We start from the raw sequence: 144179 nt of genomic DNA on the forward strand, positions 1-144179 counted from the left end.
AAATCGGTATTCTAGAAGGGAGAATGTGAGAATATTTGGTCTCACAATTCATCAGGGCAAGTCGCTTACAGATACAGTTATTGATAAGTTAAACCACGTTGCAAGACTTGATGCCAAATGTAAGGAAATGTGAGGAGGCATAGCAAGCAATGATGAAAATGCAGGTATATTTGAATCTTTCCATCTACAGGATGATGAATCAGAAGAATATTTGAATGTATCTAACAAATTGGAAGGGGGGGGGGGGGGTTGATGAGTCTTATGTCCATTATTCTGCTGCAGGTATTAGTATTTGTCATTTTATTAAAGGGGAAAACCGAACCATATCGTTAGATTCGTGTCACGTAGCATGTTGATGGTATTATATTCCATAAAGAAGCGATTATCGATCAGCAAAACCTACAAAGGAGTGATCATTTCTGAAGATCTAACACCTTTGAGACTACGTTTTAAGGATTACGTTTAACGTTTAAAGGTATAAAACATCAGGGAAGGTTTCCAACTTTACACTCTTGATAGTAACATTAATTGTGTATACATAAATAAAGGTGACGTAATTATTTTACCTGATAATCTATTTAAGATTGAGCTACCAATTGAATTAAAAAAACTTGGTCTTGCATTTACAGGTTAATCATAATAAGACTATTTTGTTTGTAAAAGTAAAAGAGGTTTATGCAATACACCAACCTTTTGAAGGTAATTTGTAAGAACTTCTTCGCAGGAAGTCTTTACATCTTTAAACCATTTATGATTTCCGCTGAAATAAATAGTTTCATCATCATGTATATGCAAAGCTACATTCTCGATGATGTACCCTGTAAAGAAATGAATTAGACCTTCTCTTTTTTCCAATTGAAATAAATGCCTTTGTCACACGAAGCTGCCCATGAATATGAAGAGTGGATGACGACAAAACATCATCTCTTTGCTATTTTTTTGTGACTTCAAACTTTCGGGGTTAAACCTGTCAAATATTAGATGTAAAGAATTTACACCTTCAATACTATGTGCTTTCATAAAAACAAATTTCAGGTAGTTATTAGCTACTTCTTAAAATGTAAGATTTTCAGAAGGATGAGTCATTGCTTGTACAGAAGCCATTGCACCCAGCAATAACTTGTCTACATTTCTAATACCAGTTGTCTGTCTGGTCTTGTGTAGGTTTTCAAGTATCTTCATAAAAATTCACGTTTTTTACATTTGAGCATTCACCATTCTTCAGAAAACATACTTATTTGAACCGTTGTGCTTTCAAATATCCGTTCTTTTGATACTTTTTATAGGCGTTGACAGCTAGTAGTCGCTGAAACATAACATCACTGGATATTGTTTTTAATTGCTGTTAAGTTTGAATTATTTTGTTATTTCCTTTTGCTCTGCCATTGTGATAGTTTATTGGACTATGGAAACGTTTTAAAAGTTGGTCAGTCTCATCGGGCTTTACAATTAATTTTTCCGAAAGAAACTTGTGCATGAGTTCTTCGCCTTTATCAAAGTAATTTTATATGCTCTTCCCGCTTCTTCTGTGGCTTTGGATGCCGGTTGGAAAAAAATACTGTTTTTGGTTTTGTTTATCTTGTATTAAAAGGGTCAATAAAATTAGCATCGAATGACAAAACAATTTTTGCTAAGCCTTTGTTGTATTGCTCACGTTTAACTGCATGACGCTTGTACTGCTGGTCATTCTCTGAACACAGACTCTGTGAAAATCTGCAGAGTACCGAGGGGAAATTTGCCGTGATAAAAAATATCTTGTGAAGTGTTAATCCAATTATTCCACCTGCCTCCTACAAAGCTTTAGTTTCAGTTATTTTTAGAGTATAATCTAGCCATAAACTGTTAATTTTGCCCGAATACAAATTTAGCAGAAAACATACTTCATCAACATCTTAAGGCAATCATTTCATTTGTAGGATTTGGACAATTATATACTTTGCTCTTCCTTGCGCCCTGTCCTGTTTTTGTTTAGGATTCTCATTTAACGCCGCCTTTCCGTGTTGATCTTGTTTATCATATTTTTGCAGTTGTAGTCCTGTTAGATGCAAATGAAAATAGAAGAAGGCAAAGTTTGACATACTTATGAATGTTCCAGTTTGGACTTCTTGTTGATGAGACGAACAGCTTCAGGTACTAATATGCTTCTTAGATAATCATTCCATAATCTAAAAGTAGGAGAAATTTCCTAGACTCTTCTCTGAACTCCTCAAGAAATGAGAACATGTTATTACTTGCAGCCTTACACCATGTCTCAATTTCTGCATCTGTCTCCTCAGCTTTATATTTTAATTGACAAAGACTGGTCATTACTTTCTCATCAAAGGCTCTCATTATCAATACACCAACTCGCAAAGTTTATAACAAGTCGGGTACGCAGCACCTCGTCGATTAGTTTAAATGCTGTGAGTCAACGGTCAGTCTTTTTCAGCTAGAATAAAGAACGCAGTTACAGTGAGTTAACACCATACTCGGATAGAAGTTGACAAAGACCAGCATCTCCATAGATGTACAAATGCCTGCAAAGACAGACATAAGTGTATGCATACCTCCCTCACATGGAATAATACCCTGCAATTTTTCTTTTTGACACCAGTTGATTCATGCATTCCTTATTCCTTAAAGAAAAGTGTAAAACGGTACTGTAATCAGTTGGTGTTAACATAATAATTAGATTGTAGGCAACATTAGAAATACTTGCAAGACACTGGGATCACTTTGTTTCCAAATTTTTATGCCCCCGCCATATAATGGCAGGGGCAAATAATGTTACCCTGTTCCGTCATTCCTTCCTTCTGTCGTTCCGTCATCATCAGTTTCCGTTCATTATCTTAGTAACGGTTGCACACATTCAACTCAAATTTGGCATATGGATATATCATGAGAAAATACAGGTCAAGTTCGAATTTTGTCATGGTTCGATGATTTTAGGCAGAGTTATGCCCTTTTTACTTTGAAAATAATATGAAATTTTCAGTTTCCGTTCATTATCTACCCAACGGTATAACACATTCAACTCAAACTTGACATATGGATATGTCATGTGAAAATACAGGTCAAGTTTGAATTTGGTCATGGTTTGATGGTTTTTTTTTTGCAGAGTTTTGCCCCTTTTCCTTTGAAAATTATATGAAATTTTCAGTTTCCGTTCATTATCTCCCCAACGGTATTACACATTCAACTCAATTTGGATACGTCAAAGGAATGCACAGGTCAAGTTCGAATTTGTTCATGGTTCGATGATTTTTGGCAGTTATGTTCCTTTAAAGGGAGACACAGGCAAAATTTTCATTTCTTAGTTTTGAATTTTTCATTCCTAATTCTGTAAATGCCCTCAAAATGAATATATTAGACAGTCAGAGGAACAAAACTTTTCTCCATATAAAGAATAAAATGGTGGTTTCCTAACCTGACCCGCGTGGGTCAGGTTAGAGCGCTAGGATTTCACAATAGTTGTCACAGTGAACTCTGGAATCGTTAAAGAACATGTCAAATGAATGATTTTGACTTGTTTCAATCATACAATATCCACAGTATCTGTTAATGTAACTTCAAGGATTTGTTCACGTCACCTGACTTGTTTTAAAACTATTCGGTGATTCTATCGGCGTCTAAATTTTGCTCAACATATATAGATATATTTATGCTTCAATAGCAAAATATATAGAATCTAAACAGAAATTCATGCTGAAACTATTAGAAATGTCATTTTAGTGCGAGTTGAGTACATAAGATCATTTTAATATTTTTGTCAATATTTCGCCTGAATATCCCTTTAACTTTAAAAAAAGAGGAAATGTTCAGTTCCCATTCATTATCTTCCCAACAGTTGTACATATTCAACTCAAATTAAAGATATTGATATGTCATAAAATGCATTGGTCAATTTCGAATTTGGTCATAGTTTGATGATAGCTGACAGAGTTATCCCTCTTGAATTTTGAAATTCCCCGAAAATAAATATTAACCTTTCAAATATAAAAAATCATCAAATTCACCTGAACATTTCAAAGAGAAGTTTCTAGCAATTAAGGAAGAACCTGAAGATTTTATACATATTTATACGGACGGTTCAAAAGCTGGTTGCAAAGTAGGTGCGACTGTGTTTGAAAATAATTTTACATCTAGTATGACGTTACCAGATCATGCATCAATATTTACTGTTGAAGCAAAAGCTATAGATTTAGCATTGTCATACATAGTACAGCATACCCATTATAAATTTGTGATATTTTCTGACTCGCTTTCTGTTTTAATATCCATTATCATGATAAGAAAACTTCTTTTACGATTTCATGATATATACTTAAAACAAAATATGTTAAATTATATTGGATTCCAAGTCATTAAGCCGGTGCTAGGGGGCGTGGACGGTAACTTGCACTTTCCAGTACCGTCCATGAACAGGCTCAATCGAACCGAGCCTGCAACATTTTCAATTTTGTCGTATTGGGCTTTCATTATGGATTCTGTATTTATCTATATTATGTACATGTAGGTATACGAGGAAATGAAAAAGTAGATGCTTTGGCTAAACAATCATTAAATTAAAAAAAACTGACTTATTGTTACCTGCTCTTGATTTTCGACCGGCTATAAATAAACTCGTATTATCTGAATGGAAAGCAAATTGGGACAATGCCGTTTTTAATAAACTTCACGATATAAACTCATCTCTTGATGTGTCACCATCTCTATCTCTGTCAAACCGCCATGATCAAACAGTTTATCTTCGATGCCGAATTGGACACACTAAAATTATCCACTCTTATCTCCTCACGAATGACAATGCTCCTTTCTGTGTAGCTTGTAATGAAAATTTTACTGTCAAGCATTGTCTTCTTGAATGTCATGATTTTTCACAGGCCCGTAATAGATTTTATTGTGTAAATTCACTTAAAGAATTCTTTAATACAATTCCATCAAAAAACATCATTGATTATTTGAAAGAGATAAATTTATGATCTAATTGGCTCATTTTCATTGTCATTTACAAAGTTTAACATAACATTTTAAGCCTATTATAGCATTCGGCACGATATGGCCAGATATGTGTTGACGTGTCGTAAAAATCCAAACAAACAAACAATTGAACAATTTTAAGTTTCCGTTCATTATCTCACATTGAACTCAAATTTGACATATAGATACATCTTAGGAATAAGCAGTTCAAGTTTGAATTTGGTCGTGGTTCAATGATATTGGACAAATTTATCTTTCATGAATGTTAGAAAAAATTTAAGTTTCAGCACTCATACTTTTGTGGAAATGTATGAAATAGATAAATACAGAATCCCTAAAGAAAGCCCAACACGGCAAACTTGAAAATGTTGCAGGCTCGGTTTGATTGAGCCTGTTCAAAAGCCATTATTTTGGCTACAAATATGCAATATGCATTTTACAAAAGGTTAACACAGAATAGTTTCAGTGCCTTGAACTTTGTTTGAAACCATTAAATAGTTGTAAAGGCTTTGAACTTAAAATGAAAACAATAAGTTGTGCAAACAAATGTGGAACTAAATATTATAACATCTGAAATTTTGGCTGCATGCGGGGCATCCGTGGCGTGACGATACATTTCTTGTTTTGAAATATTGGAATATCCCATTGTTGGAATATTCCTAAACTGTTTTCTGCTTGACTCTCAAAAAATACTGAACATCGACCAAAATAAAGAGTAATTCCTTCAATTTTGCAGCTGTAATAAACATACTTTCAATAGGATTTTTCATCATTCTTGGTCACTGGTGGATCAAGTGTCGACATGGGCGAGAAGTAGGTTTCTTGTATGCAGTGATGTGGTACAAACTGCCTCCTAAAAAGTTTTCACTTCATTTCACTTCAGTGTTGTTCTATTTCTAATTTTTTTTCTTTCGGGATAAATTGACCAGCACTATTAATGTTGAGAATTATACGCTAAAGTCGTGCTAGGGGGGAAAGGAAATTGCACTATCCTTAATTTCATCTCAACTAAATTTAAATGGGGTCTGAAATTCTCTTTATTAAGTTGGAATAATGTTTTCAGAGGGATCATTTTTTTCCAATTTTCATCGTTAACATTTTTTACAAAATATAAACATTTTTTACATAATTGTTTTTGCTTGAAAAGCCAAAAAACAATTCTGTCAGTAATGAATCAAAAAATTCTTTATATTAAAAAGTTTAATTTTTCTTTTTAATAATTTTCCTGCCCTTTTTTTTAAAAATTTTTCTATTTTTATTGCCAATTTTACAATCTCTAATCTGAATCACCCCTTTTATTTTTTCTGACAGTTCATATGAAATTTTGCTCAATTCATCTTATCTTCATACGGCTGTATACTAGAGCAAACTACATCAGATTTACCATCTGATGAAGAGAGATCAATTCTGGCCATGCCTCTTGAGCAGTCTTTTGATTTTTTTAGTTTTTGTATGCACTTACGTTTTCTCTTTATATTCTTCTTTGGCAATTGTATTAAATCGATTCCTAAATGAGCCTTCATTTGTGTCATTTAAAGAGTATTCAAATATTCCTCGTTCAATTTTAATGCTGCTGTCATATATTTAAATATATCAGACGTGTCCTCATTAACGGCCTTGTTTGTCTTTTTTCCATAAAATGATTTTAGACATCCTTTTTCTGAGATAGAGAGCTCCTAGAGCAACAAGGTCTCCGTTTGGTACACTCGTCAGTTTGGTGTTAAGACAAATCTCCAATTACTTCAGTTTCTTTCAGAACCTCAGTGTAAATACTGTTGTCATTAGTGCCTATAATTGATTTCAACATGGACCAGATCCTATATTGCCTTTGACTGTTCAAATCACGGATATATGAACATTTCTGTACACAAATAGAACAATGCGACAACTAATCAAACTCAATTGAACTATATCTAATGCTAAATATAGCTGACCTTTCAGTTTTGTGTCTATTTTAGAGTCTGCATTGCTTTTGGACAGGAACCTTTGGTGGCATGAACTTTGGTACGATACTCTGTGCAATTTCTGTGGTACCGTAATGACAATGAGCCTTTTCTGATTTCCTTTCATTATGTAGTATTTGATTTCCTACGTAATCATTTCTTCTTATACATGATTGAAAAAAGTATGTCTTGTCTGTTTAGGTTTGTATTAAGAACACATGGTGAAGATGTAGTGTAGGAAGCTGAACAGAAATTGCATTTCTAATCTCTTAAAGTTAGTTCATCTTTATCCTCTCTGTCCATTGTACACTGTTGCATGCAGTCAACAAACCATTCACACCTGAAACATAATGCAAAGAGTTATATCCTTATTTATTAGTATATAACTAATAATAATGGAATAATATAATAGCTTTTTTTTTAAAATTCAACACATTTTCTAAATTGAATAACATATAAGTCATTCTAGTGGTTAATAATAGTGATATAGATCTACATGTGACAGTGTTTCTTTTTTATTTTGATCAAAACACATATTTAATCTTATAAAAGACTCAAAAGCAACTATTTATAATTTGATAACAACATGAAACAGTGAATACCTTACATTAAAGCCTGTTTCTACTTGTTGTTGTTACAAGTAGGATTAAAGGTTAAATTTTTGTTTAATGACCTCTGCTAAATAGATGAATTATAAATGGCGCAACATTAACAAGGGGACGTCACTCTTGCAATTTATAAAATGGAAAAAGCCCATCCATTTATTAGTAAAATGATTTATTTAAACAGGAATACACGATATTCAAGCAAATATTATATTTTCTATTGATTTGTACAATTTTTGGTTGTAATTGTCAAATATTTGTGTGGAAATGCATTTTTATATAACAAGATATACATAATACAAAACCGTTGAAACAAATTACAACTTTAAAATTGTATATTTTCAACTCAAACATTTTATTTTGTCTTCTTAATATTTTAAGTATGGTATTAAATGTTTCCTTGGTAAATCAAATAACTTAAATCAGTGAACATGAGATGAAAAATAAATATGCTCAAAATATGCGGCCATCTTGAACGCCCATCTTGGATAAAAACGTTGTGACACCGGTAAGGACAGTGCAATTTGCAGTTTCATAAACTACATATCTAAATCAAACGTTTCCAAAGAACCTTACACTTTATGCTTATTCTTCTTAATGTTTCTGTTCGACACCTTATATAATTAAACGTGTGTATGTGTAACAAAAACAGTTTTTTGCTGCTCAAGGGAGGAAGACAATTATATGATGACATTCATTGAAGTTCACCTTTTACAATGATGCACGTAAACCTCAGGTGAACTAGCATATGTTTGAACTTAACCAATTTCTTGGTAAACAAATACTTTGATTGTGGAAATGTCTGCGTCACGGGGTCAGTACAGCTGACTTTAAATTGCCTTCTTCAATTAAAGTTTTCCTTCCCTTGCATTTGACATTCATCATTTTAAATAATTAACAACAGAAAATACGTGGATTAAACTAAATCGCACGTTGCCAAATAATGCGCTATTAAACATATAATTAGCTGAAAGGGTCTACGAGCTCATTTTTTGCGGCTTTGAAAAAGATATGCAGATAATTTGGCTAATTGGGGTCTCAATGATTATTAAATTGTTGGTTTATAATGGAAAGGTTTAATTTTACCATTATGGGCAATTAAAAATTGTAGCAATATTGGCAGAGTTAGTAGTATTCTTAACTATAATTAAATATTATCAGGAACATTGTGTACCTCCGAGACCAATAAATAAATTGAAAAATCACATCTGTTAATTGACTAATATTTATAAGAACGAATTATCTCTAGACATCCTTGTTCTGGTCTTTTCCCTTTAACATCAAAATATTGAATCAATGCTCATGTATGTCAAGAAAATATAAGGAACACTGTATTGAAGTACGGTGGTAACTTTTGAAACAGTCTGCTAAAAAACATAAAATATATGCTGCCCTAGCTATAAGTATACACATTCTAGAAAAGGGACAGTAATGCAGCAATAATCTGTTGAAAATCGCGGACTCGATGATTAGATAAAAAGAGGTGTAATGCGACATGCGTATTTTTACTGCAATAAGTATGTGCTGTTTATCGAGTATACCTTCTGTGTCGATTTAATAACTAATTCATAACCATGAAATCCATTTATTAATTTTTGGATAAGATAATACACTTTATAGTAAAGACAAATTGTCTACAGGAAAATGAACTGAATAATAAAAAGTCAAGCTTTTCAATATTTAAACAATCGGTAACTTTATTTTTTACAGACTCGAAACATTGAAGTTCTAAAATGAATTAATTGGCATACGTCGTTTTATTAAAGAATAAATATTGACATTTTATTGCACTCCTATCTCAGACATGACATCCATTTTGATATAGCAGAAATAATATGGTTCATAATTTTCAAATATTTTAAACATTAATATAACTTCACAACACGAAGTCATTTGTGTTTTAAGTTTATGGGGTTTTTAAAATAAAATTGCCTAAGAACCACGAATTTCTGTCAATTTCAATTATCCAACCTTTGCAAAAACATGTTACCTTAATAAAGAAGGAGACTAATAATACCCTTTTCATATTATCCATGGGCTTGGTATCCCACGTCATGCTGATAATTCCTCATGTATATTGCCATGCATGTACAATATAAAAAAATTAATTCTTAAAAATTTTATCTAAACAATAGCAGCAGCAGCAACAAAAAAATCCCGACTCATATGGCCATATCCTTTTTTTTATAATAAATTTTCAAATGTACAAGTTAATTGTTTGCTTATTGGGGGTAATAAAAAAATAAAAGCATTGCCATTAAAAAATTAAAGAAACATGTGGTGCTTGTGTAGGAAGTTTTGCCTTTGTATTCATAGTTGTCTAACAATGGCATTTATTTAATTTTACCAAAATATATTTTAATCATCATTCATATTTGGGAAGTAAATAAAAAAAAAACGTGTTATTAGATAAAATATTAATTTTGATATGTAATCAATTTATCATCTCCACTTTTCAGAGCTGCTAGTATTACATTTTTTATCTAATAGTTCATTTATATCTCATACAATAAACATATAAAAATGGGCATTTAATCGATCGAATCCAACAATATTTTTTTACTTTTTTATATGAACGAAATTATTTAAAAAAATAACAACGATATAATATATTATAATCGTATTCCTCATCGGACATTTGTTTATTGTGCTTACTTTATAGAAAGAAAAGATAAACCGCGCTATGCGCTCACGTCAAGTGGGGTAAACAACGAGATTTTGAGTCTTTATAAAAAAGAAAATTACGAAATGTCTAGAACACCAAAACGGCTTAATTGAAAATTCTGCAAAGAAAATGATATTATGGGAGAAAGATAATTTAAAAAATTTTTTGTTCTACTACAAGAAGATTTTTTATAAGAATACTAATACATTTGCGATTGACGTCAAAGAATCAACAGCAAACACACACAGTTACACAAACTCATATAACTGGCCAATATAAATGATGGTTTTTTTTACGAAATTTAAAAGGAAATTTGTACTTGGGATGACTGAAATAAACCCCCAAAAGACATGGGCTTAAAAAATAACCACAAAATAATTGTGGTGGACGAGTCTTAAAATTCGTTTCAGTTTTTCCAACTCTGTAAAATACGGAAAAAACGTCAAGTGTCAAATCTGAATTGAGTAATTATAGAAGAAAATTGATTTTTATTATGTATACTCAACATTACTTATACGATGTCATCACTTATTTCACGGTTAATGGCATATTTTCATGTGACCAGTGTTAAAATTGGTCAGAATTGAGCATATTTTATACATACACCTAAACAATAAAGATTTTGTGCAAAATATTTTAAATCTCTAGATTTTACGTAAAACAGAACCACATTTTTCAAATATTCTGCAAAAAGCACCAATAGCCATTAAATTTGTGCTGGTACGTCTGAAACAATCATCATTTTCTAAATGTTTCTTGTTTGTTGAAAAAAAAAATGAGAAACAAAAGTAAAATTTTCAATATTTAAAATTAAAGCAAAATAACATGAAGAAATGTTAACTAAAACAATACAAAAAACTGAAATGTACACCAATTACGCGATTTAAATAAGGACATATTATTTTCAAAAATGGCCGACATATGGTCCTACGTATGGTTCATTAAAACTGACTTGACTGAATATATTTTTTTTTTCTTTGTGTCATACAGCAGAAAATACCTATATGTTATAGCTTATGACAATTTTTGTACCATAAGTTCATTTGTTGGTTTCTTTCTTTTTCAAAGCGTTAAGTACCGTGAACTAAAGAGGAGCACAGTAATATTGTCAATTGTCTCGTTCACATTAGCAGAATAGAAGAGTGCAGAATCTCAGAGAGTTTTTAAAGAGTATAACCCATAGAAATATTTGCATTCATTCAGAATGATGTCCCCTGTTGTACAACTGCTCCTTGTGATATTTTATAAGTATTCCCTGTTTTGATTTCTTTTCAAAAAAATGGTACTAAATAAGCAATTTTAAAAAGGAAAAGTATAAAAGAGAACTTAATAATTAAACATAAAGCTTTTTGAATAATGCACACTGTCCTACAACTGTACCTGATCACGATAAAGTAAAATTTTTAAAGTGTATAACTCATGTTATATGTACACCGGTCTATTGTATATTTTTAAAGATGTTGGTAGCTAGGGACGTAGAACCGTAATAATATTTAAAACCGCTGCCATCTATTAACAGGCTCAATTTTAAAACAGGGTGTGCAACTTTTTTTTTTGTTGCAATTTATAATCGTTTTCGGCATTGGACATTCTTTAGTGATTCTGATTTTTTTATTTTATAAATGCCATCTCATTGTAACAGTGAGTGAGGGTCTACATTTCATCATTTCAATGTTTTGACAGTATTTTGACCTTAATAATGAATTATTATTAAAATCTTACCAATCAGTATACTTAGTTTAATTTCGAGGATAAGCATATAAAAAACCATGATTTGCAATAACGAGAAAATCAAGTACTGATACCAACTGAAGAAAGAATACCTGATATTTCAATAAAACAACGCCTTTGCACTAAAAGATACGTAAATACATAATTATGATTATCTTAGATAAATTTAAGGAGAAGCGTTCAAAAAGAGAATAGAGTAAACAGGTAATTGGTAAAAATTAAAATTCTAAAAATAAATTTTAGATTAGCAAGTGCTGCAATAAAAACATTTGTTATAAGATCGTATCCAAGAGATGCATTGAACTGAAATAATGATAGTGTTGCTTAAAATTGTTGTTGTTTTTTGTTTTTTATTTGCGAGCAATGTGAGGCTACAGTGTCAAGATTATATAAAACCAATATACACGTTTACCGTAGTTGAATTTTACGTTGCTAAAAGGTTTTTTTGCCGTCTAATAAAGCGATTTAAAAAAAGGCATTTTCGTGTCACCACTTTTTCTTGTTATTTCGCATAGTATTTTAAAACGATTCGTTGATCTGTAGAGTTAATGAAAGATGCTTAATATTTATCACGACAATATTTTGATTTCTATGTTTGTGGGAAATGACGAGCATCTGTCCGTCATCTGGAACAAATGGACGGCGGCCATTCCGAGTTATCAATAACAATTTATGATAAAACATATTTTGAAATAGGTTATTAAAATAGACGAACGGAAAACTGCTTTGATTTTATGAAGTGCAAATAAAGAAAATAAAGAAAAGCAAAAACACACTGTAATATATTTAAAAGCATACCACCTGAAACTAAAAAAAATACTGTAACATTCTCAGTGACAGATAAAATAACGTTTCTCTCTTCACATAGAATAAATACAGAAGACAAAACCTCTTTATTGTTATTCCTTGAATTTTTGTTTTACGTCATTGCCGTCTTATAGGCTTTGTGAATTAACGAGATTTTTCATGACCTTTCAAATTTCTTTACTTAAGTTTGATGACTTGCAGGCTCTAAGGATGAAGAAATTGCTTTTATTAACTTAAGTAATATAATTCAAAAGTAAGTTTACTTCAAATGATTCTGTGTATTGTGTTTCAAGGAGGACTGCACAATAGAAATAACAATTAAATAAGTGGACGTTTAAGCATCGTAAAATTGAAGTAAATAGTAATTTGTTTATAATTGTTTGAAAAGTCAGTTTAAGGATAATCATTTACGTTCACTCCTTAAACAAGATCAACAAGGAAAGGCGGAGTTCAATGAACGTAACCCCCACACGACCAGCAACAAGGGCCCAGAGCCCGGGTGACCCCAAACTTTAAGCATATTCATTTTGAGTTTTTGAAATTGTTTTCTTGTGGAAAAATTGGTAACCAGGAAAACCTGTTAGGGGGAACAATCTCTGAGATATGATCATGTGTTGCATTGGTTCAAATACCAGGATTTTGTTAATTTATCTTTAGATTGCATCGTTTACATAGAAATGTTTCTGAACCCGCCAAAATTCCAAAAAGTTTTGACTTAATCAGTTAATGTAACTTTATTAAATGACATGAGTATCTTTGGTACGAGTTACATTGTGGTCACGGTCACATCCATTTTTCCTAATGTGACACCAGTGTAATCAAATTAACTATTAGGTTTTTGCGAGTTATAAACTTTATAACTATGAGAAAGGACCAGTAAGAGCAGAAATTAAAAATAAACCGAGGTTGAATAAATTGCATACGTCGAGACATTCAAAACAATATGGCACTTTTATGCCACTACATTGTATAATCTTATCACTGTAAAAATAATGCAAAATTGTTTGTATTAGCTTGACATATGATATTGAACAACACGCAAACATTTCAAAAGAGATTTAAAAAAAAAAAAAGTTATTTAAAACATAAAAAATAAGATGTTTCCTGAATTTTGATTATGCTTGCTAAAACTACAAAAGTGTGGGGCAGGGGGATCGTGATACAAAACAAGAAGATACCATTCATGTAGTTATTTCCAAGGAAATTACTTAACGGATTGAGAACTAAAATTTAGAGCTATTGAAGAAATATTTACATGTATATCTGAGTAAATCATCTTGCCATGAAATTAAAAGAAATTGATAAAAACATACTTTGACAGAATGTATATTTATTCACAGGCACGAAGTATCGGACTTGGGAAGAAAAAATATGACCAGATTGATAAAAAAACCTGTGTTCATCTTAAAAGTGTCAAATAACCAAAAAAAATGTAAATAATGACCCCTTTAAAAATATACTATAAGTTAAGAGAAGGCCGGGAAACTCCAGATTCGAGCCTACGAGCAAGGGATTCATTTCCCGGCAGTTGTGAAAACAATTGGCCAGACAATTAAAAAAACTGTTATCACTATTTCACGTTTATATTAAGCTTCAAAAATGAGACAAACCCCAAGTCTCTAGCCCTTCCCGTTCATGAAATATCTATCAGGAAACGAGCGAATTCGTGCTAAAAATCCTTGGTAGACAGAATTGCGGCACAACAATTCGGTACGTAAACATAGACTAATACATGTATGTCAGCTGACTACGGGTCAAAATTACTTGAATTTACTAAATACTCACAACCGTCAGTAGCATCTGATACACGCAAAATTCGAATTTCAAACCTTTCCACGGTCTTTAGATTACTTTCTACGCCATTGTCAATCAGCTGTTCGATATTTTGTAACGAGTCCTCTGATTGGCCAACGCAACGTTTCACACAAGGATGCCTAATCGCGTAGAAAGCGATTGAAAGACCGTGTAAATGTTTGAAACTCGAATCTCGTGTGTATCAGATGCTACTGACGGTTGTGAATGGTCCAACTTAATGTATTTAGTAATATTATTTAGTAAATTCAAGTAATTTTGACCCGTAGTCAGCTGACATACATGTATTAGTCTATGTTTACGTACCGAATTGTTGTGCCGCAATTCTGTCTACCAAGGATTTTTAGCACGAATTCGCTCGTTTCCTGATAGATATTTCATGAACGGGAAGGGCTAGAGACTTGGAGTTTGTCTCATTTTGAAGCATAATATAAACGTGAAATAGTAATAACAGTTTTTTTTAATTGTCTGGCCAATTGTTTTCACAACGGCCCGGGAAATGAATCCCTTGCTCGTAGGCTCGAATCTGGAGTTTCCGGCCTTCTCTTAACTTAAAGTATATTTTTAAAGGGGGTCATTATTTACATTTTTTTGGTTTTTTGACACTTTTAAGATGAACACAGGTTTTTTTATCAATCTGGTCATATTTTTTCTTCCCAAGTCGGATACTCGTGGCTGTGTATTTATTGTGAGGAGAGAAATATCAAAGATACTGATGCTCAAAAGTTTTAGATTGTATGTGATATAATGAAAGTTTATTGACATGTAAATCTGTTTTAGTTTAATCGTTAATACCATATGTAATAAAGTTCAACTATTTAGTCTCATATGAGATACAGCATTTCTTGCTGGTATATCAAGTGATATTTAACATTAAGAAAATACATAGGAAATTTTAGTCATTAGAGCAAAATATTTGAAATAGCAATTGAAAAAAAAACAACAAAATAAAACAAAAACAACAGATAGTTGAAAAATAGCAGTCAAGATTTTATTATATTGAGTCTATTCATATTTTGATATTTATGCAACATCTCATGTTGTCCAATGCACAGGGTAACGTGGTACTCGAACCCCAACACCTCAAGTATTGTATATAGTTTACTATTACTTTTACATATATTTAGACATGTATGATATCACCATGACTGAGACAAAATTGATTAAATAAAATCAATCATGAAAAGATATAAGTGTTTTACTTATTTTTCACTTTTTTTTTTAAAGATATGTGGATATCATAGATTTTTCAAGACGCATGTATACTAATTTATAGTTGCATGGAAGTCTAGTCAGAATACTTGTTTGTTTTATATCATATAAGTACGGAATTCCATAAACGACAGCCTACTGCTCACTAACTACTGCTAACTGGACAGCCTGCTGCTCACTGCCTACTGCTAACTGCTTATTGACAGTCTAAGTCTATGTATGGATCAAATAGAAGTATTCCGAATGTACACACATGTGCACCCGCCATTTTGTTGAAAAAAATCTGCTGGGAAAACAATGGTAAGTAAATTAAAAAGGATTATTTTATAATTAAGCCTAATAATTTGTAATTTCGAATTCATTGCAATGACTTGTGTATGTCCCACCATTACATACTGCATTGACTATGTTATGAAATGGTTCCACGTGCCTCTTGCACAGGTGATTGATAAATTGTCAAATATATAGGACTCATTTTAGGGTTAATCAACTTAATAATAACTTATTACACAAGAATCTGTGTTCAACAATCAACATGGATTGGCTTGAGCCCACCACTATTCCTCCGTTGAGAGGCGGAGATCTGGACCATTATGTCAACACTCCCTTATTTTATTTAGAATTTCATAGTTAAGACAATGTTATACATTTCTAGAAGAATATCTGTAATATACTGGTGAAATCACTGGTGAAATTTAGCTAAACATTCTCTCATAATCAAAAATGTATGAGTTCATTTACGAGATCATTTAGGTTCAGTTTTTCATGGCTGTTAGTTATAGCTTATAAATGTGTAATTCCTTATTAGATGTTATGTAATGCATTTTGTTAAATTGATTGCACTCTTGATAGTTTATGTTGCAAAGATATGTGCTTTGAAGGTTAATAATACAATTGTAGAATCAATTTTATTCTAGTACAGAGGATGATAAATCTGACAGAAACATTTCAATGGTGGAACAGCCTATACTTTCATTGACTTCACAGACAAGTAACAGAACCAATACACCTGCAATTACAATGGAAGAGGAAAAAGACTACATAAATGTATTGGATCTTAAAGGCGAGTTTTAACTCGGCTTCCTTCTGAAAGCATAAACAAAGACAAACTTGGCTGTATTCAAATTGTTTCAAAAACGTTCAATATTTCAATGACATAAAGAGTGCAAACATTGAAGTGATAAATTACAGTTTGGACCAGCTTTATTTTACTTTATGAAAAGCCATCGTTATTCTCTTGATTAAATTCAATTGTGCTATTGAAAAACTATGAGAAATAATAGATTCTTAAGTATTTTAAATTTACTTAAAATTTTCTGATAGACAAAATGATCATGTTAATGTTTACAATATATTTTTTTGACGTGTTTGTTTAAAATCCATCTTTTATATAATTTTTATAATTATCTTGTTAACAAAACAACTTGAAAGTGAACTTTTAGGTTTGTTATTTTTTCTATTTCTTTTTGCAATTACCGCAAAAAATAAAACCAATGAGCATTGCCCAGAGTATATTTACATTAATATAATTTCATAACAATTACATGTATATAATTCATAACAGAACTTTTAATTATAATTCTGCTTTTATATTAATTGCTTTCCCCGAAACTGTACAAAATATTTTATAAAGATTTTGATTTTCTACAGGCGTGTCATAATTTTTTTATTTTAAATATCGGTGTATACAAGAAAAATATTAGCTACTGGTCTCATTATTGGGACTAAACATACTTTTTATGTGGTGTTATAATCAGTAAGTGTATTTTGATTTCGTTTTAATTGTAAATAAAAAAAGTTCTTTAAAAATAAAATATTGTAATTTTCTGTTAATTTTGTTCATGTTTAGCTCCCCGGAAAACAAAATTATGACAAAATGAATTGAAATGGTTATATATATGTTAACCATACAGCAAAAGTTTGTTTGTTGAATGTTTTAACATGACCAATTTGAAAAACAATATTCAACATTGTCCACATGCCCAGGCTTAAATTCCTGTTACCATGGCAGCGAGGGGACATCTCAAAAATTGCCAAAAATCACTATTTTGCGTTGAATTTTTCCATTAAAAATTGATTTCAAAATGCTGCAACTTCTAAATGGATTGAGATAGGGTCGAATGCTTTTTCAGCGTTGGTTACACGTTACCTTATGGATCGATCTGGGGTCATTTTTAGCCTCTCAAAAGGTCCAAAGTTTTCTTGTTGCCTCATTCTGGCAACCCCCTGATGTATCTTTTGGATTGGGGTCGCGCGCCGAAAATGTGATCACTTTTTTAAAACAGCATTTCTCAAACAAAAACAAAGTGTTGGGGCCTAAATAAGGCATTTTTTACCATTTGAGACAACAAAAAGGGAGTGAAAAAGGCGTTAAAAGGCGTGTATATCGGTAATAGGTTAAACAGTGTCTTAGTCCATCAATTTTAAATGGATGGGATCGCCGAAAAGTAGGAAGATGATGAGATTACGTGTATATCATTAGCTCCATAAGAAATACATCTGAAGCTCCAATATATGGCAAGTTTAACTGAATATATTTCTTCAAAACAGCTTTACAAGTTAACCTAAACACTCTTTTTTAAGCATTGAAATAAAAAGACGGTCCGTTTACAGCCCAATATATTTGATTAATCTTTTATCTATCATGTGGTTTTAATGCCTTTATCATAATTATAAAAATCAGAATGTAACACAGCAATACTGCAAAAAAACTAAGAAATTACATGCGGAAGGCATTATAGTGACTCAAATTTAGGATACCGCAGTTCATCATATCGATAAACAAATACTTACAACACTTTGTATTAATTATGCCTAAGTAACTCAAAGATCTTTCAATGATTTTATTATGCATCGACTTTCCAATTATAACACAATAATTTACATGTTACTCGTCATGCTAACTAAAGTAAGATTTTATTGAGTCAAAATCTATAAGGCTTTATAGAATTTAAGGTATAAATGTACGGTCTACAATCACCAGAAACAATTTAGTAACTTTTTATAGATAGAACTTGAACGGTCCATGTATGATTTGGAATACTTCTCCCCGCTACGTTTAACGTTTATCAGAATAAACTACTGGTAATCCGAGACGTGACTGGTATACTATATTTTTTTTTCTGAAAATCTATATATCTATGTTTTGAGAATCATTACCTAGATTATTTTAACCAAAACATTATAGCATTATTTCAAAATGCGAACTTAAAACTGACCATTGTGATTTAAATGTTAAAAACAAAGACGTTCAATGACATTTACAAGGCCTCCGTTTTAAAAATACGATTAAGCTCTATTAGTTAAAGGTAGGGTCAATATCATTTAATGAACAAATATTATAATATACATGTTATATGGTAGATGTATCTAAGCTTGAACAGGATATACATTTATAAATAATTAAGCAAGCAGTTATATTTGGTAGCTCAAAATTACCGAACAAGATTTATTGACAGAAAAAAATTGTAATATTTGTTTTTAGGTTTAACATTCTATAAAGTTCACAGGACTATATTGGAAACGTTCCAGATGCCTGCAAAGATATATACTTATTTTCTGCTTAGTAAAACGAGAATTATACATATAACATGTATAAATGTAACAAGTTCCAAGGTTTCAGTCAAAGTCTTCAAAAATGATACTGAGTAATTCCTTGACCAATACTGTTTCAAACGGCCTCATTGTAACATATAAACACATTGGAACAAGGACATAAAAAGTCAGTCAGCATTTACTTTCAGGCAATTAATCGGGTATTAGACAGGTGTAGCAGTATGCATTTATCAATTAACAGTAAACAGTCGCTGTAAGCATTAAGCAGTTTAAAGTAAGCAGTTGACAGTAAGCAGTTGACAGTAAGCAGTTGACAGTAGGCAGTTGACAGTAAACAGTAGGCTGTCGTTTATGGAATTCCGTATATAAGTAATAAACCACATACTTATAAAGAATAACCGTTAGATAAATATATAAATGATTTATAGTAAAATCGAGGCGTTGTCGACTCGATAAGCTTATTACAAAAATTTAATATTTACACTTACGTTTTGATGTGCGTATTGAAAACTAAGAGATTTATATCAAATCTTATTAAATAAAAAGGACGAGATATAATTGTACTGAAGCAATAATATTTTATGTCTGAAAATGATTTGCAGAAACTAGAAAATGTACAGACTCAATCAAACCAAGTCTTCAATTGTCATGTAATTTTGATGGTTTTATTCGTCTCTTAAATTTCCATGTCAATTTCTATTATTTCCTTTTATATATAATTATAGTAAGCACCCCGTCCGTGCTTTGTCTTGTGACCTGTCCTGTTTTTGTTTGGGGTCCTGCTGGGCTCCATGCCGGTGGTCCTGTTTGTTGGGTCGTGTGCGGGTTGCGTTCACTCACGGCTGCCCTTCCTTGTTGATCTTGTTCTTATATTTGATGCTTCTGAGAGATCACTTTGTCGAGATATTTAAACATAACAACAGCAGGTGTCAAGTGGTGTGTGGCAGCCGTGAAAAGTTGCTCCGCACTTTCCTTCGGGATCATTTAGTCCAGCGCTTTTAAGTGTTGAGAATTGACTTTCCGCTCCCGGTGCTAAAGGGCATGAGGAGTGTTGCGCTTTTTCATTGTCCCTCATGATATCATGGGCGATGTCTCTTTTAGTAATAATAATTTTATAAGTGTTCAACATTGTCGATAATTTACAGAAAATACATTGATTATTCATAAAATAAAGCTTTTTTTATGTTTTATATTAACTGTACACTTTCATAAAATTTAAGTTTTTATGTGTAAGGGTACCGCCTCCGTGGTCGAGGGGTTAGAGTCGATGACTTCTAATCCAGTTACCTCTCTGGCGGGGGTTCAATCCCCGCCAGATGCTTTGGTAGTTTAGCACGGAGGAAGGTAGTCTAGTACTGGTGTAACTGTCCAGGAACGATGGTTAGGAAACTACCCGCCTATATGACTGAACTACTGTTGGGGGAAAGGCGTAAATCAAACAAACGTGTAAGGGCACACCTATTCGTTTATAGTAACATATAATATAAAACAGTTGTGAAAAACACTTTATACAAAATAATGAGAAATTACCATCCTTAGATTAAAAAGTTACAAGATTCACTATTTATGAAACAAAATGAGAAAAATGTGCAGCCTGACCGGGACCTTTACCCGGGACTCTTTATCTTAACTGTTTTGGTGTGACGTTAAATCAAATTAATAAAAAAAGATTGTGAATACACAAGTTCTTGAACATGGAGATTCATTCAGTGCAGAAATACTAGTAACTATTTTAAAAGCAATGTAAATGACAACATGATGGCACAATCTGTTACGTAAACCCTTTTTAAGAATATTTTAGTTTTGTTTTAGCTGAGCGATGTAATTTGATGAAAAGTTTATTATTCTGAATTATTTAAATATTCCTTTTTAAATTGTTGATCAAAAGTAGATTTGTGAGCTATATGACATTCTCTGAAATTTCGTTTTTGCCAAATCGTCAAAAAATAAATGTTTCAGGAAATACGTTTTTATGTGAAGGAGATATTTAAACACCTCCCCAGTATGATATTTCTGTACGACTGTTTATTTTGATAGCAGCAACATTATTTTAACATATCCGTTTTTATCTGCAGTCATTAATTGTTTAGCAGCAGAAAATATGTCTTATAGTTCCAAGAAAAATAGTAGTTGATGAAATATTTGCAATTTTTCACCAATACTAAATGACATACACCTCCTATAACAAAATTTAGGATTTATAGCGCTATTTCTTGTGGTTTTTTAAGAGTGTAAAATCATAAAAGTAGGAATAAAATATTAAATTGCAGGAAATGTGCAACACAAACTAAATTTTATAACTAACTTATATACTTTTTATAAAAAATTATTCATATTACATTATGTCTCAATGTGAACAAAATTGTGTGAAAGGAAGTAAACAATTGTTTTGAACTTGATGCCCCTCGGCAAACCAGATAAAAATAAGACTAATTCTTTGCACTTTATAACGTATAATGGTTAAATCAAACGGTGCTTTACGAAGACACCTTACATTTTTGATAAATTAAGATTTATTCTTATGTTAATTGTCCTTTTCTTATTAGTTTTCCTTTCCTTCCCGTGTAGTTGACATTAATCATTTCAAACAATTAACAGAAAGATACGTGATTTAAACCAAATAATGCGCTATCAAACATATACAAGCTGAACGGTCTACGTTCTTGTTTCCGCCTATGAAATAATATTCAAATAATTTGACGAATTGGTCTATAAATTATTAAATCGTGGGTTTAATTACATAAAAAGGTTCAATTAACTATTATGACAATATAAATTCATATCAATTTTAGCAGAGCTAGGTATATAAAATGATAATAATGTTATCAGGAACATTGTGAAACTCCGATAACAATGAACAAAACTGAAAAATCACATCGGTTTATTGACTATTATAATGAGAGATATATTATCTCTAGACCGACCTTCCATCAGTATAAAAACATTGAAATCAATGGTCCTGAAGGTCAAGAAAATATAACAACACTGATTTGAAGTACGTGGTTAATTTGTACAGTTGCTGCAAAACACTGCTAAACATTCTAGAAAAAGAAGAGCAATTCAAATAGTAATATACAGTTGAAAATCGCGAACTCGAATTTATTTTGTCTGTTCATGGGAAATGATTTAAAGTGAAATCTCGGATACAAAAGTTGTAAATACGATTTGCTTATTGGCGACGCCGGTGAGCGGCGTCGTCTCTTATGGAATGCTTTTTGTTTTGGCCTATGGAAGGAGCTGTTATTATTAGCAGTTAATGTCATGTTGTATTAATTTGTTTTATTTTGATTCGTAAACATCAAGTAAACAAATATGTTGTTACATTTGTTTTTAATAACTTTATGTAAAAAGCATGTGCATTGTGTTATCATTTTCACGAAATTGCAGACTCAGTTAAACAGCTTGTCCCTTAGCTTTATTGGCAATACTAAAACCCGGATTTCGAATATCGTTGTGGTCTACATTGATGCCGTATTCTTTTTCATTCATTTATATATTTTCAAAATTTTCGTACAAGAAGAACGTTCACCTGCGATAGGTAATGGAACTGTTGTAAACGATTATCCTATTGATTTTATCCATATTACGTTTATCTATGGCACAGAATGATTGTTTTTACAAAGTGTACCAGTATACGGATGTTGAAAGCTATCCGATTTTCTGCAATTAGATAATGCTTTCACATGGATATCTAACCTTTTATGAATACTTTACCATTACTTTGTATGGCTTAATAAAACTAAGCCTGCAACATTTCATAATTTTGCTGTTTAGGGTGTTCTTTTGGGTTTCAGGTTTTCTGTATTTTAAGGGGAAGTAACTCATGTTTACTAAATTATTTGTTTTTTCTGTCTATCTTAGGTATTTCTTACTATTTTTGATGTATAGAATTTACCAGTTGTAAGTTTCATCAAAAGCATAAGGCCCTGAGGAGTGACTATTGATAGATTTTTTTACTTGCTTTATATACCTAAGACTGGATTTTTCTAGATTGTTCAGTTAGTACATATACCTACAGGTATTCTGCTACAGGAATCTTCTAATCACTATGTGAAACTAATTATTATTTTCTATGTGTTTGTATATAAATTGTTAATAAAATAACCTCTGGTAAAAATAAAAATAAAAGCTATGCATATAGGTGCTCATGTCCATATATTAAAACAGAGAAATGATAACATCCTGAAGTTATCAATTTTAAACACGTGATAAACATGTATATGCAGTTAGTTATATAGTAAAGTCTAATGGAAGGTTAAAAGAGAGACAGTGTTTGTTACTGTAAGAGATATGCATTTTATATTTAGACACTCACGCAACTCAATCTTTATGATATGATCTAGTCAATTTGAGATTTTATTTTACTTTAATACTATACATTATAGTTTTCTTTCTACAAGATTATGAATTCCATCTAAGTACCAATGTTAATAGGATGTTATATATATGTTTTAAAGGAAACTGAAATTATTAATGTAATATGCATACATGTATATCTTAGTATATGGATATAATGTGTATTTCTGTATTTGAAGACAGTTATGATGGAAAATGTATAAATGATTATACATGTATCGATTAGTCTACAGGTTATAGATGGTTATACCCACGGTGATAAGGCGTTTACCACAACTTTTCCGCGCAACGTCAAAATACCATACTTCTGACCGAGACACCGTATCTTTCTGTCATACAAAATGGATATCAAGACTGCAAACGACAAGAAAACAGATGATAATTTGCCCAAAACAATTTAAAATCATCGAATTTTTCATTCCATCGAATGTGTCATTTAATTTGAAGCTTATTACTCTTAACTACATGCAAAATGCTTCACTATCTAAGTCAAGATAATAATTATACAATATATAAATTGTTATTTTGATTAAGACTTTGAGTATGTAAGGTTTTTTTTCTTACTTGTTTAATTAAGAATTAATCTACCTGTTAATTTAAAAATCTAAAAGTATCTGTTCACTATTTAGGGGAGAAAATGTGTAAGCACCCAGATAGATCAATCGCTACAGCCTTTGTAACATTATTCAGTGGGTCACAGGTTCGAGTTCTGGTTCTGGTCAAGATGAAACTGCATAAAATCCTGAGTTTAATTCACTATGCTTTGTAAACATCAGAAATTCAAGGACACAAATCAATATAGTGGGGAAATATGTTGTGGTTTAGAACTGTTCATTAATATTAAAGAGAAAATGTGAAGCCGGCCGGATAGCTCAGTTGGTCTTCTGACAGTCATGGGTTAGAGTCATGGTCAGGCAGTTTTAGTCAGGGCTTAGAAGTGGTTTTCAACGGACACATGTTTGATTCATTTAACAGATTGTATTAAATTTGAAATGGACAAAGGCAGTATTGCATGATACTTAAAGATCTACAAAAGGCATTTGATACAGTTGATCACACTATACTGCACATGAAGAAGTTCTTCTTTTTCTTCATGAAACTTTAAGCATCTGCCATAGATAATGACATTCTTACATGGTTCAAAAATCTGGAAACAAAGTGATCCCTCGGAAGCATTAATCACAACAAAATTGCGTAAGAATTGCAGACTCGGTTTGATTGAGTCTGTACATCAAGTCTTATCTCTGAAAGACAGCAGCTGGTGGATGTGGCTGGTACTCATTCTACTACTGCTCCTAGTACCTATGGTGTCCCCCTGAGGTTCGATCATTTTAGGTCCTGTTTTATGTCTAATATATGTCAATGACATGTCTGCAACCCTAAGCAATAAGCTTTTATTATATGCTGAGGACTCAGGTATCTGAAGAAATTCTCTCTTATGGCATGAGTCTTATAAGATTGGTTAATTGACTAGACTATAAATTGCCTTTGCATCTTGGCAAGACAGAGTCTTTACATTTTGGTTTAAGTTTCAACTTAAACTGGACCTAGCCTCCAAGTCACATGTAATGGTACTGCTATAAAGTACGCATCTTTTGTTAAGTAATTAGGTGGAAAACTTGATCAAATTTTTTGGCGTCGCCTTTGATGAATTGCATCAATGGTTTTCTTGTTTCTTACTGTATTACGCATGTGCTTTTTATTAGCTCACCAGAACCGAAGTTTCAGGGTGAGCTATAAGTATCAACGGGGGATGCTCCGCCGTCCGTCGTCATGCGTCAACAATCGTCTTCTTCTCTGAAACTGCTAGGCAGATTTACTTCAAATGGTCTGTAGCATCCTTGTGACAGTCACACTTGAATTTGATCGTGTCATTTCAATTGGGCTAAAAATAGAAAAACCTTTAAACATCTTCTACTACATAACTAATCGATGGATGATCACCAAACTTTGTCTGTAGCATTCTTGGGTAGTGTTTTTTCAAGTTTGCTCATATTAATTTGATTGGCTCCCTTTTAGGGGTCTCTAGGGCTAAAAGTAGAAAAACCTTTAAACATCTCCTTCTACAGAACTAATAGATGGATAATCACCAAATAATAGATAAATACAGAATCCCTAAAGAAAGCCCAACACGGCAAAATTGAAAATGTTGCAGGCTCGGTTTGATTGAACCTGTTCATGGACGGTACTGGAAAGTGCAAGTTACCGTCCACGCCCCCTAGCACCGGCTTAAGCAGAATTCAACATTGAAACATGAAATGGTAAAATTTGGAATTTAGAAACATCCGCAAACTTTGTCTGTAGCATTATTTGGCAGTCTGTTATCACATTTGCTCATATTAATTTGATTGGTCCCTTTTAGGGGCCGCTAAAGCTAAAAATAGAAATACATTTTAACGTCTCTTTCTACAGAACTAATGGATGGATGATCAACAAATTTTGTCTGTAGCATTCTTAGGTAGTCTTTTATCAAGTATGCTCATATTAATTTGATTGGCCCCTTTTAGGGGCCGCTAAAGCTAAAAATAGAAAAACCTTTGAACATCATCTTCTACTGAAATAATTGATGGATGATCACCAAACTTTTGTCTGTAGCATTCTAAGGTAGTCTTTTATCAAGTTTGCTCATATCAATTTGATTTGCCCCTTTTAGGGGCCACTATAGCTAAAAATAGAAAACCTTTAAACACCTTCTCCTACAGTTTTTGAATGACACTATATATTCATATTGTTACCACCTATAGTTTAAAGAATTTAAAACTCAGCTTTGTGTGAAGTTAAAACATGTTTATTTTATATTTACAAAGAGACTGTGTAGCAATTATAAATATAATCAAATATGAAATTTGAGCATAGTATATCTTTAATGAAAGTGAAACAAATTATGTTGGAATGTCTTTCATAAATGTGATCTGTTATGCAATTATTCAAAGCTGGGAGTAATGACCTGTTTGCTAATAAAATTATTTGAAGTCATAACCACTTGGAAGAGATAAATTGATATTTATTAAATCACTTGAGCACATTATAAGGACATAATGATTAACAACACCCTGTAATTATAAAAACTTTATAATGTTGATTTTTAACATTAAATGTTTTCAGAAATAGGTAATACTTAATTGAAAAGATAGTATACAGCTATGTAATACAGTAAATGCTTATTCATTATACTTTTACATTGAATCAATTATTACACTTTATGATTTGTATCTGAATTGTAAACATATCTGCACCTTGGTTTTTATTTCACATGTTAAAATAAGACACTGATGCCAAAACTCACTAGACATGCACTATGGAAAAGTTCAATTGTGTAGAAAAAATATAGTTCTGATTTTTTTCACAAATGCAAATTGTTAAGCATAAAATCTGCTCTAGATACACATTGCATTATAAACTTGCTATAGGGTCATTGATAGGTCAGTCAGGAAATAAAATTAGGCCTATAGAAAGATAACATTTGTTTCCTGTACTTAACTAAAAAGGATGAGTTTGTATGCTAATGTTTTTTTATTAAATTCTGTTAAAATTTGTTGTTATTGGTTCAATCTTTGTTGAATTGGGTTAAAACTTGGAGAAAGCACATTTCAATAAATTGTGGGACACATAGTTGAACCTATGTTTCGTGTGCATAGTTGAATGTTGATATCAGTTGAGCTGGTTTTAAATTTTGAATTAACTGGCCTCAACAATCAATGTTGTGAAAGTATATAGCTAGATGGGCAAGTTAAAGTTAATTATTTATCATTTAATGATTAACGTGTCTTTGCCCTGTCCTTTTTATGTTTGGGGTCCACCTGGGCTCCTTGCCATTGGGTTCTTGTTGCTTGGTCATATGGGGGTTGCGTTCATTGAACGCCGCCTATCCTTGTTGATCTTGTTTATCATATTTAGCTTGGCTTGCTTTTCTAACACTGAAAAACAGTTGTTTCTGATGAGCGACTAAAGGTCATCATGGCCCTCTTTGTTGAGTATACCTTCCATGTCGATTTTATAACTAATTTATGAACCTGAAAACCTTTATTTGACATGATAGATACACACTTTTTAAAGACACAAGGTTGTCTACGGGAAATGAAACGGGAATAATAAAATCTAATAATCCGTCAAGCTTTTCACGATTTGAACATTCGTTCATTTTATTCTTTCATGACTCTAAACATTAAAATTCTAAACATAATTTACAGCATATATTAAAGAATAAATTTGACACTTTTATTGCATTCCTATCTCAGACATGACAACCAGTAAATATAGCAGAAATAGCATGCTTAATGATTTCAATATTTCAATATTATATACTTCACAACACGATGTCATTTGTCATTTAAGTTTATGGGTTTTTATGATTTAATATTGCTAGTGACCACGAATGTTTATGTCATTTTACAATTATCCAACCTTTGCAAAACATGTACCTTGGAGATTGAAGTCTTTATAAAATAGAAATTTACGAAATCTCTTAGGAACACCCAAAACGGCTAAATTGAAAATTCTGCAAATAAAATTATATTTGAGAGAAAGATAGATTAAAAACATGTTTTTTTTCTACTACAGGATGATTTTCTATAAGAATTGTCTTATAGAAACATCAAAAGCAATACGCACGCACGCACATACACACGCACACACAACCGAAATCCCATAATGTAAATGTTGGTTTGTGTTATGAACAATATATTATCGTCATTTAAAAAGGAATCGTACTTGGACGACTGAAACCCCCCCCCCCAAAAAAACATAGATACGGGCTTAAAAAAATTCACAAATAATTGTGGTGGACAAGTCTTAAAATCAATTCAGTTTTTCGAACGCAGTAAAATGCGGATTTAGTGTGTCACGTGTTCATATCCGAATTGTGTTATTATACAAAGGTAAATAATTCATGAAATCCACCAGTAGTTTTTCAGGAGTAGTGCGGACAAGTTTGGTGACGGACGCACGGACAAATGGTCGGACAGACAGACGACGGATAAGTCATCCCTATATGTCGCGTCACTCAGTAGAAGGCGACACAAAAATCTGTTCTTGTTTATTTAGTCATTTTTTTTCTTACAGTATATTTAAAGATGTTGGTAGCTAGGGGATGTAGACGGTAGCATGCATTTACCACTGCCGTCCATTAACAGACTCAATGAAACCGAGTCTGCAACGTTTTCAATTTTGCCTTTTTTGGCGTTCTTTTGGGATTCTGTTGTTTTTCTTTATTTTATAAATGCCATTTAATTGTATACAGTGAGTGAGGGTCCACATTATATCAGTAAAATGTTTAGCTTTAGATTGTTGGACAGTATTTTGACCTTCATAATGAATTATTATTAAAATATTTCCAATCATTATAAGTTTAATTTCGTGAATAAGCGATAACAAAGCATATGATTATCAAAACAAAAATCAAATACTGATACCAACTGAAGAAAGAAAACCTGATATTTTCATAAAACAACGCCTTGCATTAATAAACATACGTAAATACATAATAATGATTATCTAAGATAAAGTTAAGGAGAGCGTTCAAAGAAAATACATGTAAACAGGTAATTAGTTCTAAATAAAATTCTAAAATAATTTTAGATTAGCAAGTGCTGCAGTAAAAACATTGGTTATTAAGATCGTATCCAAAAAGATGCATTGAATTGAAAGAATGAGTAGTGTTGCTTAAAATTGTTATTTGTTTTTTTGCGATTATACAGCTACAGTGTCAAGGTTATATAAAACCGTATATACACGTTTAACGTAGTTAAATTTACGTTGTTAAAATTTCTTGTCGAATGTGTAACAAGCGACTTGAAAAAGCATTTCGTTTTACCACTCCTTCGTATTATTTTGCATAGTATTAGAAAAGATTCGTTACCTGGTTGAGCTAATGAAAAATGCTTAATATTTATCACGAGACGGGAAATGACGAGCATCTATCCATTTATTTGGAACAAATGGACACAAGGCCTTCAGTCCGATTTATCAATAGTTATCAATAACAATTTATGATAAAACATTAAAACATTTTTTAAATGGGTGATTTGCGATTATAATCGAGACGAACGAGATATTGCTTTAAATTCATGAGTTTGAAAATAGGAAAAGAAAAAGAAAAAGAAACCAAAAACACTTTATTATATTTAGAAGTATATATCATCAAACTGAAAATACAGATACTGTAGCATTCCCAGTGAGAGATAAGACAGCGTTCCTATCTTCACATAGAATAAATACAGAGGACAAACCTCTTTCTACCTTGAAATTTTTGTTTTACGTCATTGCCTCTTATAGCTTTGTGAATTAACGAGATTTTCATGACCTTCAAATTTCTTTACTTACTTTGATGACTTGCAGGCTCTAAGGATGAAGAAGTTGTTTTTAGGAACTTATGTAAATAATTTAAAGTAAGTTTAGTTTAAATGCTTCTGTGGATTTTGTTTCAAGTATTGAACAATAGAGATAACAATTAAATAAGCATACGTTTTAGCATCGTTAATCGTTAAATCCTGTGAAATTTGAAATTGGTCTCTTTGTGGAAAATTTAGTAATCCAGGAAAACCAGTTGGGTAAATCAATCTCAGAGATATGATCACGTGTTTAAATTAGCCTAATACCACAAAGACAACCAAGCAAATTATTGATTTATTTCTCTAGGAAAAATATAAATAATCATTCTCTTACGTGAAGCATAAATTAAATTTATAACATATAATTTTTCTGAACACACAAAAACCCTATTATAGTAAACGTTTTGACTTTGTCACTTAATGTAACTTTTTTTAAAGGGCATGCTTATCTTAGGTTCAAGCTATATTGGGGTCACGGTCACAGCCATTGTTCCTTATAATGGCTTATATGACACAATGATATCACAATTAGCTAATAGGTTTCTCGACAAGGTATTAATTATGGGAAAGAACCAGTCAAATAAGACATTTAAAATAAAAATGAGATTTGAATAAATTTCAAACGTCGAGACATAAAAACTATCTGGCACTTTTATGGCATTTTTTGTACAATCATGACATTTTATTACTATAAAAATAATGCGGGATTGTTGGTATTATCTAACCGATACGCAAACATTTCTAAGTGATTTTAAAAAAAAACTTATGTAAATCACTAAAACGATTAACTTAAAGATATTTTCTGACCTTTGGTAATTCTTGCTAAAACTAAAAAAGGTGACAATTTATTTTGTTACTTCATCGGAATTACTTAACGGATTAAAAGCTAAAATTAAAATAACTTTTCACTGTTGAAGAAATCTTTAAATTTGAGTAAATCATCTTGCCATGAAAATGCAATAAAATTGATTAAAACATACGTAGACAGAATGTATATTTAATGTGAGGAGTGAAAAATACTAATGCTCTTAAGTTTTAAATTATATGTGATATATTCAAGATTATTGACATGTCAATTTGTTATGATGTAATTGTCAATACCACATATAAAAAAAGTTTAGCTATTAAGTCTTACATAAGATACAGCATTTCTTGCTGATACTTTTTGATATTTCAAATTAAAAAGAAAATTATAAAAAATTAAAAAAAAAAATATAAATTTAAATTATATTTAAATTATAATTAAAAAAAATATTAAAAAACAAGATAAAAAAGATGAAACATAGGAAACTTTAACCATTAGGGCAAAATATGTCAACAATTGTCTTATTATAATAATATAGGGCACTTGATTTAAATGCACCATTTTATGTCTTTCAGTAAAAAGTAATATGAAAGCTTTTTACTTCACAAAAGTGATATTACTGTAAGCAATATTTCCATCACCAATGTCTTCAGTTAATGCCACTGATGTTGATTATTACAACTATTTATGACACTTCCTTCTATGTCATTCAAAAGTTCTTTTTTACTTTGAATGAATGACAAGCATGTAGGAGGAAATTGATTCTCCTTCATGTTTATTTAGCATTATAGCAGTTTATTGTTGAAAACCTCTTAATGTTGATATTTTGTGTTCATTGCAACTTAAAATCCATTTTCCATTATTTTATGAGCTGCTTTAAAATAGTCTTTCTGTGAGGCCAAAGCCTTGAATGCAATAAAATACAGGAGTATCTTTATAAACATATTGTCATGTGTAACTGGAAAATGGTCTTTTATGAATAATAGAAAAATACTGTAATAAGTGATTAACAGTTTTTGAGTTGAAAGAAAAGAAAAATGTTAAATAATGGTAACGTTTCCTGATGGCAAATGTATTTTAATTTGATATAGACTGAAATAGTTATCAGTCAAAACTAACATAATACATGCAATTTCACAAAATGTTTTACGTAATAATGACTTAATTTACATAGCTTGTTATTGAAGTTTTCTTTTTTTTACAAGACGTGTAGAAATGAAATGAAAAACGACGACAAGTATTATTTTATTCGTGTCTTGGTTTTCTGTTTAAAATCAAATAATATTCTCATTGAACATCTGCTTAAATATGCAAAAACGTAAAGCAAATTCAAAATGATGTATATAGCCGCTATATAAATTAAGATAAGTTAAAGTGTTAAATGTTTGGTTTTATTTTGTAATATAATGAAATTAATCTTAAACATGTGTTGCATCCATATGATTTTATTGAAATCTGGATATGAAAGATCAAATGACAGCAATAACAACAAAACGAGTTGTTGAAAATCTGTTCATGAGAGATTTACATAAATGCAAAATCTCTCACCCATGAAGCACGTAATACTCGAAATAATGGGATGAATGATGACGAAGGACCAGAAAATGTAATAACACAGACATGAAGTATAAGGCAACATTGTACAGCTGCCATATCACACCGTGTCAATTAAAATATTTGAAATAGCAATGGCAACATAAAACAGTTTGTTGAAAATTCGCAGACAAGATTTTATTTTACTGAGTGTATTCACATTTTGACATTTTAAAGGCAAAATCTTTACGGTCCTTAGCATCGATTAACGCCGTATTTAACCCTCAACACTTATAGTTTCTATTACCTCTACACGTATTTAAACATGTATACTATTATTAAAGGCCCATTATGCGTCAGAAATGACATTTTTTTATATCACTAAAAACCGCCTCCGTGGTCAAGGGGTTCGATCCCCGGGAGATGCTTTGGTAGTTTAGCACGGAGGAAGGTAGTCTAGTACTGGGGTAACTCTCCAGGAACGATGGTTAGGAAACTACCCGCCTATATGACTGAAATACTGTTGGGAAAAGCCGTAAAATCAAGTAAACAAACAAACAAACAAACAAACAAAAACTATCAATTTTTGGTATCATTTCACAGATTCTAACAAAATACTCATTTGGCATACGAATGTACGGAAGTCAACATAGTACTTTGCTTACATTTTGCTACCTTTAAGACACACTACCGCACGTTCAGCGCTACTTTCCTCAGCTGTTAACATCTAACATACTCTAAGACTATTATTAAAATATTATTTAACACATATTTGACATTTCTAAAGAATTTTAAAAATATGAATTTCTGAGGCATAATGTGCCTTTAAGTTTTAGTAAGGCTGAGACATAGACAGTAATGATTTAATAAAGATTGCTGTAAGTGTTTTTCTTATATTTTACATTTTGTGAAAGAGTTATGAATATGATATATTTTTCAAGACGCATGTATACTAATTTATTCATAAATTGTGTGTGCATGAAGTAGCGAAAATTAAAGTATTGTTTATTTTTCTCAATTTTATGGCCACATCAGTGTTATTTGTGCCGTGTTATTTACTTTGGGATCATATGCCGCTTTTAATGGAATGGCACCAACGTGTCTCAATGAGGGTTCCATGATAACAGCCTTATGAATACATTTACGGGTGCAATTACCACTACCGTCCATGAACAGGCTTAATCAAACCAAACCTGCAACATTTTTTACTTTGCCGTTTTGAGATTTCTTGAGGGATTCTGTTTTTTTAATTTTCTGATTGTTAATTTGTTTTACATCATATCAACTAATGAAAGATATTTACCCTTAGATAAATATATAATTGATAAATAGCATCTAATTTCGTTCTGAATTCAAATTTTACAGAACAAAAGATTCAAGCTCTAATTCACACATTATTTATTTTAATACTGTATGCTCGTCTGTATGTTTTCTTTTTGTAGTTGGGTTTTCGTCGCACCAACACATGGTCATATGCCGACTTTCTACCTTTATTGGTGGAGGAAGACCTCAAATGAACACAACATTTTTTTAGATTTTTGGTTTTACTTATTTAAAACAAAGTTTTACATTATTTTTATAACATTTATTTATACATTATACCCATATTTCAAGATATGAATCAACAAACAATACCTGAAATAACAAAAAAACACAACAAAAACAGAATATAACTCCACTTTGCTAGATTTCATATCATGGAAATCAACTTCTGTCAATACTTAGTGTAACCACCATTAGCAGCTAAGACAGCCTGAACATGCCTAGGCATGCTATTCACTAGTCTCTCACATAGTTCCACTGCAATTTCCTCCCAACACTGCCTCACATTCATCTCCAGTTCGTTAAGATTTGCACTTCGTCTTGTTTTAAGAGCTTTCTTGATGTCCCACCACAGATTATCAATCGGGTTCAAGTCTAGAGACTGAGGAGGCAAAACACTAAACTTCGAATTCCATTTGGTATTCTTCCATACTGTGACAATTCTTGCCCTATGACAAGGTGCGCCATCGTCCTGCAGCCAGAAATTACCTCCATAGCCCAAGTAGTGGGCCGATGGTACAGCACTATTGCCAAGAATATCAATGTATCCAACGGCATTAAGTTATCCCGCGATATGACATGGCGCCCCACATCATGATCCCCCCTCCACCAAATTTGAAAGTTGGCACCACACAATCATCTCAAAGCTGCTCACCATGCTGCCTCCTGACGAAAGTTGGTCCATCACTCTGAAACATTGTGAACCTCCACAAAACTGCCGACCAATCAACCCGTGTCCAAGCCATATGCTCTCTGGCAAATGCCAATCTCAGATTTCTGTGCCTCTGGGAAAGTAAAGGCTTTTTCTTGGCAACATGTCCAGTCAAACCAACATCCTCCAGTCGCCTACGGACAGTTGAAGTAGAGGAAGCTACACCAGCATGGTTCCATGATGCTGTAAGATCCGGAACGGTAAGCCTCCTGTTCTGAAGTGACTCTCGAATACGACGGCGGTCATCACGAGCATTGGACAATCTGGTTCTACCAGATCTGGGCAGATCAGAATGGCTACCTTGGTTGTTGTACCTTGTCAGAGCAGCATACACAGAATGCATGCAAGAAAATAAAAGAAATCTAAGTAAGACCAAGACAAACATTCAAACAAATCTCATTTCTAAGATTTCACAGCAAAAAAGTTACTTTGAAGAGAGACAATAAAATGGAGTGAGAGAAAAAACTTACCTTGAGCACCCAATTTGGTCTGCAATGTCTTTTGAAAATGACGCCTTGATCACGTAAAACCTTGATGGTGACCCGTTGTTCTTGAGTCAAAGCTACCATAATGACAATGTTGAAAACTTGATTTAACGTTTCCTTATATCCAAATAATAAAATGTTATTTCATTAAGGTTATGAAAAAGTGTCAAACTGGATGAATGTTTTATGGAAGAGATACTCTTTGCAATGATTTTGACCACCCTAAGAAAATACTTATTATTCTGACCCATCTTACTGTGTTACTAAATATAGAAGTTAATTGTAATTGTACTGTTGCAATAACAATTTATGTCTGAAAATGGTTTAACTTACAACCCTACAATTGCTTAAAAATGCGTATCTTTCGCTCAAGACAATGTTAGAAAGCAAATATCTAGTAAAGCCTTTATGTTGAAAGTAAAATTGAAATGTTCATGGCGTACAATCAAAAATCAGTAAGTACATTTTCTCAAGCTTCTATGTATTTTTATTAATTATTAGTGTATTAATTTCTCAAAATAGGTGGGAATATCTTACATTATAGCTATCGGATCAAATGAAGAACGAACCATAAAAAAAAAAAAAAAAAAATGACAAATTTGATGATTGATTTATAAACATCTTTAATATATATTTTTTTTGTGTTTCAACTCTCTTATCAAAACTAGTAAAAGAGACACCGCCCATGATATCAATGAACAGATATCTCGTTAGCTAGATTAGCTGTTTGGAAATTAATGAACAGTAGTTTTTCAAGAGATTAAATTATATCTCGTGATATAGCATCTGCATTAATTTAGTGTTTCCACATTGTCGATAATTTATAGAAAGTTCATGGATTTTTCATGAAAAAATATTAAGTTGTAAAACGCAAAAAAACTTAAAATAAAGCAATTTTATTTCTTATTTTCATAACATTTAAGTTGTTACGCGTAAGGGCACACCTATGCCGTTTACAAAACGATATAAAATAAACAGTGCCTTGTTTTCTGGCAATTAGAAAAACAGTTTATACAAAATGATAATGGGAAATACCATCCTTAGATTAAAATGTTACAAAAATAAAAAAAAATCACTATTTATGAAACAAAATGAGAAAAATGAACAGCCTGACCGGGTCCTTCACTCGGGACAATTAATCTTAACAGTGTTGTTGCACCGTAAAATCAAATTAACAAACACATACAAGGGTTTCACGAACTAATATCGGTAATTATGGCAGTAAATAACAAGAAATGATTGTAAATACATAAGTTAAATAGAGTTCCATTCAGTGCAGAAATACAAGTGACTATTATAAAAGCAATGTATTAGACACCATGATTGCACAATCTTTGACGTAAACATTTTTAAGAACATTAGATTTTTGTTTTTGAAATTTGATGGAAAGTTTAGAATTCTGAATTAATTTACTGTTTTTTTTCCCTAAGAATTGTTGATAAAAACATTTGTGAGAAACATGACATTCTCTGAAATTTCTTTCTTGCCAAATCATAAAATAAATGTTATATTTCAGGAAATACATTTTTATTTGAATAAGATATTTTAATGCCTTCCCAGTATGATATTTCTATACGACTGATTATTCTGATAGCAACAAGATTATTTTAAGATTTCCGTTCTTATCTGCAGTGATCCATTGTTGAGAGCAGAAAGTTTGGGCTTATAGTTTCAAGAAAATAGTAGTTGATGAAATATTTGTAATGTTTCAGCTTTACTAAATGCAATGCATTTCCAGCGCTCTCAAATGTTCTTACAGAAAGTAGGAATGTGATATAACATTGCAGGAAATTTGCAGGGAAATTAAAGAACACAATTAAATTTTATAATATATATTTTTTATAAAAGTGATTCATATTACATTATGTTTATATACATGTATCTTCACAATGTGGACACAATTGTGTGGAAGGAAGTAAACAATGTTTTGACAGAAAGCCTGATAAAGATGAGACTAATTCCACTAACAGAAGTACGAATGTATACGTGTGTATCAAGCTTTTTAGAGGCTTGAAGAAAAATTTGATAAGACGTTTAAAGACCTTGCACTTTTATTGCATTTTAATAAAGATATGGCAATAACTAAGACTGCTTTTATCATTAAATGTATATTAACAATTGAAGCTCATCGCATTAATTTTTTAAGATATTTTTCTATTTTCAGATTTGACTATATTTGTTTAGAGCCTATTCTTATTACCAATGTTGCCATGTAAATATTACAAAAAAGATAACTTTAAACACACAAACTCGTGTAGCCTAATATCATACCTGAAGAATTATGTAAAATACATTTGTTTATATTCATTTTTACTAAGCTATTTTTAAAATAAAACGTATTCCAATTTCAAAAATGATGACATAATGAATTCTCAGTATGCAACATTTAATAATTTGGTCACGGGTAAACTCATTTAGACAATGATCGACGGAATAAACTATCAAATACTGAATACAATGACAATATTTTTTATAACATTAACTTGAAACGGCAAATTTTTGCACTTCGGCACTTTCAAAGTTTTATTTATCGGATTTTAACTTACTACACATCCAGGAGATTGGTTATGCGGGTAACAAACTTTTATTATAAAATAAAATGTTCGGCATGCATAAGTGAATGTTTGATGTAGCGTCTTGCTCATAACTCTTATTTAAATAGACCATGTATACTAGCACCATCGAAATGATTCCACAACCATCTGCATTTTGCTGACAATTTGTTTGTACCACTCTGTTGCGTAATATTTTGCAACCTAAACGTTAAATGCACATTATCTGTTTTCAATACATTTGCAGTTTCCGATCGCAACGGAGGTGAAGCATTCTATTTTTAGTTAAGTGAAAACATATGACTCCACAAATAGTTTTGAAATATCTTGATGTTTTTGATCTGTTTATGGTATCATCATAAACTTTATCTGTGATAATCATTATTAAATATTTACTGAGACATTTTATACCATTGCAATTTTATGATACTTTCGATTAATGTCTTATACACGTGCTTTCTATCGTACATTTGTTAAATAATAGAAAATTGTATCACAGTTTTGGGGCCTTTCTGTTGAAAATGTGTCAGAATTAAATCGTATACATATACCTGCACAGTGTGGTTACTGGAATGCAGGTATTAGTTACCCGCACTCTAGACCAATCCAAATGATTGGCTCATTTTGTCTGCGGTTTACTTACTTTGATGACGGAGAAATTTATAGCGATAGAAATATAATAGGTTGCAAGCACGAATCGCGTGATTGCATGATGAGAACTAAGCGTATTTTGTACAAACACAAATTGAAACAAATACGATTATTTTATTCATCTATTAATAACCCAAAATATGTACCCCCCTTAGTGGCCTTACAGTTATAATGCAGAATTAAAAAAAATTGATTGATTGATATGCAAACCATTGATTTAATTGAAATGTTATGTAATAGGCAATTCATATTTTTGAAAATACTACTAATAATAATACTAATAATAATAATAATAATAATAATAATAATAAAAAAATGAACAAGTTATTTTCTCTTATCAAACAGTTATAAGATACAGATCAATTAAACATTAATTGATATCATCATAAAAGTAAGCAATGTTATAGAATGTCTATGCACATACGTTATAATGATTATTGCAGATATAGTTTATGATGATACCACAGAACAGATCAAAGACATCAAGAGTTTACAAATACTTTGTTACACAATCAAATTCTAAAATTAGTTTCATACAAGAAAATGCTGTAACATATAAAATAAACTATTTCAGGCACATGTGGTATCAAATGTTTTAACTAACCTAAAAATGGAATATTTTATCTCGATCTTTCGTTTGTTGCGATCAAAAGTTGCTGATTTATGTATGAACGTCGTAAAAATAACGCAACGGAGTGGTACAGCACGAGTGTAACTACGAAGGACATACAAAAGACTATAAATAATTGTCAGCAAAATAAAGATAGTAAATGTGTTATTTCAATGAACAATTTCAGTGATGTAACACTAAAACCTTGGCAATAAGCTCCCTTGTACTAGTAGACATGGTCTATTTAGAGTTTTGAGTAAGACGCTACATTAAACATTTACTCATACATGCATTACATTTTGAGTCAATGTAAATGTTGTCTCTCGCATTACTCATCCTTTTAAGATTTAATAAACTACTGATTTTCAACAAATGAAAACTTAGCAAATAAGATAAATTTGTTGAAATAGTAAAATTTTATAATAACATCTAAAATGTCAATGTACAAAGAGATGCAGCTTCAAGTTAACATGATAAAAACCCAAGCTGTTTGAATTACAGTGTTTAAATGATTGTATTATTGAGTAAATTGTTGAATGTTAGATGATGAGCATTGACTATATAATCATTTTAAAATCGGTATACTTAATCATGTTTTAATAAAAGCTTAAAAAAGTAAAATAAAGAAATATTTTGTCATTCATGTAATTCTTTAGGTATAATTTTAAGCAAAACGAATTTTGTATGTTTAAACCATCATAATTGATAATTAAGCAAAATTTTATTAAATATTGACATGCAAGCTTAGATAAAAAGAATTTGCTTTTAATTAAACAAATATTAATAATAGTAAAGTAATAAGATGAACAAATCATTCCAGAAAGATTATGTGATGAGTTTCTTTTATTGCTATTTAAATGTTTTAGCATATGCCGTATCTGTATCAATGAAAGTGCTAAATGTTTAAACTTCAAATTTTTCTTTAAGCCACTGAAAAACTTCTGTCTGTGTCAATTAAAGCAATTGGACAAAAAAGTCCCATTTGTATCTGACTTATCGATAAGCATGCAGCATAATATAATTGTTTACTTCATGCCCACACAATTCTGTTTACAGTGTCAATATATATAAACATGATATAATATAAATTTCCTTTTATATAAAGTATAAAAGTAAACTGTATAAAATTTAATATGTGTTCTTAAATTTTTCTGCAAATATCAGGCAATGTAACATTATATTCCTACTTAATATATGATTTTGCATTTGCAAGAACACGTCATTAACTAAATAACTTGATAACGCAAGAAATCCTAGTTTTTGTTAAAGTCGGCGTTCTGTTTCAGGCATGGTATTTGGTATTGTCGATATATCATAAATATTTCATCAAATACTATTTCTTAAAACTTTCAGCCCAAATTTTTACTTCCTGCCTCTCGACATATGATCACTACAGATAAGAACGGATATGTTAAAATAATCTTGTTGCTATCAAAATAATCAGTCGTACAGAAATATCATACTGGGAAGGCGTCTGAACATTTTACACAAAAACTGATTTCCTGAAATAAAAACAACATTTATTTTATGATGATTTAGCAAATAAGAAATTTTATGAGAATGTCATGATCCTCACAAATCTATTTTTGATCAACAATTCGAAAAGAAAGAAAAGCCAAACATTCAAAAAACTGAAAGCCTCATCAAATCTTATCGCTCAGCTAAGTGTAAATCGAATGTTCTTTAAAAAGAGTTTTTGTAAAAAAGAGCATCTAGATTTACGTCACAATTATGTAATTGTGTTTCATAGATTGCTTATTGCTTCATAATGGTCACTTGTATTTCTGCACTGAATGTATCTCCATGTTCTAGAGTTTATATTTTCACATTTTTTCCTTCCTATTTACCGCCTTAAAATCGAGATCAGTTCGTGACACTATGTTATTTGTTTGTGTTGTTTTACTGCGCACTAACGTAGTTTAGGTCATATGATGCCGAAACAAGAAATATGATTTGGCTAGCATCAGGGATAAAATCCACGTCACCTGATGGAGCTATGAGATGCATAGACTCCAGTAATTTGTACCCATTTAGTCACCCCGTGTGATCACACAGTTATAAACGGTGGCTGTCATTTTAATACCTTTTAATACCTGTACAATATCTCAAACAGTTTAATGTTAGAACAGTGCTAATAAGTAGTCACAATACCTTAACAGGAGCATATGTCAAGAACAAAATCACATCATACAGCAGCATAAATGTACACTTCACATTATATATTCTTATATATCATTATCTCATGTTCACCTATATCGAAAAATGGGCAGTGAAATTCTTGAAAATCGTAAAATATTTGTGTTATCATATTGAAATCCGAATCAGCAACAAACACTGATAAAAAGTTATTAAAAGAACATTAGGAAAATTATGTTCCCTAGTTAACAATATCACTAGTAATTATTGTGGTAATATAACAGTCTTATATATATACAAACTTGACTTCAAGTTTGTGTTAGCAATGATTTATAGGTATAAGCTTTATGCTATGCTAGAGGAACGCGATGTTTTCAGTAATTTTTCTTATAAAAAACAAATCACAGAATTATTAATTTATGCTGTGCTGTGAAAATCTTAAAGCAAAAGTTAACACCACGTCTACATGATACGGAAAATTGTTGTGTGTACAAGAGGAAGTACATGTATAAAGAAAACTATTTGTTGAAAGTTAATATACATGTATAAGTTAAATGTTAGATAATCAGAATTGTTTAATGCACAATAGGTACGTAGTAAATATTATTCAGGAGAATAAACAAAATGTTAACTTGACAATTAATATTCTATTAGATTTAGATAAAACGATTTAATTTAAATTAATGGGTAATTTGTAAGTGTGTTATTGCTGCAATATCGTATTAAACATGAAACAGCATTTAATTTGTTTTTGATACGATTAATATGTAGAATTTTAACTTAATGCATAGAAACACCCTTCAGTTTTCAAATCAGTTCAAGATTTGAGACAAAGAGAATGATAATTAGTGATGGGCAAACGTAAGAAATAAAATTTTCTTTATCTTATTATATTCACAGGTAAACAGAAATAAGAATATCGAGAGAGTTCTCCCTTTTTTGAATTTATATAACAACGGGTCTGCGGTAGGTCGTTGCTCATTTATTATTCGTTTTATATATACATATAAAGCGGCTTTCAGCTTTTTTTCTGTTAAAAAAAACCCATAACAATTCTGTGTTGTGTCAAACTAAGTTTTTAAGTAATTTTATCTTGGAAAAGAGCTGTTAATCCTTTTTCACAACAGCATTCCGAGAGCTATTTATAACGCGTAAGTGACGTTCGTTTCTAAAAATAGAAGATCGGAAAACGAATAGACCTCTTAACTAATTTAAATATAGAAAACGGAGCGGAGGATAGGAGATAGCGAGGGATTTCCTGATTGCTTATGTTTTTCATTTATATGACAATTATATGAAACTATTTATCTAAAAAAAATTTAATAACCACTGTAATGACTAGGAATAAATGATGTTTTGATGTATGTCTAGTATGACAATATTGCACAGACTTCTTAGAACCAAAGATGTTGGACGTTAGTGTTAATTAAATACATGAACATATTCTTTAGATACTAGAAATTGATTTTAAAATTTGCAAATGCTTGCAAAGCATAATATTATGTAATTATGTTGATTGATAAAATTGTTAAAATTAAATGAATAAATTGTTTAAAGTAAATGATACTACTTGGAGTCTCTGACAATATAAGAAACTATATTTTTTGCCATCCCGTATGTGATCATTCGGACGAAAAGTTGTACAATAATTTGATGGACTTTAATCTTCTAGACGTGGAAATAGAAATATTTTATATAAACAAGATTGATCATAAGCACAGTATTTGTAGAAAAAATATAATCTTGCTTTTATTTTGAATTATCAGATGTTGCATATACTCGTATGTATTATTTTTATAAGTGAGATATGCGATATATATATTTATATATCGCATATCTCACTTATAAAAATGATACCTGAAACTCAATTATTTAATGACGATAACATAAAGAGGGGGTGTTGTTTTTGTCTGTAAGATGAAATTTTGTTTCATCGAATGATTTTTAAAAACAGTTTTCTCACGAATTACTACGCCACACGTGAGAATACTGTTTTTGAAGTTCAAGAGATGAAACAAAATAATATCTTACACAACAAACAAACAAACAAATTTTCTTTTTATTTTAATTTTGTTTAAATACATATTAATGTGATTTTTTCTCAATATTAATTTGAATATAAAAATCTGTTTTTACCGACTGGTAGCCAGTCAACGCTTATCTAACTGCGTTATAAACCAAAGCTTTTGAACGCAGTCGAGAGATCAAATAAACTAAATAATGCAGGATAGCAAAACTTTGAGATACAACTTTTTGCAATTTGCACCGGAATTGACTGTTTTTGTGAATCGTAAGTTACAATTGTTTCAAATCGTGTCATAATAAAAATGGCCTTCTAACAAATCTTATTAAATAATAATTCATAGAAAGAACTGTTGTAACAGTGTTTTCATATATCACAATAATTAAATTGTCTAAAAATCTTACCGTCTTTCAAATAATATGTTGAAATAAACAATTCCGTGTACTAAAGTATCATATTTGATTATGACAACATAAATTATAACCTGACAATATAAATATGAAATAGATTTGTTGATAAAATGAAGACAAATGGATTTTCTCCTCATTATACAATGTATAGAAGATGTTCGTCAGTACAACATCAAACATATACGATTTTGTATTTAACCCTAAGCATCTTTAAACAATGATGATAAAAATAATTGAATTTATACTGGAAATTGTCCAGAGTAAACTTAGGCTTGTTGGAATACTAATTACAATATATTAAACAAGACTGATGCACCTGTACTCATTGATTCCTGCTATAATCAAGTTGTACGTTATCAATTACAGGTCTTATACACGTCTCAAAAAATCTTTCATTTTTAGATAACTAGAGATTCAAAATACCAAACAATGTTGAAAAATTCATGCCTAAAAACGGAACCAGGCATGATATGAACATAACACGAAGCAACAACAACAGCAAACACAAGGAAAGATTGTTTAAATATTCTTAAGAATCCCTTATTTTAATGAAAATAAATAATGTCTGAAAATTATTAAATATCCGTCAAAACAGAAATAGAATGACACTTTTAAATTATACTAAATTAAATAAGGGTCATTTTTAGGCTAGTTCACAGAGTCCTGTTCTGTTCTAGAGAAATAACGAACACCTTGAATGATATTCAAGTATTATGGTAAAAAAGCTTTTAAACAATTAATATATCGAAGTAACACCCTGGATGAACAAGTTTTGTCACGTGACCACAAATGCAAACGCCGATTTAACTTTTCAGCAATTACAGACCCGATTTCAGGTAATTATTTGAAGATATCTTTTTTTCTACTGCATCCACAAAATTATGACCTAAACCTTAGGACCCGGCGTTAATTGAGCTTTCATTTTATGTATGTAGTAATTGCGAGACTTAGGTGTTCTTTTAGAACACTTCGACACAAATTTTCTTTTTGCAAGGCAAACGCCGGTAGGTTTTACCTTTTCTTATCTTTCTTGTTCACTGGAAACCCATGTAGAGGGAAAATGATAGAAGGTAGGTCTTTTTTACAAGTATTTTTTTCGTACATAACTAATTTATAATTTCATTGGCAAGGTTATATCGTCGGTGGGCTTCGAAAAGGCCTTATCTGCAAAAGTGCTACTTTTCAGGAGATGGAAAAAACCGTTTAGTTTTGGCATTGAAACACATACAGAAATGAAATTAACAGATAAAAATGAACATTTAAATTCATTTTAAATACATTTAATTTGGTTATGATAAACCCTACTGTTTCATAATAAATGCCCATACGTCCTTTTCACATGGCAAAAATGGCCAAATAGGGGTCTCAAATGGCCTTATAAGGCACTTTCGCACACGTTAACATACTCTTGTTAGGTTCATAATGGCATTACGAGACACATTTACCAGTACTATTCATCTATGTTCCTATAGAAATTCAAGGATTTTGGGAATAAAGTGTTATTATGTTTTAAGACGACAAGAAATATTAAAAAATGAAACAAAAAACTACAAACATTCCGAAACATAAAACCTTTTAATATGTAGTCAATTTGGCTTCACCAATAAACGTATACTGCCCAAACAACCAATATTACCTTTTCTATTATTTACCATACAGATAAAAAACATCAATCCTAATACCAAGCTCTTAAGTTCTAAGAGCTTCATGCCTTCAGATAAGCAAAACATTTTTAAAAAAATGTAAAACAATTTGAAGGAAAGTATAATGATTTAAGTAAAAATTTACATTTTTTTGGTCGATTAATTACTGTTTTACATTTTTATTACAAAATTTTATTGCATGACTAACACAGTAGGTGCTACCTTTTCATATTTTGTTCTCTATTTGATATGTAAAGTGCTGTTTGAACTTTGTTTCATTTTGTTGTTGTTAACTTCACAGTATTTTAACATTTCAAAAACATTTCAAAATTTTAGTGAAAATAACCATGAATCTGGATATATACTGTCAATTAAAAACAAAACATTTCGTAAAATAAGCATTTAGCATTTTTCTCATCATAACTCTCTATATAATAAACAGTCATGTTATTAATATGCTGCTACATGACATACAAAAAAGTATTAAGGAAACACTAGAAGTGTCACATCAAAAGCACCAAGTCATATTGTTCTAACAAGTATTTCCCTGTCTAATGGTTTCATACGATATCGTAAAGTTCTTCAAGAAATCATGCCTATTGTTATTTAACCTCATATAGGTAACTCGGGCGACCAGTGAGCATCCGTGGCCGTTGTTTTCAAAGCACTTTCCCTCACCACTATGGGTTCGAATCCTGACAGAGACTTTGGATTATTTCATGTGAGGAAGCTATCCAGATAGCTTAAGGAACGTCTGTGGTTCTATTTAGGTACCCGTTCGTGCCTGAAATAATGAACGGAATGGCAACTGAAGTCTTCTTCAATCAGTAAAGCTGGGACGTCACCATATATGACCTATACTGTGTCGGTGTGACGTAAAACCCAATCAAACAAACATAGTTAACAAGAGAATATATAAGTGTGATTTTAAGTTTCCGTTCAATTTGACTATAGACTACGCCCACCTCCATCTGAGCCTGGCCTTATTGTATAAGCTTCTGTGTTATATTTGCAAGTCTTTACTAAGAATTTCCAAGTGTCACTTTTTGGTATTGGTAGCAACACCTGTAAATCTATATCACTATTTCTTTTACTTCATTGTCTTCAGTCAAGATGTTCTCCAAGAATTTTTTTAAAGAAAACCATGATACTTTTTGCATTGTTCACATAATGTTCCGGTTTCTCTTTTTCAAATGAGTTTACAGTAGATTGACGACCTTGGCCATTTACTGGACTTTGAAAGAAGAAATAGTGTAGTCAAATGTCCTTCTCAGTCGCATTTAGACTGAAGTCAAACAGACACATAAGATAAAACCGCAAGCCCTTTCCCAACGGTTTAAGCCACACGAGATCACGGAAGTCTTTCAAAAATAGGATTTCTGGCAGAAGATGTTCTCATCTTTTGTAAATAGATTACATGTTATTGTCATCACTTTGCAGTTGTTACAAATCAAATAGTCCAATAATTCAAAATTGAAATATTGAACATTTATCAAGATAGTGGTCATCAGACACCTGTAATAACGTAAAATGGTAGAAAACAATTTAATGATTATAAAATGGACGTAGCAACCATCTTACATAACATCCCAGTTAAGTCTGATGAATATCAGTACGTGCCTGGTCTTTAAATAACTCTTAATTATAATCTTAATGAGAATCCTTACAAAATAAATAATTGCAAATCTATGTGGTATTAAGACAATTAAATATTTATTTATTTATTTATTTATTTATTTATTTAAATTTACAAGTAGTTGCATATTTATTTATGTAAATATTACCTTTTTAAAGAACACTATATGTTATTTCTCCGAGAAAATAAATGTCTACCAGTCTTGGGTGTGATTGTAATCTTTAAACATGCTGAACATATAAATAAAAGTGATGTATGAAAATAAGGAACATAAATATTGTCTTACAAAATATATAAGAAAATGCCTTATAAGACAAACCTTACCAAAAATTAGCATGCGAAAATGCCCTATTACTTATAAAAGTTATTTTAACAGCTTTAATGTAGCTCAGATTTATCAGTTTGATACATTTTGGTGTAAAGAATGAAACTAAAATCTAAGGTTTAAGAAAAACAAGTTAAAAATAGTTTTCTTAGCATAAAATTTAACCTAGCCGACAAGCGTTGTATGTGAAATCCCCATTGCCCAATGTATTGATGATTTTATTTATCATACTACACGAAACACATCATTATTTCCACTGTCAAAAAGAAAAAGCATACCTGATCTTTGAAACTTTCATAAGAAAATCCGAGTTTTCTCCGTTTTTATTTTCTAATTTCACTCCTAAAAATTATCGGGCATTTTCGCGGAACAAATTTTTCATCCAAAAATTATACGTCTTTTTCTCACATGGCAATAAATTCACTTTCCGATTGGCTATCTAAACGGGTGTTTTCGCACAATGCGCGCCTCGGTTTGTTTGTCAAGAAAATGACCTAAAACGATTTTCGCAAAAATTGAGATAGGGCCTTTTCGAAGCCCACCGACGATATTTATTTATGTAAATATTACCTTTTTAAAGAACACTATATGTTATTTCTCCGAGAAAATAAATGTCTACCAGTCTTGGGTGTGATTGTAATCTTTAAACATGCTGAACATATAAATAAAAGTGATGTATGAAAATAAGGAACATAAATATTGTCTTACAAAATATATAAGAAAATGCCTTATAAGACAAACCTTACCAAAAATTAGCATGCGAAAATGCCCTATTACTTATAAAAGTTATTTTAACAGCTTTAATGTAGCTCAGATTTATCAGTTTGATACATTTTGGTGTAAAGAATGAAACTAAAATCTAAGGTTTAAGAAAAACAAGTTAAAAATAGTTTTCTTAGCATAAAATTTAACCTAGCCGACAAGCGTTGTATGTGAAATCCCCATTGCCCAATGTATTGATGATTTTATTTATCATACTACACGAAACACATCATTATTTCCACTGTCAAAAAGAAAAAGCATACCTGATCTTTGAAACTTTCATAAGAAAATCCGAGTTTTCTCCGTTTTTATTTTCTAATTTCACTCCTAAAAATTATCGGGCATTTTCGCGGAACAAATTTTTCATCCAAAAATTATACGTCTTTTTCTCACATGGCAATAAATTCACTTTCCGATTGGCTATCTAAACGGGTGTTTTCGCACAATGCGCGCCTCGGTTTGTTTGTCAAGAAAATGACCTAAAACGATTTTCGCAAAAATTGAGATAGGGCCTTTTCGAAGCCCACCGACGATATTCGATATAAAACCATGTTTTCCACTTATTGTCGATTTTGCAAACGTCGTTTGATCATGTAAAATGTGCAAACGTCGGTTGGTCATTTGAAATATATGCAAGCGCCCATTGATGTCTTTTTAAACGTTGAACTATATCTATCTCATTTCCAGTGTTCTTCATCGTATGAAACAATTTCATTGCAAACTGATTCTAATAACTCCATTCTGGCCACGACGCCCATTGTTTCCAGATTTATTGAAGCTATCGGTAGCTCAACCGTTATGTCTTCTATTGGTTACAAATCTGTTACAACAACCAAATCTCAGATATGTCATCCAAATCCAGGTGTTCTGAAACTGACTGCATGGTTGCTAGTTTAGAGAAAAAGGTTTTTTTCAAAACTTCTTACAGCCAGCTGGAGAACTGGTACTCAGAAAGATTACTCCAGTAAATTAAGACAATTTATGATATGGTGTCGTCAAAAGAATATTGATTCCTTCACAGCATCCTTAAATACTTGTGCTGAGTTTTTATCAGATCTGTACAATAAAGGTTTACAGTAGGTTACCGCTCTATTTTATCTGCAGTTTTACCTCCAGTAGATAACAATCCTATTGGTCAACATCCGTGTGTTATCAGATTATTAAATGTATTCAATTTAAGAACTCCTCTAACAAAGTTGTTGCCTGAATGGGATTTGCCTAAAGTTCTTAGTGCGCTACAAACATTTCCTTTTGAACCTTTGAGAAAAACATCAATTTAATTTTTAACATATAAAGTTGTTTTTCTTACAGCTATCACGGCATTCAGGAAAGCCAGCTACCTTCAAGCGTTAACATTAGGAGGAGCTATTTCTGTGAAGACAGATGGGGAAACTTTTATCAGACAAGGTTTGGCTAAACAGGATAGACCTGGTCATTCACCATCAAAAATGTGCGTATCAGCTTTTAAGACCATCCAAGAAGAGCACTTGCTATCTATCTTAAAAGAACTTAATCCTTCAGACGTAAAGATGAAACAAGTTTATTTCTGACAATAAATGTACCTCATTCTAAAGCTTCTTCACAAACTTTGGCTTCATATATTCTTAAAGCTATTCAAGAGGCTTATGCAGATAAACATAAAAGTGAAACAGCACCTTCTACAAGAGCTTTAGCTCCCAATTCTCAACGCTGCAGATTGGTCAAAAGAAAACACCTTCGTTAAATTTTATTTGAAACAAATAACTCCAAGTGATCTCACTGTGTAGTTCAACGTCGCTGTATAGTTCAAACTAAGAAGATTGACTTTTTTCTAAATTTTTAAATCAAAGTTTATTCTCGACGGATTTTGTTTAGAATTGATTTTTGAGAAGATTATACGGTTTTATGTATACATGTATATATGGGATATACAGAAGTTTTTTTTATAAAAGTTTGTTATTGAAGAAGAAGAATGTTTTAAAATAAAAAAGAAAGAGAAAAGAGAGAAATCTTTTGTTCAGAGAATTGTAATATTTGCAACTTGACTTAAAATAACCACCGGTTTATAAGAATCTTACACCGGCTGCCGGTACAGAGCGGAATATCTGTCGAGTTTCCGCTAAACAGTTACCCGAGAGCTGGATATTCCCGTCTGTACCAACAGCCGGTGTTTTGATTCTTTTTCTTGCTATTACATGTCAAATATGTTCGGAACAGAAATTATGAAAAACTGATATATATATATTACGCACTTTCTTCTTATAGTAGCGTATGATTCATAAAGGAAAATGTCGTCATCCTAAGAACGCGATTCATTCATAAAAGGCGCGCGTCAATGACGTCATTTAAAGCACGCGACTTGTCTTACATGGGGGTGTAAGACAGAGTTTTCCAGCACCGGTGTAAACAGTAGATAATCCTGTCTGAGATGCAAGAAATATATATATTTAAAGACGTTTTCGGGAGTTTTCATATAGACATATAGGCAAAAAAGAATTTTTTAAACTTGGCTTGTTGAACAGAAAAAAAAATTTGAGTCATTTTTCTAATTTTTGAGATATCTGCCCTTGAAATTGACTTTTTTGTCAAATTCAAGGGCAGATAATTTACAATGAATGGTAACAAAACATTTTTTTCTTCCTATTTTCATGAAGCTTATCTTCCTTTTAGTTGATATGCAAAATTTCAAGAACAAACTTAGAGTGGGTAGTTTTTATATCAACTTCTTCTTTTAACCTGTGCATTTTCTTTCTAAAAAAATGGACTATTTTTTAGGTAATTTAAAGTACCTTTATTTTCATTGAAAACAATTAACAGAAACGATGTAAGGAATTGCATGTTATTTTGTATTGTACTCAACAATAAAAAAATAAACATAATCCAGAAGTAAAAACAATAATTCATTTAAGTATGTATAAGTTACCTGCCCTTGAAATGACCTCAAATAAGTAGAAAAGTCTGATTCAGGGGCAGATAATTCAACAACGAGAACGGTGACCCCAATTTTCTTTTCGCTTAAAATGTTTTTGTTATCATATTCTAACAACATGCCAAGTTTAAAGAAATCCCGTTGAACAGTTTTAGTTTTGCCTTTATGTCCATATGAAAACTCCCGAAAACGTCCTTAATATGTTCAACCGGCGTTTGCATATTTAACATGTTCAAAACGACGTTTTGCAAATTAGACAATACGGGGAATAACATGGGATTATGTCAAAAATAACTTTTGCTAAATGGCATTATAAATGAGTTAGGGACGGGAATGACATTTTAAAAGACATATCCTCTATTATTTTACCTCAATATGTATTTCCAGTGAAAACAATTGATTGGAAAAGGTAAAACCTATCGGCGTTTGCTTTGCGAAAAGAACATTTGTGTCGAAGTGTTCTAAAAAACTACTTAAGTCTAGTAATGACTACTCAAATAAAATAAAAGCTTAATTTACACCGGGTCCTACGGTCTATGTCTTATTTTTGTGCTCGCAGTGGAAAAAAAGATATCTGCAAATAATTACCTGAAATTGGGTCCGGCGTTTGCATTTGTGGTCACGTGACAAAACTTGTTCATCCAGGGTGAGTAAAGATAAAGGAACTACAGCATATATTTTCACATGTTTGTATATCAGATCATGTTTTCAAATAGCTTAATATAAAACAAAATATTAATCAAAAACATTTATCTATAAACAGATCAAAATACTTTAATTTGAAATTACATAAATCCAAAAATAAGATATTTACATTTATCAAACACGTTGAATAATATAGTTGATGAATCAACTGATATATATTCAAAAAAAGTCCAAAAGTCGGAAGTAGTTATATAATAAGATGAACAACTCATCCCAGAAAGATTATGCGATGAGTTTCTTTTGTTGCTATTTAAACGTTTTAGCAAATGCTCTATCTGAATCAACACAATGAAAGTGCCAACTCTTTAAACGTTTTGATATCATTTTTTTTTTAAGCGCACTAAGAAACTTGTTCGTGTTTTCTTGGTGGAAATAGAAGGCAATTGTTCCGTTTGTATCTGACTTGACTAGGAGTATGCAACATAATATGATTGTTTCTTCCTGCCGATGTCATAATATTAAACATAATATCATATAAATTGCCGTTGTGTAAAAAATGTATATAAGTAAGCTGTATAAAATTTAATATATATGTTCTTTAATTTTCTTCAAAATTCAAGGCAATGTAATATTATATTCCTAATTATACGCTTTTGCATTTGTAAAACTAAGAATCGTGATAGCATTAGAATGTTAGTTTCTCACAAATCTTCTTTTGATCAAGAATTCGAAAAATAGAATAGCAAAACATTCAAAGTACTGAAAGTCTTATCAAATTGTATCGCTCAGTTAAATGTAAATCGAATAAGAAAAAAAAATGTTGTAAAATAAGCATCTAGATTTACGTCACGAATTGTGTTAGGGCGTGTTTATATTGCTGATATAATAGTCACTTGTATTCCTGCATTGGATTGATCTCAAAAGTTTAAGTTATTTCACATATTTGCCTTAAAAATCGACATCAGTTCGTGACAATGTGTCATTTATGTGTTTGGTTTCACTGCACACCAACATAGTTTTGGTCATGTGGCGCCAACACAAGAAAGATGGTTTTGGCTAATATCAGCGGTTATAGCCACATCACCTACTGGAGACTTCAGTTATTCGTACTCATTTAGCCCTATTATATGATAACGCAGAGTGAACCGTGTCTGTAATTCGATTGCCTCAACCCCTAAAGAACAATCATTCAGCCACAAAAGATGGCGCTCTAGAAAATATATTGATCAACAGTATTCCAAGGATCAGGGGATAAAGTTCCGGTCACGCTGCTCATTTTTTCTCACCCTATAGCATAGTAAAAGAGAAGCTAGGATTTCTGTAGCGTTTTGATTTAAGAATGGGATTCCGCATTATCATTTTGTATATTGTGTATTTATTGTTGCCAAAACACAGGTCACTATTTACATTGTATTTTGAAGTAATTGACATAGGTGTGTCTTATATTATGTATTTATTATCTTTTCATGAATAATCAATTAATTTTCTGTTAATTATCGACAATGTGGAAACACTTATAAAATTATCCGCTAACAATCGACAATGTGGAAACACCAATATCATGAGTCGAATATAAATATCTTGAAGAGCGACTGTTTATTAATTTTCAAACTTCTAATCTAGATAACGACTTATTTTTTATTGTTATCAATGGCGATGTCTTGTTTAGTTGTTTGGATAAAACAGTTTTAACACGCACATTTTAAAAAACTACTTGTTTATAAATCCAAGTTCATCGTAGTTCCTTTGATTAAATCAATTATGTAAGATACACCCATCTGTTTTCGAAAGTTATGTTCAAATAGTTACAAATACACACTTTAAAGCGAATGTACAGTTGTCATATAAAGCATTTGGTAGAAAAAAAATAAATTATTATTACAGTACATTTTTATTCTCAGACCCTTTTATAAAATTTACAATTAAAAAAAAGCAAAAAAACTTGAGTTATTAATTTAACAATTATTATATTTATGTATGAAAACACCCAAATGCTAAATAAGAAATTTGATATAATCTCACAATTTTCAATAGACTTGTGTCAAAAACGTAAGTGTAAAGGCAGAATTTTTGGCATGGGCTGACTTTATTCCTTATGACTTTATTTAACGAGTCGACTTTATTCCTGTGTTAAGTCAACTGAAAACTCATATGACCATTATTCTGTAATCAATTTTTGTCCGTTTTAACTAGTTTCAATTCGTTTTTACCGTGTCCATTTTAAACTTATTCAATATCTAATTCTTTACACTTACTAGTAATACGCTTATTTTTCATCCAGACGCTTGCAACATAAGATGTTTCATGTTGTGTATATTCTTTAATGACTTAATATTTCCATCTTGATGTTAATACAGTGTATCTATGAATATATTCCTAAATATTATCTGCAATATCAGCCGATGTTTTTGTAAAGCTGTATATACAACCTTTAATAAATGTGTTAAGTTTTGTAACTTTTATTACATATAGCGGGTTGAGTTCTATTCCAACTTAAAGTTTGAGATTTCGGGTGCAATTTTGTTGTGAGCGTTAAATCCTCTTAAGACGATTCATATCAGTACAACAACAACAACAACAACAACAACAATAGCAAAAATAATACGGACAATACATCTTCATCTTACATATAACTGACTGTCTAAATGAATTCATATTACTATATATATCCGTACACATCTATAACAGTTTAATGTTTGAACAGTGCTATAAAGTGGTCGGAGCATATGTTATGAATAAAATCACAACATATGACAGTATAAATGCACTCTTCACGTTACAAAGTCTTATATACAAGTCGTAATAGTATCTCGTGTTCACCAATGTAACATTCTTGAAAATCGTAAAACATTTGTGTTAGCCTATTGAAATCCAAATCAGCAACAACCACTGATAAAAGGATATTAGAGGAAGAGTATTAAGATTATGTTATCTAGTTAACAATATCACTGTTAATTATATGGGTAGTATAACTCTCTTATATAAAGATAAATCACACTGTGTTATAATTGTTCGTCAAGAGTGATGAAAACCACAATGATTTATAGGTATAAGCTTTTGCAATTCCAAAGGAACGCAATCATTTTAGTTGCCTATCTTATAAAAAACCTATCGCAGAATCATTAATATTTGCTGCGGTGTGAAAATCTTAAAGGAAAATTTAACCACGCGTCTAAATAATAAGGAAAACGTATTGTGTATAAGAAGAAAACATTGTTTTTATTTATAAACATTCGTTCAATTTTATTATGTAAAATGATAGGAGTTAATCAATTTTTATAATGCGACATAAGAACGTAGTAAATATTATGTATTTTAGAGACATACCATTCAGGAGAAAATAAACAAACTGTAAGTTTGGCAAGATTTAAATAAATTGGGTTAGTCCCAATTAATGAATACAAAATGAATACATTGTAATTTGTTAGTATTCTATTGCTCTGATATCGTATTTAGCTGGAAGAAATGTTTCAATTTTTTTATAACAACAACTGCCATGTTTAAATTGTTATACTACGTAAATAAATAGCATATGTATGTCAAACTGAGCTTGGGAAATAACGTACATTACACTGTTTATAAACTGACCACCCATACTGAAGTGATTGAATAATGCAAAAAAATACTTCCTTCATCAATATCAACATAATCAAACTTTAAAAAATATTCTCTTGAAGCAACAGGTATTTCCTCCATAACCATTTATATTGCAAGAGTGATATAGAAGGTTATGTTGACTTTTAAACTAAATGCGTAGAAAAACCCTTCAGTATTAAATTAGTTTAAGATTTGAGGTAGAGTGGATGATAATTAGTGATAAGTAAACGTAAGAAATAAAATTGCCTCTAACTGTTAACATTCGCAGGTAAACAGATAAAAATCTTTGAAATAATAGTCCTAGAGGTGATCTTCCTTGTTTTGAATTCACATAACAACGGGTATCAAGTGTTCTGTTCTGCTGTAGGTTGTCGCAAATTCATAATTCGTTATTTATATATACTGTTATATGTGCCCTTAATGACTTTGACATTTAATTTTAAAACTAAATAATGTTTCGTATGTTTCTAGTAAAACAAAATGGTATAGAATACTTACGTCCAGGAATAACTTACGTTTCATGTCTGTCTTACATGGACGCTTAATTTAGATAACTGATATACTGGTATTCGCAACTGGAAGCAAAACATATGCAGATAAACCCATTGATCAAATTGTTATGCATTTTGAAAATGAATAAATTGCCTAAAGTGCATAATACTACTTTGTGTCCGTGCCGATGTTAGAAACTGGTTTGTAATAATTATGACAAAGCTTTGCACAAGTATTTGATTGCGTTTAATCTTCTAGAAATGGAAACTGATAGCTTTTACATCAACAAGGTTGATCATTGAAGATAAGGCAGCGTTTTGTTAACATAATCTTGCTTTTATCAGGTGTTGCATATATATCGTATAAAAAAGTCAATGCATATCTCACTAGCAAAAACTATGGCATGAAACTCAAATATTAAATGGCGGTAAGACAGTATGATATTAGTTGAAAACAAAATAATGTATGATCTAATGCATTGTTTTGTTTGTAGAAAATTTTACTACAAATAAGTTGGAAAATGCTCATTACCTTACACTTATTTCTTTTTCGTTGTCATTATAAAAGAAATATAACATACGTGTGTTCTTTTCAACTGGTTTTATATAAGAGCACTATTTAAACACTGAAAGGGCAATGACATTATGAAATACCAATACATGTAGTAATTGAAAGGCACGATTTATCAAGAAGTATCTTTAGAAGAATGATACTCGGCCGAAGTAAAACTGATTAACTTGCATATGTTAGTTCCATATGTTTTCCATGCAACGTTATATAAACATGTTCGCATAGCTTGCATAACAATTACATAATAATTTGTTGTAGGGATTTAAATCTTGAAAAATTGATCACTTCAAGCGAACCCTTGTTTCGTGAAGTGCACCAACATCTACACAGTCGGTAGGCAGTTGATTGTTATATTTACTTGATTAATCTGCAAAAATAAATGAAAATTATAAACATTTTATCAATTGAACACATCAATAATCATATAATATATCAGACACTTATTGAACATCAAAAACTGACAGTACCTGATAATTTTTGTAAAAAATTAAAAACTCATATCTGATGAATAATAAACTCATTAAGTTCTTACTTAAAATAAACTGTGCAATAGACAATAGAAAAAGATCTAAATGCTGTGAAAATGTTTTTGGGAGGAAGTTCAAAAAAAGTCAATATTTATTTTATGCTCCTCAAAGGTACATCTTATAGTCGCCACGTATTATGGGGTGAAAACTTTGTTCATTCCGTAGATACTTGTACTTGTGGGGGAAAGGTTGCTTATGGTGTACAAATACGTTGCTTGTGGGGTTTTAGAGGTCAAAGAAGATCAAAGAAAAAGAAAACCCCGTAATATCAACTCAGAAAGAACGTCCGTCTGCAATTTTCTTGTCCGGGACATAACTCTTAAACTAAAAGAGGTATCAACAAGAAACTTAATAGACTTAGTAGGTAGATAAAACTCATTGAGTAAAAATGCACTGCACAAGAAACCGTAGCTCTGCCTTGTCTAATTTTAGAGTTATTTCCATGTTTTCATTAGTACACTTTGAACTTTGTCCGGAACACAAGTCTGAAACAACTAGAGTTATCAACAAGAAACTTAGTAGGTAGTAAATCTTATTAAGTACAATTGTTGTGCACAAGAACAGTCACTCTGTATTGATTGCCTAATTTTGGAGTAAGTGCCACTTTTGCATTGTTATACTTTAAACTTTGTCCGGAACATAACTCTGAAACCGCAAGATGTATCAACAAGAAAGTAACTTAGTAGGTTGATAGATCTTAATGAGTAGATGTGCAGTGCACAAGAACCGTAACTTAATTTTTCAATACGTGTGTCAAAACGTAAGTGTTAAGGTAGAATTGCTGACATGAGCTGATCGAGTCCACTTCATTTCTGTGCTAGGTCAACTGATAACTCGTCCGACTGTTATATTGTAATACATTTATTAAACAACAACAATAACAACATAAACAACATAAATAACTGACTTTGTAAATAAATTCATATTACCGTATATATACGTACAATATCTGGAGAACAGTCCTTAACAGTGGTCAACTTACCTAAACAGGAGTATTTGTCAAGATCACAACATGTGACAGCATAAATGTTTTCTTCAACTTATAATTTTAATATCTCCTATTTAACCTATTTAGACTAGAAAAGAATAAAAAATGATCAGTTAATGTAAAAAATCTCAAGTTCAACAATGTCAAAAAATGGGAAGTGAATTATATGGGTAATATAAAAGTCTTATATATAGATAAATCACACTGTGTTATAATCATTCGTCAAGTGTGCGGGATTTATAGACCCTTTCATTTAAGCGATAAAAGTCAGGGAAGAGTTACTTCCCTTACCGGATGTGACGTAAATGGGGGATAAAACTATGCATGCCGCATAGAAAGTTAGCTTATTGAAAAGTTAAATGCGTAAAAACTGATCGTTATGATTATAACACGTACAAATTTGAGCATGCATACATAAATTCAATATCAAGACAATAGCAAATACAAAAGCAAAGATTGAGATTAATTCTTATAAATCCGTGTTGCTACGGAGTGAAACAGCGTAATTTCAAAGTGAATATATTTATAGATCTAAATTTCTCAAATGCCAGGATAAAAAGCTAGTAACTAAATCAAATTTTAATATTTTATAAACACCCATACACACTGAAATTGCCTATTATAAATTTAAATGGCCATTCTCTAGTTTTCTGTGTCATTTTCTGTCTTTTAGAAAATTCCGGCGTATTTGTGAATGATTTTTTTTCAAGCTTTAATAGAACAATAACAGAATGCATTCTGTCAATACTTACCGATTCTTTTTCATTATTCCGTATAAAAATATTTCAAAGAACTAGTGAAGGATATAATTTTATAAATATTCCGGAAAGAACGAAAACCATGTGGCATTGACTTTTATAATTTTAGATTCGCAACAGACGATAATAAGATAATTTTGATATTAAAAAACTATACTTTAAGACCTTTCCCCAGTAACTTATTTCATCCACTGGACCGTAACATATTAACTAACAGGGTATACAAGCGGCACTTGGATGTGATATCATAAATCACCAGGGTGCATTTTTTAGAGTTATAACATTACATTACATTACGTAATTTTGTTAGTTGTCAAGATATTCATGGTCCAAATTTTGTTATGGATCATCCAAGGGACTTTTTTGGTCATGATACTTGATCCAGAGTCCTACCAACTGGTACAGTCAAAAATACGTAAAATTTTAATTCAGTTAATAACGAATTTCTGTGAACGTGTTTCACAACTTGTTTTTGTTGTTTTTTTTTGTGATTTGTTTTAAATATTTGATAAGCAGAGTATGAATTAAAAAGTATCAAGTTGAAAATATTACTTTACCAGCTTTAATATATTGGTGTGATGTACGATTTTTTAGAGTGCATTTTTTGCCGACACAAATAGTACACAGTCATGTACATTCATAAGAATTTTTACTTTTTATGCCTTTACATTTTTTTGGAAATTACATAGATTTATAATGTTTTCTTTTCTTTGTCTTAGTCATGCTTAAATCAAAATGATTTTTAATTAGCCAGTATCTTGCAATTAATTATTACGCAGCCGTATTTCGAAACTATAGAATCCTTACATTTTATCTTTTTGGTTACATTATCTATATCTCTGGTATTAGCAAGTTTGTACGATTTAACTGCCTCGTTAAAAGCTTTATGCTATTTAAGAGGATTTTTTTCCGCTGCTTGTCTTAAAAACATATCACACAATTATTAATTTATGCTGTGCTGTGAAAATCTTCAAGCAAAAATTAATCCTACGTCTACATAATACCGAGTGTTGTGTGTTCAAGAAGAAGGACATGCATAAAGAAAGCTATTTGTTCAAAGTTAATATATAAGTTAAATGTCAGTAAATCAATATTTAATAATGCACCATAGGTACGTGGTAAATATTTCTCAGGAGAATAAACAAAATGTTAGCTTGACAATAAATATTCTATTAGATTAAGATAAAATGATTTAATTTAAAACAATCGGTATTTTGTAAGTGTGGTTTGCTACTATATCGTATTAAATATGGAACAACATAGGTAATTTGTTTTTGATACGATTGATATGCAGATTTTAAACTTAATGCGTAGATAAAGCTGGGCTAACGTAAGAAATAAAATTGCCTCTAACTCTTTACATTCACAGGTAAACAGATAACATTCTTTGAAAGATATGTACAATAACAACGGTTCCGTTGTTGGTCTTTGTGCATTTATAATACGTTTTCTATATACACTTAACAACAAGTAGCCTTTTCGCAATATTTTTAAAATTATAAAGGATACTTTCTTGACATTTTCATGGCAGTTAAAGAAATATATCAGACAGTGCTTGGTGGAACACACACAACAGACATCTACGTATTTGGAAGATTTTTTTTATCTTAATTGATGCAACCTCCACTTTACAAAGTCGCAAATAATATTGGATAAATACAATTACTCATATATTGAAAGTCGTTTGTACGAAGTAGACGTATTACTGATGTGCGTTGCGCGTTCAGTAGTAACCATACAACCTGAAAATGAACAAAATATGGAGGGTTCTGAAAATGGCCTAATTTATATTAAATTTCTTTTTTAAAAAGTCTGATCGAAAACGAAATTATAATGACTGTCAACATATAAGTAAACGAACACTTACAACATTTAGCTTTTATTATCTTTTGGAAAAAACATTTCTGTGTTGTTATAAACTGAGTAATAGTTATTTTATCTCGGAAAAGTGCATCATATCACTGTTAAGCCTTCTTCAAAACAGCGTCCCGAGGGCTTCTTAAAAAGCGTCAGTGAAGTTCGTTTTTAAAAAAAGAAGATCGGGAAACAAATTGTTCGCCTAACTACAGTGTTGTTATAATTTTCTGGTCCTTAGAGATCTTTGGTTCCAACATTTTTAAGCGTTGGAAATTGAGTACCGCTCAAGTCGGTACTCGGGGGCGTGAGGGATGTTGCACGTTTTCATTGTCCCCATGTACAGGCTCAATAAAACCGAGTTTGCAATTTTCATGTAATTTTGTTGTTATGAATGCTTCCGAGAGATCACATCTTTTCCAGAATTTTACCTATTAAAATATAGATAACGGATTATAGATATCGAGGGGTTCCGTATTGTTTATGTTCTACTGACTTGACAATTATATGAAACGATTTATCTAAAAGTAACATAATATATAATCCTTTGAAAAGATGAAGGCCCCTTTAAGGACTAGGAATAAATGATATTTTTCTAGTATAACAATATTGTACCAAAGATTTTATACGTAAGTCTTTTCAAATATTTTAATATAGGAACATATTAATTAGATACTAGTAATTGATAAAAAATCTGCAACTACAAGGCATATGTAGATATGCTGATTGAGCACATTATACCACTTAGTGTCTGTGTATTTACTAATAAGAAACTGTATTTTTGCCATCTGGTATTTGATAATTCTCACAAAACATTATACAAATATTTGATTTTTTTTTCATCTTCTAAACACGGAAACCGATAGTTTTTACATCAACACGATTGATCATTGTAGATAAGTCACGGTTTTGATCATTCGTCGCCCTAATTCCATAATGATGTAAGTCGTATTTTTACCATTTTGAGAAAATCGACTTCAAAGTTTTAACAGGCTATATCTTCACATTTACTCAACCAATTTTAATATAAAATACATCATAGTGTGCAGAATTATTTTAACTTTTACACTTTTAATTACGAAGAAGTTCCTGTAGATAGTTTTTAAAAAAAATCAAAATAAAAGAAATGAAAAATCACTGAAAAATATATTTTATTGACAAAAATACAAGAACCAGAATGCTGTAATAAGTTACAGCAATGTGACCCTAAAATATCATTACATTTAGGAGTTAAAACAGTGTGAAATAATGACTATTTTACTGTTTTATACTGAAATTATATTAAATTTAGACGTAACTAGAAATTGAATGCTTTAACAAATAGTCTGGATCCACATTTATTTAGGCACCACAGAGCATGTAATGTGATCAGGATCAAAACAGTAAATTTAGTCTTAAAAGTCAAAAATAGAAATCCAGACAATGCGGTGAAGTGTGAATAGCCACGAACAGGCATTTTAAGGTTGAAATTGAACTCGGGCTTCATTATCTTATGACCATTTACATGAAATAGTGAGCCTTGCAAATGAACAAAAAAAAATATTACTGATTTTGTAAAAGTATCACATTGAGTTAAACAAAACGAAATCAAAATTTAGGAACATCGTCAATTTTGAATACCTGTTACTTGCATACACACAGCATGTTGAACACAATTTGACTTACAAAACACACACAAATGTTTGAAAGATGTAACTGCTTCAACTTTGAAAAACAACATTAACAATGAGTTCCTTTCTCTGTAACATGAAAAAGAATAAACCTATGTATTTTACTTTTCTAAGAACAGCATTACTTAATGTTTTGTTTAAAAAAAAGAAAAATATGAAATACAACTGATGCTACAGATCTGGATATAGTGTTTCAATGAACTACTGTACTTCAATTACTTCAAGTATTTATATATCAAGTGGCATACAACTTCTTTACATACAATAACAATTAAGTATACGTTTGCTATTAATGTTTTTAACTGAACTGTTTACATCAATAACTCATTCGTATAAAAGCAATAGTCAATATCTAAGAGTTTCAGTCAAATATTAATTCTATTTTACTTCAACAAACGTTTGATGAAACAAATATGACAATTTAAAGATTCCTTAATGTTTTATATGGTCTTAAGACTTTGTAACATTTTTTCACAAAATCATTTTTTCTACGTTTCAATCGAATGACAATTTTTAACTAAGCATATTTTTTTTTTCTTTTTAAAAATAGTTTTGGTAATGGATAATTTTCAGTTCAAAGGTTCAAATCACTTGATAATTAATTACAGGTAGTATTACATTACGAGTTGGAAGAAGATGTACAAGAATTATTTTTAACTTAGAAACTTAGATTAATTTTGCTTTGCATGTTCCAATTATTTAAGAAATTTTAGCATAAGATTATGTTGACAAAAAGGTATAGACTGACACCCTGTTAATTTATGCAAAACAGCTGAGTAGGTCAACAGGGTGGCATTCTGTTTAATAAGTATTTGTTGTGCAAATGACGTCTCTTATTCAACGCTAAATGGTCCATCTGAGACAACTCGGTCTCAGCTTTTAAACTTTTGTAATAGGGATATTATCGACTTTAACCCACCATATAGGCTTTGACGTTTGGACGTACTGTTTTAAGAACACAAACGAGTGATGTAGGACTGAATACTTCTGCCATTTTAAAAGTGTTTTGTCTTTCTTTCTATATTACAGTGGGTATTGTTAACCACTCTGGATTGCATAATGCCTCGGACAGCAAAACTTTTGATATTTTTGTGATCGTTATATGAAAGTGCAGAATTTTGAAATTATGAAAATTATGAAATTATGAATTATGAAATAAACATGATTAACATAATTTAACATCAGTTATGAGTGGTAAAGTTATATAATTATGTGTAAATTTTATTCGAATAACTTAGCACCAGTACGTTAATTTGTCTTATACATTTGTATAGTAAAAGAAAAAACATTGTACAAAATGTAACAATGGCAGTAGTATGTTTCTATTTGATGAGTTTTGTTTGTAAGTTTAAAGTATAAACAATCTTATGCAAAACCTGATTGTCCGTATTTAATGGTAACATTGATCAATCAATCATATAATCAATCACATATCAACTTATTTACAGTTGATACTTGTGAATATTGAAAGTTTGTATCAATTTATCCGATTTCAATGCTATCCGAATTTCATAACACAGCATGGTGCTTTGAATTTAGCTCAAGGATTAAGAGTAGTTATTATTTCTTTTTAAGGTTTGAAACAGTTCAATAAAAAATTAATCTATAGATAATTAGATAACATCTAAAGCTAAACACTTACATGTTATCAAGCAATATAAAACGTAAAATGTCATTCCTGATACCTTTAAAAATCAGCCATTTTGTCAAAACAGCATCACGTGACTAGAATCTTAACAAACTATTGGTTCAGAAGTTACGATATTATGGACTGTATTTTTATCACAATTTTTGGACTTACAGCACTCTGACCCATTCAATATATTGTTACAGACAAGAACCAGAGTGATGTTGTTCTTACCATTAGATAGAGAAAAAAATTACGAACATTTTGATACCAAACACTCATTTTTTTCAAAATTGGAGTTACGACACTTTGGAATTAGGGCGACGCATTGTAGATAAGTCACGGTTTTGTGAAAATAATCTTGCTTTTATTACAAATTATCAGGCGTTGCATATATATCTTATATAAAAAGTCAATTCATATCTCACAAAATATTAATTATTTAATGACGATAATAGAGTGAAAACACAATGATATATCTCATGTATTTATTTTTACTCGTAACCAATCATTGTAGAAACTGTACTATCAATATGTCAAACATTTATTCCAGGGTCCGAGGTTATGAAAAATTCTCTAAGCTCAAACTCATTTCTCAGTTATTTGATTGGTCAAAAACTCTCACAGAACGTACACTGACCAATGAAAGTTCGGAGATTTCAGACAAGATTCAGAAAAAAAGTTTTATAACCTTGAGACCAGGAAGTTAGAAAAAGATACATTATACCTGAATGTTGTTATTGTCATTAAAAAGAGAAACTATCATAACACAATTATGTTCTTTTTAAAATGTATTTTCTTTGTATCTGAGATGACAGGTCAATGGCATTGTGAAATACCAATACATTTAGTGATTGATGGGCATGATAAAAATACAAGATACTTAAACTACACACTTTCAAAATAAATAAAATATTTCTTATTAGTAAATATTATCATAACTACTGCTATAACCTCGATATCTAGATTATATCTGAGCTTTATGTTGCTTGCAATGTCCTGCAGATAATTATGTTTTAAGAAACTGAAAACAATGTTTTATTTAATTAAACGCCTATTTCTATATACATATTCAATGGCATTGTACAACAGGATGATGTACATATAGATAAAAAATCACATATGCATGCCAAATGAACTACAAACAAAATAAGTTAAAGAAATCAGCCGTGTAAAATATGAAGTATTAAAAACTTAAAAAATATTAATAAAAATAATAATAAAAGAATAATTTAAAAGATGCAAGTATGCAAACCTTTTAAATTTCATGACATCATTATAGAATATACATAAAAGTAATATGTAACATTTTTAACTTATAAAATTACAGCACAGTAATAAAAAAGCCCACACTTATTTAACACCGTTATAAACCAAAGCTTTCAGTCACAGTCGAGAAATCATATAAGCCAAATAATGCAGGGCATTTTTATGTTGAGATACTACAATTTTAAGCAATTTGCGACCGATTTGACTATTGTGAATAGTTACAATTATTGTTACTGCCATGCTCTTATACAAAACTAGTCTATTCCTTTAATTCGTTAATTCATTCTATTGGAAAGAGGGACACCACGTTTGAACACCATCTCCTTTCTATTGTAGTAAATCTTTATTTTACAAGTCCAAACACGTTTATGCTTATAACAACATCCTGAGTTAATGTAATGTTCATATATTTGATAATAATAATAGATACTGTCAGTAAACCTTATACTAGAAAAATAGTATCATTTTCCCCAGTGCATTACATTAGATAGCACAAGTTGCAATTACCTTACATGAGATAAAAATCTTGAAAATGCAAGGCAATGTAGTATCTTCACCGTACTAACAATATCAATTTTATAGAAGATTTTACATGTGGTGTATTTGGTTAAAAACAAAGCAAAGAATGGTCATAAAGCAACCGGGAAAAATGTCTTTCATTAAAAAACCTCATCAAAACTGATATTACTTAAGTTGTCTTGCTCAACCGTTGCATTCTTTATAAATGCTCAAGGAAATGATATCATGTGGCAAGGGAAATTGTCGTTTTGTAATAATTCATATCTAACACAATGAATATACTTTTACTACCAGGAATCGCCTTAATTTTATCTGAATTATGTTTAATACATGTACAGTAGTTATTTTAGCGTCATTTTTAAGCATATTTGATTTGTTTTATTTTTAGAAATAACTAGCGTATTAGCATACTTGTATCTTACCGCTGATAATAATGAATTTCAACGATGGTGTTATGCATATAATGATATATAAGCCTAACAAAATAACATAATTAGTAGAAAAGAAAAAAATAGTTGTATAGTGTGTTCATGTATCACAATAATTTGAATGTTTAAAATTTCTTACTGTATTTCATTTAATATGTTGAAATAAACAACTTCATGTGCCAAAGTATCATATCGACATAAATCATAACCTTTCAATATAAATATGAAATAGAATTTTCGTTAGTACGACATAAAACACATACGATTTTGTTTTTTACACTTAGTTTCGGTTTTCTTTGTTCGTAAACAAGGATGATAAATAGAGTGAACTTTATACTGGAAATTGTCCAGGGTAGACTTATGCTTCTTTGAATACTAATCAAAATATACTAAACAAGGCTAATGCACCTGTACTCGTTGATTCTTGCTATTATCAAGTAATGCGTAGTAAATAACATATCTTATAATTATGTATCTCGAAAATAAAAGGTTCATTTATTCTAAATAACTGAAGATTCATAATACAAAGACATCGTATGAAATGGGCTTCAATGACTTATTTGGAAAAACATATACCTAAAACAGAACCAGATAGGGACATAACATGGAACAACAAAACAAGGAAAGATTTTAAAATATTCTTAAAAATTGCTAATTGTGTTAAAAAATGTCTGAAAAAGATTAAATATCGGCCAAAAAAAAACAGAAATAGAGCGACACGTTTAAATCAAACTTAATAAAATAATGGAAATTTGCAGACTGGTTCGCAAATTTCTGTTCCATTCTTGAGAAATAACGAACACCCTGAATGTTTTTCAAGTATAATTTAAATTGCGAATATATGACGGAATTTAGCCATAAAAGCAAAGCTAAAATCGGATGTTGAACATTCATTTGAAAAATTAAAAACATTTCGCAGTATCTCAAGGACAGAAAATTGGATGTTTTATCTTAAATAATTTGTTATTGATTAATAAATGCTGCCTTTTCATTCAGAAAGATAAAACATATCATGCATATGTGTTCTGGTTGTAAATCTGTCGAAGATTCTTGGTAAAACGCCTACCCATTGCAATTCGTCACACTGATGTAAATCATTTCGTGATTAAGGTTATGTGGTAATTAAAAACATTATATAAATACGCACTTGTATGTAAATGTAAGTTTAATCAAGTTTTATGGTAGTGGATTTCGGTTAAAAACCTTTAAAACAATTAATATATCAAAGTAAATAGCTGCCGGTTTCTTTTTGCCGCGCCAGTTTTTGGCAAATTCAACCCCTATTTTTACGCGCTTTAAAAAAAATGAAAACTATCTTAAATTGTCATATTTACTAAAAGGTTTAAAAGTTAATATGTTTTGTTTTTCTATCTTTAATACTTTTTTGTAAAAATGCATTAAAAGTTTGCATTTGCCATGGCAAAGTGTGTTTTGCCATGGCATTTCGGCATTTTGCCATGGCAAATAATTTGCCATGGCAAATTAGAATTGCCATGGCAAGATTTTTCCTACTTTAGCCATGGCAAATTTGCCATGGCAATTATTTTTTTAAAACATCACAAAACATTCTTAAACTTATCCTATGACATGTTGTTGGTGCTATTGTTATGTTTTTATTGCAATCTCTAATTTTTTTCATTTTGCCATGGCAAATTTTTGCCATAGAAATGCCATGGCAAATTTGCCGAAATGCCATGGCAAAACACACTTTGCCATGGCAAATGCAAACTTTCAATGCATTTTTACAAAAAAGTATTAAAGATAGAAAAACAAAACATATTAACTTTTAAACCTTTTAAAAAATATGACAATTTAAGATAGTTTTCATTTTTTTAAAGCGCGTAAAAATACGGGTTGAATTTGCCAAAAACTGGCGCGGCAAAAAGAAACCGGCAGCTATTAGTAAAGATAAATCAACTACAGCATAATTTTATATGTTCATATGTTTGTATATCATATCATGTTTTCAAAAATAGCTCAATATAAAGTTTTATCAATTAAATTCATTATAAATAGAAATTAAAATACTTTAACTTGAAATTACATAGATACAAAAAAGATATTTATATTTAAGTAAGAGTTTGTCAAACACTTTGAATAATATAGTTGCAGCATCTCTAACATACATTTAGTATAGTCCAAAAGTCGGATATAGCAATGAAAATGTTGTTTCAACTTATTTCAACCAGAAAAAAAAAACTAGAAATATATTTCTTTTATTTTTGGTTGAATGGGTCAATATTGGGTATTTTTTATATACCAGCTTTGAATGTGTACTCTTGTTACAGAACTCATGACGAATGGACTATAATTTTCATAACATACCGTAACATTTTGTATTGTTTTTTTATTCAATTCGCACTAACAAAACATGAGGTTGTTTCTTAACGTTGTATCTTTAAATATATAATTTTGATATATCACTTAAATACAAAATTTACTTACTTACAGATACTCGATGTAAATATTTCAATTCAAAGGTGTGCTAAAGATGGCAAAAATTGTAAGGTACTTACGATACAATGATATATATTGTCTACTAAAATCAAGTTAAACAAACTGTTTAAGGTGACAACGGAGTCAATTATCACTGAAAATACCTAAAATGAGATTTTTTGCTTAGTAGATTTATCCATCTTTTCTGAACACATTCGTGATTTAATTTTGGAAGCAGTTAATCCAAAAAATGTGTTTTTAAACGTTTTAAAACGGTACCTGTATCATTTTTATCTGCTATTCGCGTAACCTGTCAATTATCGATAACGCTCCGCCCCCTGTTGAGGCATCAATGAGGGAAATCGGTAGTTCCATATATGCGTGAATTACCGGTCCATACTGGTCCATACTACTCGTAATTCATGTATCGTACAAATACCGAATATCGTCTACCTTTTATTAAGCCTTTTTTATAAAATAAGAAATTGTCGGCCAATGTACGTAACATAATGTATGAAACATAAATAGTTAAGCATAGCGGTAAATCGCACGACCACGGGGTTGATTAAAAATATAGTTGCTAAAATATCCATAATGTGTGAAAATAATTTGTCTGTCCCGTTAATCTGATAGATATTACATTGAGTTTATGGACTTTGTACGGATTCAAGGGCTTGCTTTACATTCAACCTCGTTTTCTAACAAAACAACAACAAAAACAGACAACATTTTTTTATGTGAACGCCTATATGACTTGTGGTAAGGTGTCCCTGACAAATTTCTAAACCATTTTAGGTTGTCTAAGGATGATTATTTCTCTATGAATCAATAAAAAAGATAATAAAATATATTATCAGTGAATGGTTTGAATAAATTGTTCGCCAGTAAATCGAACACAGTACTAATAAACCTGGGACAAAGTATAGAATTTATTGTATATCCCAGTAGAAAATGGATCTCTATGCCGTGCTTAGATGCATAGATGATATTCATGATAATAGAAGTAAAGAAGGTCAGATCATAATGATCTAGTGATACCTTTTATTTCTATAAAAATATGTTAAGCATTTATATCAATTTGGAGGAAAAAATATATAATATCCCGTTCTTATTTGTACATCTACCATGGACTTTAAAAGACCGTCAGAAGCTCAGTTTTTTGTTATTTTAATTTATATTTTAACGGAATTTCGTAAAACGAATACACAGAGTGACACTGGTATAATATAATAATAATGCTGATGATATTCAAAAGTGAAACAATTAAATACCCCGCTAGCGGTGCGCAAATACGTTCCATTTCCCCCCACCGAGTGCCTCAAATTTTACCGAAAGTCACGTGACATGTGCGACCGATACCAGACGGATGGTAAATCACGTTAAGATTTGAAGAAATTTCTGTTATAAACTGATATTAATCTGCAACTTTTTAATTGGTCAGATGTCACTGGGTCATAAAATGTTGTTAGAGTATGTTACCGCAATTTGTGACCCTCTCTGGTGCGATATTTGTGTATTATGCAATTATTTAGCGTGAAACGTAGGGGTCCGAGAGAGAACAGCCGATTTATGACACTTCGTTTGATGCGAGTCGGACTAACTTTGAATCGGCATAACTTTTTTAATAATCAAGCAATTAACATGCGGTTTAAAGCACATGAAAGGGAATTCATTTACGGAGGGAACCGTGTCAGGGATTTTTGTTTGCTCTATCAGCGGCTTAATTATCTTTAATTACGTAATATGTATGGTGAAAAAAGTCGCATAAAATGTTTGACGTTACGTAATATTTTTTTGAGAAAAGATAGAAAAAATTTGAGACACGGTTCCCCAGATATTATAAGTATGTTTATTTTCCAAAAGTTTGATGACAAAAAAATAAAAAATGACTTTGATATGACGATTTAAAATTTTTGGATTTTTATTAAAAATCAATCATTTACAAAGGCATTTTTTTCAAATATGTTATTTTTTATGATGATCAACGACATTTAATGCACAAAGATTAAATAAATAACAATTATTACTAAAATAAGTTGGTTTAAATGACATTTATGTGAGTACCACGAAAAGTGTCCGTTGTCACCTTAACATTTACAAACTTTGTGTCAAGAATTAGCTGAGATAAGTACAAAATTGATATGCATGGTATAATAATTATTTTTTTTTGACGTCATTGGAGTTATTTTGCTTAATTGTGGAAAATGAATATACATAGAAAAATATTCTATCTGTGCCAAGGCATCGTTATTAGCTTTATTAAATCAACTTCTTTGTCATGTCGGCAATTGTCTTTGCTAACAATTTCCTTAATGTTTTATGTAATTCTATACGTTTTAGTGTTTACCTTTAATCAGACTAACGAATCAACTACGATTATTTAATAACAAAGGGTGGTAAGTGCTAATAATTATTTCTCTCAAATGCTGACACTGTATTTAAATGAGATTATAGTTCGAACAATTATGATAGAGTATATAGGCTAAGCTAAACTCTACGCGATAAATTAGAACAATGTTGATAGTGAAACACTAAGTGATGTCTCATACCAACTATCTAAGTTCATTTACAAGGGTTTTTTTTGCAAAGAATATCCAGCCACCATTACCTAAGTGGTTTCGCAAAAAAGTCGCTGATTTTTTTTAAATATGGATATTTTTCCTGGAGTCAAATTTAAACAGAAAATAGGCTTTTGCAAAATTATTTATATCTGAAACAATTTGAACGTCATCGATGATCATATTTGATATGTTTTGGATTAATTAAAAAAGAAAGAACGAGCAAACCAGGATACTTCTTTTACAATAATTTTGTTCACTGTTTTATTATTCATAATCTTACAACCCTAACAAATGTGACGATTATTGTATTAAATAATAAAACAAACAGTTGTTACGTTTTCATTTATCTCAAAGTTACATCGTCTTAACTTTTTATTTAAAAATAACATCTATATTAAGTAAGATCGTTTTCCAATGTCCGAGAACTGAACTCCTAAAATCTACAATCTATCTTAATTATTGCTTACCATATTTTACAGATAGGATATCATCATATTGATGTGCATTCCCACAGTTTGTTATTCTTTTCTTATCATTTATTTGCGAAGTTAAATATTTTCATCTTCTTTAAATTGATCAGCGTTTCCCACAATGATCAAGCAGATTTTTTATTAATTCAACGTTAAAGGATTAAAAATTATGCTCTTACACTATTGTTTGTTCTCACATAAAGTATTTAAAAAAACGAAACTTATACGGGAAATTGTCCAGAATAGACTCTGCTTTTCTGAACATTAATCACTTTAAACTAAACAAGACTGTACCTGTACTTGTACTTGCTTCTTTCTAATATCAAAGTGTGCATAGTAAATAACATTGATATTCCTAGAAAATAATGTTTTTTTATAACAGAAAAAAGCAAACAAACACATATCTAAAAGGCAATTGCTACAGTTACAGTTTGTGAAAATAAAACTACATTGTAGAATCACTTTAAAGTTGACATGACCTGAGAATATTCGATGACGGAAACATTTTCAGCAAAAGAAAATTGAAAGACATTGAACTCGTTTTCGAGCAACTAGCTTGAAAAATTCTAAACCAGTATTGTTGGAAACAAAACAAGCATAGTAGTCAAAATCTTTTCAAATTCGTAAAAAACGAAAGTCTGTCTGAAAAAGAGGTCGATTCCCTATAAGTTAGTTTTGATTTATCTCGCAATATTGACAAAAATGGCACAAATATTTCTAATAAGACTACATGACTACTTTTGATAACTCGAAAATGAGAACGATGAACCCATTTTTTTGGTTATAAATTCGATGTGTATTATTACGAACAATTTGCACCTGCATCTTAATGTGTTTTCCAGGTATCGATGTCAAATATGCACCATACAATGATGTTAATTATATAAGTAATCTATGTTCCTAATGATAAATATCTTGCTTGTTTCACTGATTATTTTGCAAGGAAAATATAGTTTGTTTACATAATTAGCTGAACTAAGACGTCAATAATTCACAAAATGTTTCAACTATGGAATAATTCACACTGCTTATGATGCATAAGCAACTGTTAACAGATTTATGTGAGTTAGTTACATTTACTCGGCTTTAAATATCAGAAATCACTTACTATCTACCAGTATTTGCCTGGTGTTAGTATAAAGGACATATTTCAATCCGATAAAAAAGATAATCATCGACCAGTTGAAAAAACATAAATAAAAGTGGACACTGTAAAATTTTAAGTGTCTCTTGATCTATGATAATAGCATATTTACATCACCCATCTAATTGTTGTTACATATTTGTTTTTAAGATATAAAGAAGTTAACTCGTCTGTAACAATGTTCATAATTGATTTATAATTTAATGATAAACGTAAAGTGATAAAGCCATTATTTCGTAGTTCTATAAATGGCATTGTATTATTTATCATTCTAGTAAGTATTTACAATCTGAGAAGAAATTTCTACAAATGGGCAATAAAATGAAGTAATATCGACGTTTACACATTTATATGACGAAAATAGTAAACACAAGAGAAAAAAACACGTCGTCAACTTATTATGTAAATTGTCTTTAAATTTTTACATTTTAAAAAATGATGCAAGGCTTGTAAGCTAGTGTGAAAATGGCACAGCATATTTATAAATATGTCTGGAAAATGAATAAATACCCGTCTGATTAAATGATAATGATATAAATAGGATGTTTTATTTGACAACATATATAAAGATCTCAGTAGGTGATTATTTTCTTGTTTTTTTTTGAGTGAATTATCTGTCTAGCAGATATCTTGTTATTTATGTTAATTACAATACCTCACTTCTGTAAATGATAGATTCACTATATCCGAGATGAAAGTATTTTCACTGTAGAAACGTGTTTAAATATTTTTACTTGTGACGTCCCAAACGCGGCTATCAGGTGGTGTATCCATGCTGACATTTGGACTATCATACTGGGGCAAAAACTTGCCAAAGAGACGATCTGCACTTTGGAAAATAATTCTAATTTTACATCCGTTTCCATATAAGATATTAATATACCACAATCAAAGTTTTATAATGATTACTCATGTTTGTGTAATACAACGGTGTTATTAAAATATTCCCAAGTGGTATAATTATGTCGACAAAATGTCCTTGTATCAATTTTGAGATTTTGTATGATACACTTATATGATTGTACATTTCGGTCAAATAATGAAAATGTTATGATGTTATAAAATAAAAGGTGTTTAAAAACTTAAAAACTTTTTTCAGCACCAAAGTTAATGCAAAAAACAACAAAACATCAACTTATTATATTAATAATAGATGTAGATATTTTCCACAAAATGACAGACAGATAAACATCTAATGTATGATAAAACAGCGGATGCATGATTTTTTGTGTCTTGTAGAACACATAATTGTTTAACTTGACGCACTTTCTACTGGATGTATTTCAAGAAACATGACATTGATATAAATGTTTGTCATGGAAATAATTTGTTTACATGATTTATGTTTGCATTTAATCTTTTATGATTAAGTTTTGATATTTCTTTCTGAAAATAAAAAGGATGCATATAATGTAAAGTAAATAAAACTCTTCTTTTAACTAAAGATGATTATACTGTAAAACATTGTACATGCAATTATTTCTTTCCAGTTTAATATATATAAAAACTAATAAGAAGCAAATGAATCACTTAATACAATTAATATGTACTTTTAAGCTACAAATCTTTATATTAAAAGAGGAATATAATGAATAATTTATAAAAGAAAGTTATATACTATCGCATCGCATGTTGTTTACTTCTTACGCAATAACGAATATAATAGGATAAGAACCATTTTAAGTAGTGCTAAAAACGTTTTATTCCTTGGCTTCGTCATTTTCTTACAAATTTTAAACATTGACAGGGACATACTTCTATAACAACATAATTTTATATTAAAATATGCAGGGAAAGCGTTAAATGAAATAAAAATAAAGCAAAGGAGGTAAGTATCAAAATAAAATATGTTTCATTAAAAAGACATTAAAGGTTAAATGATATATCTGCAAGTTTACAATCTATAATATTGCTTTCCTTCTATTTTAAATATTCGGACAATGTACTTTGATGGCATCATTTTGTGATGATGCAAACATCTGTTAGTTTTGATTATTAGAAATATCGTTACTTGATTCATTTTCTTCAAAACAATGAGTAATTTTCAGGAGTATAATATTTGCAAACATTGCGTAATAGATTTCCAAGACAAAAATACCATTTCTACAACAGATTTCGAATAAATATAGATGTAGCAGCTGTCGGTAACACTTCATTTCTTTTGCAAACAACATCAATCAGTTTTTAGTATTATAACATCAAGCTTATTAGACACGAATTTTAGCAGATAAATAAAACACTTACATGAGGGTGGGTCAATATGTAATGAATTTGTTGTTGTAATGAATATGTTGGTCAACAGTCAATAAATTAAACAAAAGAGCATTTATTCTACAATTTTCTATTTCAACCGTCAAAATCATCTCTTCCTACAGATGTACAAAGCTTCAGACATACAAGATACACTGATAAGCAAACCTTGAACTTTGTTTTACGTATGTTCAAAATTTATTTTGGATACTTTATTGATGTGATTTTTTTTCTTTATGCACGCTCAGGTATTGATAAATTAATAAGCATTTCTTTATTGAATGAAACACATGACAAAATAGAAACAAATGTCTGCCTGATTCTCATAATAAAATTCTAATACTTTAATGTGATAAAATACAGAAACATCACTATTTGTCACATTGTAAAGTAGCATGAAAACTCTATGTCATACATTTCCAGATAAATCAAATGGTATTTGATAATAAAAATAGAATGTAAGCCTCAACCGTTTAGTAAGTAAATATCGTATTCACTTTGGCGACATCTCCCTCAAAATAAGAAGACAAAAAAATAAACAACAACAACATCATAACAACAACAACAACAACAACAACAACAACAACAACAAAAACAACATCAATTGAGGTAAAGGAAATTAAATTATAATTTGCGGTTATATTATTTGCATCACAAACCACTTTAATACTGTCATTGAAAAGGGAACGATGAATGAAAACAACAATAAAAGTGTTACAATATAAAATAAAATAAAAAGAAAGTGAAAACACAATGTCATGTGAATACGGTATTTTATGTTTAAGTAAGGAGAACATCATACACTTGCATCGCTCACACTAGTTCCTACAAACCAATCATCAAAGAAAAAATAATATCCCATCAAAAGTTTGAAAATAAACGCAGATTCAAGGCCATTGCCAAAATTGAATTCTTATTGATCGATTTTTGCGTTGTAAAAATATCAGAATATACTTCTCATGTTTTACTGTTATTGAAGATTACGAATTAATAGAATAAGATAACACAGTTCATAAAGCAGCAGGTATCTATCAGGTATGAAGGAGTCTATCGCTTCTATACAGAAAGCAACAGGCAGTAAACATATCTTGAACTTTACTTGGTGTCTGTGAAAAGATATGATACAATTTTACTAAATATTTCTGTTATTCTCTTTTCTTTAATTATGAAACATATGACATTAACAACTTTTCGAATTTTAACAAAAATATGTTGTCGGATCAATTTTCAAAGTTTGGTGTATTATTCATTTGAGTGACATAATCGGCAGATCAACTGTAGTATGAATTGCATCTTTATGGGAACCAAAGATAATCTGGGAATTCTATACAACATTGCCAGACTTTCTGTATGAGGTAACAGTATAAAGATAATTTGATGAATGTATGTTTTTTTGCCGAGTTACTTCTAATATTAGAAGATTTACCCTTTAATGGACTTTCAGCAAGTACCGTTTAAGATATCATGCTACGGCAGTAGTATATTTGAAAACTTAATACATAACTCAAGACATTATTAATTCCTCTTTGCTTCTCATTATAATATGCAGAAATTAATTTGCATCCTCGATGACGATTGTAAAAATAAGAACACCAGGCTAAAAATACAAAATAGTGGAACAGTTTTGTTTTTCTATCATTATCAAATGTCTAAACTGAATCTATCATTATGATTATCTTGCCAAACAACTAGAAAACTCACGTCAAACATAATTATTACTGCAAATATTGGCAAACCCTCTTTTATTATTGTTTGATAACCATCGTCTGTAATAAAATATATCTATTGATGCAAACTTCAATTCCGCTATTGCTTAATATTATCATTTTCTCTGATATCATACAAAAACAAAACATAAATTTAGCTATTTTTTCAAATATTTTCAAAAGAAAATACTTTAAAAATTTTTTTTTTTGAAATTGCACAAATTATCATGATGTATGAGTATTTTATTACCGTTTCAGTCAATATTGTTTTCCTGAAATGTCAATATATGAAAAAATGTTTAGGTGTTTGTAATGTTAAAGACAATTGAAATTACCCTTTTATTACAATTGTGTTGTTTTCTCTTCTGTTGAACGCTGAGCTCATTGGGAGAGCATTTGTTTTGTAATCAAAGAATTGATTATTTGCTTCTCGCAAGAGGGGAACTTTCTTTGTGACAATTGACCTCGGACATTGCGTATCATAGTTAGGTAGGTCAACCGCCGAGATTATGCTGAAATCGATATTGTTGTCAAAGCAAACAAACATGACTTCTTTGCTAAATATGTTTAGCAGAATTACATTGAATCCCCTTTGCAAGAAGTGTGTCAACTTGGCAAGAGGTATTGGAAAAAAAGGAAAGAAAAAAACCACAAGAAAACAACAACAACAACAACAACAACAACAAAAAAAAACAAAAAAAAAAAAACAACACATTCAGTTTATCTTTTTTATTTATCATCTTATCTATCTTTTTGTCTCTTTTACCCATATTAATCATATTGCATTATTTGCTAACATCAATGAGTTCGCCATGATATAATTTTAAGAACTTTTATCACGAATAAGGAAACTTGTTCGTCTAAAGATAAATAGACCTTGGCCTGCTCTGAAACGTAAACATAAAGAGACAAAACATGTTCATAATTTTAATAATTTCATCAACTTTTATAGATTTTCTACTTTAATTAATACCCATGTGATAGCTCTTTTATAGAAAGTGGATGATATTATAAAAACAGGACAAATAAAAGATAAATAACAAACGCAGATGTTTGATTATATTCTGTCTTAATCTTGAGTAGCTTTGAACCGTTTTTGTATCAATTAAATAATACAGGATAAACGTTGAATCCATTATATAAATATGTATATATCAAACATCGACATCATTGTCGTTGATTAAGATAAATTTTAGTTTTCGTTAAAGAAATATAACATCCTAGTTATAAATGTTCTCATCAAAAACTTGTTTCTGTTGGTCTTTCAATATATGCAATGCAAAACTGCTGTCTTTTACCATTGCTTTACAAACATTTTACGCTTGCGTGAAACCCTTGTTTATATATTGAAAACATCAAACAAAAATTGTAGTAAAATACAATAATGATTTTCAGTTCGTATAATTAATATGAAGGATGTTATAACCTGTTCAGTCTGCATTTAATTAAATTTATGTAACACTTGTTTACATCGCAAAAACTTTAAAAATGAAAAAAAGAAGATCTTCAAATGATTGTTTTTTTTTATTTGATAGGTAAAATGGAACTGTAAAATTGAGTTAGAAACTTGTAATTATATTGTTTTGACTTCTAAATTATGTGCATTCGAAACAATAAAGAACGCACAAACTTCTGCTACTGGGATCTTCTTTGTTGTCAAATTTTAGAAAATGATATTGAAAACGTGACAGTTGATGTTCATTAGCTCAATTTTACTTATTTTCTTATATCTATGTCGTAACTCATGTTTGGGGTTAAAACGTTTTATACGAACAGGAATCCCATAAACAGTATGCAGTTTTCATGCTAAATAATAACCGAATGTATACGTACTAGCACTAAAGGATCTAAGATCAAGGACTTTGCTATCCAGTATAAGAACCTTTTAATCTAACATGATCTCAATTATTAGCGAAACATTATTTAAATCGCTTTGCCTTTTCTCTATATAATATTCATTTCAGAAGCTTTTTAAGAACTTTATATGTAGTTGTAAAAATAAATTTCGAATGGTTGTTGTTTTCGTCATAAAAATATCGAAAAATATCTCTTTTTTTCGTGATGTTGAAGAATGCGAACAAATAGAATCAGGCAACTTAGCTTTGAAACCAGCATGTTTCTATCAGAGAACAGAGTTTATCGCCTCAGATAGGGGGGCATTTCTAAAAGTAAACAAACCTTGAACTTTACTTGGCATCTGTTAGCTCCACACATTAAACGCAAATATGCCAAATAGAAGAGAATGTCCATTGAATTGATATTTAATGAACGCCTTGATCATTTAAAAAACATATCAACGTTTTCAGTAAGTATTTGCATTTCAGTATAATAATGTTGTTCATCAACACTTATCCCTTACCAAGAAACGCCCCTCAGACATTTTTTTTAAGTAAATGTTTCACAATGCATATTTATCCTAACAAATATAAATCTACCGGCATTAAGAATTTTAATGAGAATATGAAAATTGAAAAGATATTATGATATTTATTAAGATTTACAATTCAAATTACGTTAAGTGTATGTTGGCAATGTGCAAAAAGTGTTAAGTTTTTAATCAAAGGTGACTTAAAAGTACAATGTTGAAATATAAATTATGTTATTTAACAAAATAGATAAAATACAGAATCCCTAAAGAAAGCCCAACACGGCAAAATTGAAAATGTTGCAGGCTCGGTTTGATTGAGCCTGTTCATGGACGGTACTGGATAGTGCAAGTTACCGTCCACGCCCCCTAGCACCGGCTTAAGCAGAATTCAACATTTACACATGAAATAGTAAAATTTTGAATTTAGAAACATCCGCAGATGTGTTCATACGGCGGTTATCATGGAACCTTCAATGTGACACTTGCGTGCCATTCCATGAAAAGCGGCGTATGGGCCCCAAGTAATAAAAAGCGTGTGCCCTAAACGAGAAAACAATGGGCGAAACTAAATAAAATGGAATTTTGAAAGGGGATCAGAGGTTATGAAGCCTGCGTATCACAGATAAGACGTCAAAAGACATATTTAAAAAGCAGGCAACATATCCTAAGGGTGATTCAACATTATTCAAGTAGGAATATTGGAACCACCCAAGGAACCGGTTTCGAATACTCCAGATAGATGTTTTACTTACGATAGAGAATACGTATGTCTTTATCATCTTCAACAGTTATAGGATAAATAAATAATTTAAATAGTAATCTATCATATTCAATAGGCTGCCAATAATTTGCTGATACTTGATAAATGCCAACATAAAATATGGAATATGTTCTTTATCAAGAAAATCCAGTCTTAATTGTCTCGAAAAAAAAAAACCTATGAAATAAAGATATCTCCATTTATCATTTTTGTAGCAAAATATATATTGGCACATTCTCTTTTATTATTATTTGAGGGCCATTTTGAAATTTTATTCGTAATAAAAGCATAAGTGTGCTTCTTCGTTTATACTTCAACTTTGTCAATAGTTTTTACACTGCCTTATCACTTGATTTATAAATAAATTTCTCAAACTCTTTGTAGCTTTCTGTGTCAAGAAGTTTCTTTCCCAATATCCAAATCAATAAATATAAGATAATAACGTTTAAGCTATTGTTTTGTAACTTTTTACAGGGTACACTGGTTTTTTCCGTTTGGTACTAATTTTGGTTTTTCTTTGCAATTGCATTGTTCACCACCCATTTCTTACACGATATTTTGGTTTACGTTGTCCATCAGGTTCCAACAAATCATATATCATGTGAAATTATGCTTAAAAAATGCTCTTTTGCGATTTTGGCTGAATTCTTTGTACTGACATATTTTCATTCAAGTTTAAGCCAATAGTTATAAGTTAGAGTTAAAAGACTCTCTTGCAAAAAACATAGTCGGTTTATGTAATTTAGCAAAGAAATAAGAACACATAACTTCAACTTATCTTACAAACTGTCTTCTATATATATATGTTGTGTTATGATTATCGAATAATTATATATTATATAATAATTATTCGATAATAACAATACAACAATGGGATAATTGATTGACACATTTCACAGAACTTAAAGATCTTATTTAATAATCATGAAAGTATTTCTTGTATAAAATAACCAGAACTTGGCATACTCTCTTTATATACGTAAATAAAATCAAAACAACCAAGTTGCAATCATTAGACCCATCTATGTTTCGTAAACATTTTTTTTTCAAATAAAAAAATGACCACAGATTTATTAATATCTAATAGGAAATATAAAACACTTAATATTAGAAGGTAATTACAAAAGCAGGTGCGTAGAAATATTATAACTTTATAAGAAACTTTACTGATACTTGTCTCAAGTAATTGGTAAACGCTATTCATCTTAATTGAAGAGCAAAATATTAAACACTTGACAAATTCAAGTATGTTAGTCGCAATTTTGTAACATATTAAATGTAATTTTTATTAATCAAGCTTCTTTATTTACCAACACTTTCCTATTGGACGTTTTGATTCAGTTAGATAAACCTTAATGATATTCATACCTGATAACAATAATTGTTTCACGTCTGTATCAGAAAATGTCTTCTTCTTTAATAAAAGCAAGAATGTTTCAAAATTTAACGAAGCCAATAAACTCTGTGTATGGCAACTTGATATTTCAGGCACTGCTTCATACAAAGTATGAATTTCCTGTATCCCAATTTAAGATAATATGACATAAGCGAATGTAAAAAGGAAATATACATGGTCTTGAAAACAAAAAATATAATTTTATTGTGTTTCTAAAGTGGAAAAGATAAATAAGTAACATTTTGAAAAACCGCCAAACACATGTCAGCATTTCACAGAAGAAATATTTCGCTGCAAATAATTCTTATCGTTTGCCAAAACCCTCGTTCGATTTTATTACTGGTCAACGCATGACTAGAATATTGCATTTATCGTAAAACTGTTTGTATGTCAATATCAAAACTAATTTGTCAGGTTTTCGAGGTGGCCAACGTTCTTGAGAATTTGAACGCCTATATACAAAAGTTTTAACGATATAGATGTAACTTTCTAAATTTTGAAAATACTTCTATGATTGGCAGCATGTGTAAATCATTTGCATTGTTTCGTTTGAAGGTTCTACGTTATTACAATTAAAGGTTTAAAGCTCTAATCGAAGACAAATGACGTAAGAGGGCACGTAAGACAACTCATATAATCACAATTTAGAGCTGCAATTTGTTCTTTCTGAATATAGATGAAACAAAAGCTGTCTATCACTTCTTTCTTTCTTTCTTTATTTTATTTGTTAGAATTAAAATATCAGAGTGAATTCGAATCAAGTTTAAGCTGATAAATAAACATGCTAATAAAAAATTACTCGTGTAAGTCGTTAGCTAAAATGTATTTATTTTATCGAAGTATATCACTATTTATTGAATATACGACAAGCAATATATTATTGTATAAATGATTGATATGGTATTTGATAGAGATTGAAATTAATGGAAATAAATGGCAAACATTCCACAGTCCTTGAGTTAAAGATACTTTATTGTATTTTGTGTTTAATATTGATGCTTATATACATCATTTGTTGCACACATAGAACAAAAGAAAGGTTGCGCTTATTCTTACAGTGGGAATATTGTTACATTGCTACATATTAAGGCAAATATAAACATGGATTGTGTTACAAAGACAGCTGTTATACGCTAGTAGCTTTTCAATTAGCTAGGGACTCAAATGCATATTACTATGTCGCTTTGTGAAATCTACTTATTTGTAAACTAAAAATCTGGAAAAGTGTGATCGCTCGGAAGCACCTATCACAACAAAATTAATGAAAATTGCAGACTCGGTTTAATTCAGTCTGTATATCAGGAAAGTGTTATAACAGACATATTATTTATAAATTTTCTTCTTGCATACACAAAAAATTGAAAGTAAACCATACAGCTAGTATTGTATTGCTTATGTCACAAGCTAAGCGCGAATGCAAGACGATATTTGCATTCAATGTAAAAAGGTACTGTGAACCATTCTTATAATTTAAAGATGCGTGTTGAAAAAAAACCCAACAACTTTAACAATGACAAGAACGACAAAAACAACAACAAAAATGTATGAAACAGCTATATTTATTGTCAAAACATAAATTATACGTAACAAAGATATGAGCTGGATTGATTTAGATAATTCATTCAATTTACCAGTAGATTTCAAACAAAAAGGCAATCATTGGCAGCCGGTCAGATAAACGTATATCTTTACATTAAAACGCCTTCCCAGTATGATATTTCTATACGATTGATTATTTTGATAGCAGCAAGATTATTCTTATATTTCCGTTCTTATCTGCAGTGATCAATTGTTGAGAAGCAGTGAGTTTGGGCTTATAGTTTCAAGCAAATAGTAGTTGATGAAATATTTGCAATGTTTCAGCAATACTAAATGCAATGCAATGCATTTTCAGCGCTATCAGAATGTAACATCATATAAGTAGGAATGTAATATTACATTGCAAAAAATTTGAAGGGAAAAGAAAAGCACAAATTAAATTTTATAACTTATACAATTTTAATAAAAAGTAATTTATATTTTTATATATCTTGACAATGTGGACACACTTGTTGTGACATAGACGCCTCTCCGATAGCCTGATAAAGATGAGATTAATTCCACTAACAAAAGTACGAATATATACACGTATATCAAGCTTTTAGAGGCTTGATAACAATTTGATAAGACGTTGAAAGACCTTGCACTTTTATTGCATTATTGATAAAGATATGGCAATAACTAAGACTGCTTTTATCATTAAATGTATATCAACAACTGAAGCTCATTGCATTAACTTTCTAAGATGATCTTTCTATTTTTAAATTTGACTATATTTGTTAAAAGCAAATTTATATTACCAATGTTGCAATGTAAATATTACAAAAATATTGTTTTGAACACACAAATTCTATTGGCTTATATCAAACCTGAAGAATTATGTAAAATACATTTGTTTATATTCATTTTACTAAGTCATTTGTAAAATAAAAAGTATTTCAATTTAAAAAATGATGACAATCGATTCTCAGTATGCAACATTTAATAATTTGGTCACGGGTAAACTCATTTAGACGATGATCGACGGAAAACGCTATCAAATACTGTATACGAAGACAATATTTTTATAACATTAAAAAACGGCTATTCTTTGCTCATTGCACTTTCAAAGTTTATTATCAGATTTTAACTTACTACACATCCAGGAAATTGGTTATGCGAGTAACAAAATATTATTTTAAAATAAAAATGTTCGGCATGCGTAAGTGAATGTTTGATGTAGCGTCTTTCTCACATCTCTTATTTAAATACCAGTGAAATGATTCTTCAGCCATCTGCATTTTGCCGACAATTTGTTACAGCAATACTTCTGTACCACTCTGCTGCGTAATACTTTGCAACCTAAACGTTAAATGCACATTATCTGTTTTCGATTTATTTGCAGTTTTCGATCGCAACAGAGGTGAAATATTCTATTTTTAGTTTAATGCAAACATATGATTCCACCAATAGTTTATTAAATAGCTTATTATAGCATTTTTATAAATGAAACTAATTTTAGAATTTTTGTTAGATAAACGGATGTTTTGATCTGTTTATTGGTATCATCATAAACTGTATCTGTGATAATCATTATTAAATATTTACTTAGACATTTTATACCATTGCATTTTTATGATAATATCGATTAATGTCTAATGCACGTGCTTTGTATCGTATATTTGTTTAATAATAGAAAACTGTATCATAGTTTTGGATCATTTCTGTTGAAAATGTGTCAGAGTTAAATCGTATACATATACATGCACAGTGCGGTAATTGAAATGCAGGTATTAGTTAACCACACTCCAGATCAATCCCAATGATTGGCTCATTTTGTCCGGGGTTTACTTATTGTGACGACAGAGAAATTGATAGCGATAGAAATATCATATCCAGATGCTCGTTCTTTGGTTACCTTTTCTGGGGTTTCATATTGTAAAACAGGGAATTTGCTTTTATTGTTTGCCTATGATACAAAAGAGAAAGAACATCAAAACAATCGGCAATCTGATTTATACTATCGCCCCCCTCTTGCAATTATATTACTTAATTTGTTTAATTTTTGTTCACAAATATAAATTGCCTGTTTCCTAACATTTTACCCAAAGTTTTGCATACACTTGTTACTTGCCCGGAGTTGAAAACTCATAATCAGTCCGCTGGACGTGCAAAAAACAAACAAGACATCAAAACAGCTAACTGTTAACTGAAGTAGGTTTAAAGCACGAATCGCGTGATTTTATGATGAGAAAAAATGACAATTTTATTCAGACATAATAAAACTTGCTCCTTTGTTTTCAAGTGTACACATTAGGGAAGCAACTCTGTATTATTTACAGTACAGGTCAAAAACTCATCTCATAAAACATCTTCGATATATCAACAAACTTAAAACATGTATCCTTATTAGTGGCCTTATAATTATTATGCAGAATTAAGAAAATCATTTGTTTGATTGATATGCAAAAAATTGGTTTAATCAAAATGTTATGTAATAAGCAATTCATATTTTTGAAAATAATAATATTAAAAAGAATGATCAAGTTCATTTCTCTTATCAAACAGTTATAAGATACAAATCAATTACTCATTAATTGATATTATCATAAAAGTAAGCAATGTTATAGAATGTCTGTGCACATACGTTATAATAATTATCACAGATATAGTTTATGATGATACCACAGAACAGATCAAAGACATCAAGAGTTTACAAATACTTTGTTACACAATCAAATTCTAAAATTAGTTTCATACAAGAAACTGCTGTAACATATAAAATATGGAATATTTCATCTCCTCTCCATCTTTCGCTTGTTGCGATCAAAAGCTACAGATTTATTTACGTCGCCAAAAAAAAAAAAACCGCAATGGAGTTATACAGCACCCTCAACCGTGTAAGTTACAAAGGTCATACAAAGACTATAACTGTCAGAAAAATGTAGATTATTGATGAATTATTTTGATGCAGCATTTCAGTGATGATACAACACTAAAAGTTTTGCATTAAGCTCACTGGTACTACTACACATGGTCTATTTCATTAAAAGAGTTTTGAGTAAGACGCTACATCAAACTTTCACCAATACATGCTAAACATTTTTTTCAATGTAAATGCATGCTATATATTTTTTGTCAATGTAAATGTTGTCACTTGCAGTACTCATCTGTTTGATTTTTAATTAAGTACTGATGCTTTTACAAATGAAAACTAATAGCAAAGTAAATAAATGTTAATAAAATAGTAAAATCTGATAATAACTTATAAAGTGTCAATGTACAAAGAGCTGACGTGATAAAACCCTTGTCGTTTGAATTGCATATAATATTTGATACCTTTTTTTGTAGATTATCGTTTAAATGATTATATTAGTATACTAGGTAAATTGTTGAATGTTACATGATAAGAACCGATTATTTAATCATTACTTAAAAATTTTTAGAAAAAAAAAGCTTTAAAAATAATTTTAGGGAATATTTTGACTTTCATATCATTCTTTTAAATTGATTTAAACAAATAAAGTAAATAATAAGATGAAGAAATCATCCAAGAAAGATTATGCGATGGGAATCTTTTGTTGCTATTTAACCTTTTAGCAAATGCCGTATCTTCATCAATAGCACAATGAATGTGCCAAATCTTTAAACGTCTTGATTAAACCATCAAAACATTTCATGTTGTGTTGTTGGAAATAAGAGCATGAGACAAAAACAGTCTCATCTGTGTGTGTAGTATCTGACTTTCGAGGAGTATTCATGCAGCATAATAGAAATTTTTATTCCTGCCCCAAAATTATGTTAAAATTTTAAAAATATTTAAAAAAAAATAAAATGCTTTTTTTAAAAAGTATAAAATTTTCTAATGAAAAAATATTTTTTTACTTTTTTTTTTGGAATTCCAGGGAAAATACAGTATAATTCCTAAAAACGTTTAATATTTTGCATTTGTAAAATAGCCCTAATCTACGTATGCCCGAATCCCAATTTTGGTAAAAGGGAGTTTGTTTAAGATGAAATTTTATTATGTGATACGCGTAAAAATTTAACACATTTTTCTTAAAAAATCACCCAAAATTTTTACTTTTTACTTTTCAACAAGTAGCATGGCAGATAAAAATGATATGAAAAAAAATATGCTGTTTCAAAAAATAATCTCTACAAAAATCCTATGGGAAGGGCGTGAACATCCTACTCACATAAAAACTGCTTTCCTGCAATAAAACATTAATTTTATGACGATTTTGCAAATAAGAAATTTTATGATAATGTCATGTTTCTCACAAATCTATTTTTGATCAACAATTCGAAAAGAAAAAATAGCAAAACAATCAAAATACTGAAAGACTTGGAAGTAAATGCTTTGTTCTTAAAAATAGTTTTTGTAAAAAAATAGCATCTAGATTTACGTCACAAATTGTGTAATTGTGTTATAGATTGCTTATTGCTTTATAAAAATATTTCTGCGCTGAATGGATCTCCATGTTCTAGAGTTTATGTTTTCACATTTTTGTCTTGCTATTTACCGGCCTAAAAATTGACACCAGTCCGTGACACTATGTCATTTGTTTGTTTTGTTTTACTGCGCACTAACATAACGTCACCTGCCGGAGTTAAGAGATGCATAGACTCCAGTAGTTCGTACCCATTTAGTCACCTCGTATGACCACACAGGAATAAACGGTGGCTGTCATTTTCATGCCTTAACCTTTGAGAGTATCCCTTCAGCCACAAAGGGGCGAAGCTTTGTATGTTTTCCAAGGATCCCGAGTTAAAGTTCCGGTCAGGCTGCACGTTTTATCACACATAAATTGTGAAAGTGAACTTTCGATTTTTGTAGTGTTTGAATTTAGGAATGGTATTCCGCATCATTATTTTGTATATGGTGTTTTTCTCATTGCCAAAACACAAGTCACTATTTAAATATAGTATATACAGTATCTCATAGTCATCGACAGAGGTGTGCAATACACTATCTATTATATTTTCATGAATAATCAATAAATTTTCTATTAATTATCGACACTGTGGAAACACCAATATCATAAGTTGAAAATAAATCTCTTGGAGAGGTACGGTTATTTACTGTTCGAACAGGTAATCCAAAGAGGGAGATATTTTTTATTGTTATCATGGGCGATGTTTCGTTTAGTTGTTTTGATAAAACACTTTTAAGACACATTTGATAAAAAAACTACATGGTTATAGATCTATTATTGAGCTCATCGTAGTACCTTTGATTTAATGAATTATGTAAGATATACCCATCTTATATTAAAAGTAATGTACAAATAGTTTGAAATGCACATTTTATTGCAATGTGGTCGGAGACATGAAATATTATTACTGCAGGGCAATTACATTCTCATCCTTAATATGAAAACTTTACAATTTATTTAAAAAAAAACTTTATTGTTTTAACAATTCTTATATCTGTACGTGTATATGAGAAACACATAAGCTAAATAAAAATTGTTATAGATCTCTCAATTTTCAATACGTGTGTCCAAACGTAAGTGTAAAGATAGAATTGAGCTGATCGAGTCGACTTTATATCTGTGCTAACAACTCATATGATATGACCCTTATTCTTTAATCAATATTGTTTTTCAATTTTCTCCGATATCCTTCAAAGTTTGAATCTTTTAGTCACTACATACCATCTTAATTCGTTCGGATTTTTTTACAACTGTTTCCACTTTAAACTATATTAATATCTACATCTTTATAACTACTTACAATACGCTTAATCACAAATCACAGTCTTTCAACCAGACGCTTGTAACATAAGAAGTTTCATGTTGTGAATATTTGTTAATGAATTCCTATTTCCTTCTTTATTGATATATATGTTCCTAAATATTATCTGCAATATCAGAGGATGTTTCTTTGATAGCTGTATATACAGCCTTTTACAAATTTAATCGTTAAGTTTTGTTACGTATAGCGGGTTGAGTTATATTCAAACTTAGAGTGTGAAATTTTGGATGCAACTGCATCATTGTATTATGAGTGTGAAATCCTCTTAAGACAGCTCATATCAGTACAACAACAACAACAACAACAACACAATATATTCATACGAACAAGAAAATTAATTTATCTTTTATTATCTAATACAAATATCTGACTGTCTAAATAAATTCATTTTACTATATATTCAATATCTGTACAATATCTCTAACAGTTTTATGTAATAAGTGGTCACAATACCTTAACAGGAGCATATGTCAAGAACAAAATCACATTTTACAGCAGCATAATTGTACACTTCACCTTAAATATTCTTATATATCATTATCTTATGTTCACCAATATCGAAATATTTGCAATGAAATTCTTGAAAATCGTAAAACATTTGTGTTATCCAAATCAGCAACAAACAATGATTAAAAGTTAATAAAAAAAACATTAGGAAAATAATGTTCCCTAGTTAACAATATCACTGTTAATTATATGGGTAATATAACAGACTTATATATAGATAAATCACACTGTTTATAATCATTCGTCAAGTGTGTGGTAAACCACACTGATTTATAGGTATAAGCTTTATGCTATTTTAGAGGAACGCGATTTTTTTCAGTTGCCTGTCTTATAAAAACATATCACAGAATTATTAATTTATGCTGTGCTGCGAAAATCTTAAAGCAAAAGTTAACCCCACGTCTACACAATACCGAAAAGTGTTGTGTGTACAAGAAGAAGAACATGTATAAAGAAAACTATTTGTTCAAAGTTAATATATAAGTAAAATGTCAGTTATATTATTCAGGAGAATAAACAAAATGTTAGATTGACAATAAATATTCTTTTAGTTTAAAATAAAATGATTTAATTTAAAATAATGGGTAATTTGTAAGTGTGCTATTGCTACAATATTGTATTAAATATGGAACAACATAGGTAAATTGTTTTTGATACGATTAATATGTAGATTTTAAACTTAATGCGTAGATACACCCCTGAGTTTTCAAATCAGTTTAAAATTTGAGACAAAGTGAATGATTATTAGTGATAGGCATACGTAAGAAATAAAACTGCCTCTAACGCTGTACATTCATAGGTAAACAGATAAAAAGAGGGCCATGATGGTCCTGAGGTCGCTCACCTGTATATAGCCCCCCCCCGGCCAATTTTTACCCAAGGGCTTTTATTTGAACAGACTTGGTAGACACCCATAAGAAGATGTTTCATGCTAAACATCTAAGTTCTAGCTTATTGGATTTTTTAAAAAAAGATTTTTAAGTTTTTACTATACACATATAGTTAAAAACAATGACACCCCTGGGGCAGGGCCAGTTTTGACCCCCGGGCTTTTATTTGAACAAACTTTGTAGATATTTACTTAAAGATGTTTCATGTATAATATCTAAATTCAAGCTATTTGGGTTTTTTCAAAGAAGATTTTTAAGTTTTTGCTATACACATATAAGGAAAATCAATGACCCCCGGGGCAGGGCCAGTTTTGACCCCAGGGCTTTTATTTGAACATACTTGGTAGACACCCATTAGAACATGTTTCATGCTAAATATCTTAGCTCTAGCTCTTTAAGTTCTTTAAAAGAAGATTTTTTAAGTTTTCACTATATGCATATAGGGAAAATCAATGACCCCCTGGGGCGGGGCCAATTTTGACCCCAGGGCTTTTATTTGAACAAACTTGGTAGACACTCATTAGAAGATGTTTCATGCTAAATATCTTAGCTCTAGCTCTTTGGGTTCTTTAAAAAAAGATTTTTTAAGTTTTTACTATATGCATATAGGGAAAATCAATGACCCCCTGGGGCGGGGCCAATTTTGACCCCAGGGCTTTTATTTGAACAAACTTGGTAGACACTCACTAGAAAATAGTTCATGTCAAATATCTTAGCTCTAGCTCTTTGGGTTCTTTAAAAGAAAATTTTTTAAGTTTTTACTATATGCATATAGGGAAAATCTATGACCCCCTGGGGCAGGGCCAATTTTGACCTCAGGGCTTTTATTTGAACAAACTTAGTAGACACTCATTAGAAGATGTTTCATGCTAAATATCTTAGCTCTAGCTCTTTGGGTTCTTTAAAAGAAGATTTTTTAAGTTTTTACTATATGCATATAGGGAAAATCAATGACATCCTGGATTTTTTCCCCAGGGCTTTTATTTGAACAAACTTGGTAGACATTCACTAGAAGATGTTTCATGCCAAATATCTAAGCTCTAGCTTTTACAGTTCTTTAAAAGAAGATTTTTTAAGTTTTTACTATATGCATATAGGGAAAATCAATGACCCCCGGGCGGGGCCAATTTTGACCCCAAGGCTTTTATTTGAACAAACTTGGTAGACACTCACTAGAAGATGTTTCATGCCAAATATCTTAGCTCTAGCTCTTTGGGTTCTTTTAAAGAAGATTTTTTAAGTTTTTACTATATGCATATAGGGAAAATCAATGACCCCCTGGGGCGGGGCCAATTTTGACCCTAGGGCTTTTATTTGAACAAACTTGGTAGACACTCATTAGAAGATGTTTCATGCCAAATATCTAAGCTCTAGCTCTTACGGTTCTTTAATAGAAGATATTTAAAGATTTTTCTTTCGGTTGCCATGGCAACCAGAGTTCTGCATGAAATGGAATTCTTTGAACAATCTTGATAGAGCTTCATACAAAGAGTATTCCTGCCAAGTTTCATTAACATTGGCCTTGCGGTATCATAGAAGATGTCCTTAGAATATTTAAAATGTGGACGGACGACAGACGACGGACGCCATTTGGTTGGCCATCCTAAAAGCTCACCTGCACTTTGTGCAAGGTGAGCTAAAAAATCTTTGACGTATTTTCTTTTTTGAACTAATATAACAACAGTTCTGCTGTAGGTCGTTGCAATTTATAATACGTTTTCAAAATACAACTTTTTTAACGCTACCTGTAGCCTTTTCGCAATATTTTTTAAACTATTGAGGATAAATGCTTGAAATTTTCATGGCAGTTAAATAAATTAATGAAAAGCAAACAACAGACATCTCCGTATTTTAAAGATTTGTATTTAATTTGATGCAACCTCCAGTTTACCAAGTCGCATAAAATATTGGATAAATACAATTACTCATAAAATGAAAGTCGTATTTACGTAGCAGACGTATTACTGATGTCCGGTGCACGTTCAGTATTCTTGCAAAAAGCAGGCTTCTGAAAATGGACTAAGTTACATTTAATTTCTTTTTTAAAAAGTCTGATCGAAAACGAAATTAAAATGACTAGCAAAATATAATTAACGAACACTTACATCATTCAGCTTTTATTTTCTGTTTGAAAAACAATTCTGCGTTGTTATAAACTGAGTATTTCAGTTATTTTATCTCGGAAAAGTTCATCAAAGCACTGTTAAGCATTCTTCAAAATAACATCCGGAGGCTATTTAAAAAGCGTTCGTGACGTTCGTTTTTTAAAGATAGAAGATCAATAAACAAATCGTCCGCCTTACTACAGTGTTGTTATATTTTTCTGGTCCCTCGAAATAATTGATTCCAACACTTTTAGGTGAATTGAGTACCGCTCAAGCCAGTACAAGCGGGCGTGAGGTATGTTGCAAATTTTTCATTAACATTATCCCAATGTAAAGACTCAATCAAACCGAGTCTGCAATTTTCATGTAATTCTGTTGTTATCAATGCTTCCGAGAGGTCACACTTTTTCGAGATTTTTTACAAATTTATTTATAGATAACGGACCGGTAGATTACAGAAATCGAGGGGTTCCGTATTGTTTATGTTTTCTTCCACTTGGCAATTATATGAAACGATTTATCTTAAAGTAACAATTATAATCCTTAGAAAAGATGAAGGCCGCTTTAATGACTATGAATAAATGATGAGTTTATGTATTTCTAGTATGACAATATTGCACCTAAGATGTTATACGAAAGTCTTGTTTGAATAAAGGAACATGTTAATTAGATACTAGTAATTGATTAAGATTGGCAACTGGCGGCAAGGCATATGAAGATATGTTGATTGGTTACATAAACCACTTGGTATCTGTGAAATTTTGCCTTCTGGTATTTGATAATTCTGACACAACATTGCACAAATATTTGATATCTATTTAATCTTATAGACACGGAAACTGATAGTTTTTACATCAACACGATTGATCATTGTAGATAAGTCACAGTTTTGTAAAAATAATATTGCTTTTATTACAAATTATCAGGCGTTGCATATATATCGTATATAAAATGTCAATTCAAATCTCACAAAAACATTTATTTAATGACACTAAGACAGTGTAGTATTAGTTGAAAACACAATGATGTATCTCATTAATATATTTCTACTCGTAATTCATCAGTGTAGTAACTGTACTATAAATAATATGTAATAGTTATAGTACATGAAACGAGTTAGTTACGAGGATATAACACTGGCTGGGGCGACATCAAGGGATGTTTCTGCTAAAAATGGCGAGGCCATAAGGCCGAGACATTTTTTTGCAGAAACATCATGAGATGTTTTTCTTCTAGAAATGTTCGTTACCACTGCCACATTGAAGCCTCTGCGAAAGAAACTACATTGATATATACAAGGTGCGAAAAAACTCAACCGCTATATAGCAGTCGAGTTTTTTTCCTAATAAATGAATCAATGAAAAAACTGTACTGCTATATATCAATACAGTTTTCAAATGCTCATTAAAGTGTACTAAGTATAATGGGTTAGTAAGAACATAGGAAAAGTTCTAAACCATGCGATAATTATAAATAGTAATTATATTTATTAAATATGTCAAATATTTATTCCAGGAAGTTAGAAAAAGATACTTTATATCTGAATGTTGTAATTGTCAAAATAAAAACAAAAAAAAAAACAACAGAAACACTCATAACACAAGTGTTTTCCTTTTAATTTGTTTTGAATAAGGGCAATATTAAAGGGACTCCACTGAGATTTTTTTGGCAGGATGGGACTGAAAATATTTTTTTCCAGATTAATGTAACATTTGATGTAAGTTAAGACCACTAATCTTTGTGCAAAATTTCAGATCATTTGCGCACTTCATATTTCCAGAATAATTATTCAAATTATAAAACAATGACACAAAATGATAAGCGTTTAAACGCTTTTCATTCAAATCGGGCTAAGGAAAGAATAAAAATACGATTTTCAATTTATTTCAAAGTATATTTCTTAACTATCTTTACATATATTTCTGTTTAAAGTGCCCCAGCTCATCTATGTAAGATATTCAAATGTTATGTTTTTAGGCTTTTAAACCTCAGTGGAGTCCCTTTAAAATGCATTTTTATTATCTTAGATGTAAGATCAATGACATTGTGAAATACATGTAGTGATTGATTGGCATGATTTTAATGCATGTATTTATTAAAGATACTTAAACTACACGATTCAAAAATGAAGACAATATTTCTTATTAGTAAATATCATAACAACTACATTTTAAATAAATTCTCGATATCTAGATTATATCTAAGCTTAATATTGCTTGCAATGGCATAAAGGTTGTTCTGCAGATGATTTCCTTGATATGTAAATCTTTTAAACTTCATGACATCTTAATGGAATATACGTTAATGTATTATATAACATCATTTTAGCTTATAAAATTACAACACGTTAACCAATGCAGCCCACGCTTATTTAACTCCTTGATAATCCAAAGCATTTGGTCACAGTCGCGAGATCATACATTAACCTAACTAATGCACGTCATTTGTATGGGAAAATAACAATATGAGCTACAATTTTAAGCAATTTGCGACCGATTTGCCTGATTTTGTGAAAAATTACAATTATTGTTTGAAATACTACCATTCTGTTATACAAAAAGCATTAAATTCCTTTAATTCGTTAATAAATTGTATTTGAGGGAGGGACACCAAGTTTGAACGCAATCTCCTTTCTTTTGTAATTTATCTATATTTTACAAGTCCAAACAAGTTTATGCTTTTATCAGCATCCTGAGTTTATGTCATGTTTATTTATTTGATAATAATAATAGATACAGTCAGTTAACCTAAAACTGGGAAAACAGTATCATTTTCACCAATGCATTACATAAGATAGCAAAAGTTGCAATTACCTCACATCAGAGAAGAATATGCAAAATGCAAGGCAATGTTATATCTGCACCGTACCAACAGTATCAATTATAGAAGATTTTACATGTGGAGTATTTGCTTTGAAATAAATGATTAGCATGTCAGCAAACTTTTATCTTACCGCTCATAATAATGCATTTTAACGATGGTGTTATGCATATAATGACACATAAGCCTAACAAAAAAAAAATAAGTAGAAAAGAAAAAAAATGTTGTATAGTGTTTTCATGTATCACAATAATTTGAATGTCTGAAAATCTTACTGTCTTTTATTTAATATGTTGAAATAAACAACTTCGTGTTCCAAAGTATCATATTTAATCATGACGACATAAATCATAACCTTACAATATAAATATGACATAGAATTGTTGATCAAATGAAGACAAATGAATTTTCTCCTCATTATATAGAAGATTTTCCTCAGTACAACATAAAACTTATACGATATTGTATTTTACACTTAGCTTTGATTTTTCTCTATTCTTGGCTGATAAATAGAATTAACTTTAAACTGGAAATCTTCCAGGGTAGACTTAGGCTTCTCGGAATACTAATCACAATATGCTAAACAGGACTGATGCACCTGTACTTGTTGCTTCTTGTTAATATCAAGTTGTGCGAAGTTAATAACATATCTTACATATGTCTCGAAAACAAATCATTTTTATTTTTAAATAATTTAAGACATAAAATACCAAACAAAATGTGTGTAAAAATACATGCTTAAATCAGGACCAGCCAGGAAATAATCATAACATGAAAAAAACAAGCAGCAACAACCACAACCACAACAACAAAAACACAACACAAAAAACACACCAAAAAAACCAAAACAAACAAAAACAAATAAACAAAACAAAAGTATCACACAAAAAACAGAAATAGAGTGGCACTTTTAAATCCAGCTAAATGAATAATGGAAAATAATTTGCAGGCTGGTTCACAGAATTCTGTTCTTACCTGGAGAAATAACGAACGCCCTGACACACGCATTTTCAAGTCTGAACTAAAATTGCGAATATATGATCGAATTAAAAAAACAATTTGCAATATCTCGCGAACAGAAAATTGCATGTTCTATCTTCAATAATTTGTCACTGATATATAACTGCCATACTGATATATTCTTTCGTCTGCCATGCTGATACAGTAAGATAAAACACATAATGCATACGTGTTCTGGTTGTAAATCTGTCGAAGATTCTTGACGTCTTGGACGTCTACCCTGGGAAATTCTTCACATTGACGTTAATATATGTGATAATATTTCGTAATTTAGATTTTGTTGCGACAATAAAAAAAATTATACATATAATAAAGAAATAAAAATTCAACTAGATTATCTTAATCATTTTAATATAAAGCCAAACTTTCCGGTAAAAACAATTTGCTTTTAGGCAATAAATATATCGAAATAAAGATAAATCAACTAAGGCAGATATTTTTCCATGGCCGTAGATAATAACTTTATATAAAGTTTAATTCATAACATTTATTTTTAAATATTTTATAATATTTTAATTTTAAATAACATAAGAAGAGTAAAAAGGTATTTTATATCTATGTAAGAGTTTGTTAAACACTTTAAATAATAAAGTTGGATCTACTATAATTATATATTCATAAAAGTCAAAGCTGGTAATGACCGTGTTGTTCAGACATTTTAGCCTATAAGAATAAAACCAAAAATACATTTGTTATCTTAGTAAAATAGGTCAGTAAACGTATTTGGTATTTTTCTTTGATATACAAGCTTTGAATGTTGTACTCTTGTTACACGACAACTAAACAATGGGAAATAACATTTTGCATTGTTTTTCATTCAATATGTTAAACAGCTTAGATCATTGGAAGCCTAAAACAATCCTACACGGAACTACATTTTCCGTTTTTCGAAGAAAATACAACTTAAATGAATAACAAGACAAAAACATAAACAACACTTACAATTATCCGCTTTAATCGGCCTTCCGCTCTATCTCGGAAATGCCGTTCGCTCGTTTTACCGTACACTACAATTTTGAAGCGGAGCGACAGTTTGCCTGGCGTGATATAAGAGACAATGCTGTTGATGTTGAAAAATTGCAAGGTACTTAAAATACAATGATATATATCTTCTGCAATAAATTTAAGTTATTTCAAACATTAACATAACTGTGTGTTAAGAATTAGCTGAGATTAGTGCAAAATTGATATGCAAGATATAAGAATTTAATAATATTTTGTTGTTGACGTCATTCGAGTTATTTTGCTAAATTGTGGAAAATGAACAAACAATAGAAAAATAGTCTTTCCGTGCCAAGACATAGTTTTTAGCTTTATTAAATCAACATCTTTGTCAGGTCGGCATTTGTCTTTGCTAGCAGCTACTTCCATTTGTATGTTATTCTAAAAGTTTTAGTGTTTACCAACTAGACCAACTATGATTATAAAAAACAAAGGATGGTTAGTGCTAATAGTTATTCCTCAGATGCTGACACTATATTTTAAAAAGACACTTTATTATGTTCAATACCGTGGATGAGTATAAAAGAGTCTTTGTTTAGATGTCCCTTATCTACATATGGGTTCAATTTCTGTAATGTACACTTGAAATATGAAAAAAACAAAACACAATCGTATTATAGTAATGTAATAGAGGGTTATTTCAAATCATTAACATCAAAGATCCTATCCTGATTGTTTGTCGTAATATGCTGATCATTAACTAAACATGCCTCTTTAATAATTCTAAACACAGATTAAGGTGGCGTTGACGTTGACTTGCGCTTTCCGGTCATGAAAAGGCTCAATCAAACCGAGCCTGCAACATTCTTAATTTTGTCGTGTTGTGCGTTATTTATGGACTCTTTGTTATTTGCTATGTTGCGCTTTCCGGTGCCGTCCATGAACAGGATTAATAAAATTAAACTTGCAACATTTTCATTTTCTTTTAATTTTTCTTTTCCCCTTTTGTTGGCAAAACTTCGGCCTAGCTCTTTATTACAAAATACAAATGTACTATTTTCAAGATAAATTGTTCCATATTTGCAAAGTAATCATCAATTTTTCACTTTTTATTTATTTTTCTTATTATTGAACAAATATTACAACGCTCTTGCAGAATTAATTTTCCCCTTAGTATATAGGATAAGCTAAAATCTACGCTCTATCTCTACAGGTGCAGATATAACTTTTATAATTGTTGTCAATGTATATTTGGAAAAGATCGGTAATCAATTAGACCAATTATGGTAGTGATAAACAAGATTATATACTAAGGTTTTATGCAAAGAGTATCTCGTCTACCTTTTGCAAGTGGTTTCACAAAAAATACCATTTGAAGGACAATATGAACATAGGCATTACATACTACAAATAATGTAACACCTTTGAAAAGTTGGCAAGCCTATTAATATTCAATTTGGATATATTCCCGTAGTGAAATGGCTAATAAATAATGACCGAATTTTTAGCATCGGTTTTCATTTAGATACAAGCCCAAGCAGAATTTGTCAAAATAATTAGATTCAATTTGATGAAAACTTTCAAATAAGAACAAAAATAATGAATGGATATTGGAGACAGGTTTATACAAATCTTTGTATAAGAGGAAACGAGCATCTTGAATGCATTCCAAACATACACCTTAACAATTTGATAAAAAAAATTAATCAAGAACTTATTAGTATGATAACATGACATAGTATTCATCAAGTGCAAACATTTACTGCAAAAATGCCATTCTCTTTGATCATTTGCAATAGCATATGAACTAATTAATATTCAGGTGTTCTATCTTTTCATAATTGGTCACGGACATAAAATGTCTTACTGATGTATTCTGTTGTCTGTCATGCTGATAAGGTGAAATAAAACATGCAAACGTTTGCGTTCTAGTTGTTAATATGCCGCATGATTCTTCTTCTTCCAGTACAGTGAAGGGCCGCTGTTGCGACATGCGACATTTTTCTCGCTAGAACGCCGACATTTGATCCAATTGTTTTTCCCGTTTAAAATGTTTCTGCTATCATATTCTAACAACATGCCAAGTTAAAAAAAGTTCTATTGAATAGTTTTAATTTTGGCTATATGTCTTTATGAAAGCTCCCGAAAACGTCCTTAAATGAATATATTTTTCTTTTTGACCTTTCAACTATGACTCCATAATTTGTAGTTTTGTTTAATTAATTACAAAATATTTACAATAAACTTATTAACTAAACTAAACACCTTCAAATCTAGGATTTAAAAAATGTCAATAGAATAAACTGTGTTTCTTTTTCAAGTTTACAATTAATGCGACAATGATTCGTGTACAAAGTAATAGATTTTTGAGAGACAAAATGAAGTTTGTTCGGTTTTATGAAGACGAATATGTTACTCTTCTTTAAAGATTATCTTAATATGTGGTTTGATTCTTTAAATTGTGTGTGAGTTTTTAAGAACTATTTGCACCTGCGTCTTAATGTGTTTTCCAGGTATCGATGTTAAATATGCACCATATAATAATGTCAATTATTTATGTAATCTATGTTCTTATGATAAATATCTTGCTTGTTACACTGATTATTTTGCACGGAAAATATAGTTTGTTAACATGATAAGTTGAACGCCAATAATATACCAAAACTTTCAACTATGGAATAATTCACACTGCTTATGATGCATAAGCAACTGTTAACATATTTATTTGATTAAGTTTCATTAACTCGGCTTTAAACGTCATAATTCACTTTCTATCTACCAGTATTTGCCTAGTGCTAATATAAAGGAAATACCCAAATCCGATAAAATAGATAATCATTGACCACTTTAAAAAACATAAATAAAAGTGGACACCGTGAAGTTTTAAGTGTCTCTTGATCTATGATTATAGAATATTTACACCACCCAACTAATTGTTGTAACATATTTGTTTGTAAGATTTAAAATAATTAGCTCATCCGTTACAATGTTCATAATTAATTAATGATTTAATGATAAACGTTAAGTGATACAACCACTATTTCGTAGTTATATAAATGCAGTGTATTTCTATAATTCTAGTAAGTATTTACAATTTGAGAAGAAATTTCTACAAATGAGCAATAAAATGGAGTAATATTGACGTTAACACACTCATATGACGAAAAGAGTTAACACAAGAAAGAAACATCAGCTATTTATGTTAGGAAATAAATTGTCTTTAAATTTTTATATTTTAAACATGATGCAAGGCTAGTTAGATAATGTGAAAATGGCACAGCATATTTATATAATTATATGTCTTGAAAATGAATAAATACCCGTCTGATTAAATTATAATGATATAAATAGGATGTTATATTTGACAACATATATAAAGATCTCAGAAGGTGATTATTTTCTTGTTTTTTTTTGTGTGCATAATCTGTCTAGCAGATTTCTCGTTATTTATGTTAATTACAATACCTGACTTCTGTAAATGATAGATTCACCATATCCGAGATAAAGGTATTTTGACTGTAGAAACGTGTCTTAATATTTTTACTTGTGACGAAGCAAACGCGACTATCAGGTGGTGTATCCATGCTGACATTTGGACTATCATACAGGGGCAAAAACTTGCCAAAGAGACGATCTGCACTTTGGAAAATAATTCTAATTTTACTTCCGTTTCCATATAAGATATTAATATACCACAATCAAAGTTTAGAAATGATTATTCATGTCTGTGTAATACAACGGTGTTATTAAAATATTCCCAAGTGGTATAATTATGTCGACAAAATGTCCTTTTAACAATTTTGAGATTTTGTATGACATGTATGATACACTGATATGATTGTACGTTTCGGTTAAATTATGACGATGTTATGATGTTATAAAATAAAAGGTGATTAAAAACTTAAAAACTTGTTTCAGCACCAAAGTCAATGCAAAAAACAACAAAATTTTATATTAATAATAGATGTAGATATTTTCCATAAAAATGACAAACAGATAAACATCTAATGTTTCATAAAACAGCGGATGCATGATTTTTTGTGTCTTGTAATACACATAATTGTTTAACTTGACGCACTTTCTACTGGATACATTTCAAGAAACATGACATTGATATAAATGTTTGTCCTGGAAATAATTTGTTTATATGATTTATATTTTGCATTTAATCTTTTATGATTAAATTTTGATATTTCTTTCTGAAAATAAAAAAGGATGCATATAATGTAAAGTTAATAAAACACTCTTCTTAACTAAAGATGATTATACTGTAAAACATTATACATGCAATTCTTTCTTTCCAGTTTAATATATAAAAAACTTATAAGCAGCAAATCATATCGCATGTTGTTTAACACAAATACTACTTAAGTAATAACGTATACAATAGGATAAGAACCATTTTAAGTAGTGCTAAAAACGTTTTATTCCTTGGCTTCGTCATTTTTTACAAATTTTAAACATTGACAGGGACATACTTTCATAACAACATCATTTTATATTAAAATGTAGGGAAAGCGTTAAATGAAAAAAAATAAGCAAAGGAGGTAAGTATCAAAATAAAATATGTTTCATTTAAAAAGACATTTAAGGTTAAATGATATATCTGCAAGTTTACACTCTATAATATTGCTTTCCTTCTACCTTAAATATTTGGACAATGTACTTTGATGGCATCATTTTGTTATGATGCAAACATCTGTTAGCTTTGATTATTAGAAATATCGTTACTTGATTCATTTCCTTCAAAACGATGAGTAATTTTCAGGAGTATAATATTTGCAAACATTGCGTAATAGATTTCCAAGACAAAAATACCATTTCTACAACAGATTTCGAATAAATATAGATGAAGCAGCTGTCGGTAACACTTCATTTCTTTTGCAAACAACATCAATCAGTTTTTAGTATTATAACATCAAGCTTATTAGACACGAATTTTAGCAGATAAATAAAACACTTATATAAGGTTGGGTCGATATGTAATGAATTTGTTGTTGTAATGAATATGTTGGTCAATAGTCAATAAATTAAACAAAAGAGCAAATATTCTACAATTTTCTATTTCAACCGTCAAAATCATCTCTTCCTACAGATGTACAAATTTTAGACATACAATATACCCTGATAAGCAAACCTTGAACTTTGTTTCACGTATGTTCAAAATTTATTTTGGATACTTTATTGATGTGATTTTTTCTTTATGCACGCTTAGGTATTGATAAATTATTGACCATTTCTTTATTGAATGAAACACATGATAAAACAAATGTCTGCCTGATTCTTTTATAATAAAATTCTAATACTTAACGTAATAAAATACAGAAACATCACTTTTGCCACATTGTCAAGTAGCATGAAAACTCTATGTCATATATTTCCAGATAAATAAAATTGTACTTGATGATAAAAATAGGATGTAAGCCTCAAGCGTTTAGTAAGTAAATATCGTATTCACTTTGGCGACACCTGCCTCAAAATAAGAAGACAAAAACAACAACAACAACAACAACAACAAAACAACAACAATCCAAAAAACATCAATTAAGGTAAATGAAATAAAATTATAATTTTGCGGTTATATTATTTGCATCACAAACCACTTTAATACTGTCATTGAAAAGGGAACGATAAATGAAAACAATAATAAAATGTTACAATATTTCCTATTTTTGCTATTAATGTTCTCATCAAAAACGTGTTTCAGTTTATAAAAAAGGAGATCGTTCACTTGTGTCAAATTACAGGCCTGTATCCTTGTTATCAGCAATAGAAAAGGTTTTTGAGCATGTATTTAATTTCCTTAATCGTTCAAAGTTTTTTACTCCATTTCAATCGGGTTTTATTCCAGGCGATTCTACAGTAAATCAGCTTATCTTTTTGTATGATACTTTTACTAATACTTTAGATGAAGACCTTGAAGTAAGAGTTGTATTTTTTTGATATAAGTAAAGCTTTTGATAAGGTGTGGCATAAAGGGCTTCTTTCTAAACTTCATCATGCAGGAATAAGAGGATATCTTTTTAATTGGTTTTCTAGTTGCCTCACTGATAGACAGCAGCGTGTGGTTTTACCTGGAAGTACTTCAGATCTTATCAATATGGAGGCTGGAATCCCTCAGGGATCTATCTTAGGACCACTCTTGTTCCTTATCATCATAAATGATATTGTTACAGATATTAACTCAAAAATTAATCATTTTGCAGATGATACAAGTTTGTATATGATTGTTAAGTCTCCAGTAGAAACAGCAACTCAAATGCAATTGGACATTGAAAAGATATCAAACTGGGCTAACAATTGGCTTGTGCAATTCAATCCTAATAAATCTGAGTCAATGGTAATTTCTAAAAAGATGAATAAACCACACCATCCTCCATTGTCTATGTCTAATGTAAGCATCCCTGTGGTTGAATCTCACAAACATCTGGGCTGTTTTCTTTCAGATGATGCTTCCTGGCATGAACATATTTCTTACATTAAAAACAAGGCCTGGTCACAAATAAATGTTATGAGACGTCTTAAGTATTTGCTTGATCGTAGATCATTGGAGGTTATATATTTTGCTTTTATTCGACCAGTTTTAGAATAATCTGATGTAGTTTGGGACAACTGTTCAAACTATGAAAAGGAAGAACTCGAAAAGATACAGCATGATGCTGCAAGAATTGTAAGTGGATGCACTAAACTTGTTTCCATATCGGAGCTCTATCACGAAATATGCTGGGAAAGTCTTGCTGAGCGCCGTCGTAAACATAAATTAATTTTATTCTTTAAGATGGTAAATGGGATTTCTCCTGAATATCTGTGTAATCTTGTTCCTAATACAGTAGGTGAAACAAGTCTGTATAATCTTCGTAACTCAACAAATCTCCAAATTATACCTACAAGAACTTCTCTATACGCTAATTATTTTGTTCCTTCAACATTAAAAGAATGGAATGAGTTACCACTCAATGTAAGAAATGCAAACTCATTAAATAACTTTAAGTCTCTCCAAAATCAGGGAAGTAGCAAAAGCAATTCTTTATTCTATTACGGTGACAGAAAATATCAAATACTTCACACGCGACTCTGGAGAAATTGCAGCTCTCTCAATCAACATTTATTTTTAAAGAATATTGTTCAATCGCCCCTTTGTCAGTGTGGTGAAATTGAGTCAACCTACCACTATTTTTATGAATGTCAAATATTTGATAACATAAGATGTATTCTGTTTAAATACAGTATCAAATATTATAGCTCCTTCATTAGAGATCATCTTGTTCAGAACGGAATCCAAATCAATTGAAGCAAATGAGATTATATTTTCTGCAGTTCATAAATATATCAAACTAAGTAAGAGGTTCGAAACATGATTTATTGAAACATCTTGTACTCATTATCACAGTCGGTTTTTTTACCATTAAATTTGTATTCTCCAGAACCAGCCAAAGCAAGTCAGTTCTTAATGTGCTAGGATAACGTTATAATTACAACTAATTTCCCCAATTTATTATATAGGTCTGAATATGTAAGTTTTTTTTTTCTCTAACATATGTATACCTAATATATGTATATGAATTCATACACATTGTCTCAGTAGATTGATGCCATCACTTTGTTGTTAATTAAAAATAGAGTCGGAGAAGAACTATATAAGATTTTATATCTTTCGTTCTAATCCATTTCATCATTGTATATATTGAATGATTGTATATTATGTACTGTGTATGATTATGAATAAAATATGTTTAAACTAAAAACTTGTTGACCTGTTGGTTATGATTATTATGTGTGATTGTACTCGGAATAAGACACGATTTATTTTGCTTGCCCTCAATGAAAATGTAAGTATATCAAAAACATACACATACGTCAGGTTAACACTTCGGAACGCATTTTAAATTTCTTGCTTTGTAGCAAAAATGATTTATTAACATTTTCGTAAAACGGAAAGACAATGCTATCTTATCTCCGTATACACACAGAACTGTACTGCACATGAAATTGCTACCACCATTTGATGGTTATTGTTGTTGAGCGTTTTTCGAAAGAGTCTTTGACCCACTTATCAGCTATGATTTTTTTCGGGAAATTACAGTCTTGTTTCATTTGTAATCTAATCGGTGTTTTTGTAGAACAAAATATGTAAATGAAAAATTCATGATCAGGTCAAATGTTTTTCATTCTCAAAATATTTGCGCATATAGGAGAATTATAGACAATTTTTTCCAGCCGATTGGAAGAGCAATTCAACCGTTACTATCAACGACAATGAGTAGTAAACAAATATCACCACCATGAATGTAGACCAACTACATTTTCTTTCGCAACGTGTTAGAATGGATTTAAAGTGCGTAGTTATAACATATTGCATGGTATGTCGTATAGAGGCATTTGTGGTTATATCACTGTGCATCGGGTAGTGGTTTATCATGAAATCCTTTCTACGGTCATTCGAACTGTACTCCTGCTCTGGTATGTACAGAAGTTATTGGTGCCTTGCGAAAATAAATTCAAGGCAACTAGTTAACTGCTTGATATCATGTCTAGGAATGGTGCTGTGGTTGAACTTTGGTCTGGTTAATTCAAAAATTGTTGCGTTTGTACTACGTTTAGTTCTTACTTTTCGGCGTTTTTCTAGTTGGGTGGTTCCAAAAAGTCTACTTTAATGATGTTAAATCACCCTTAGGATATGTTAACTGTTTTAATTGACGTCTTATCTGTGAAATGCAGACTTCATAACCTCTGATCCCCTTTCCAAATTCCATTTTTGTAAGTTTCGTCCATTGTTGGCTCGTTTAGGGCACACGCTTTTTTTTACTTGGGGATCATATGCCGCTTTTTAGTCCCCTACCGGTTTACCGGAGGGGACTTTAGGTTTACCCTCCGTCCGTCTGTCCGTCTGTCTGTCTGTCCGTCTGTCCGTCCGTCAGTCCGTCCGTCCACAAAACTGGATCCCGCAATAACGCAAAAAGTACTTAAAATATTTTAATGAAACTTGATATATGGATAGATGGCAGTATGGAGATTATGCACGTCTTTTTCTTTTCTTCCTATGTTGAAAATTCTGGTTGCTATGGCAACAAATAGACTGAAAATATGGCAAATTTTACAATAACCTGGATCCCGCGATAACGCAAAAAGTACTGAAAATATTTTTATGAAACTTGATATATGGGTAGATGGCAGTATGGAGATTATGCACGTCTTTTTTCTTTTCTTCCTATATTGAAAATTCTGGTTGCTATGGCAACAAATAGACTGAAAATACGGCAAATTTTACACATAACCTGGATCCAGTGATAACACAAAAAGTACTGAAAAATATGTTTATGAAACTTGACATATGGGTAGATGGCAGTATGGAAAATTATTCACATATTTTTTTATCTTCCTATGTTGAAATTCTGGTTGCTATGGCAACAAATAGACTGAATTTCAGATTTCTGATTCTAGTTTTTAAGTTTTTTCACTATAAGTTCTTTATTTCTTAAGGTATTTTTCTTCAAACTTTAAATATAAGTTGCTTGTCATCAACCCACATCATATGTGACAAAGGTTTACAACTCTAGCACAAAATTTATCAGAATTACCTCCCTTGAACTAAAATTTTCAATGAAAAAAACATTGTTTTTTTTTTAATAACTTCTTTTTCTGAATGTATCTACTTCAAACTTCATATAAATGTTTCTTATTGTCACTCAACATTTGTGAGTGTTCAATACTCTAGCAAGACTATTTCCAGAATTATGCCCCTTTTGAACTTAGACTTTTTTTTGAGAAATTGGTAATTTTTACTCCAACTTCTTCAATCATGATAGGATTTTAAAAATGTTATATTTTGATAACAGGGATGTTTAAAAAATAACTTTAGAGTGTCCTTCAGTCCGTCTGTCTGTACATAAAAAACTGTTTCGGCTGTGATCACTTTTAAAGAAACTTTTTCAACAAATTTACTTAAAATAGGAACCTAAGTGAATGGCCAATGGCCCTTCAGAATGTTGCTTTGGGGCTCTTACCGGTAGGGGACTTATGGATTGCTTGCAATACTATGATAATTGCTTGTTATTAAAGGTTCCATGATTATTGCAATCTCCTACGCAGTGATCTCCCCTTATCAGTACAGAGATCTCTGCCATCACAAACATTGAAATATTCAATATTGGGATTTATTATATTTTTTAAGCTTTTTTCAAATTTATTTGTCATTATTTTGTATACCTTTTTGATAAGTTTTTGATTAAAAATATACGTACGTAAGTACACAAAAGTTAAAAATAAAAAACAGAAAGAGAAAATGACGTTAGATTTTTCTATGTAAACGGTCGATAATTTTACATTTTTGAATTTTCGGACGTTTACGTTCAATGTGGACTTTCATCATCATGAACCGTCTTATGAACGGCAAGTGATTACAAATTCTGCCAAGGGAGGTAATCAGTGTGAGGAGTTTGTGATTATTGCCGTATGAACACATCTGCGGATGTGTCTAAGTTCTAAACGTTAAAATGTTGAATCCTGCCTAGCTATGTACTACAGGCGTGGAACTGTAAAATTGAAGTATACACTTATAATTGTATTGTTTTGACTTCTACTTTATGTGCCTTCGGAACAAAAAATAACCACAAACCTCTGCCGCTGAGAAGCTTCTTTGTTGTCAAACTTTAGGAAATTCATTCAGTAAACGTGACAGCTTATGTTCATTAGCTCAATTTTACTTATATGTAGTAACTAAAGTTTGGGATTAAAACATTTTATGCGAAGAGGAATCCCATAAACAATCTGCAGTTTGCCTGCTAGATAATGCCCAAATGTAGACGAACTAGTACTTAAGGATCTAAGATCAAGGACTTTGCTGTCCAGTGTAAGATCTTTTTAAACTGACATGCTCTCAATCTATAAACGAAACATAAATAAAAATCGCTTTGCCTTTTCTCTATATTATATTCATTTCGGTGGCTTTAGAACTTTAAATGTAGTTGCAAAAATAAATTTTGATTAATTGTTAATTTCATTATAAAAATATCGAAAGACATCTTATTTTTCGTGATTTTGAAGAATGCGGACAAAAAGAATAAGACAACAGAGTATTTAAACCAGCATGTTTCTATCAGAGAACAGGGGTTAATCGCCTCAGATAGCAGAGTATTTCTAAAAGTAAACATACCTTGAACTTTACTTGGCATCTGTTATCTCCACACATTAAACGCAAATATGCCAAATAGAAGAGAATGTCCATTGAATTGATATTTAATGAACGCCTTGATCATTAAAGAAAAGGATCAACGTTTTCAGTAAGTATTTGCATTTCAGTTCAATGTTGTTCATCGACACTCATCCCTTCCTTGAATTCTAAATGATGATCAAGAAACGCCTTCAGAAAAATAAACAATTCACATTTAGCATAGCAAATAAAAATCTACCGACATTAAGAATTTTAAGGAGAATGTTTACATTGAATAGTTTTTATGATATTTATTTTACACAATTCAAATATCTTTTAAGAGTATGTCGGCGACGTGCAAAAAGTAATGATTTATTTTATTTCATGGTGACTTTAAAATACAATAAAATGGATAAGGAACAGGTTTCGAATACTCAAGATATATGTTTTTGTTACGATAGAGAATACGTATGTCTTTTTCATCTACAACAAGTATACGATAAATACGCAACTTATATAGTTATCTATCGTATGCGATATGCTGCCAATAATTTGTTTATACTTGATAAATGCCAACATTTCATACGGATTATTTTCTTTATCAAGTTGCCTACACCCAGTCTTTATTGTCTTGAAAAAAATCTCTATGAAACAAAGATGTCTAAATTTTTCATTTTTACCAAGTTATATATTGGCACACTTTCTTTTATTATTATTCGAGGGCCATTTTGAAATTTTATTTTGAAATAAAAGCAGATCACACAAGAATTGAAATTTTATTTCGAAATAAAAGCAGATCACACAAGAAAGTGTGATTTCTACGTTCATACGTGTCAATTGTTTTACACTGCCGTATCAATTGTTTCATACATAAATTACTCGAACTCTGTGTCAAGATTTCCCTCCAAATTTCATCGATAAATATACGTAAAATGATAATGTTTAAACTTTTGTTTTGTAATATTTTACAGTGTACAATGAACTTTTTTCCGTTTGGTACTACTGTGTTAGTATTTCTACTCAATTACATTGTTCACCACCCATCTCTTGTAAAGATTGTCACTCGGGTTGCGTTTCCCTTCCTCCTTCCGCCGCCCTTTTGTCCTCTCCCAATTCTGGTTTGGTGCCTTCTGGGTGCCCTCCTGTTGCGGCTGTGGTGTGTCGGTGACTGTGTCCTGTGAACGTTGCCTTTGCCATGTTGATCTTCATTCTATTTTTTCGAACAAATCATATATCATGTGAAAATGTTAATTATGCTTTAAAACTGCAGTTTTGCATTTTGGGCTGTATTTTAGATTGAAATATTTTCATTTGAGTTATAGCTTATAGTTATTGTTACAGTTAAAATACTCTATTGCTTAAAATATAGTCGGCTTATGCAATTAAGCAAAGAAAAAAGAACACATAACTTAAAATTAACATACAACTGCCTTTTTTATATAGATATAATTATTTGATAATAACGATATAAAAACAGGATGATAAATTAGAACATTACACAGAACATAAAGATCTAAAGAAATATTCTAAAAATAACCAGACCTTGGCCTACTCTCTTTATATACGTAAATAAAAATAAAACAATCATTAGACAAACACATGTTTCGTAAACAAATTTACTACTTCAAGGAATGAAAACTTGATCACAGATTTTTTAATATATAATAGGAAAAATAAAAGCAGTAAATATCAGGAGGTAATTACAAAAGCAGGTGTGTAGAAATATAGTAACGTTATAAGATATTTTACTGATACTTATCTCAAGTAATTGGTAAACGCCATTTGTCTTAATTGAAGAGCAAAATATCAAACAATAATCACATTTACGATGTTGTGTACAGACTTTAATATGTCAACCGCAATTTTGTAACATGAAATTATAATTTTGATTCCCACGCTTATGTAAACACCGATTGTAAAACTGACAGTGTATTGAAATTATGTACTTTAAATGTATGTGGGTTGAAACGTAAGATATTATACCCCGAATTTATAGAAACTGTTAGTCATTATGATTTTTTTGGTATAGTTGAAACAAAATTAGACGAAAATGATATAATTTCAATTCCTGGTTTATGAGTTTATTAGTAATGCCAAGAAAACAAAAATATAAAAGGAAATCCGGAGGGATCGGTGTATTTGTAAAAAATAAATTTGTTTAATAAAACAGAAATATTGAGTAGCGAATCTGAATATGCAGTTATGGAATAATAAAAATTAATAATATTTACTATCGGTTTAGTGATATAATTATAGGTATACTGTTTATATACCACCACTACACTCTAGATTTTATAAGTTAGATGAGTTGGGAACTTTTTTAAAAAATGATCTTTGCTTCTCTTAATAGTTTTATAATGAGTACATATTTATTTTCCCAAGGTGATTATAATGCTTTAAACTTCAAAATATGGCAGATTTATACTGAAAAATGATTTGAATTTTTTTTTTTGAAACTGAATTTTTCAATCTTGAAAAAACCCTAGATACTGTAGCATATTTTTGAATCAGTCGGTCTCGCAAAATGGAATCTCTTGGCATACCAGTTAATAGAAAATTCCAACAGGATAGAAAAAAAGAATAACACTGGCTTTCTGTTAATAGACATGCTGAAAAACCTAAACTTAGTCATAGTCAATGGACGCTTTCCCACTGACAGCATTGGGAAAAATGACTTTTACAAAACATCTCTGTTCATTTGATTATTTAAGTGTTGTTCATTGCAAAGTTATTAACTTACTTAATAATTTTGAAATTAATAGAGGTAGATAATCTTTCTGTCAGATGGTCATTGCCATGGTTAGAATTTTATTTGAAAAATAGGGGAACTTACAACAAGAAAGTTCCAGTTCAAGAATATTTATTAATAAAAAACCAATATGGGAAAACAACAAAAGTAGCAATATTTGAAAACAAACATAGATACTGAAACTATACACACTTTATAAATGACATAGAACAAAATAAGGATACATTAAGTCAAACTCCAAATGGACAATATTTTCTCAAACATGGCTGAAATCTATCTTGAGAGTTGCCCAAAACTTAGCTTTATAAGTAAAAATAGTATAAATAATACCAAAAAAGAATCAAAACTATAAGCCCTTGGGGGGGCAGTTGACTGTAAAAAGGCAAAAAAATCTTATACAAAAGCAAGAAAAAAAATATTGTAAAAATCCTACAGAATACAATAGAACAACCTATATTTCCCTTATGTAAACAGTATAAGAAAAACAATGAATAAATATTTAATAAGTATAACAAAAACTAATGAAGATAAATTCCCGAAAACTTGAAAAAAATCAACCTAAAGAGTACTGGAAACTATTAAATAAATTAGGGGAAAAAACAACACAGGAGCAACCTACAAAAGGAGTCACGTACAATTTCTTTAAAAGATATAAATTAATAAACCCAGAACATGATGCAAAATGATTCAGATATATATATGAAAAAACATAGATTTGACAAATTAATAATCACATATTAAATACTACAATAAACTGCAGATGAAATAATGAAAGCAATAAATTCATTAAACAATAATAAAGCAAGTGGCAAATGATAACATAATAAATGAATATATAAAAACACGTAAGAATAAAATGATTCCTTTTAATGTGTCCCTTTTTCAATGTAATTCTAGAAACAGGTTTAATACCAATCTAAATGGTCAGAAGGGGTTATTATACCAATATACAAAATAAGGGGGCAGTTCCCAACTAGTCCAGAGAACTATAGACCTATAACACTTTTGTCTTGTGTGAGTAAAAGTTATTAACAGCCTGTACTAAATACCCGTTTTAAATAAGTTTCTTGAGGAAAATGAAAATTCTATTAGAAAATCAGGAGGATTCAGAAAAGCATACTCAACATTTGACCATGTCTTTACAACTCACTTCTCTAATTGAAATATCTGAGAAATATCACAAAAAGAAAATTTATTGTATTTAATCTTTATTGATTTTGCACAGGCGTTTGATTCATTGTGGCGGGTAGGAACTCTGGCAAAAAATTCTTGAAATAATAATATAAATGGCAAGTTCCCTTACCGACTGATTTAAAAAATCTGTACCAAAATGTAAAAATCGTGCATCTCCCTAAATGGTGAAAAACAGTAATTTCTTTTCATGTAATTGTGGAGTCCGTCAAGGGGGAAAATCTTTCACCGGTTTTATTCAGCCTATTTCTAAATGATTTAGAAACAATTCTTGGCAAGAAAAAGGTCACACGGGAGTGAAAATTCATTGATATAGAACCAAACATAGATACTTTTTTTTTAAAAAATATTGATACTTTTATATGCAGATGACACAATCTTAGTAAGTGATATCCAAAAAACTACAAAAATTGCCTAAATGATTTTGCTGAAAATACTGTAGAATCTGGAAATTAAAAAATTAATGTTAGTAAAACTAAAGCCATGGTATTTGGATCACATAATGACAGGGAACTTATCTTTTAAAATAAATGAAGCACCAATTGAAATAGTAAACCTCATACAAATATCTAGGTGTATATTTCTCAAAGAGTGGAAGCTTTCTAAAATGCTAGAAAACATCTGGCTGCACAAGCAAAAAAAGCCATGGAACTTATTATATAAAAGAATAAAATAATTTACTTCTTCCTATAGATCTAGCCATTAAACTGTTTGATCATACTATTATCCCAATTTTCTGTTCTCTGCAGAAATATGGGGCTATGAAAACTGTCAAATGTTTAGAGAGAATACATTCAGAATTCCTGAGAAAACTAACTCACTTAAGACGTTCAACACCACTATATATGTTATATGCCGAACTTGGCAGGTACCCCCTTGAATATTAACATAAAAGACTAGAATGATTAATTACTGGAATACACTAGTTACTGGAAAACAAAATAAACTATCATATCAGATATATAAATATATGCTTGAAATGCCAAATTTTGAATCAAAATGGATAAAAGGAAATTAAAAACATTTTTAATGAAATATAGGGCGAAATGATATTTGGATTAATCAAAATAACCTCCAAAGTAAAAATTTGGGAAAAACAGTAAAACAAATATTATTAGACCAGCATTATCAAAAACTGGCATGCCTCTATGCAAGTCTCAAACTAAAGGACTAAATTATTCAATTTTCAAAAGAGTCAATTGACCTCGAGGGCTATTACTTAATCAAAAAAAAGTCTGACTGGCTGTCTTTAATTAAATTTAAAGATGCGGCAATCATTACTTCCCATGTGAAACTGGAAGGTGGCAAAATATAAGACTATAAATGAAAAAGAATATGTCAACTTTGTTTAAAATGAGAATAGTACCCCCAGAAATAGGAGATGAGTTTCACTATTTATTGACCTGTCCCCTTTTTTTAAATCAGACTAGAAAATTATACATTAAACCTTATTATTTAAGAAGATGTAACACTCTTAAATTTTTAAAGAGCTACTTAATACGCAGTCAAAAAAGCTATGTACATTTATTAAAATTATTTTAGAAACGGTTTTAAACCAGTAAGGAATCACATGAATATTTTCTCTGTAAAAATGGTAATATTGTCATAGGATCTGTAACAACCATTACTGTAGTTTAATGTTTTTCTTTATTCCATTTGCTTTTCCTTTGTCACTGCTACAGTTTTTACCATACAAATATTAATAAATCCTTTTTCTAATTCTTTTTTTTTGTAATTAATACAAAACTGTCACTTCATTTGATACAGATTAACTCATATGGTCATTTTCTATTCTATTTTTTCATAGTCAAGCTTTTTTTTCCTTGACTTCGTCTAGTTCTAGTTTACATTTTTTCCTCATGTTGAAAATATAGGTCAGGTTTTTGTTTTTGTTTTTTGTTTCATTAGATCTAGCACACTTTATTTTCTTATGTTGAAATATAGGTCATGTGCTTTTTTTTCATAAACATTAAAAATACACCTGTCAATATAGATGTAGTTTATCAGTTGGTATACAATCAAAATTAAATCCTTTTCCACGATATACAATAACTATGCAAATTCTTATTTAATTGATGTTTACATGTTCTACTTCTGTGAAGACACGTGACATTATCAGGTTATGACATTTCTCAGTCTTCTGCTAAAAATTTGCTAAAACTGATACCTTTTTGATCAAATAGTGAATACTTCCAGATGCTTCGAAACATTTATATCCATCTTTCGAATATTTAAACTAATCATTCGTTGATAATCGTCTATTAATTAATTTAATCTTACTTAACACACTTTTACGCAAGTTACCCGGTAAAGGCTTTTACACAGCGGACGATTACACTACCTTTTGGGTATATAGCGCAAGTTTCGATGCAGCGATTTAATTCAGGCTGCACAAAATACAATACGAATAAACTCTGTTTCTTTTTAAAAACAATATAAAATGGTGTTAATAATGTTCAAAATTCACATAACTATTAAAAAAGCGTAGATTATTAAAATTAGTTTCAGCCATCCCAATAATCTGTAAATGGAACATTTCCCAGACAAGAATTTATAGTCCTTTTCAAAAAAAATAAATGGAGTAACACACTATCACTATTGTCAACCCCGTTAAGCAAACAATCTGTCACGTGACCTCACAAGGTAATTTTGTTCAAATGTATTATTCGCCCCCTGTATGCTCACAGCTTGTAAATCAAATTGCTTGGAGGCTAAAATAAAGTTTTTATGTTTGTTGTTTTTGAATAAAATCAATCTTCTTCATCTACCAACACTTTCCTATTTGACGTTTTTATCGTGTTAAATATACTTACCTGATACACTTACCTGATAACAATTATGGTTTCACGCCAATGTATAATAGCTAAAATGAAAGCAAAACTGTTTCCAAATTTGATGAAGCCAATTATTTTGTATGGCAGGCACTTGCTTCATGCATAGTATGCATTTCCTGTTTCCCGATTTAAGATTATATGACAAAAGCGAATGTAACAAGGAAATACACATGGTCTTGAAAACAAAAATAAAATTGTGTTTCTAAAGTGGAAAAGATAAATTTGTAACATTTTGTATATACATGTACCGTCAAACATATATCAGCATTTCACAGCGGAAATATTTTGCTGCAAATAATTCTTATCGTTTGCCGAAACTCGTTCGAGTTCAATTTACTGGTCAACGCATGACTTAAATATTACATTATTCAACAGTTATTTATAAAATGCACGTTTTATGATATAAACAAAAAAAATCAAAAAGCAAACAATAATCTGCAACAGTTCCTAGAAATAAAACGAATAAAAGGGTCATTTTTGATATAAAGCCAAAGTTTTTTAAACTTATCTTAAGATTTAACTAACGTTCTGAATTAGACAAATTGCACAGAGAAAAGTTTGTTCGTGTTTTCTCATTTTTCTGTTCTTCAAATAATATACAGTCCAACAAATGTTATGTATTACTTTTCAATGAGATAATCGGGAATTCAACAAATGATGACAGTTTTACATGAACCGGAGATAAGCTGGGCGTTGCATACAATTATATCACTTGTCAGAGGTCTTCCAGGTGGCCAACGTTCTGGGAAATTTGAACGTCAGTTTACAAAAGTTTTAACGATATAGATGTAGCTTTCCGTATTTTAAAGATGCTTCTGTTATTGGCAACAAGTTTCAATCATTTGCATTGCATTCGTTCGGAGGTTCTACTTGAAAAAAAAATGTTCAAAGATCTAACTGGAGGGGAAAAAATGACGCAATAGGGCCGTGATACATGTAAAAATCGCTTTTTAGAGCTACTATTTGTCCTTTCTGGATATAGATGAAAAAGCGTCGGTATCAATTCTTTCTTTTTGAAACAGCAATTTTTTACTTTTTAAAACTAAAAAAAAATCTTTGTAAATTAGAATATAGTTTTTGCTGATAAATAAACATGCTTATGAAAGATTATACGTGTAATTAAGTCGTCAGTTATAATTTATTTATTTTACCGAAGTATATTATTATTTATAAATAAATATACAAAAAGCAATACATTATTTATTATATAAATGATTGATATGGTATTTCATAGAGACTGAAATTTTCTGAAATAAATGGGAAACATTCCATAATTCTTGAGTTAAAAGTCTAATATGTTTTGTTTAATATTGATGTTTCTATACATTATTCACGCATATCACAAAAGTAAGGTTGCCTGTTGCACTAATTCTTACAAAGGGAATAGCAGAATGCAGATATATTACCACATAGTAAAGCAAATATGAAAAGGGATAATGCTATCCAGACAAGTAGGTTATCAATCTATTGGGGACTCAAATGCATATTGCGGCGTAGTTTGTGAAATCTTCGCATTTGTGAATCTTGAAATTGTTACAACATACTGATAATACTCATACTATTAATAACATATTTCCATACAGCAGTATTGATTTAGATAATTCATTCCATTTACTAGTATGTTTCAATCAAACAAAAGGGACTCATTGGCAGAAGGTCAAATAAACATACAAGATAACCTGATAAACAAACCTTGAACTTTGTATGTCGTACGTTCAATGTTTTTTTTCTTCAATAATGACATTCTCCTTTATTGTATAATTTGCTTATAAGAAAGATTCTCCAACATACCGAGAAAACTGAAAGGCCTCCATTACATAGCTCTAAAAGCTTTAACAGTGTTAACGTGTTCGTCTAAAAATAAATAGACCTTGGCCTACTCTGAAAAGTAAACAAAAACAGTCAGAAAATGTTCACGATTTTAATAATTTCATCCACTTGGGTTTCTTTAATAGATTTTCTACTTTAATAAATATCAATTTGATCACTCTTTTATAGAAAGTGGATGATATTATAAAAACAGGACATATCAAACGGAAATAACAAAAGCAGCTGCTTGATTATATTCTGTCTTAATCTTGAGTAGCTCTAAAACGATTTTGCTTTTTGTAAAATGTAATAACAGAGGACAAACGTTGAATTCATTATAACAATGCGTACGAGGGATGATCCAGAATTAACCGGAACGGGTTTATAATTAGGCCAGTCATAATAGAAATTATGGTAAAACTAATTCCTTCACAAATGTTTTCACGATTAAATAAAAGATAAACATTATTTACATTTTGAGAAAAAAGTCCTCAAAAAATCTCCTTGCAGAATCCTTAAAAATCGATCATAAAAGATTTAGGGTAAAAATCGATATTTAAATGTGTCTCTTAAATTACACCATACTTTAATTTTATGCACGTTCGGTGACGTCACGTTTATTATATTTTCGTTGAAAAGATCTGAAGTTACTTCAAATACAGCAATTCCTAGTGCAAGGGTGAGTAATTTTAGTCACTTTTATATTCTTCTGTATAAATTTTAGGGCAAAATATGTCAGTAGATAGATTTAATTGACCACCAATCAATCGATTATGCAGATGACAAAAAATGTGTCATATAATTTCGCGATTTTAAACACAATTTTGAATGAAGTAATCATTAAAAGTGAGTTTATTTTTACTCACTGTTCTATATTGTTTTCTATTGTACAATTATCTAAAATGACACAGAATTAACCACACATCTTACTGAGTATTTAAAAAAATGTGTATGCACAAGTTATGTAAATTTTTCTTCTCTACGGAAGCGTGTTGTGACCAAATCACGAAAATCTAGGGGATATTTCTAAAATGTTAAATTTTGACTAATTTCAAAGAGTTGGCATGTTTTATGAATTGTGGAAAATCATAATTAAATCAAATAATATGTTAACTTGATGTAAACAAATGTATTTTGTAATACATAATGCATTTCTAAGCGAAATGATAATATTCCAGAATGTGATATGAAAAATAGACAGCGTATCCAATAGGGTGTAATCAAGCTAAAACTGTTACCTATTAATGAGGAAGTTGTTACTGGAACTTTATACATTACTTTTACTTCTTAACAGAAGACATGGATTTAAAACCAAAATTATTATGCCAATTATTGATTCTTTTGTAGGTTCAATCATGAGAGTATGGGCTTATAGCAAAAGATAATTGAGCGTATTCACTTGAAATATTGTAAAAGAAATTTTAAATGTTAGAGCCAATACAAGCAATGTTCGTATATACGGCGAACTCGGCCGTTACCCATTGTATTACTATATAAATCGATACCTAAGAATAATTAAGTTTTGGTGCAAATTGATAAATACTGACAATATAATTTTACGAAAAATATGTGAATTAAGTTTATCTGATTGTTATAAAGGTTAAAAAACTGGGTATCAAATGTTAAAGAAATGCTAGATATATATGGTTTAGCCAAATACTTTTTTGAAAATAATATTGTAGATAGTAAAATTATTTCCAAAAATATTTAAACAAAGACTTATATATTGATAATTATATACAATATGGCATTCATCAGTAGAAAATAATTCTGTTTTAGAACTTTATAAAAATTGTAAAGAATTATATTCATACGAAAAACTATCTTTACATATTACCAAAGGATCTAAGATTTTATATCACGAGAATTAGAATGTCTGCACATACACTAAGAGTACACTTAGAGTACAAACGGGTAGATATGGGGCAAAATAGAATCCCAAGGAGTGAAAGATATTGTTTTATGTTGTAATACTATGGATTTAGAAGACAATACCATTTTGTTTTGATATGCCCATGCTATGTTGAAAATTATGAGAAACTATATTATTACAAATGTCAATCAATGTGTAAAATATTGGACTGATTTCTAGAATCATACTCACCTAATCTAGCTAAATATTTGAGAGAATCGATTAAAACCAGGAACATTATTGTTAGTACTAACACTGAATTTTTGAATATTTTGTTACAAATTTATACTAAAAATTCAATTGATTTGTTGTATACTATTCGTAACAAATTGTTTTTCTAAATGGTAATCCATTAATTTTTTCATCCTCCAGCTTTACATGAAATTCAATACTATATATTAAATCCTATATTATTTGTTAAATAGGAACGTGACATCTTTACAATTTGTGTATTTATATTGTAGTGATGATGCACTATGTACAAATCCAAAATAAAATTCTGTTCTGTTCTGTTCTTTACAAAGTTTTATTTTTTAACTATTTTTATTCTATCATTCTAGACAATTTGGATAAGTCTAATAATCTAATGTCAAAATGCAATAGATTTCACTTATCAAAATGGTTTTAAAACACAAAACTTACTTAAATACTAAGATGACATATTCATGTGTAAACAGACCAGACTTCAAAATTGCATTTGATATAGATTTTAATCATATCTTTTCCGATCCTAAACCATTTTATTCTTATTATAACATATTAAATTTGCTTCAATTGTTTTCTTTCTAAATGTTGTGTAGTTTGAAAATCTACCCTCATGATACCAGTGCCAGTTGCATGTATATTTTAAGTAATGTTTTCCATGTTGTTGTCAGCATTTTTAGAACAGTTGTTGTATAATTAGTTAGAAGATGGATAGACACGTGACTTCTACACAAGGGGTAATGGTATGTGAGAGAAAAATGGCTTTTTACGTGGATATATCTTATTGAATGAATGAAAAAAAAACAAAACAATTAGGTGTCTTTCAGGTTTGTTAATACAACAGAAATTGATATATCAACACAAATTTACATCATTGTTTTACAGCATGATTATAATAAATGCATGCACATACAAAAGATTTTGCTCATACCAACATTTTCTCAGGCGTTTCCCTACTATATCATTTCAATACTATTTCTTTTTAATATCTTTTTTGATAATGTTTTATGGACTTTATATATCTTATTTTCAGAGGAAGGGCTAAACATAGTATAAGATGGTTAATTGCAGAAGACAATATTTAGCGAGAGTCCAGCCTTTTATAGTTTGGCGAACATAAATCAATCCGTTGATTGGATGTGGCAAGAATTTTCCATATTTCCAAGTTAGGAGAGGCTAAATGGGTTCTGTTTGAAAAGATCCAGCATTTTTGAAAAGCAATTAACAGGTAAATCAAAGAAAAACCCTCTATATTTTTAATACACAGTTGGTGTACCAGATTCAAGTTTGTGTGCTACTGCATATATAACTTTTCTAAAGGGAATTCACATTTGTAAAAGTTAAATGGTTTTCTTTTAAAAGGGTTTTATTTTTAGTGTCCAAAACTGCAGTTTTCAATTTTAGTGTCCAAAACTGCAGTTTTCTTACATTCTCGGAATTACTAAGATCAGAGATTTGTTTGTTGGTTTTTATGTCACATCAACACTTTACAGGTCATATAATAACTTCGAGCTTTACTGGTGAAGGAAAAAGTGTGACATAGGTATTATTTTTAGCGCGTAGAACCACCAATGTTCTATAAGCTAGTTTGGGATAGCTATGTCAGATAATAGATTCCAAAACCCAGGCAGGACTCGAACCTACACCGTTAACACCGTAAGAAGCAAGTGTTTTGTATGGAACAGAATTAATGCATTTATTCCATCTTGCTTTATGATATCGGAACTTACATTATGCTTGCTTCTATACTTCTTTATGACAATGAAAACCTGCGTTTTGCTGAATTCAATCATGCCTTATGATTACTGAATGCACTTTCATGTAATTGCAACCTTGTGTGTTCCCTACTAAACCATCAAACTCACATATTTTAATATGCTATATGTTTAATTGCATCGTTTTTTAAGGACAACGTATTATGTTTGGTGTTTAAGATAACATTCTTTATAACTATATGTAACATGGTAGTTGTATCTTTAATTTGCTATAAATCTGCCACTTATATTGTCGACATTATGTCAAACTAAACTATTCATTTTGATCAATAATTGGCTGATTTGATGTGTCTTAGCATTCACATGCTTCAATATATTCACTGATTACAAATACAATGCAATACATGATCACTGCGCATCAACAACAAAGATGACAACGATAACGATATTATAGTCGCATGTGACAGTACGCACTAAGCAGTTGGCAGTAAGCATAATGCGAGTTACAATAATTTGTGTTCATATTATGACAGCAGGTGTCGCTTTGTCGGTACATCCCGTTATTTTCCGGATGATCCCGTATTTTGGCAAAGTTACGTCCACTTTATATAGGGGCGTATACAGAACAGTGTTAGTTGGAGACTGATATGTAAATTTACTGAAAAACAAGAGAACACGATGCGACAGACGAAAAGTGCGTGTTTTTGAAGATTTCGCCAGCATGTGGAAAAAAAGTTATATATGTCTCTAATAACTCATCCTACAAGTGGCAACAATTGTTTACACTTCTTTTTGAGCGTGTGTGATAAGTGAAATTGATTTTTATCAAACTTAAGGTGGCACAAAGGTGACATGTGTGTGTTTTTATTTATCTCGTGCGCACGAGATACTGTGTCGTGGCCATGGGTTACTAAGTCGTGGCCACGAGAAAGTTAAGTCGTGGGAACGAGATACTATGTTGTGGCCACGAGTTACTAAGTCGTGGCCACGAGGTAATTAAGTCGTGGGAACGAGATAACTTAGTCGTGGCCACGAGTTACTAAGTCGTGGCCACGAGATAAATAAGTCGTTGGAACAAGTTACTATGTCGTGGCCACGAGAAAGTTTAGTCGTGGCCACGAGAAAGTTAAGTCGTGCGAACGAGATAAATAACCAATCAAATAACACTATTTATATGAATTTTCCTAACAATGATGCCCCTACTTCACTTGCCCGTAAAAGTGCCATTTATACAAGTTATTGATTGGTCAAAGATTTAGCGTCATTGTGACCCTGATTTCTGACCAAATTGCCTAAAAATTATTAGGTGTCATCTACTGATCTTTTTAGGTTATATAAACTACGGCTTATTCTTTCTAAATCATTCATCAGACAAGGATTTTACATGAAGTGTCATATTTATCTGACCTGTGACCTCAAACATCCTTATAGGATATCTACTGTCCATGGGCAATGTCCCTTCCCAGGACTAAGTCCCTCTCAAGTTATGGTATACAAGTAAACAATGTTAACAGGCCTTTGTACGTACAAAATGACCAATTCTATCATAGAATTGTCCCAACAAAGGGCTATAACTTAGTCAAAATTAATGTCTGATTTATGGGCCTTATAATAAGGAAAGCAGATTCCTATACATTATGTGTATGTGTTTTTATTTAAATAAAACATATTTAGTAAGAATTTTATAGATTTCAATAAATTTCTGTGATAAAAATATATTACTGAAGCACAAATGTATGTGAATGTGGTGATAATCAGACACACATATGCCCAACATTTGTAATTGACTATGCACATGTCACAAAAATAAACAACTTCCTTCTTTCCTTATTATACATGTATATTTTAATGTGTTACATACCTATTCGCTACTATTAGTGACTCTGTGACATTTATTAAGTTAAAAGGCCAATTAATAAGTTTTGCTTTTAATGTCCAAGTCATTAGATAAAGACCTTCGCAATCGCAGTACCTAGGCAGGTGCTTAACAACTGGATGACAGCATTATATGTTTTGATAAGGGAGTACACTATGACCACTATTGCATGAAACTTACACGTATATATTCCATCCCAGCTCATCAACGTATCTTTAGGAGTAGGTGCAGCCCTTAAGCCAAAGCCTGAATCCGCCACTGTACGTACGTATAACTGCCCCATTGAATAACTGTTTACGCGCATATTTTTTTTCTATTAGACTGTTTACATATACATGTATAAAATTATATTACATAATCCTTACTACTTGTATTTATATTCTTTCCACTGCAATTTATGTATTATGCGCTTGGTACGTATTGATAGCATTGTCTCCCTCTGTATTTTAACGTATAACCACGATGGCCCTTACGGTAATCCGTAATATATACATGTACGGAAAATTCCGATGATAGGCGAATCATGGAAAAAAATCCGTTGATATCGATAACAGAGTTCTCGCCCCTTAACAGTTCACAAATCGCTAGACATTGTTTTAATTGCTTATCATAATGTAAGATGATCAAACATAATCCACAAAGCCTCAGACACCGAGCTTTATTAAGCATAAACACTGAATAATGGATATAAGCGAAAGCTAATAGTAATCACGCCATGCGAGCTGTAAATCAAATAAGTCACATTTTAACAAAATCCATCAGGGAACAAAAAATAGTCAATTTTAAATGACTTCTACGTAAAAGTAATACAAAAAAATAAACCGTAAAAAGTTTGTATAGAGCATGAAGAAAGGTAGCTTATACATAAAGGTATAAGACGTTAACATTTTAGTATTCCAAATGGCTTGTTTCAGTTTAATAGTTATCACTCAATGAAAGAATTGGTCACTACGAAATGTTTGAATGAAATAATGAAAAATGGAATCCAGAATAATGCAACGTTTAAATATCATAAAGCAAGATGGAATCAATCATAATGCAAGTTCTAATGTCATGTAGCAATATGGAATCAAGCATAATGCAAGTTCCAATGTCATCAAGCAAGATGGAATCAAGCATAATGCAAGTTCCAATGTCATCAAGCAAGATAGAATAAATGCATTAATTCTGTTCCATAGTTTTGAAGTCAGTGACCTTAAACACTCGACCAAAACTTCCAATTTAGTTATCTGTATGAAAGTAAAGGTGCCGTTTTGTTCAGTATTTCCTACTTATATGGCACATTACAATGTTTCACAGTCACACTTATATCAGGCGATAGGCAATTTACACCCTTTAAATTTGTTATAACAATATAACATGAAACATATTCTGAGGCACGTTTTTGCTGAGACTAAACGTGCCTCATTAATGTATGAATTATTTGTAGATAATTCAATATAAAAATATAAATCTAAAAGCCCCATTCTATCTTGCTTTTCATAGTACCTACATTTTCAGTTTGACATAAAATTGTTTCATTTTAAAAGCAGAATGCAAAGTTCGCATTTTTATTTATCATATTATGTTGTAACAATTTTACAGATGCGAAACAATGTGTCTCTGTGAAAAGGGCAGGCTAAAGGTTTCAACAGCACCGGCCGAAAAAGTGGAGATATAATTTCAGCATTGAACAAGGACAGGGCAATATGTGTATATACATATGTGTAGCGTTGTCAGACTATATGGATAGTCGGGCCTCGGTGACAAAAATGATGAAATAACATTGTTTTTTTTCAGTGTCTTAACATTCAGAAGATTCATTTCATTTTAAAATGTCTTTTTATAATAAATTTTTTTACAAACTTTCCATGGCAAAGTAAGTGCAATTTAGCATTGGTAAGATATTTACTTGAAGGATTGATTTTCAGAACAGAAATGCGAATACAATGTATATAAATAATAATTATTCGTGTAAAATGTATTGCAATTTTGAATTATAATATCAATTAAGATAGATTCATACAACTCTATTCTTGGTAGAGCTAACTTGTAAGAATATTTAATGGAGTCTGACTTAAAGTAAAAAAAAACATATTTATCATTAGTGGGTGGGGTAATGTTTTATACCAGTCTAAATGATGATGTATAGATTATGCAGTGTTGCGACTTTTTGAATTTAATCAACATTGGTTGAAGTGTTTTTGATTAAATAAAGCATGTTTGTGTATTAATGTGTTACTTTGTTAATGGCCATATTTGCGTAGAATATCTGGGTTATTTCATTTCACACATTTTTCTAATTGAAAACACATGATTTCAAAACATGACATTTTTAGCATTTTATACTTCGAATTTTTTTGAGGACTTTTTTCCTGTAGCAACACATATATAGTAGATAATAAATATGCAAATATCTTTTCTGAAGGAATTTGTTTGAGATTGGGTCTTATTTTTGGCTAAAATGCCTAGCCTAATTTCTGATAAACTTTGTTTTCTTTATTACATTTATACCTGCGCAAACATTAATGTTAAACTTACACGCCATTTGAACAACGGATTATTGTGTAATAAAGTTTCTACGGTTTGTAGTTGCAACGTTTAATTATTTGCAAACGTCGCCATTTAGATGTCCTGAAAACGGCACATTTCCAACAATTCAGATAGTCTCTTTCAGAAATATCTAATATTACAAAAGAGACCTGATACAAAAATCTTGTAATCAAACGTTTTTCTTCAGACAGTTGTGCTAATTTTGTATATAATAGTACCGTTGGCGTAAGAATAATGCGCATGACGTTAACGTTCCCAGTCGCTGTGGCGATTAAAAAAGACAAATGTGCTGGCATGTGCAGCTTTGCAGAAATTTCATGCCTTTTCTATTACAAAATGTTGTATGAACATCTAATTAATATCATTGAATTTATGGCTTAATTCCGGAAGTACAGCATTCAAGCGGAAACCTTTTTTGTGGCCACTTGAAAAGTTATAGTTTTACTAGTTAAATAAGAAATACGTTCATATTCAGCGCAGCCTTCTGCGCGTTATAATTATCTATCGTGAATTATTACAGTATAAAACAGAAGCTGGCCTTTTTTGCTCATTTTTATTTGAGTCCTAAGAGCTGTTATTTCTGTTGTAAAAATAAATCTTGCTGGCTTGTTATTTTCATTTAAAAAAATGTAAATGGTCTTTCCACCTTGTCATGATACCGAAGACTGCAACATAATTGATATAAGACAACACATTTAAAAAAAATCAGCATGTTTCTATCCGGAAAAAGAAGTATACCGCCTCCGATAGGAGAGCTGTTCGAACAGTAAACATACCTTGAACGTTATTTGGCAGCTGTTGTCTTCACACATAGACCGTACAATTGCTAGAGAATTTCCACTACGTAAAGAATTTGTATTCAATTAATATTTGATGAAAGCTTTGATTTTTTCAAAAACATTTCCAAAGTTTTAAGTAAGTTTCCGTCATTCGTCCACTCCTTATTTTCTAAATCATGAAGTTCAACGCTTTCAGAAAAATCATTTTTAAATTAATGATTCAAATTATTTACGGGATGTAAATCTACCGATAAATATATTTTAAGGATAATATTGAATAGTATTTACGATTTTTATTATTATTATATACAATTAAAAGAAAATTTGGAACGAATTTTGTTTAAGTCAAGTGTTTGTCGGCGACTTGCTAAAAGGTGTTTTCTTTTAATTTGTGTTTAGAAAAGTACAAAAGAAAATTATTCTGACGGAAAGCTAATATATGTGTATGATAGATTTTTTTATGAAAAACAAAAGACTAACTGATCTTAAAACCTTTTTTTAAAGAGTCAATTTGGGTTGAAGTAAGAAAATCGCAACACAGAATTACATTTCGACCTCTACATTTATGATTACTGGGTAATTGAACTTATGTATAGAAAAGGCATGAACATCATCCGTGTTAAACCCAAAAGTTATATCAAATAATTTTGCTGCAACCTCGCTCAATGCAAGCCTTGAAGTTTAAACGAAACACATTCAATCAAAATTATCTATCATATATGCGACCAATCCTCGAAAACGCCTTTACTGGTACGGCTGTAATGAAAATGAGAAACATTCTCTTACAAAAAAAACAAACATGCATTGCATATTGTCTGAGGTCTTACTAGATCTGTATCTATATCTGGTCTTCTTTGTGAAATAGGCTTGATATTTTCATCCAAAAGCTTTAATAATAGTGTACAAAGCCTGTCAAAACAACGTGCCAAGCTACTACTTATTTTTTCCCCAAAAGTGCCGGTAATTCTACGCCTTCCTATCTCCGAAATGATGACAACTATGTCACTTTCGCACGGCGAACTCAAGTATTCACAAACTATTTTACACCTTTATATATTGAGTTTTGGAGGAAGAACAATTTGGATGATCATATCAGATATGCGGCTCAACAAAATATTTTTAAATCTTGTCTCAAAGAAATAAAATGTTTAAACTTAATATTTTATACGTATCTTTTCCCATGCACGTATAAGGAATAAATGTACTTATCTTACTGCGAATCTTAATAAAATCATTTACGAGATAACTCATTGTATAGCTACTGTAATCCGGTATTAAAGTAGACGAGCATTACCTGTTTAAATGTCCCAAATACAATGATTAAGTGTTCAGTTATTCCGAGCAACTCGCAGTTTCCATCGCATTTGAGCGTAGAAACCCTATAAACTGGAGAATAATCTCTTTCTGATGGGAACAACTCATTTGTTTTTGACGAGGTTCAACTATTTAAGTCATCCTGTAGATTTGAAATAAGATAGTTGTCTGATCAAATATATTCACACTTCTTGTCACGTCAATTGATATTCCTATCAGAATTTTATCCCCCCTTTTTATTTTCTCTCTTTCTTCTTTCTCCTTGTAGATATACCATTCAAAATCCCCCCAAACAGGTCTACTATCATTCAATTTTGGTTTGTAACTGTCTTATTATTATTAATATAATTCCACATATAAAGGAACAACCATTTGCTGATGTTGTAAGAACTCATGGTTCAACCATTTCGCTACTTTTGTATCAGCAATTTAAATATGTTTAAATTACAGGAAAAGAAATGAAAACTGTAGGTTATCTTACGACCACCCAAAGAACTTGTTTGGAAATTAATTTTCATTCTTTCTCTGTTGATAGAGAACAGTATGTCTGCATCATCGGTAACACTGTAGCATAATGTCTTTATCATATTGTGCAGCTATGCTGCAAAGCTGTAATATTTTGCTGATGAATTTGATAAATGCCGGAATATTATAAGGATTATTTTTTTTTAACCAAAATACTCGCATATCTACACTCTGTCTTTATTGATTTGAAAACAAAAAGAAAAACACAAATCTATAATACAAAGATTTCAACATTAATGTTCGTACATTTTACACTTTAAACCAATATCAATTTTGGCAAACCCTCTTTTATTTTCATTTGACGACCCTTTTTATATTTTAGTCTGCAATAAAAGCATATACAGGAAAGTGTGCTTTCTACGTTAACACTTTAACTTTTGCATGTTTAATCTTTAGTGTTTATAATGAATTACTTGAACACATTTCAGGTTTGTATATCAAGATAATCTTTGTTCAAAATTTCATCAACAGACAGAAAGATAATTATTAAACTATTGTTTTGAAACGTTATACACAGCACAGTGGGGGACTTTCTCGTTTAGTGCTGGTCTCATTACGCAATCGGGTGAGTACAGAATGAACAGAACAAAAATTTAATTTTGCACAAACATATATACATGTTCATCGCGAATACGTTGTGACAATATATGGCGGTAAAGAGTAACATAATTATGAGAAAAGTATGGCATTACTGATCATATCAAATTTTAACAAAACATTCGAAAAGCTGTTAACAAATTTACCCGGTAATTGTGCAAACTATAATACAGTACATACATTACATATGTAAATTATTAGTACATACATGTATCTAAAACAGGGTAATTAACATGTTAAATTCCAGAATTCAGTTCATGTTGAAAATTTTGAGAAGAAAGGAAAAAGAAAAAATAGTTTTCTGTGATAATTATAAAGATAAGACAGAACATAGTATAACGACTGGACGAATACATATCTGCAAGTGTGTAATTTATATAAATTATAAAATAGCATATTACATCAATAACATTACTAGCATTCATTGTTTAATAGTACATTTTCACGTTTGCAATTAGCTAGATATATATATTTGGCAAGTTTGTCAAGAGTACATTTATTTTCACATTTCACCAAATTTTAAAATTTCTGAATATTTGGCCAAGAATTGTAATTATTTTGCCAAATATTCCACTCTTATTGTTGTATAATATGCTCATACCATCAAGAGATGGTATTCATTTTCAATCACATTCATGTTACATTTAGTGCATTTTCTATTCTTTCTTTTATATTCCGATGTCTGCCTTTTTCTATCAACAAGTCATGAGCAGAACATCTAAATCTACACAATACATTCTTGTATTTTCATTGTTAGTACAATTAAGATATTTCTCTGAGGAAAATACGTTTTAAAACAAGCAATACGTATCTAATTTTGACATACTATGTATATTATTTATATACCATATTTGACTGTATTGATCTTGTACTCTTTCTTTGTATTAATTGTTGCAAGTGACCATTTGAAACATCAACGTAGTTCCACATATAAGAGATAATAATTCTTAAACTTCCAAAGACCATCTATTCACAATAATACCATTAACATCTACCATTTCGTAAACTTTAAACATCAAAGAAGCACGGTTATTGTTGCAGTACATTGTTCAACACTCATAGGGTACCATCATTCTAACAATAAATAAGTTGATGCATACAAGCTCCACAATCTGTCTGAACTTGACTTATAACAAAATACATATGAACGTATAACGTTTGTGAAAATGATAATCATGCTTAAAGAGTTCACAATTGCGATTTGGACTGAATACTCTTATTTTTAATACTTTAAAGTCTTAAACATGTTGGTGAGATTGAATCGAAAATATTGAACTATTTTCACTTAAGTTATAGCTAATATTTATAAGTTTCAATCTAAAGGCAACTATGCACAAAATAGAGCCAGCTTATGTAAATAAGCAAAGAAATAATAACACATAAGTAAACCTCATCGTCTTTTTAATTTTTAGTGACATTTGAGATAACTTAGTTATCTTATTAAAAAACGGAAGCACTACTTTTTAAATAATCAGACGTTGGCCTACTTCCTGTATATGTAAATGAAAACAAAACAATAAAGTTGTTATCTTTAGATCCACTTATGTTTCGTCTTCAAAAAACAACAATTTGATCACATATTTATTAATATCTAATCTGAAAAAACAGGAAATAAGGAGGTTATAAGAAAAACAGGTATGTAGAAAGTTATTACTTGTATTTTATAGGAAACTTTACAAATGTGTGTCTTACTAACCTGATTATTGTTATTGTTATAAGTCTGTATCAGAAAATGTCAAAATTCTTCTTACGTATCACTGCTACAATAAATGCAGAAATGCTTTTAACTTTTAAATTGATAAAGCCAATAAACTTTGTATAACAGCTTGATATTATAATTTCAGAAGTTGTTTTATTGAAAGTAGTGAAGATCAATTAGTAACAACTTTGCACAAACCGCTAAACATATGTTTTCATTTTACAGAGGAAACATTATGCTCCAAATAATTCTTATCGTTTGCCAATAGCAAAACATTTACATAAGCCAATACCCTCGTTCATTTAGAGGTCAACGCATTACTAAGATAAAACATTTACCACGTTCTTTCTTAAGTTTATGTTAAATTTTCTGTATAAACTTGATTGTCGAATTGAAAAAATTGCAAAACGTAATCTGCTAAATTTCCACAAGCCGTATTGTTAATAGATAAAAGCAAAACAAAGAAAAAGTCATATATATTTAAAAATTTGCAGATTTAAAAACTTTCTTAATTGCATAAAATTTACATAGAACAGTTTCCTCATGCTTCTTTTCTACCAATATCCTACAGTACCACAAATGTTATGCATTACTTTTCAATGAAATAATCAGAAGTTCAACAAATGATGACAGTTTTACAGGAACCGGAGATAAGCTGGGCGTTGCACATACATCACTTGTCAAAAGAAGCCTTCCAGGTGGCCCTCACTCTAGAATATTTAAACGTTTAAACAGGTTGGATCAAATGCACATTTAACATAAGTTTTAACGATATATAGCTTTTTATAGTGACGATGCTGCTATTATTGGCAATATATGTAAATCATTTGTTGTTTGATGGCATTCTTTACAAAAAGACTTCTCTACTGAAAGTAAGGTAGTACCATCTGCCAATAATAACTAATTGTATCTATATATAATAATGAATTATTAGTGTGGCATAACCCTTTTAAAGTTCATACAAAGGTGAATGACTTAAAAAAATAGCGAGCTCATATAATCTTTATTTTTTCTTCAATTTAACTTTGTTCTTCAATATACGATCCAATACATTTAAAATACAAATTTATTTTAATCTATGTTTAACTGGAGTGTAAATGCAATTAGATTGAAAAAAGTTGAATAGTCGAAATGCAAAAAAATAATTCCAAAACTTGTCCATGCCTCTATAAAACGTTTAAAAATTATCAGCAATACTCAACCTTTTTAATAACAATGTTACGATATATGAGTCATTGCCTTTCTACAAAATGATGTAAACAATGCTCAGACATTTTTAAGATGACATTTGTGTTCTGTGACCGTCGTTTTTAACTTCTTAATCTCTATCATCATATTTCAAACGGAAAAATAATTATAGATTTTAAATTTAATAAGATATTTGAGCGAAACCATTTGATTGTTAAGTTCAAATTTCTGACCTTATAAACAAAAGTGCCCGTTTGTTAGAAACCGTTACAAGCTACAAGAAATGGTAGCGGCGATGTCTAAACACCATATTTTACTGCAAAGATGAGAATAAAGACTGACATTTGAGAAAACTCTGAGGAATAAACGTCCATGCAAATCATAGATTCACGTTGTTCCTTCTCGTCATTACTTTTATTTTTTTGATAAAGTAAAAAGTTAGCTATAGAAATAATGCCAGCAGTCTCCCACAACACCAGATCAATTGTTATATGCTTTTTATGATATAATACAGTAAGCCTTGGCTTAGTATTAAACATAAAGATATTCATCATTTGTCAATAATCCATGTTTGTGTCTTTTTCACAGTAGATGAACTCGATCTTAAAAGGTTTGATATATTCTATCACTAGGCTTTTTTAAAAGACAGGTGTAAAGTAATGACGTAAGTAACTTTTTTATATAATTATAAACAAACATTTACGAGTCTTCCATCTATTGGCAAACAGGCAAGCTTTCTTCCTGTTAATGATAATATACTTTCACGACAGAAATCTTTATTGTTTATTTTCTAGTAAAACGTTTTTCTTATCGACACTTAACGTAACACTTAATATTCTATTTCCACATACATATTGTTAAAAAGTTGAGACACATCGGCACTGTAAAAGTGATATTCCGGCTAGATACGATTGATGGGTCGTGAAAATTGATTGCAAGTTTATCAAGCAAGACATACCATCTATTTTTTTGTTGAAAGCATGACATCAATTTGTTTAGGAGCATAATACAATTTCTTTAAAGCCGTATAAGTCCGATTATTTCTCGTTAGAATCGATGATAAGTTGTAAAGTATAGGCTTAAGGTTGTACACCCCTAATGCACTGTCTCCACTTTGAAGAATATTCAAATAGGCTAAAATCACTGTAAAGTGTATTGAAACTGAGAGGGCGTGGGTTCAAACCCCAGAAGGGGCAATTTTTTTTCTTTCTTTTTTTTCTTTTTAACATTTTTTATTAATCTCTCAGACCCCCTTTGGAAGAAAAAAGTGTTTTATTTTAATTATATAATTATTGTAGGTATTTATTTACTAAATAATGCCAAATTTAATAGCAAATATGATACCAGATATTTTCAAAGTTTAATAAAATAAAAACTAAACGGTAAAAGTATTTTATATTTTGCAAGACTAACCAATATACATTAAAGAAAATTTAGGCAAACTTTGAAAATAGCCCCTCATTTTGGAAAATTTTAGGGATATTTTAAATAAGGCTTTTTACATAGGGAAATGGTCAAATTAGTGTTAAAAGTGGGTGGGGTAGGGTTACATTATTATACATATTAAAAACATTTCGTTTAAAAACAATCATTTTGCTTGTTTAATTTGTTACCTTAATGTCATTTTTTATTTCTTAACAATGAGCAAAAGGAAAATATTTTTCATAATGATGATATTATAGGTTATTTTGAGTTTCCTCATTTCTGAAAAAATGCCTTCTAATGGCAAAGTTTTAGTTTATAAAAATGTCCATAACTCATAAACCACACGGTAAATTTTGTTTAAATTTTGCATACAGGTGACATTTAAGGCATATAACTGTCCTATGTCTTCAAATTTACAATTCCTTATAGTGCCCATTAGGGGTGTACTACCTTAAGTTCTCTTAGTAGCATTTGGCTTACAAATGTTTTCCTGTTATTAAGTATATATAATAAGTTTTAGGAGCTATGATTTATCCTGTCTATGAAAAATGATAAAAATTGTTTTATGATTATCACATTATTTTTTTTCAAACTGCTCTATATAAAAACATAAAGTGGATTTTTACATAAAATTTATCATCAAGCAATATTTGACTTCAATAATGAAATAAGTAATTTAATACATTATTTCGATATAAATCATTATCGTAAGTCATTTGGTACTTTAATTTCGACAGCGCCGTTCGAATAGTGACGGAAAAAGCGAGCTGTCAAAAAGATGGCGAAGAACAATTGGCAGAAATAATGTTTTTTTTTTAATTTATGTTGACTTCAAGTGTGTAAAACTATATACCTGCTGCAAAAAAAATATGTTGAATTTTGAAAAGAATACTTTCAGAATACCCGTAGGAAAGATATATAATGAATATTCTTTAAAATCGAATAGTACGTTCACAAAAATCATTGCTACATGTATCAGTTAAAACTCTGCTAAAATAGAAGCATCATAATTTGTTCCGGATCAGTTAATTCTGTTAACATACAACATTCATGTGAGTTATGTTTTTTATGGTTTTTTTTCCAGAAACTCTCATAAGATTGTGAAAGTTGAATAAATTTTACTGTTTAAAATTTTATAAGAAAAACCTATAAGATATAGCTTTATACCATTTGTTTTATCTTAAAATCAAGGACGTACAAACCCGAGGAGACAATTCTGATTCAATAAAGATGGGTGAATATTAGGTTTTCTAGTTTTCAAAAAAACTTAGTCAAAAAAGTTTGTAAAATTTTTCCTAAATACTACATAAAAGAACAACCTCTGACATCTACACCAGGGAATCGATTCTTTGATTCCATGGCAAATATCACTGTTACTTCTTTAGTAAGGGGAGTGAGTAAGGATGGTGATCGCAAGTTAGAATCTATGCCTCGGCCGGAATCCTTCGAATACTTTTGCATATTTCTGCTACAAACTGAAAACGCAAGATGAGGCTTGTCAGTGATGTCTGGATCCTACAGCTTTTCTAAAAAACGCAATACTTTCTTATAGAAAAAAGCAAAATAAAATGCTTTCTGACTTGAAAAAAAAATCCGTCCTTTCGTAAAAAAACATTACGGTTGAATGCTCTCCTACATTCATATAAATGACATTAAATAACAACCTCTTACATGCGTCAGGGATGTATTTTAACTAAGTATGTCGCGATTACTGGTGCATTTGAAGATGAAACTATTGTATGTATGAAAAAAGCTTTACAATTTTGGAACAAGTTGTTTCCCGTCAGCATGACATTGTGCCAATATAGCAGGTGCAATAAAATATATTTAGATCAATGCAGTAACTGTTATAATAAATGTTGGATTAAACTTTTCTATTTTGTCATTATTTTTGTGGGTTTTCCATGTTTTCGGATATTATGATGTCAATGCCAATTACAATGTATCTCAGATATCAATTTCTACAAGGGTGGCACGACTGTACGGATTATATGCCAACATTTATTTAATTTTGAAAATACAAAACAGGAATATATTAACATGGAGAAAATTAACTGTCCATAATTCTTCAACCCGGAAAACATTCTGAAATGCTAAACTAGTTATATTATATAATTACTTTGTCTAAGCAACATTTTTTAATGAATTGATCAAATAAGTGTTTTTCCAAAGATTTTAATTGCAAAAACAAATACTGTTATTATTTTACTACTCCAATACTCTTGAATTGTTTTAATTTACTTAAACTCATGCAAGTTGTTGTGTCTAAAATTCATATCGTAAAAATTTCAATGAATCAGGTTGTACGAATGTTAAATATATAAGATAATTAAAATAAATCAAGCTACGTGTTAAGTTCAATTTTTGACAATCATTTGAAGATCAAATGAATCTCATAATAATACAGTACTGACACACTTTCTTTAATAAAAACTTTATGAAAAAAAATCAAAACTATCGAATTTTAAATATTAACGTTTATAGAAGAATTCAAACAAGACAAACCCTCTTCTAGAAAGGAAGTCTTTCTTTCCTACAAAATATACATAAAATAACTTCCAAGGCTGTTTCTATAATTAACAGCGTGGATATTGGCAATTTTTGTTTTATATGGCACCAAGACATAGCAGTTTTATGCTGATTCTAAAATAAACAGTAAGTTAACTCTCTGCAATATTTATTGTTCCATGTGCTTTATTTCAAATCACTGATAGATGATTCAATTGTTTCAAGTGTTTGCATCTTTATTAGATTGTGTTTGTGTGTAAAGATATAATGTCATTGACTTCGGAAAGAGTGAAATGCCGTCTATCTTTTATCCATAGTCAAGATATGTTACTTAGTTGGTTTGAAAAGTTTAAACGGTCGCATTTATTGAAAACATGTTAATATTTTTAGCATGTTTTGTAGCACGCAAATATGAAATTAAAAAATAATTATAAATGATAATAAATAGTTTTGTATTGTATGCTGGTAATTTAAAATAAATTAAATGTAAAAACATCATCATTTTTGACATATTGCAGCAAACTTTATTGTCTTATTACCTAATACCGCTGATATCTTTTACACAAATGACTATGAATAATTTTAATATCCATACATGTAAAATGCAGCACATACTTTAAAATTTGAATCTTTTATCCATAACTGTCAATGTTAATTTTCGATGTGAAGTGTTATTGCAAAACGAAGTTTCTGAATACTCATTTCCGTAAAGTTTATTACCGAAACGCAACAAAAGTGCAACACACAAAACAACATGCAAATTCAATATTCATTTTTGCAATATTTCGTGTATATCGATCTGGCATGGCCATATGATATTTGAATTTTTTTGCAGCATTTATCAGTTTCTACAAACAATATTGCATTCTGTATCGCTTGAAGTAATCGTTGTGATAACAAAGGAATGAATATAAAACAGCACTAGCAGGAGCAGCAGAAGCAGCAATAGTAGTAGCAGTAGCATGACAAAGTCTCCATATGTTGCATGCATGTTACTACAATGAAAATATCCGAATATATAACAAAATTATAAATAGGTGACTGCACAACACGAATAACCTTTTCAACACTCATTTAACAAGTTATTGCTAATATAAAACAATGAACTAACAGACTAAAAAATAAATCAATAAAACATAAAACCATCCACAATAATAACAAAACACACAAAAAACACTGCATACAATCACATCATGTTGACTACATTTGCGCACCTTATTTTGCAAGTATTTTACAAAACACATAGCTGCATTATAGGCCAAATAACGGATGATTTTATTATATGTTCATTAACACATATTAGCACAAGTCATTTCAAGAATTGTGTGTCATCTTTAATTAATACAATTATTAATCCTGTACCAGCCTTGATAAATTTAATAGTGTTTCAATGTTTAAGTGAAGTGCAGGTACTGAAAATCGAGCTGGAATTTTATACAATCGTCCTGAAATTGTAGGGGCAATTGTTTTCAACGTAAAATAAGACTCTTTCAAAATTAGGGAAACAGATCGTTGGCATTCTTTAACAGAGTTTTCAATAAATCTTTAAAGAGCATTCCTACCAAAAAGAGGATGACTTTAAAAGTGTGAAATAAAGCAGATGTCTTGGCGTTTGGGTTTATCAAATCTAAATTTTTTAAATATTAAAAACATAATATGTGTAGAAAGCTTACAATATGCGCCATAAGAAATGTTTCATTGTGTTGATTGAATAGAATCAATTAAAAGGCGCTTACCTTAGCTATCACGTTACTATGTCATCTGGTGATGATGCTATCGTTAGGTCATAAAATGTAGTTTTGACATTATTCACATTCAGTTTGAAATTTCTAAATTTATTACATTAAAAAAAGAAGATTATTTAAAGATCCTGTATGTTGTAATTAAGAGTGTTACCACACTTAAGTGAACTTTAATATATGTATATAATTACGATTTTATAACAATTTTTAAACATCGAAGAATATGTAAAATATGTACTGCAAATATTTGTCCACATTTTATCATTGAAATATATGCATTCATTTCTTACTGAAATATTTGACTTAGACTTTACTAACATGAAATGTAAATTCGGTAATATCTTTACAAATAATGCTTTTTAGAGCTTACAATGTTGGAAAATCTTTATTTGAGCATTAAAACCATAAAAAAATTGAGTTACAAGGTCTTTAAGGTATTTATTGTACAATATTGAGCTTAAGAAAATGATTAAAGAGATAAAGGGGAAAATGATTATGGTTACTCGACTGGACATAGAGTATAGAGCATAGAACATTATGTATAATATGTTTGATAGAATTGTGCGATAATCAGAATTATATTTATTTATTATATGAATCAATTGACAGGACAAGAATGTCTTTGCGAACAATTGTCCTCTATTAATTAGTTCTAATCGTACCAGTTTTACACAAATTAATCAACCAATAGAAGCCAATCTTATTTCTTGTAACTTCTTGTAACTTGAAATGATATCTATCAATTGTGAAAAATATGAGTTTAAGCACCTGTAAGAACTTTGTTACGATGAACATCAAACATTAAGTCTTCAAAGCGAAATATGCAACTGTCGTGAAAAAGTTAGCACATATAAATACATATTTAGTAACAATTTTACTAGAGCCAAAAGCATCTAACACATAAGCACTTGTGCCACAAGAGTTAAACGTTTGCCATTGCTAAATTGTTGTCTTAGTGGGGCAAACAACATGCCTCTAGAACAGCAAGCGTGTATTTTATTCAAATTAAATTAGGTTCTATTATAATTTATTGTAAATTTGTTCCAACTGTCAATAAGTTAATTACGAATGTCAACAGACATTAAAGGAAAACTATTGCAATTATGCAAATTTTCTAGATTTCTCAAGTGACCAACATTTTCAAATGTTAGATCGATAAGCCACATTTCATTGATGAATTGATAAAATAAGATTTTTTAAGATGGTAATTGTGGTCTCAGATGCTATGACCCTAAAAAGATTTGATTTGTTTTAATTAACTTATACTTTTTATTTTTTAAGCAAAATTTATATTTCGTGAACAAGCCATACTTTAAAATTTACAATTTATCAGATGGTGAGAATGTAGAGCCAATTGTTACTAGATAATTATTCTTAAAAAGAATTATCCTGAAATTGTAAGTTAACATTATATGATATTTCAGAGTCAGTTCATGGAACACTTTTTTCAATTAATGAAAGGGGTATAAGTACTGAGATAATTAACGTTACTCAAAATTGATAGATATTTATTTTATGCTTTCAGTGGACTACTGATTTATCCGTGAAAATTATATTTGATTATTTCACAGTGAAAATTATCAAAATATAATTTCACAGTTTTCAAAGATAAAACTACTTTTTTAAGATTTTCCCCCATGTGGTACCTCAATTTTATTATTGTTGACAATTCTGACATTACAGGGCTGTTTAGAGAAAAGCAAAGCTGAAATTGATAAATAACCGAGTTTTCAAAAGTAATAAAAAGAAGAAAACCTACTTTAATTCATTCAAATTACCAATCACCAAATATCGTCAATAAACTTTTGTTTCCTTCTTACAGTCTGAAAAATACAATTCCTTCGACATGTAGAACACCTTTTGATGACATTTGGGCCTATTTAAGTATCCTACGAGCAATAACTGCCTAATAACTTGAAAAGCAATGACAGCCATCAGCCCCGAAGAATAAGTTAATAACCCAGCGTTCGTAAGTTTGTAAGGCAGCCTTTCACAAAGTCCATGTCTTCCAATTTCCTAATCGTTTTTAGAATGTTTACACATCTGTCATCACTTATTAATTGTTAAATATTCAAAGCTGTTGACGGCCTTTCTTCAACACTGAAATGCTACAAAATTAGTTGATAAAAAATAGATATTTTTCTCTTTCATCAATGACCTTGACATTGAATTATGAAGACCAAAGCTTTACTTGCACTTCAGATTATACTACTGTTGATATAAAGAAACAGACGAGGGTTTCTTTAAACGTGAATTTGCTATAAGCGTATAGCATTATGCATATAATGATTTTTACAGAACATTTGGATACTTTTTTTGTTAAATGCTTTAATGCGATTTCTGAAAACAGATGTTAAGATTACTTGTTATACATTTTTCGTCCTTGACACGAGAATAGAATACATCCGATAAATATTAGAGGGATATTATATTGTTATTATAATATACGAGTAGGTAGGTAGAATAGGTGAATAAATTTACACCATTGTTTGGAGAAATAAATATCAAAGCAGAATTACAGCTGAATTTAAAAAATTGCAACGTTTTCAATGCAAAATAAATGTAATTTTATCATACGCTCTTTTAGCACTTAGTTTCCGTTATAAGTTATATAGCTTGATGCTCTTTCAGCCGTATGTAGCTCTTATATTAAACTTGCAAATGAAAGCAATTAAAGTGTACGGAATAATAAAACTATATTCTTTGTTGAAAAAAGTATTCAATGCATATATTTTCAACATTTTTTCAGGTCAAATGACATGCATCTTAAACGTATGATCGATGAAGTGTAGGAATTTTTGACATAAATACGTTTTATTTTCATTTAGTTTTCATTATATAGGTTAATGTTCTCTCCGTCCTCTGAAACCCTGTTATATTGAGATGTGATTGAAACAGGATAGATATACAGAAAATCATCTGTTCACATTCTTATAATTAACAATAAGCAAAACATATGCTGTGATGACAGCAGTTATTTTATTTGAGATCAGCAAAAACGTTACACTGAATTTGTCTGTCAGACTTTGCCAAAAACACGAAATGATACTATATTTTAAGCTGAAGAAAATATGCTTAGCGTCTATTTTCCCAACTTGTGGCTCTATCAGGTGTTGGAATTGTAGGCAGAATCTGTTCATCCATTCGGTAATTTATCATAGTGGATTGTTTTTATAATATATACTTGATTATACAATATTCATTTCAAAAGATTTTTGGTCATTGAACCAGTTGCTTAATATAAGAATAATTCCAGCACTAAGTGTTGAAAATTGAGTACCGCTCTGGAGCGGTACTGGAGCGTGAAGGATGATGCCCTTTTTAGTCCCCTACCGGTTTAACCGGAGGGGACTTTAGGTTTACCCTCCGTCCGTCTGTCTGTCTGTCTGTCAGTCCGTCCGTCCACAAAACTGGATCCCGCGATAACGCAAAAAGTACTGACTGAAAATATTTTTATGAAACTTAATATATGGATAGATGGTAGTATGGAGATTATGCACGTTTTTTCTCTTTTTCCTATGTTGAAAATTCTGGTTGCTTTGGCAACAAATAGAATTAAAATATGGCAAATTTCACATATAAACTGGATCCAGTGATAACGTAAAAAGTACTAAAAATATTTTTTATGAAACTTGAAATATGGGTAGATTGCAGTCTGGAGATTATGCACATTTTTTCTTTACTTCCTATGTCGAAAATGCACTGAATTTTAAAATTTCTGATCCCAGTTTTTACCCTTTTTTCTTAAACTTCTTTATTAGTCCCCTACCGGTTTACCGGAGGGGACTATAGGTTTACCCTCCGTCCGTCTGTCTGTCCGTCCGTCTGTCCGTCCGTCAGTCCGTCCGTCCACAAAACTGGATCCCGCGATAACGCAAAAAGTACTGAAAATATTTTAATGAAACTTGATATATGGATAGATGGCAGTATGGAGATTATGCACGTCTTTTTCTTTTCTTCCTATGTTGAAAATTCTCTTTTCTTTTCTTCCTATGTTGAAAATTCTGGTTGCTATGGCAACAAATAGACTGAAAATATGGCAAATTTTACACATAACCTGGATCCTGCGATAACGCAAAAAGTACTGAAAATATTTTTATGAAACTTGATATATGGATAGATGGCAGTATGGAGATTATGCACGTCTTTTTCTTTTTTTCCTATGTTGAAAATTCTCTTTTCTTTTCTTCCTATGTTGAAAATTCTGGTTGCTATGGCAACAAATAGACTGAAAATATGGCAAATTTTACACATAACCTGGATCCAGTGATAACACAAAAAGTACTGAAAATATGTTTATGAAACTTGACTTATGGGTAGATAGCAGTATGGAAATTATGCACATCCTTTTCTTATTTTCCTATGTTGAAAATTCTGGTTGCTATGGCAACAAATAGACTGAATTTCAAGATTTCTGATTCTAGTTTTTTAGTTTTTTCACCATAAGTTCTTTATTTCTTAAGGTATTTTCTTCAAACTTTAAATATAAGTTGCTTGTCATCAACCACATCATATGTGACAAGGTTTACAACTCTAGCACACAATTTATCAGAATTACCTCCCTTGAACTTAAAATTTTCATGAAAAAAACATTGTTTTTTTTAATAACTTCTTTTTCTGAATGTATTTATTTCAAACTTCATATAAATGTTTCTTATTATCACTCAACATTTGTGAGTGTTCAATACTCTAGCAAGACTATTTCCAGAATTATGCCCCTTTTGAACTTAGACTTTTTTTTGAGAAATTGGTAATTTTTACTCCAACTTCTTCAATCATGATAGGATTTTAAAAATGTTATATTTTGATAACAGGGATGTTTAAAAAATAACTTTAGAGTGTCCTTCAGTCCGTCTGTCTGTACATAAAAATTGTTTCCTGTGATCACTTTTAAAGAACTTTTTCAACAAATTTACTTAAAATAGGAACCTAAGTGAATGGCCAATGGCCCTTCAGAATGTTGCTTGGGCTCTTACCGGTAGGGGACTTATGGATTGCTTGCAATACTATGATAATTGCTTGTTTCTTAAGGTATTTACTTCAAACTTTAAATATTAGTTTTTGGTCATCAACCACATCATATGTGACAAGATTTACAACTGTAGCACAAAAATTATCTATCAGAATTACCTCCCTTGAACTTTTCTTGAATGTTTTTTCAAAAAAACTTCTTCATTAATGTATCTGCTTCGAACTTCATATGCATGTTTCTTATTATCACTCAACATATGTAAGAAGGTTCAATACTCTAGCAAGACTATTTTCAGAATAATGCACCACTTGAACTTTTTCGAGAAATTGGTATTTTTTACTCCCAATTTCTTCAGTCCTTTTAGGATTTACTTCAAACTCCCACATCATAATAATATGACAAGATTTTTTCCAACAAATTTACTTAAAATAGAGAAAAGTTGAAACATTCGATATACTTATTCATCCTGAGAAAATTGGACCTGTATAAACATAATTTCCTTACTTGGCAGGGAAACTTAACACATTACTTTGATATAGACAAACATAAAACTCAAAAGATTTTAGTTTATTGATGTCATTCATTCATTCAATGGTATAATTGAATGGCCAATGGCCCATCAGAATGTTGCTTGGGTTCTAATCGATAGGGGATTTATGGATTGCTTGCAATACTATGATAATTGCTTGTTTTCATTATCCCTCATGTACAGACTTAATCAAACCAAGTCTGCAATGTTTATGTAATTTTGTTGAGATAAATGTATCCGAGGGATCACACTTTTTAGCATATTTATTAGCTACATTGTATGACAAAAAAAACTGCTGGTGTGGTTATATATTTAATGGAAGAAAAATTAGTCTAGTAGTATCCACCATCTACATTATGTACGGAGTAAAATCATTATCAAACTACACGTAGCAACGAAATTCAGACAAAACAACGGGTTTTTTGTTTGTTTTAAATACAACATGGACGGACATCCTTTGGTAAAACAGTATCTCTAGGATGTAAAGTATCATTAAAGAAATTGTTTTATTTAACAAATATTTTTTCAGGAAATGTATCTTGTACATACTTATATTTGTAAGACAATGCAAAAATATATGCTCTAATATGCTCTATTACAATGCACTTCTCCATCGCAAAAAAATTTAAATAAACTTACATTTCTAAGCATATACGTATCAATCTGTATATCGTTCTTTGACGTCATTTCTAGTTTTTAGGACTTTTGACCTTTTACAGTTTTTATAGATATCATATTTTTGTGTTTTTGTCGAAAAATTACATTGTGATGCACTGTGTTTCGCCAGTGTTTATCGTAATATTTATATATAACAAAGATTTGGCATAAAAATTAACCAAATTTGGGCTATTTCTTTTAAATTTCAATCGTTCTCACGCTAAATTGTGTCAACTTAATGGGCAATGGTGGTTGAATAAAGCAAAAGGTAACTGAAAATCGATTTATATTGACAATATAACAAAAAATAGAAAAGAAAACGCACATCCTTGTTAAACTACCGTCTCTTCTTCGTCATGTGTTACGTATATCTTTTTGTCATGAAAAAAGTGTACTTTTTAAATGTCTTCCTCTCCGTTTGAAATTTATAAATGAAAAACATTTACTTGTTTGTGTTATTTCCTTAACACAATGCGTTGAAATATATGCATATTTCTAAATCCATTTTGTTTTACTTGTGCGTTGCAATATTGACTTGAACCAAAGACAAAAATGTGTTTCGGCAGATAATCCGGAACTAATGTCTTCATATCATTATTACCATGCTATGATTTACTTTGCTCCCAAAAATAGACAGTAAAAATAAAATACATAAAATACTGCCCGAAGGTAGAGAGTAGGGAGCAGCATCTTTAAATTGTTTGATGTTTCTAAACAATAATTAAAATGATGTTATAACAGATACAAATCGTTTTTTTTTTTGCATACAACGGTCAAATATGTTTAAGAAAACAACACCAAAAATCTTTTATCTAAGTCGATCGTGTTTTAAAAAAAATAACGTATATGTACATGCTCTTCTCATTGGTAGAGCATCATGTGTCTGTCCGACTAAAGAACTACTTCATCCATCAGTCATTCCTTTTGCATGAAAGTATCTTCATAATAAATAATAAAAACGCTAATATCAATCAAATTAATGTAAAATAAATTAATAAATAGAATATAAGATAATATTTACAAAAAATATATTCAGTGTTATTTCTGAAAGAATTTAAAAATTACACCGTGACACGGAAGTTTTTTTACTGCTTATATTAAGTCTTATAGATGGGGTAATGTTATAGATGAGGTTCTTTTAACTCTGACAACTTTATGAGGGCAATGACTCGAGAAAGAATTACAAAAAATGTAGTCTGCATCGGATCCTTGAACTAAATATGTTCCATATAGTTTTTGGAAAGATTACATTGATCAGAACAGAAGTAATGATTTAAAATACTCATATTGCTCACTTCACAAACAAATAATTTCATTAAATTGGTTAACAGTTTAAATTAATGAAATGATAGTCTGAATTGTTATTAGATTAATCAAAATATGTCTTGATAAATATGTTTAATATACCTATAATGTATGCAAAGCAACGTTCATTAGAGAATCATAATGACAGAACATTGACTTTCTGTTTCGGTTGTTGTAGGCAAAAGGGTAAGTTAACATCAGATGAAAGAGACTATGTAACTTTTGTGAACTCATTATTTGTTTTTAGTTACAACAGCATTCTGTCATCGATATATCGGTGAATGAACTTAAAGCTATTATAGACTTTAAAGACCTATTTATGTTCATCCAAATTCTGAAGGAATAAGCATGTCGGTACAGGTTGCCTACATATCTCAACCTATAAATAAATAAAACAAATTCTTAAAAGACAGTTGTTTATAACTCTGTGGTAAAACTATAAATAGTCTGGATTTGGCAGTAGCATTTAAGTGTAGAATGATTTTATATGAGAAAATACCATGAACGCCTTGATTTATTTTTGTTTCAGTCATTTTGAAAAAATAATCAGAGTTTTACCCTTTATGATAGTGAAAAAGTTGTAAGATAAATAATAATTAACATAAAGGGATGATTTTTTTACAACTTGTCGATCTGTAGATATAATTTATTTGTTTAAACAAGT

General features: G+C 30.4%; 1 protein-coding gene across 1 annotated transcript; it reads right to left on the reverse strand.

Annotated features, from left to right (window-relative positions):
• Positions 1-34026: 34026 nt before the first annotated feature.
• Positions 34027-34909, reverse strand: LOC132723668 (uncharacterized). The gene is made up of 2 exons (XM_060708427.1): positions 34560-34909; positions 34027-34378 (listed from the first exon to the last, which is right to left on the reverse strand). The coding sequence occupies exons 1-2, from the start codon at positions 34907-34909 to the stop codon at positions 34027-34029; spliced, it is 702 nt and encodes a 233-aa protein (XP_060564410.1).
• Positions 34910-144179: the final 109270 nt, after the last annotated feature.

This window comes from Ruditapes philippinarum, unplaced genomic scaffold (assembly GCF_026571515.1).
Source record: "Ruditapes philippinarum isolate M1 unplaced genomic scaffold, ASM2657151v2 ctg47_1_1_1_1, whole genome shotgun sequence".
Lineage (NCBI taxonomy): Eukaryota > Metazoa > Mollusca > Bivalvia > Venerida > Veneridae > Ruditapes > Ruditapes philippinarum.

Excerpts from the sequence above, each read along its gene's own strand:
- LOC132723668 (XM_060708427.1), bottom strand. The coding sequence starts at position 34,909 with ATGCATTCTGTGTATGCTGCTCTGACAAGGTACAACAACCAAGGTAGC. Across the intron at positions 34,379-34,559 it reads TGGTCGGCAGTTTTGTGGAG|TGCTGTACCATCGGCCCACT; the intron begins GTTCACAATGTT and ends TCTTGGCAATAG.